The 125,909-nt window shown below is 45.5% G+C and overlaps 1 protein-coding gene across 4 annotated transcripts; it reads left to right on the plus strand.

The window, feature by feature from the left end:
* The first annotated feature begins 25,747 nt into the window (after positions 1 to 25,747).
* On the plus strand, positions 25,748 to 108,654 carry CAPN13 (calpain 13). 4 transcript variants are annotated; one of them, XM_045054725.1, is made up of 24 exons: positions 25,748 to 26,271; positions 42,497 to 42,540; positions 46,310 to 46,542; positions 55,966 to 56,044; positions 57,066 to 57,181; positions 62,542 to 62,678; positions 67,834 to 68,008; positions 68,946 to 69,020; positions 73,597 to 73,682; positions 77,332 to 77,406; positions 78,445 to 78,590; positions 80,204 to 80,346; positions 84,261 to 84,272; positions 86,442 to 86,641; positions 87,666 to 87,702; positions 88,061 to 88,117; positions 91,148 to 91,277; positions 91,390 to 91,448; positions 93,050 to 93,118; positions 94,973 to 95,048; positions 97,304 to 97,432; positions 98,445 to 98,500; positions 99,077 to 99,134; positions 106,928 to 108,654. In XM_045054725.1, exons 3-23 carry the CDS (start codon positions 46,345 to 46,347, stop codon positions 99,101 to 99,103), a joined length of 2,082 nt encoding a protein of 693 aa, XP_044910660.1. In that variant the 5' UTR covers positions 25,748 to 26,271; positions 42,497 to 42,540; positions 46,310 to 46,344; the 3' UTR covers positions 99,104 to 99,134; positions 106,928 to 108,654. The 4 variants fall into 4 exon arrangements, with proteins under 4 accessions (XP_044910660.1, XP_044910659.1, XP_044910657.1 ...); XM_045054724.1 differs by lacking the exon at positions 42,497 to 42,540 and having other exon boundaries at positions 25,749 to 26,271; XM_045054722.1 differs by lacking the exons at positions 25,748 to 26,271; positions 42,497 to 42,540 and adding an exon at positions 27,694 to 28,108.
* Positions 108,655 to 125,909: the final 17,255 nt, after the last annotated feature.

The following is a 125,909-nucleotide window of genomic DNA, read 5'->3' on the forward strand; positions in this document are numbered from 1 at the left end:
GAGTGACTTTCCTTGTCTGGGCTCCTAAAACATTTTCTCCAAAATGTCAGTTTAGCATTTACCTCTTGTACTATAATTATTTAAGTATGTGTCTCCTGTTTCACTAGACCTGAACTCTTAGCAGGAAGGGCAATGAGTCTCATTCATGGGCAGTTTCAAGCACCGAACTTCATACTGAATAAAGTACTCAATCAGAATAAATGTTTGAGCTGAAAGAAGGTGGACTGAGACTTTGCCTTTGGATGACATAAAGTCTCATTCCCAATTCGGACAGGAATCCTCCTCTGCAGAGTACCTCTTCGGACTGTCTCTCTTGTTCACCTACGATTCTCTTTCGCTGAAGCATCAAACCACAGTGTCAGAACTGGAAGGGGAAACTGAGGCCCCATCGTTGAAGTGACCTGTCCAAGGCCACACAGTAAGGGTAAGAGCCAAGGCCAGGACCAGATCTGCTTTCTTTCAAGCTAGTATCTTTCTTTGCATCACTTCCACTTTGCATCATTTCCAACCAGTTGCTTTCCTAATGGGGGACAAGGCAAAAATGTCAGGGAATGAGAGGAAATTCACAGGCCAAGTATAAGTAATGACATGAAGTATGTCTGTGTGTGTATGTAGTTTCTTGTCTCCTTTCTTTTTTATTTATTTTTTTAATGTGTATTATTTTTGAGAGACAGAGAGAGATAGCACATGAGTGGGTGAGGGGCGGTGAGATAGAGAGGGAGACACAGAACTTGAAGGAGGCTCCAGGCTCTGACCTCTCAGCACAGAGCCCAACACAGGGCTCAAACCCACAAACCGTGAGATCATGACCTGAGCCAAAGTCGAGCACTTAACTGACTAAGCCACCCAGGCACCCCATTTCTTGTCTACTTTCTAATCTACCCACAGCCCTCTGTGTATTTTCATTAGACTCCTAGAAGGGAGCAGAGAAGTCCCTGATTTTGACAGGAACCGTGACGAAAGAAGTCATCACTCCTGACCCTTCCCAAATCACTCACCTTCTAGAAGATGCCCAAAGCTCATTGGCTGAGACATGCTGCATCACATCAAGGTCAGAGGTGAGCCCTGGACAAGTAATCCAACAGCCTTGTCGCCAGGAACCTAGATCCTTATTCAGCATGGAAGATGATAAGCCTATGTCCAATCTCACTCCATCACCCTGGCAATCTCACTCCTTCACCCTGCTGTCACCCTGGTGGATAGCAAAATGGCAGCCTCTGACTTCTGTCCTGCTCTGGCCCCCTATGGCCCAGACAGAGAGCAAAGAATAGCTCAAAGGGGTGTCAAGTACCAGCATCCTCCAATATCAAATTAAAAAAAAAAAACCTACATTACCCTCAATAGACATGGTTTTATTGTAATTGCTTGGAATTTGAATAGCACGCCATAACCATCCCCATAAATTGGACTTCTTTAGATTTATTAAGCTATTTATTGAATGGTGGGTAATAAACACTCAGGATTAACAGCTCTGCAACTGCTCTGAGCCAGTTACATACAGAGTTGCTAAACTCCCATAAAATAATTATGAATCAGTTACCATGCTGACAAACCATAATTGTCAAAAGTTCAATGCAGACTCAGGGCCTTATTTAAAAGTTTGTTCTTGTTTGCAGCTTTGAATCTCATCTTCCGGTCTCCTGACATTCTCTTTCATTTCTCTTTCCCTACATTCTTCCTGTTCCCTCTGTCTTCTTCTCCTCTCCCACAGCCCTTCCTTTATTTCATTTGAATATATGAAGATAGTGTGGTTTCAAGGAAGGAGCAGAGATGTGGGGTCCGAGATATCTGAACTCAGGACAAGGGTCTGCCACCTGCTAGCTCTGGGACCCTGGGCAAGTCCCTTCTCTTGGCTCTATCTCTTTAGACGTAAATAGGGAGGCATAAGTAGAGCATCCAGGATATAGGTGGCTTTTTGTCTTCCTTCTCTTCTCTTTCTACTCCAGCTCGGTCCATGCCAGGCATGACTGCTATGCTGGCTCTCCCACAGTTCACTCCTCTCTCCCCCATGCCTCCTCCAACCTAACAGCTCAGCAGGACTGTCAGGACCTTCCACAGTTTGGCCCACTGCCTTCCAACTTGTTAACTTCATCACTTTAGTTGAGACCCTAGTATTACCTGGATTTTAATTCAAATCCTGTAAAAATAATTTTTTAAATTGTGGTAAAACATATATAACATAAAATATGCCATTTTAATCATTTTGTAAGTGTACAGTTCAGTGACATTAAGTACATTCACATGGTTGTGCAACTGCCAACACTATCCTTTCCAGAACTCTTCATCTTGCAAAACTGAAACTCTGTACCCATCAAACATTGATTGCTCCCTCCTCCCAGCCCCTGGTCACATCCATTCTACTTTCTGTCTCTATGAATTTGACTACTCCAAGTACCTCCTATCAGTAGAATCGTACGGTATCTGCCCTTTTGTGTCTGGCATATTTCACTTACCATAATGTCCTCAAGGCTTCTTCACATAACTGTGTGTCAGAATTCCCTTCCTTTGTAAGGATGAAGAGTATTTCATTGTATGTATATACCACATTTTTACTCATTCATGCATTGATAGACACTTGGGTTGCTTCCATTTGTTGACTATTGTGAATAAGGCTGCTATAAACATGGGTGTAGAAATACCTGTTTGAGTCCCTGCTTTTAATTCTTTTGGGAATAAACCCAGAATGGAATTACTGGATCATATGGATTATATTTAATTTTCTGAGAAACTGCCATACTGTTTTCCATAGTGGCCAAAAATATTTTCTAAAAATATCCTTTCATTAATTTTAAGGGTAATATACATATTTTGTGAACACTTTGGAAAGTACAGAAATGACTGTAGAAGAAAATAAAAGTTACCCATAATATCACTGGCCAGAGATAAGCAGTATTTACATTTTGAAATAATTCTGTCTAATCCTTGTTCTCTATAACTTTCCCCTTATGGGCTTAGCCTGATTTTATTTGTGTTTCTCAAACAGAATTATTTAGATAGTGCTATCTATGTGATTATGATTTTTTTCTTTTGCTTCACATTATACTGTGAGCATTTCCCCGTGTTGTTAAATGGTGTGTGTGTGTGTGTGTGTGTGTGTAAATGGCTATACGGTATTCCATTGTATAAATGTTCCATTATTTATAGAGCATAGCTAAATTAGATCAATAAAAGCATCTATTAAAATTATTCTTATATAAAATTTTTAGCTTTATTAAGTTATAATTGATATATAAGGTTGTGAAAGTTTAAGGTTTACAATGTTTTGATATGATACACTTATTTATTGTGAAACGATTACCACTAAAGTAGCATTAGTTAACACTTCCATCAACTCCCATAATTATAATTTCATTTTGTGGTGAGACTATTTAAGATCTTCTCTCTTAGCAACATTCAAGTGTATAATACAGTATTGTTAACTATGATCACCATTGTGTATATCAGATCCCCAAAACTTATTGGACTTCATAATTGACAGTTTGTTACTCTTTTTTTTTTTTAACAAGAAAATAGCATTTTATTGAAAAATACAGTGTATACTATAATCATGTGTTTATACTCAGGTCACTCATTTGGATGATATTAAAATTTTATGGTTGAGCTGTTCTCTGAAAGATCTGGTACCTTGAAAGCACTCATTTAGTCAAGGTTTTTCATACCCTGACATATTTTACATTCTTTTTGTCTTTTTTTTTTTTTAGTTTATTTTCTATTTTTTTAATTTACATCCAAATTAGTTACCATACAGTGGAACAAAGATTTCAGGAGTAGATTCCTTAAGGCCCCTTACCTATTTAGCCCATCCCCCCTCCCACAACCCCTTTTGTTGTCCATATTTATGAGTCTCTTCTGTTTTGTCCCCCTCCCTGTTTTTATATTATTTTTGTTTCCCTTCCCTTATGTTCATCTGTTTTGTGTCTTAAAGTCCTCATCTGAGTGAAGTCATATGATTTTTGTCTTTCTCTGACTGACTAATTTCACTTAGCATAATACCCTCCAGTTTCATCCACATAGTTGCAAATGGCAAGATTTCCTTCTTTTTGATTGCCGAGTAATACTCCATTGTATGTATGTATATATATATATATATATATATATATATATATATATATATATACCACATCTTCTTTATCCATTCATCCATCGATGGACATTTGGGCTCTTTCCATACTTTGGCTATTGTTGATAGTGCTGCTATAAAATGGGGGTGCATGTGTCCCTTCAAAACAGCACCCCTATATCCCATGGATAACTACCTAATAATGCAGTTGCTGGGTCATAGGGTAGTTCTATTTTTAGTTTTTTGAGGAACCTCCATACTGTTTTCCAGAGTGGCTGCACCAGTTTGCATTCCCACCAGCAGTACAAAAGAGATCCTCTTTCTCTGAATCCTCACCAACATCTCTTATTGCCTGAGTTGTTAATGTTAGCCATTCTGACAGGTGTAAGGTGGTATCTCATTGTGGTTTTGATTTGTATTTCCCTGATGATGAGTGATGGTGAGCATTTTTTCCTGTGTCGGTTGGCCAACTGGATGTCTTCCTTGGAGAAGTGTCTATTCATGTCTTTTGCCCATTTCTTCACTGGATTCTTTGTTTTTTGGGTGTTAAGTTTGATAAGTTCTTTATAAATTTTGGACACTAACCCTTTATCTGATATGTCATTTGCAAATATCTTCTCCCATTCTGTTGGTTGCCTTTTAGTTTTGCTGATTGTTTCCTTCACTGTGCAGAAGCTTTTTATTTTGATGAGGTCCCAGTAGTTCATTTTTGCTTTTGTGTCCCTTGCCTCCGGAGACGTGTTGAGTAAGAAGTTGCTGCAGCCAAGATCAAAGAGGTTTTTGCCTGCTTTCTCCTCAATGATTTGATGGCTTCCTGTCTTATTTTGAGGTCTTTCATCCATTTTGAGTTTATCTTTGTGTATGGTGTAAGAAAGTGGTCCAAGTTCATTGTTCTGTATGTCGCTGTCCAGTTTTCCCAGCACCACTTGCTGAAGAGACTGTCTTAATTCCATTGGATATTCTTTCCTGCTTTGTCAAAGATTAGTTGCCCTTACGTTTGTGGGTCCATTTCTGGGTTCTCTATTCTGTTCCATTGATCTGAGTGTCTGTTCTTGTGCCAGTACCATACTGTCTTCATGATTACAGCTTTGTAGTATAGCTTGAAGTCTGGGATTGTGATGCCTCCTGCTTTGGTTTTCTTTTTCAAGATTGCTTTGGCTATTCAGGGTCTCTTCTGGTTCCATACAAATTTTAGGATTGTTCTAGCTCTGTGAAGAATGCTGGTGTTGCTCTGATAGAGATTGCATTGAATATGTAGATTGCTTTAGGTAGTATTGGCATTTTAACAATATTTGTTCTTTGTAACCAGGAACATGGAATCCTTTTCCATTTTTTTGTGTCTTCTTCAATTTCTTTCATAAGCTTTCTATAGTTTTCAGTCTATAGATTTTTCCACCTCTTTGGTTAGATTTATTCCTAGATATTTTATGGTTTTTGGTGCAATTGTAAATGGGATCGATTCCTTGATTTTTCTTTCTGTCGCTTCATTGTTGGCGTATAGGAATGCAACTGATTTCTGTGCATTGATTTTATATCCAGCAACTTTGCTGAATTCATGAATCAATTCTAGCAGTTTTTTTGGTGGAATCTTTTGGGTTTTCCATATAGAGTATCATGTCATCTGTGAAGAGTGAAAGTTTGACCTCCTCCTGGCCGATTTGGATGCCTTTTATTTGTGTTGTCTGATTGCAGAGGCTAAGACTTCCAAAACTATGTTGAATAACAGTAGCGAGACTGGACATCCCAGTCTTGTTCCTGACCTTAGGGGGAAAGCTCTCAGTTTTTCCCCATCAAGGATGATATTAGCGTTGGGTCGTTCATATATGGCTTTTATGATCTCGAGGTATGCTCCTTCTATTCCTACTTTCTTGAGGGTTTTTATCAAGAAAAGATGCTGTATTTTGTCAAATGCTTTCTCTGCATCTATTGGGAGGATCATATAGTTCTTGTCCTTTCTTTTATTGATGTGATGAATCACATTAATTGTTTTGTGGATATTGAAGCAGCCCTGCATCTCAGGTATAAATCCTGCTTGGTTGTGGTGAATAATTTTTTTAATGTATTGTTGGATCCAGTTGGCTAATATCTTGTTGAGGGTTTTTGCATCCATGTTCATTAGGGAAATTGGTCTATAGTTCTTTTCAGTGGGGTCTTTGTCTGGTTTTGGAATCAAGGTAATGCTGGCTTCATAGAAAGAGTTTGGAAGTTTTCTTTCCATTTCTATTTTTTGGAACAGCTTCAAGAGAATAAGTGTTAACTCTTCCTTAAATGTTTGGTAGAATTCCCCTGGAAAGCCATCTGGCCCTGGACTCTTGTTTTTTGGCAAATTTTTGATTACTAATTCGATTTCCTTACTAGTTATGGGTCTGTTCAAATTTTCTATTTCTTCCTGTTTTAGTTTTGGTTGTGTATATGTTTCTAGGAATTTGTCCATTTCTTCCAGATTACCCATTTTATTGGCATAAAATTTCTCATAATAGTCTCTTATTATCATTTTTATTTCTGTTGTGTTGGTTGTGATCTCTCCTCTTTCATTCCTGATTTTATTTATTTGGGTACTTTCCTTTTTCTTTTTGATAAAACTGGCTAGTGGTTTATCAATTTTGTTAATTCTTTCAAAGAACCAGCTTCTGGTTTCATTGATCTGTTCTACTGTTTTTTTGTTATTGTTGTTTCGATAGCATTAATTTCTGCTCTAAGACAGTTTGTACTCTTTGACCAACATTTTCCCATTTCTTCCAGCCTCCAACCCTTGGGAACCACCATTATACTCTCTGTTTCTATGAGTTCAGCTTTTTTAGATTCCACATAGAAATGAATCCATATATTTGTCTTTCTTTGACTTATTTCATTTACTTCAATGGCCTCAAGTTCCATCCATTTTTGTCACAAATGGCAAGATTTCCTTCTTTCCCTTGATGTAATAATATTCCATTTTATATATATATATCACATCATCTTTATCCATTTATCCATTAATAAGAATTTGGGATGTTTCCATATCTTGGGTGTTGTGAATAATGCTACAATGAACACAGGAATGCAAATCACTCTTCAATATCCTGATTTCATTTCCTTTGGATCTATACCCAGAAGTGGGACCTCTGAATCTTAGGGTGGTCCTGTTTTTGATTTTTTGAGGAATCTCCACAGTTTTCCTTAGTGGATGAACTAATTTTCGTTCCCACCAATGGGGTACATTTTTCCACAACCTCACCAACACCTATCTCTTGTGTTTTTGATGATAGTCATTATAACAGGTATGAGAGGATATCTCATTGTGGTTTGAGTTTTCTTTCCCTGTTGATAGTGATGTTGAGCATCTTTTTATGTACCTGTTAGATGTCTTCTTTGAAAAAATGTCTATTCAGTTCTTCTGCCCCCTTTTAAATTGGATTGTTTTTTTTTCCTTTTTTTTGCTTTTGTGTTGTAGGAGTTCTTTATGTATTTTGGATTTTAACCCTTATCAGACATATGATTTGCAAATATTTTTTCCTGGTCAGTAGTATGCCTTTTTATTTCATTGCTTCTTTTGCTTCATAGAAGCTTTTAGTTTGATATAGTTCCATTTATTAATTTTTGCTTTTGTTCTCTGCAATTTTGGTGTCATAGTCACATCCAAAAAATCATTGCTAAGTTCATTGTCAAGGATCTTTCCCCCTATGTTTTCTGCTAGGAGTTTTTAGTATCAGGTCTCATGTTTAAGTCTTTAATTCCATTTCAAGTTAGTTTTCGTGAATGGTGTTACCAATTTCATTCTGCATGTAGTCATTCAATTCTCCTAATACCATTTATTAAAGAGACTAGCCTTTCCCCCATTAAACATTCTTGGCTCCCTTGTCAAATGTCAGTTAATGATATTTGCATGGGTTTATTTCTGGGCTCTGGGCTCTCTTGGTCAATGTGTCTAATTTTATAGCAGTATTGTACTGATTTGATTTCTATAGCTTTGTAGTATGGTTTGAAACCAGGAAGTGTGGTGTCTCCTGCTTTGTTATTCTTTCTTAGGATTTCTTTGGGTATTAGGTGTCTTTGTGGTGCCCTACAAATTTTAGGATTATTTTTTCTATTTGTATGGAAAATGCCACTGGAATTTTGGCAGGGATTGCATTGAATCTATAGCTTTGGATAGTATGAACAACTTTAACAATATTAACTCTTCCAAACCATAAATATAGGATATCTTTCCATTTATTTGTTTCTTCCTTAATTTCTTTCATCATTCTTAATAGTTTTCAGTACACATATCTCACCTGCATTTTGCACCTTATTGCATTTTGATGCTATTGTATGTGAATAACATTGGAGTTTTTTATTTATTTTGGGGGGCAATTTGTTGTTAGTGTATAAAAATTCAACTGATTTCTATATATTGATTTTGTGCCCTGTACCTTTACTAAATTAATTTATTCTAGCAGTTTTCAGGGGCAGTCTTTATGATTTTCTATTTAAGATCATATTATCTGTGAACAAAGATAATTTTATATCCTTTCTAATTGGATTTATTTTATTATATATATATATATATATATATATATATATATATATATATATTTTTTTTTTTTTTTGCCTGACTGCTTTGCCTAGGATTTTAGTGCTATTTTGAATAGGAATAGTGAGAATGGGCACCCTTGTCTTATTCCTGATCTTAGATGAAAAGCTTTCAACATTTCATCATAGAGTATGGTGTTAGCTGCAGGGTTATCATGTATAACCTTTATTGTTTTGAGATATGTTCCTTTTATACTCAATTTGTGGGGAGTTTTTAACATTAAAGAATGTAGTTGTCAAATGCTTTTTCTGCATCTATGGAGATTTCCATAAGATTTTTATCATTTATTCTATTAATGTGGTGTATCACATTTATTGATTTTATATATGTTGAACCATCCTTGTATCTCAGAGATAAATTCTACTTTATCATAATATCTGACCCTTTTAATGTGCTGTGGAATTCAGTTTGCTAATATTTTGTTGAGAATTGTTGCATTATATTCATCAGGGATATTTGTAGTGTTTGTTTGTTTGTATTTGTTTTTGTTTTTGTTGTTTTTGTAGTGTCCTTACCTGGCTTTGGTACCAGGGTAATGCTGGCCTTGTGAAATTAGTTTGAAGTATTTGTTCCCCTTCAATTTTTTTGAAGAATTAGAGGATTGGCATTAATTCTTCTTTAAATGTTTGGTAGAAATCACCAGTGAAATAATCTGGTCCTTGGCTTTTCTTTGTTGAGAAGTTTTTTATTACTGATTAGCTGTCCTTGACTATTATTGGTCTGTACAGATTTTCTATTTCTTCCTGATTCACTCTTGGTAGGTTGGATGCTTCTTGGAATGTATCAATTTCTTCTAGGTTATCCAATTTATGGGTGTATCGTTGCTCATAGTAATCTCTCATGATCCTTTGTATTTTTGTGTTGTCAGTTATAATGTCTCTTCTTTCATTTTTTATTTTATTTGAGCTTCTAAGAATGAATCCATTTCTTCTAGGTTATCCAATATATGGATATATAATTGTTCATATTAATCTCTTATGATCCTTTGGATTTTTTGTGGTATCAGTTACAATATCTGTTCTTTCATTTTTTTATTTTCTTTATTTGAGCCTTCTCTTTTATTCATAGTCTAGTTAAAGTTGGGTCAGTTTTGTTTATATTTAAAAAAAACAACTCTTGGTTTGGTTGATCTTTTCTATTTTTTTTCTGGCTCACTCTTTCTTTCTTTCTTTCTTTCTTTCTTTCTTTCTTTCTTTCTTTCTTTCTTTCTTTCTTTCCCACTCTGGTCTTTATGATTTTCTTCCTCCTGCTAACTTTGAGCTTAGTTTGTTCTTGTTATAGTTCTTTGAGGTGTAAAGTCAGGTTGTTTATTTTATGTTATATCATGTTGATGAATTGGCTCCTTTATCATTATAGAATGACTTTATCTCCTGTTACCATTTTCGGCTTAATGTCTATTTTGTCTGATAAAAGTATAGCTAGCTACCCTCACTCTTTTGATTTCCATTTGAATGGAATATCTCTTTCCATCCCCTCACTTTGAACCTATGTGTGTCCTTAAAGCTAAAGTGAATCTCTTGTAGCAGCATATAATTTGATCTTTTTGTTTTTTAATTTATTCAGCCTTTTCATTGGGTAATTTAATCCATTTACATTTAAAGTAATTATTGATTGGTCAGGATTTATTTTGCCATCTTATTAATTATTTTCTAGCTTTTTGTAGTTCTTTTGTTCTTTTCTTTCTCTCTTGCTGCCTTCCTTTATGAGTTGATTTTCCATAGTGTAATGCTTTGATTCTCTTCTCTTAACCTTTTGTGAATATTGTATGGGTTTTCTTTTCATAGTTACCATGAGGCTTGTATAAAATATCTTATAGGTACAGCAGTCTATTTTACACTGATAACAATGTGATAACAATCACATATAAAAACACTACATTTTTGGTGTCACAACTTATCTCTTTTTATGCTGTGTATCCACTAACAAATTATTATAGCTATAGATATTTTTTATTATGCTCATCCTTTAACTTTTATGCTACAGTTAAGTGATTGATACAGCACTGTATTATAGTATTAGGGTATTTTGAATTTGACCATTTACTTACCTTTATCAGTGTATTGTATATTTTCATAATTTTTCATGTTACTGATTAGTGTTCTTTCATTTCAGCTTGAAGAACTCCTTTCAGCATTTCTTATGGCAGATTTAGTGGTGATGAATGAAGTCCATCTTTTTTTTTTTTTTTTTTTTTTTTTTTTTGTCTTGGAAAGTCTTTACCTGTCCTTCATTTCTAAGGATAACTTTGATGGAATTTTTTGGTTGGCAGGATTTTTTCCTTCGGCACTTTGAATATATTATCCCACACTTTCCTACCCTGTATGGTTCCTACTGAGACATCCACTAATAACCCTATGGGGGTTACCTCGTAAGTTACAAGCTTTTTTATTTTTTTTCTCTTGCTGTTTTTAAGATTCTCTGCTTTTGATTTTTGACAGTTTTATTTTAGAGTGGCTTGGAGAGAATCCCTTTAATTTTATTTTGTTTGGTGACCTATGAGCTTTGTAAACTTGCATATCCAAGTCATGCCCCGGATTTGGGAAGTTCTCAGCCATAGTTTCTTTATTTTTTTTTTAATTTTTTTTTCAACGTTTATTTATTTTTGGGACAGAGAGAGACAGAGCATGAACGGGGGAGGGGCAGAGAGAGAGGGAAACACAGAATCGGAAACAGGCTCCAGGCTCCGAGCCATCAGCCCAGAGCCTGACGCGGGGCCGAACTCCCGGACTGCGAAATTGTGACCTGGCTGAAGTCGGACACTTAACTGACTGCGCCACCCAGGCACCCCGGCCATAGTTTCTTTAAATAAGCTTTCTGCCTCCTCTTCTCTCTCTTCTTTTTTTTGGAACTCCAATAATTTGCAAATTGGTTCATCTGAAGTTGTCCTACTGATCATGTAGGCTTACTTTACTCTTTTTCATTCTTTTTCCTTTGTCCCTCTTGGACTGGATAATTTCAAAGTTCTGTCTTCTATCTCACAGATTCCTTTTTATGCTTGACCCATTCTTCTGTTGGTGCTCTCTATTGCACTTTCACATCATTCATTGTATTCTTTAGCTCCAGAATTTCTGTTTGGTCCTCTTCTGTGATTTCTATCTCTTTGTTAACTTTTCATTCTCATTTGTTTATTGTTTCCCCAACATTATTGAATTGTCTTTCTATGTTTTCTTGTAGATCATTGAGTTTCCTTAAAATAGTTCTTTTGGATTATTTACCAGATAAATCACAGATCTCCATATCTTTGGGCTTGATTACTGGAATATTATTTTGATCCTTTGGTGGTATCATGTATCCTTGAGTTTTCGTGTTCCTTAAAATTTTGCATTGCTGCCTTCATATTTGAAGTAGACTTCATTTCCTCCAATCTTTACTAACAGCATTCTCCAGTGTGTGCAAACTCATTTGCTTTCTTTCTTTCTTTGCTTCTCCTTCCTTCCTTCCTTCCTTCCTTCCTTCCTTCCTTCCTTTTTTTCTCCAATAATGTCTCAGAGCTTCTACTCTGGAAACCTGGACTTCCACAAAGACTGTCTTGTCAGTGGGTGATTGTCTACAACAGTTTTCCAAATTTTCACGGATTTTCAGACTACAGCTAAGAGGGACTTGAGCCAATTCATGGGCCACTGCAGGTACCACAACCAGGACCAAGATCTGTATGCATATTACCTAGTGTACAGGTAGGCAAGGCTTCTTCCAATTTTCTTGGTGTATGGTACTGGATCCCATATCTTCTGCAAGGGCACCTTTGTCCCTGGATAGGTGCTGAATTATTTTTTTTGGCAGGGGGAACAAAAATGAGGGACATCTTATTCTACCATGATGCCTTATAACCCCTTTCAATTAGTGTTCTCCAAAACAAAGTTCTCTTTAGCAGACTCTCCATTTAAAGGATTATACACATATGGACTAACACAAACACCTGGAATCATCACAAAGAAGATAATCTAACAGTGAAAAAGAGATTGCCTGCATGTTAACCAGTGCTGTTTCTTACTATCTGCATATTTGTTTCCCAAGGACCCAACTAGCTTAAAAAAATACATTTTTAATGTTTATTTATTTTTGACAGAGAGAGAGAAAGACAGAGAGTGAGCAAGAGAAGAACAGAGAAAGAGGGAGACACAGAATCTGAGGCAGGCTCCAGGCTCTGAGCTATCAGCACAGAGCCTGATTCAGGGCTTGAACTCATGAACCTGAAATCATGACCTGAGCTGAAGTCAGTTGCTTAACCAACTGACCACCCAGGTGCCCCTAAATAATACATTTTTAAAATAAGTTGCAAAAATGGACCAGTGCACATTGGGAAATCTGCAAGTTTCCAACTTGTGCCCAAATTAAGTCTAGCAAAATCTTACCAAATCTTATTGAAAAAATAAAATGAGATAAAACCAAATACAATAAAATAAAAAATAAATGATTAAAAACTAAAAATCATAGTTTGTCTCAAAAAATTATGTAAGTAGATCACAGCTGAGTTATCATGCTTAGGTTCACTTCCTCACTCCTTTTGTTTTAACAGAAAAATCCTTGCTATGAAAACTTCTAGAAGCTTCATTCTCACATAAAATTCTGAAAACGAGAGAAATTCCTTTCATCCCACAGTCCACAGCCAATTTTATCCCAGTATCAACCAGGAAAAAGCATACCTTTAAATTACACAAATCCCTGAAGGGTCAAGATCAAACTGTTTGAAGCTCCTGCTGTGATCAATCTGGTTAATTGAGGTGGGATCTTTTACCTAAACGGTTAACCAGACTCAAAAACAAATACATATTTCCTGTTGACATAAGTATTTCTTAGAAATAAGATGCATCTGTTTTTATGATCTTCTTTGCATAGGAAGAATAGTTTTGTGAAGGATTTTCACTTTTGATAGTGAATTTCTTAAGAAAGGGCGTTTTCTTTCTTTATAATTCTTTGAATGGACTTGTAGCTTGGAAAATGAAACCCTGTTTTTATTAACTAGAGAAGAAGGAAGGGGAGGACAGGGTGGAGAAAGGAAGTTCCAGTTTACAGTATTTGATGACATATCGCAGAGGTAAAATGCCCCTAGAAGGGAAAGGTCGGCAGAGGTCATGAACTTCTGTGAGGTGAGAGGTGGAACAAGCTTCTGGATCTAGGAGTCCAGGGTTTCTTAGATCTATTTCCTTCAGATCTCTCTGTGGCACTTCAGGGACTTCACCTCTAGGGTGGGGTACAAGGAGTGAAACTTATTTGGAAGCCCAAACACATAAAAATAAATTCAACAATTCCATGAGAGCAGCTTGTGTGTGTGTGTGTGTGTGTGTGTGTGTGTGTGTGTATGTTAACATATACATGTCATAAAATTGACCACTCTGTGTACTCATACAAGTGAAACCATATGGTATTTGTTATTTCATGACTGGCTTATTTCATTTAGCATAAAGTCTAAAGGTTTATCTGTGTTGTAGCAAGTGTCAGAATTGTCTTTCTTTTTAAGACCAAATACTAAAAAAAAAAAAAAAACGAAATTCTCTGTTGAGCAATAGGCTTTTACAAAATTCAACATCTCTTCATGATAAACATTCTCAGAAAAAAGACTAAATACTATTATGTTGTGTATATGTACCACATTTTAAAAATCTAGGGGTGCCTGGGTGGCTCAGTCCGTTAAGCATCTGACTTCTGACTTCGGCTCAGGTCATGATCTAAGGGTTCGTGGGTTCGAGCCCTGTGACGGCCTCTGTGCTGACGACTCAGAGACTGGAGCCTGCCTCATATTCTGTGTCTCCCTCTCTCTCTGCCCCTCCCTTGCTTGCATGCTCTCGCTCTCTCTCACTCTCAAAAATAAACATTAAAATTAAAAAAATAAAATCCATTTATTCATCACTGGACATTTGGGTTACTTCCTTCTTTGGCTATTGTGAATAATGTTGCCGTGAACAAATATCTGTTTGTGTCCCTGGTTTCAATTCTTTTGGATATATACCCAGAAGCAGAATTCCTGGGTCATATGATAATTCTGTATCTAATTTTTTGAGCAGCTGCTTTCTTTAGTGTTTTCTGGACTGTTTTCTATAGTGGCCACACTATTTTATGTTCCCACCAGCAGTGTACAAGGCTTCTGTTTTTCCAAGTCCTTGTCAATATGTGGTATTTTCTTTTTTTTATGTATAATAGCTACTCGTGTGAGTATGAAGTGATATCTCATTGTGGTTTTGATTTGCATTTCCCTAATGACTAATAATGTTGATTATCTTTTCTTGTGCTTATTAGCCATTAATATATCATCTTTGGAGAAATATCTGTTCAAGTCTTTTGCTTACTTTTAAACAGAGCAACGCATTTTTTTTAAATTATTAATTTTTATTTATTTGGCCTTCCAATTAAAATTTGAAGAAACAGTTCCACTGATTTTTTTTTTAAGAAAAATTATATTCAGAATGACTAATCTATTCCATCTTCCCATTTCCAGGCCAGGGCTCTTCAGGTGGGTTCAGAGTTGTGCTTTGCCTTACACACAGAAGTGTGCCTTACACACTTCTATGAAGTCCATCTCTCCAAATAAAGGTCACATTCCGAGGTACTGGGGGATAGGATTCCAACATACCCTATTCCGGGTCAGATAATTCAACTCGCAACACATTCCAACAGTCTACCCTTGCAGAATGTTGGTCTTGATTCAGATAGGGGTCACTCCAGGTTCATTATTAACATCTCTGGGGCTCAACTTCTCCCCTGTAAAACAAAGGGGCAAGACAAGGTGATCTTAAGACTGTCTTCCAGCTCTAAAATCTCTCTTCCCCTTCATCAGCACCTACCCATTTGATGTCCATTCCCCACGTGCCTGGCTCTCTGCTAAGGATTCTCTCAATGGGTTAAATATTTGAAAAACACTTGAAACCAGTGAAAATATCTGTCCCCAAAGGTCCCAAGGCTCACAGTGTTGCCAGTTGAGCTGGGGAGACCCTGGGCCCTGAAGCCTCAACCCAGCCTGTCCCAAATGTGTCAGGCTCTTGGTCTCATTATGGGAAAGAATTAAAAAATAGACATAGCACAGCAGGTGAGAAATATAAGCAGGAAAGTTTATTAAAGCAGAAGTACACTCTTGAGATGTGAGAGTGGGAGAGAGAGAGAGAGAGAGCAAGAGCTTCATGCACTGGAGGGGTTCGAGTTCCTATCAGATTTCTCTACAAGTATTGTCAGTTGTTGGGGCACCTGGATGGCTCATCTGGTTAAGCCTCTGACTCTTGGTTTCAGTTCAGGTCATGATCTCACCATTTGTGAGTTCGAGCCCCACATTGGGTCTCCATACTGACAGTGTGGACCCTGCTTGGGATTCTCTCTTCCTCTCTCTCTCTGCCCCTCCCCTGCTCTCTCTCTCTGTCTCTCTAAAAAAAAAAAAAAAATACTGCCGGTTGTTAACAAGAGGATCAAATATTCATGACTTGGGGTGGGATGTCTTGGAAGTAGAGTTTCATGCTTTTTTTCCTTATTTGTTTAGGGGTTACCTACTACATCACCCACCATCTTGGACGTGTCTGGTTTGATCTGGCTTCTTGTGGTTTTGTTTTCGAGTACTTCCAGGACCGGCCTCTTCCTCGACAGCTGGCCCTGTCTTCCTCTTTGCTGGCCTCCAGGTATCCTGTTAGAACCTAACGAACTGCCTTCTCTAACACCAGGAACTGGACTATGTTTTGAGGACAGATGGGACTTACCAGGGCCCATCCAAGCCCTGTCCTCACTACCTTGGGACTCTGCATGCCCCTTAGTGCTACTTACAGCTTCCCATCTCCTCACACATCTGGTATACCAGGCTTCTTACCCTTCTGCCTCAGCCCTGGTACCTGACCAACAGTGGCCCTCCCTCTGTCTCTCTGGGAGACCTGTTCATGTAGAACAACAAATGTTGTCCTTGGTGACAAAATTATCCAGTGAGGGCCAGGAAACACACCCACACAGGCAGCCAGCAGCTGACAACAAGTCTCCCCCCAAACATGCAGCAGCCAAGCTCCCAAGTGCTTATTAGCACAAGTGTCTGCTTTGCTAATATCTCCTCACACAGACATTTTGAGCCCCGGGGAAGTGAGACAGACACCCAGGTTTGCACACCCCTCCTCCCACCCCACAGGCCCATCATCATCTGTGAGAGAGGCTGGTGGGAAACACTGGCATGTGCCTTTCCACTGGTGGGAGCACATTTTCCATTTTCTTTTTCCTTTTCTTTCTCCACCCCTGCTCCTCATGGAAAAAAATTAAACTATAGAAACATGTAAAGAAGGCATGAATATAATCAGCCACAGTCTTACCATGCAGAGGCAGTTATCGTGACACCTTGACATTTTTGCTTCCAGAATTTTCCTGAACCATTGTAAAACGTAGTGGAAATCATATTGAATATATTATTTTGAGTCTCATTTTTTTTTATAGTCTCACAGCCTTTTGCTAAGGTTGGTTATTAGTCAACTTCATAATGAATATCATTTAGGAGACTGGCAACCCCACTGATGAAGCAGAAATCCAATTTGAGTCAGTTCTTTGTCCTCACTGGTGGTTGTCTTTCACCTTGACTTTGAGATTTCTTCAGACCCAGGGGGGAGTCTTGTTTACTATTACAACACTCCACTCAGATTGCAAGCCCTCCTGCCAGGCCACCAATTAAAGACAAACTGGACAAGGCACTTGTTGGTACTCCAGTGAGAAGAGTGAGGATCTGAGAAGTGAGCAAGTCTGGGACCAAACATGGTGCAACTGTCTCCCCAGGGATAGCATCAGGGTTCTCTCAGCATCTCAGCTACCAAGACGCGCAGCATGAATTGGAGACAAGTCTTTTCCTAAGTGTCCTGTAGAGAGAGACAGCTCAGGTGGGCAAAACCCAGCTCACACAAACTCCACTGCCCCAGATACTGCACACCCACTGCATTTAATGCTCAGCAACTCTGCAAGGTACTTATGGATCAACCCCATTGCAAAGACAAATTAATGGAGGCCTAGAGATTTTAATGTCTTACCTAAAATAAGTAAGGGTCCATGCTGGGATTCTGATCCAAATCCAGAGATTTTTATATCACACTCAAGTGGCCTCTCAAGGCCACGGAGAAGCCTCTCTTCCTCAAGCAAAGTAGTAAGATGTTCATTTCTACTGAAAATTTCTCTCAAAAAATAAAGACCTTGACTATGGTTGGTACAGTGGGTGAAGTGGTATGACAGGTAGATCCTGGTTCGGGGCTGAGACATTCAGTCCCACATGTCACTCCCTTACCTGCTGCATGTTGACAGCTGGTGGCTCTCAGTCAAGTAGGGAGACTCCAGGTATTGCCCTGAATTGTCCTTGACTGAAGAGTCACCCATTCCAAGGTCACATTGCCTCCCCAAAGGCAGCCTACATCCAGTTACTGGTCCATATAGGGGATATAAAAGGCTTGCCTTCATGCTTCAAAGTGCAACAATTCTTTTTTTTTTCTTTTCAGATTTCTATTTAAATTCCAGTTAAGTAACATACAGTGCAATATCGGTTTCAGGAGTATAATTCAGTGATTCATCACTTACAACACCCAGAGCTCATAACAATAAATGCCCTCCTTAATACCCATCACCCATCTAGCCCATCTCCCCACCTCCCTCCATCAATCCTCAGTTTGTTCTGTCTTTAAGAGTTTCTTATTGTTGGTTTCCCTCTCCCCTCCATATGTTCATCTGTTTTGTTTCTTAATTCCACATATGAGTGAAATCATATGGTATTTGTCTTTCTCTGACTTGTTTCACTTAGTATGATACATTCTAGCTCCATCCACGTCGTGGCAAATGGCAAGATTTCATTATTTTTGGTGACTAATATTCGTGTGTGTGTGTGTGTGTGTGTGTGTGTGTGTGTGTGTGTATACCCCATATCTTCTTTATCCATTCATCAGTCAGTGGACATTTGGGCTCTTTCCATAATTTGGCTATTGTTGATAGTGCTGCTATAATCATCAGGGTTCATATATCCTTTCGAATCTGTATTTTTGTGTCCTTTGGGTAAATACCTAGTAATGCAATTGGTGGATCATGGGCAGTTCTTTTTTTTTTTTTTAATGTTCATTTATTTTAGAGAGAGGGCATGAGAGAGGTAGGGGCAGAGAGAGGGAGAGACAGAGAATTCCATGCAGGGCCCTCACAACCTATGAGAGCATGACCTGAGCCAAAATCAAGGGTCAGATGCTTAACTGACTGAGCCATCCAGGTGACCCTCTATTTTTTTTTAATGTTTATTTATTTTTTTGAGGGAGAGAGTAGGGCAGGGAGAGGGGAGAGGCAGAGAGAGGATCTAAAGAAGGCTCTGTGCTGACAGCAGAAAGCCCGATGCAGGGCTCAAACCCACAAACCTTGAGATCATGACCTGAGCAAAAGTCAGATGCTTAAACGACTGAGCCACCTAGGCGCATCAAAGATAGTTCTATTTTTCACTTTTTGAGGAACCTTCATCCTATTCTCCAGAGTGGCTGCATCAGTTTGCATTTCCACCCACAGTTCAAAAGGGTTCCCCTTTCTCCACATTCTTGCCAAAACCTGTTGTTCCTGTGTTGTTATTCTTAGCCATTCTGACCAGTGTGAGGTGTTATCTCATTGTGGTTTTGATTTCTATTTCCCTGGTGATGAGTGACGTTGAGCATCTTTTCATGTGTCTGTTAGCCATCTGGATGTCTTCTTTGGAAAAACGTCTATTCATGTAAAGTGGAATCCTTCTTAAGGTCCATCCAGAGTCTAGACCACCATGGGGTGTTCTGCGACCTTTGTTGCAACAACCTCTGCCCTTCTGCCCAGTGCCTCCCTCTTCCCAGTATTTCTTTCTTCATTGCCTCACAGGCACTGACCCCAATAGCATTCCCCAGTAAACCTTCTGCACATAAATCTCCTTCTCAGAGTCTGTTTCTCAGGGAACTTGCCTTAAGACCTGAGACCATTAATCATTTGCATGCTATGAATGAAGGAGATACAGAAATATACATTTTCCTTCCAGGACTCCTGAAGACTAGCATCCTCCCCTAGTACCACACTGAGAGAAGAAGGTCTTCTCTGCAGAGAGGCCTGGGGTTGGGGGGATAGAGCGCTCTGAGAAATAGCAGGCTGGATGGGGTGGCAGAGTTGGGGCCTTTCAGTAGTCAGAGGGGGTAGGTAGTTCATGCACTGAGCAATTGGAAATGCCCTTACCCGTGAGGGAGAAGGAGAGAAGGACCCAAGGAGCTAAGAGCAAGACTAAACCCATGGTTCTCAATCCAGGCTGCACTTTAGAATCATTCAAGGATCTTTTAAAATATATGACTGCCAGGAGCACCCTCACTCAACCCCAGGTGTCTGACTTGACTGATTTGGGGGAGAATAATTAAAAAAAAATCTTTGCAGGTGACACTAACACACAGTCAGGATTGAGAATCATTTGGCTAACAGCGGTGGGCAGGCAGGGCAGTCTAACAACTGCCCCTAAAATCTGCTCTACAAGTTTACTGTGACCAGAAGGCCCTGACTTACCACTGAAGATCCCTTCTAGGGCCCCTGGCGTGCTCACAGGAGGCAGCCCTACCTCCTGACCCTGTGAAGGCCCAATGACCCTCTGACAGCACTAGTGTCCTGGCAGGGTCCATGTGTGCATGTGAGGAGGGGGTGGCCTTTTCTAAGCAGTAGACCAGCGGCCACCAGGGTCACTACAGGGATTGATCCTCAACGCAGTCTCCTGGGATGCCGGTTAACCTGCGGATTCTTGGGCCCCACAGAAAACTCTACATTTTGTAACAACACCTTCCCCCAGTGAATCTTGTGTGTCTAAGTTTGAGAACCACCATTGAGAGCTCACTGCCCGAGAGAGCTTTCTCTCATGCATGAGTTCACTGGCGTGAAAATTTTGCCTCCTCTAAAGGAAAGGAACACTTTCCAGCACACACTAGAGTAGGAGTCAGTTCAGGGTCCCTGATGAGCAGATCAGCTTGCCAACAAGGATCCGAAGATGAGCAGGAGAATCCTCTTCAGCAGATTCTTTCTAGAATCTGCTAGAAACTTTTTTTCCTTTCATCAGCTACGGTAAACATCGCTTGTGAGTTGTCCCCAATATTCTTTTTTTTTTTTTTGCATTGTGCAGTTGAACTGACAGCTTTGCATAATAAAAGGTTAATATGATGAGCAAACAAGAAATGAATAAAGCTTGATTGTTCAGACTTAGAATTTGCAATGGAGCACTCTGTATTCATCTTTAGCTCAGCCCATTGTCCAACGATTGTCCTCTCGAGATACAAATATGGCTCTAGGATGGATAAAAATAGATATTAATAGGTTTGTAGGCAACCTCCCAGTAGCATCTTCTTATCAAGGAGGCACAACTATTTCTTTGACCTCCCTTGTTGGCTTTCTGTAATCATCACTGGCATATCTGAGCTTGGCTACAGTCTGATCTTTATGAAGCATCTCTGAATTCCTGGTACACAGTAACACTTGGCAGTTTTAACTTCCTCATTTCATTACCTTGTGATGGTGCCAGGATCCATATTAATGAAATTATTTTGATTATCTTTCATAGATAGTGTGTCAGTGGACAGTTAACAGCCCTGTAAAGGATCTCACGAGATTCCTCGGCTACTTCAGGCCCCAGGGTTTCCCCTTTCTTTCTTCTCTAAGGCTCCTGCCTATTTTCCTCTTTCCTTCTGGGGATTCATTTATCTGCCCTGTTACAGTATTTTTGTCACATTCAAGACTGGCTTAGATGGAGACAAGTCTCTTCAGGACATCCTCTTCTACTGGTACCCCCCAAATGACCTTAGACATCCTTTTCAATTAGTTTTCTTGTTATTATGTTGGAAGAAAGATGGAGAAGCCCAGAAATCCATAGGAGGAAGCTGCACTTGTTTAACCTGACTCTGCGGGATCATTTTCTTAGAGGGTCCCAAGGGTCTCTCCCATTGGGTGGGTCTGAGGTCCTCTTTTCAAGGCAACTGACTGAAAACTAAGTGGTCCCACTACAGCCCAATGTGAATTTGGTGATTCAGATCTGATGGATTCCTAGTCCCTGCAAGAACCTGCTTGTTGGTCCTTTATTCTGGGCACGCCCCCTGCTCCTCCCCAACATTTGCTCACCCCAGAGACTGGTCACCAACTTCCTTGGCAAGTGTGACATTTCCCCACCTGTGTACCAAATGCCCTTCCTCTGTCTTTAGGCCATTCTGCACTAACTTTGTGCACTTATTGTTTTACTTGTCCCGACTCCACCCCATTTTCTTCCCTTCAGGAGAAAGGATAGGTTTTCCACAAGGCCCCGGCTTAGCTAAAGAATGAAAGTAGGCAATACAACTTACTCCAACCCTCCCTAACCCACCCCCATGTGTTGGCTCACCTAAGCCTTCTTGCCTCAAATTCCTGAGAACTTGTTTACTGATAATGCAGTCAAAGAAGGAAGTAGCAAAGGCAGTCCTATCTCCCGTCTCCTCACCCATGTATAGTCCCAGAACAGTCCTGGTCTGTGCATCCTCCTCAAGCTGCAACGACAGTGCCCACCTTGGACTTTCACGGACCTGGGTGCTCACCAAAGGAGCTCACCCTGAGGGATGCTGGAACACTGAAGGAGGCATAGCAATCACCCAATAACCCTGCCCTGATGTGCACACACGTCTCCCAGAGTGTTGTCTTCCTGCTCCTTCAGCACAATGGGACCTGGGCCTCTCCAGGCCCTCTCCAGCACAGCCACCAGGGGCAGGGAAGGGGTTCATTTTTTTTCAGCGCACCCATTACTAAGGTTTCCACATCAGTAGCAGAGCTCATTTCTCCTTGGCCAAATGCTTCTGTCTTCCTCAATTCAGCAACATGTGGCAACACCAGAAACAAATGTGTCATGCCAGTCTCTGTTGGTTTCTCCAGGCAATACTTAACCATGTGTTGACTGACTTGTTATTGAAACAGAGCTTTAAGAAACAAGTGAAAATGAGTTCCTTTTCCCTCGCTGGTCTCTGGATGTTCCCTTTGTCAGCATCAGGCTGTCCTTTTCTGATCTGGGCTATCATCTGGTCCTTCCTCTACATGCCTCTGGTTTCCACCTGAGAAGTCCCCACTCTCTTCCAAACTAGCTCTCCTAAACTTCCACCAGCAGAGAACTATGTCTGCTTTTACTAAATCATGGCCCCCATTTAATGAACAGTTACTGTGTACCAGACTTAGCATGAAGCAATTTACCTGTCTTTGCTTTTTTCATCCTCAATGATGTCTGCTGAGTTAGATTCTATTATCTAGGCCATTTTGGAGTTGAGGAAGCAGGCTTAGAGTTAAGTGTCTTCTCTAAAATTCCACAATCAGTAAGTGGTAGGGCAAGGACACTGTGATTTGAAAACTTGTGGGCTTATAATGCTTCTCTTGAAGATAATGCTGGATTTTTCACCTATTTCTCTGAGCCTAAGAATATGACTGGGGCAGTTCATAATCCATCCAGAACACAGTCCGTTGCACAGCAAACTCAAGCTAGGTGAGCCTCCGGCCACTTCATACTTTTTGGCACTAACACACATCAACTCACTTTGTTGACTTGATTTTTTTCTACCCACAGAGGAATGTAAAGATAATGAAATCTGTCAGATGATCTTTTAACTATGTGGCAAACACTCTGAATACCTGTTTGGCTTGCCACAACAGTCCCCTGGCATATTTTTCAGGGGCATTTGATTTAATCCCCTAAATCAATGCTGTATTTGTTTTCTTATTAAAAAAAAAAACAACAGGATGGAACTTATCAAAATGAACAGGACTGCAGACAGTTTATCTTGGGGATATCCTGGAGGATTGTGATGGGTAAAGGTACAAAGGGGGCTCTGGGGTCCTGGTAATGCCCTTTCTCTTCACCTGGGTGCTAATAACATGGGTTTCATGTCATGAAACATTCATCAAGCTGTCCTCTGGGATTTGTACTCTCTCACCACTCTGATGCCTGCCTGGACCACCTCTACCACTCTCTTCTCTTGGTGGGGTCCTCTTCCATCTGTCCCTCCATAGGGGGCCTCCCGTGACTCCTCGATGGAGATGAGGTTTCCCTGCTTTAGGTTCTCGTAGATGTGCACACCCCCCTACCCCTCTGATCACAAGTAAAATCCTCCAATTCATTTTGTGGCTACTGGTTTCATGTGTGTCTCTCTCACTAGACTCTAAGCAGCCAGGGCTTGCCATGTGCACTGGGTTTGCTGCTGTGTCTCCTGGACCTTGCATGGTGCCTGGAATGATGGTGGGGAGGGAAGTAGCCAGAGACCTAGAATAGAGAGGTGGAGGGAAGAAAGAGAGAAGGGGAAGCAGAGCAGAGGAGGGAGCCAGGAAGAACCGTGTGTCCCAGGAGCTGGTATCTTGAGGTGTCTCTAGACATTGGCCAGAGGGAGCACTCCAAAGTGTCTACGTGAATGAATGAGGATTCTCCAGAGAAACAAGTCATTCCAAGGGAGACTAGACTCTCCATGGGCAAGACTAGTTCAAGGACTATGTAGCCTGGGTTCACAAAGCATGGAAGGAGACCCTGAGCCCAGTTTGTCTCAGATTTTCTCCTGGCTCAGAGGAGGATGCAAAAAAGAGCAATTTCTCTGCCAGTTCTGTAGGACACTGAGAGCTGGAGGTGTCAGCCGCAGGGGTGTGGGCAGCAGCCTCAGGGATGGCCAGGACACCATGACACTGGCAGAGGAAGAGTGGGTGACTACAGCCCTGGGCTGATGGCTGCATTTCTTACTTCCAGTGGGCACTGGAGGCATAGCTCCGGTGGCCCAGGCATGAGCAGCTACAGCAGGGTCTGTGCACTCGGCAGTGATGGTGGAGGCATGGTTGGGCCTTGTGACACAGTGACCATCTCACGTCCTGTAGGCCATCCTGACTCCGTGCAAGAGGAGCTAGGGCCTACTTGGGGACCAAAGAACTGCATCTCAGAGCTGATGCCAACTGCCTTTCGTGGGAAGGATTTGAGGGGCATGACACACTTCCTTCTGCCCTGGAGGAAGACCAGCTAGAAAATTATGAATCAGGGTCACCCAGTTTAAATCCCCTGGATTTCTCTGAAACACACAAATCCCCGAGGGTTGGCTTCTAAAGAGCACATGTGAATGAGGAGAGAGAACACCAAAGAGCCAACAAAGCCCCAAAAGAAAACGGTCCCTTGGATTTGATACAAGTGTTCTTTCCAGAGCCCCACTCGGCCGTTCTCACAGCACAACTATCACCCACAGGTCTTATCTCCTGGTACCGAGAACTCTCCTTTGGGAAACAGTTTCCCTTGTAACTCAATACTCCCAAAGAATGCCTCTGGGGCAACAGTGCCTGCTCTGAGGGGATGGGGGACAACTATTTGATGAAATGGGAGAAGGCGAAATCATCATCAGTAAGCAGGAAAACTCCCAGTTATTTTTCTTTAGGCTCTGTCTCAAGATATGCTTATGTGAGAAGGGCCTTCTAAAGCATTTTCACACCATATTTTTGGAAACTATGGCTTTCAAATGTTTTTGATTGCATACCCTATTAGTAAAATCATGTTGCTCACACACACACAGATTGAGGTCTATTTATTCATTAATTATATTCATAAAATAGTGTGTTTATCACAGACTGTATTTATAGTGAAAGTTCTAGCAGAGTGTGTTCCCTGGGGTTCAGGTGTCCCTGTAAATAAATATGAGGGAAGCTAAGCAAGGGTCATAACCCTCACTTCACAGATTAGTCAACCAAGCTTCAGAAGGGAAAGGACTTGCCCAAGTCAGATAGCTAAGAATTGTGGAGTTTCCAGTCACCGGAGGGACCCCTCCACATCTACCTGGCTACTTCCCAGGGGCCACGGACTCAGCCACACTTTCCAGTGCTCTAATCTTCCTTCCGGGTTCTAAATCCCTCTGTTGCCTGCCATGACAGTTTCGGGATGCATCCAGTCACATCGGTTCCTGGTGATTTCCACATTTTTTCTTGCTTTCCCTACTTTACCATTCTCACCTACAACACAGGGTGAGCTGGGCTCTTGGGGTTCTGGAGTCAGGAAGCACCTTGACCCTTTCTCCCCAATCCATTAAGCAGTGATGATGCAGAGACCTTGCCCACGCCCAAGCGTTATTGTGTGCTGAGACCTATCTGGGGAAAGAAGATGGTCTCGCCAACAGAAAGCCCAGGTGATGTGATTTACTCTGAGTGGGCCCTCTGGATGTACAACACCTGGCAACCGCACATCCTGTGTGAGAATGAGGCGCAAGGAGGGCTGCTTCCTGGAGCTTCTTAGCACTTCCTCTGTGCTTCAAGGGGGTTTTTGTAGAAACACCCATTTGATTCCCGTAGTGAAACAAGGAAACTGAAATATCTGAAAACAATGAGAGAAACACAATCCAGCAGCCAAGAAATTGTACCTTCAGCTGGGGGCTCCAGGAAGTGAGCCAGGATTGGGAGGAGACAGTCAGCTTGGGCCAAGAAGTGTCTGGAAGACTTTGCAGTTAAACTCACTGTCCTCCCTCCAGGAGGCCCTGAGGCTTGGTCCAGGAGACTTTGTTTAACTAAGGTGGGGCACTACCTGGTGAGCGCATATAAGGAAGAGCCTGAGGGAAGAACCCGGAACTCTGGGACTCTGCCACAGGGCTGACTCACCTGCCACCCTCCTCTGCCACTCTCCATCCCACAAAGCTGCTGCTACTGAGCCAGTCCTGACCTGGAATACTGCTGACATCAGATGCGCTCATCTAGGAAACAGGTAGGTAGGGTGTGATTGGTGACCTCCCGGGGCTTTGGACCAAGGTGGTGGTCCAAACCTGAGTGAGCATATGAATTTCCCCAGAGAGCGTCTTAATTTTCAGATGCTGAGCCTCCCACCAGAGCAAATGGTCCAAGGTTAAGCTTTAAGGAAAACTGGGGCAAGGGATGAGTTGACTCCCTAAGAGAAGATCATCTCAGCTTTGCATATTTCCTACAATGACAGGATCTTTGCTTTTGTGCACAAGGGCAACGTTGACATTAAGGGATACTCTGATGGGAGGAATCCCATCACCTTTTCCACCCATGTTCAACTTCTGACACATAGCACATGTTTAATATTTGCAGAAGGAAGGAATGGGGCCCAGACCTTGCCTTTTGTTTTCAAATGCTCTAGCTTAATAATTACAAGAACAAAGTTGAAAAATCTGGGTTAACCACAAGACTGATCACTTCAGAGATTCAGGTGGTTCCTTCTACCCCAACAGTTGCTTCACAGTCCCTGCCTGTGCCTCTGTGGCTGCTAAGGTTGGGTCATCTTTGAGATGTGATTCTCTTCTTAGGGAGACTGAGTTCTAGCTGTTATGCTTGAACCCAAGCTAACCAGAGTAAACGCAGACATTCTCCCTCTGGAGTTCTAGTTGGGTTATGACCTGCCAACTGCCCTGTTTGTCCTGGGAAAGAAACAGAACTTGGCTGACCCCCAGGTGGCATGATCTGGATAGTCATTGAGCACATTCTCTCGCATTGCCCCACCTGTATCCAGCTGGACCTAAACCATGTTTTTTTTTTTTTTTTTCCGTGACACCTGTGGGAGGACTGAATACTTAGCACATTGGGTGATGGGAACATAATCTACAAACATAATCTGTTTGTGTCTCTCTGATCCCTCCTTCCCAGGAGAGTCCTGATTCAGATTTGCATATAAAAGGCCTGACTGGGGACAAAACAGGGAAACTGGTTAAGCTGAGTAAGCCTGCACTTTCCAAACCCAGAGCCTGGTTGGAAGCACTGCTTGGGGCCCAGGCCACCCTGGGTTGAGTCTTGCTTCTGTCTTTATCCCCGAATTCTCAGGGGACTACTTCACTACCATGCACTGCTGTTTGCTTTGCAAGAACCGTTTGGAATAAAAAATTCTGTAATATCACGGGAGGCCACATCTGCTGGCCAGTCTGCAAAGCTAGTTCTCCCAATAAACAACCAGGAAAGCTTGGCCAAACCCTATTTCCTTATTTTAATAACTAAGATAGTTAACAAGGTGATCCCTAAGGGGCCTGGCAGGCCCTCCTGAACTGTGATGCTCCCCGCCGAAAGGCAGCTGAAGATCCTCTCCTCCTGCTCAGAGACCATCTATTTAGCTAATAAACAAATGCTGGTCTTTAAGAGCCGGTGGAGGGGTGAAGAAGTGAAGGCTGATCCCACTGCCTCCCCCCTGCTGGGTATGGCAGATGCAAAAAGTGTCTTGTCCCGAGGTAGTGACCCAAGATGGGCTCCCTCGGAGTCCCTGGACTCTGAAGTTAACATCCTCCCGCTGCCAAAACAGCCACAGGGGACCTTTACAACTGAGACTGGCCAGGACCTTTGGTTAATTTTATGCTGAAATGATGGTCCCTCAGGCAGTACTCCGCCTCTGATCACTGGCTGGATCAGCTCTGCTGTGCCCGCCTCCCATACCTGTAGATCAGGCCTGACCAGGACCTCACGCAGCTCAGAGACGGAGCCAGACTCCATCACGGCCCTTGGACCACAGCCCCTAGGGTTGTGTCTCCATCGGAAGTGACCACACATCTGCCTCTAGGAGATGCGGCCAGTGACCCACATCTGGATCAGTGCTGGAGGTAGGAGGGGTCCTAGGAATGTTTGCTCGGTTCTCCTCGCCAAACATCAAGTCTTGTCCCCAGTCCAGTCCTCACCCAGAAGTGACTGCCAGCCGGCTGAGCTATGTCATTATGCCCCATCGCCAAGATCCCCAGCCTCCTTTCAGGTACTAAAGTTGCCTGGGGGAGAAATTCAGAGGCATTCAGGGTGGGCTGGCTTCTAGGATGCTGGACTACCAGCCACAGCCCACCACTGCCCACTGAGGGTGCATTCCTTCAATTCCCAGCCTGTTCTGATCCAGCGCCCTGTCTCCCTCTGACACTGTCTGCAAACCCTCCTTTCTTCCTGTGACCATGTCACTTTCTCCAGATGAGCACAGGCCTCCCCATGACTCCCTTGGGGCCTTGTCTGTTCCGGCACGCGGCTGCCGGGCCTAGGCAGCGGGAGGGAGGCTGAGGCTTCCTGAGGCAGTATCTGCTACCCGCCCCCCCCCCCCCACCCTGCTCAGGCATCAACCGCCCAACCCAAGCTGTGGCTCTGCAGGCACAGTCCCTCTCCCACCTGCCTTTCCCCTCCCTTCAGGGCCTCAAAGGCCTGCCTCGACCCTCTGCTCCTCTTCCTCCTTGTCCCCCCTTCCTACCCCAGCCCCCCTCCAATGCTCTGGCCGCCTTCTTGCAATTTTTAAGGGCAGGGTGAGAAAGAATAAAGGAAGGTGTATGGGAACTCCCTGCCACCTGCTTTTCTCAGCTTCACTCACCTTTGCACACACATTTAGACACACGCAAGCTCTAAGTTCATTTTCTTTTGTGGTGCTCTTTGACATACTTATTCAGGAGCTCTTTTTGAAAAACTTTTTTTTAATGTTTATTTATTGAGAGAGAGAGAGAAAGAGAATCCCAAACAGGTACTGGGCTGTCAGTGCTGAGTCCCGCATTGGGCTCGATTTCACGAACAGTGAGATCATGACCTGAGCCAAAATCGGGTTGGGTGCTTAACGACTAAGCCACTCAGGTGCCCTTCAAAAGACTTTTCCTCTCCCACTGGTCCATGCCCTGTCCCCAACCCCACAAGTGTGACCCCATCCACCTGGGTGGAACCCTGGTTTCAGAAAAGTCTCAGAGCAAGCAGCTTGGGACACACCATTGTCATACGTCCTGGAGGTGATTGGAAAAGGGAGTCTCTCCCTTAGGGTGCTTGGCTGCTGGTGCTACTGACCCTATCTCCCCACCCCTGCCACCACCCCCCCCCCCACCACCACAGTGGGGAGCGGCCACTGGTGGAGCCAGCAGTAGGCTCCCAGTCCAGAGCTCTGGCCCATCGCTCCTGTGGCCTCCATGGGCCTGAGATGCCCAGGAATGCCAGACATGCACTGGGACACCTGAGGTCCAGCTGCTGGCATCCCTGTGTGGTGGCCAGAGGCAGTGCCCCGGAACTTGCTCTATGGGCCTGTTGTCGCAGGAGGGGACTTCAGAGCACTCCCTTGGGAGTCTCCATTACTGCACCTGTTTTATTTGCATCTGAGGGGGAAAAAACGGGCAGGATGCGTGGGCTCCATTTCAGTAACCCAGGATGCTGGGCTGGCGTGAGAAGGACTTTAAGTAGTAGGTTCTGTCCTTCCTTGCACTCCCCGTCTCCCTCAGGATCTCCACCCCCATCCACCTGCTGTCTCTGTCTTTCTGTATCCCTGCCCCCCTCTCTTCTCACTTTGTCTCCTTCCCATCCATTTCCTTCTCTTTGTCCTCCTCTGCTGCAAGATAGGCCAAGAGGAAATCATTTAAGAATACATTGATTATCTAAATGTAGAACCAATTTCCGAAGAAACTTAAAAAAAGAGAAAAGGCCCTAACCCCAGTGTGCGCAGTCCTTGGCACACCCTCTCTGGTTCACGCCTCTGGGAGGTAAGCCCTGTGGGGGCTGGGCTCCCTGGGTGGGGGGATGGGTCAGAAATAGCTCCTCATGGTTTCTGAGAGCCAGCAAGGAAACAGGGACTTCAGTCCTACAACCATCAGCACATGAATTCTGCCGGTAACTGTGGTCAGCTTGGAAGAGAAGCCTGAACATTAGATGAGAACACAGCAGGCTGATGCCTAGATTTCAGGCTTGTGAGATTCTGAGCACAGAACCCACGCACATTATTCCAGGCTTCTGAACCTACAGGATTGTGAGATAACAAATGCGTGTGATTTCAAACCACTGTGTTTGTAATCTGTTGAAGAATGAATTCAGATGCTTTAAAAAAAGGCGGGGGGGGGGGGGGGCGGGGGGGGGAGGGCCTGGGTGGCTCAGTCTGTTAAGCGGCCAACTTCGGCTCAGGTCACGATCTCACTGTCTGTGAGTTCCAGCCCCGTGTCGGGCTTTGTGCTGACAGCTCAGAGCCTGGAGCCTGTTTCAGATTCTGTGTCTCCCTCTCTCTGACCCTCCCCTGTTCATGCTCTGTCTCTCCCTGTCTCAAAAATAAATAAAACGTTAAAAAAAGAAAGAAGAAGAAATTGCACCTCTTAAAGACCCAGATTATAATTTGATACATGACAGTCCCCAGTGTCCTAACACCCCCTAATTTGCTTAAGAAGGAGCTGGAATTAGCTAAGTAGAAAGTATCTTCTCTTTATGGGTGGAAAAAAAAATCCACACCCAGAAATCCCAAGATCATACCAAATATGACATCGTGTTTCTGGGGCACATATAGAACCCAGAAGGAATGCTCTGCCTTGTCCTCAGAATATATGGCCAGTCTGCCAGGGAATTTTCTAGGCTTGTTTTGTGATTAAATGACACGTATCAGAGAACTTGGGGGATGGGAAGGAGTATCTTTTTATGCAAAGGCAAGTTTCTTTTTTTGTGTTCACACATGACAAACCCAATTTAACTGAAAGGGATAATATATTCAGTGGGTTCCGATTTCATTGTCTGCCCACCAATATCATTTAGGGAACCCACGTTTTCTGTTCCAGAAACACACAACATAACAGTTGAAAAGCACCTAAAAGGAAGTCCAGCCTTTTGAGTGTCCCAAAGGCAAGAGGAGGGGACAGCTTGCCCACGGCTCACAGCCTCAGCAGAGCGGCACAGACTCCCTTCTGCCTGGCCAGCAGTCGTTTTGTTACCCCACAGAAGCTCCTGGTGGGGGGGGGGGGGGGGGGGAGGGACCCAGCAGCTGAGGTCTCTGAGCCTGTGAGACCCTGGGTGTCAGAAGAGGCTGGGTCTACATGTTGAGGGCACCAGGGAGCAAAGAGGATGGGGCTACACCTCTATGGACCACAGAGCTGTTTTGGTGCTGTCTCTCTCCCCCTCTTCCTCGCCAGACTGCGCTCTCCTTGATGCTCTCAGCCCTGATGCTGAACCCAGAGTTCCTGGAAGGCAATGGAGAGTTCGAGCACTTTCTTCTCTGTTAACTGTTCCAGGTCTGGGAGCTTTCTAAATCTACAGCCATGCTAGAGCCTTCTTGCGTTTCTCTGGCTCCTGTGGCCCTTCGTGGGTAATGACCTCAGACCCTTCTCAGCCCTAATGAAACAGAAAAGATGCCCCTTGGTGGGGACAGTGACATACTCTGCTTTCGGGCCCGGTTGCCAGCCTTGAAGCTGGCAGCTGGATAGGAATCTCCTCCCAATGCGGGCCAAACTTCTCTTCCTCGGTCTTAAGCCTCAGTTTCTCCTGCATAGGGAGCCCACATAGTCTTCTTCTGAGGCCTGCCTTTCCAGGGGCCACACACCCCACTCCCAGCTTTCAGGCCACAAAGGCAAGGAAACTCAGATGATTCTGAAGTCAGGGAGTGACCCAGCAAAAGCACTGGTGTGGGTGTTAAGTATCTTTTTAAAACCTATAATTTATGTTCACTTTCACCTTCACACTACCTCCTACTAGGTCTCCCTGAGAAATAGTCCTGGGCCTTCCCTACTCCCAGCTGATTTGTATATGCACAAAATTTTCCTTTTCTCTCTACCCCTCCCCTCCCCCTCCTTCTCTTCCCCTCGGTTTCTCCCTGCCTCTTCTCTCCCTCTACTTCTCCCCCTTCTCTCTCCCCCTTCATCTGGCATAGTCTATCTACCTCTCCCTCCTTTCACCCTGCTCTCTCTCCAAAGCCCTGAAGTGTGCCTAGGTGTCATAGAGCTGAAAGTGGTTTGCATGGGGCTTTTTTCCGCCAGAGAGCAGTTAAGTGCCTTATTTTCTCCACTCCGGTGGCTAAATTATTCTCAATGTGTTAAACAGTGTAATTAAACACATACACACGCGAGTGCACAGGGCCCCTTCCCCCACCCTTCTTCTTGCTCCTTGTCAGCAGAGAGAGTGTCAGCCCCAGCCTTCAAGCTCTGTTAGTTTTAATTTGAGTTGTGGAATTAGTAATGGGTTTTGCTGGAACACTGTTGTGGGAAATAGATCGCTCCTCGTGCAGGGTTTGGGCACCATTTCAAACGAGTATTTGTTAAGGGGAAAACCATCCCTTGTCGTGTTCCGCTACATTACATCAGATTTATTTCCATTGTTCTGAAAAACACCAGCCAGGAGAGAGATGTGTGCATCACTCCCGGGCAGGGAACAATTGAACTCAGGGCTTCCCGTTTCTTAGCTGATTGAAAACAAAACGCACACAGAATCACCCAATCACCCTTTGTTGCTGGGACATGCTAAGCTCCTCCTGGAGGCAAGCCCTGCACCTGTCACTGTAAAGCCTGCAGAGCTGCTGGCGGAAAGTGACTGGATGATTTGGTGGCAAAACTTGGATGTTGAGGAAAAGCAGTTGAGAGAACCCCTGCAGGTCAAAGTTCTTGAAAGGATCTGTCCAATGCAAGGATTCTTCTGCACCACCACCACCACCACCACCCCCTCCCCCCGCACCCCCCCACTTTTAAGTTTTTCCGATTTCAGCTTGACTATCGCCACTGGAGAGCGCACATGGTCATCCATGCCATTAGCAGATCTTTTCTTCGTCACTGTTCACCAAGGCAGCCACTAGCAAGTGTAGATCTTTAAATTTAGATGTAAGTTAATTAAAATAAAATAAAATTTAAAATTCAGTTCCTTAGTTGCACTTGCTGTATTTCAAGTGCTCATTAGCCACATGTGCTAGGCTATTGGGCACCACTCTGGGGACCCAGAGAAAACTACTGTTGGGCGTCAGGAGGCAACTGGCTAATGCCTGGCCTGCCCATCGCCTGTTACAGGGCTCAGGTTCATGGATAGGGTAGTGGGCACCTGAGGAGATCCTGACAGCGTGATCATCAGAAGACCTACCACACAGTTCTTACTTCCCACACAGAGCCCTTAATAAGAATGATGGTATTTGGGGCATCTGGGTGGCTCAGTCAGTTTAGTGTCCAACTTCGGCTCAGGTCATGACCTTACGGCTTGTGAGTTTGAGCCCCACATTGGGCTCTGTGCTGACAGCTCAGAGCCTGCTTCAGATTCTGTGTCTTCCTCTCTTTCTGCCCCTCCCCTGCTCGCACTCTCTCTCTCTCTCAAAAATAAACATTAAAAAAAAATTTTTTTAAAGAATGTTGGTATTTAATGCCTACCTCATGCTCTGAGGCTGGTTTTATTACCACCACCTCCAGCCCATTTTATTTGTAAGTAAAGGAGGCTCAGATAGTAAGAACATTGATCAAGATCACTCAGTCACTAAGCGATATCTGAAGTCAAACTAAAGTTTCAAGTTGATCCCACATGCTCTTGACCACCATCTCATGGGTCTTTTTTTTTTTTTTTTAATTTTTAAAAGGTCAAGGCAAAACCCAGTTTTTCTGAATAGGAACATAACCCTGGTGAGGTCGAACAAACAGCAACAGGGAGCTTGATTTTTGTGGGACCAGGGGTGGCTGAATCTGTGCTCTGTCAGACCAGGATTATTCTGGAGGGCTGGGAACAGAACTTCTGGGCTGGGTCTGACAGTCCCTGTAAGTCCCTCGGTCTGTCTTTCTCCCAGTGAACACATCTAGATCTCCCACTTCCCAGGAAGTGATCTCTAGGTTCCTTGTGTGTTTAGGTGATGGCATTCTTGTGCCATTAGAAAAAAAATCCCTGTCTTTTCCAGGCAGGTATAACTGCACTGGGAAACCCTGCCTGCAAGCAAAGGGCTCTGTTCTGGCCAGGTGCCCTGTGCTAGCTACCCTAACACCCTGCTTTGGCTACCATTAAGGGTACACCATTGCTGTGCTGCTTGAAATGTAACCCCCACCCCCGGAACTGAACACAGTGGACTGGATGTCCACCACGGGTCAAGAGCAACTTTGTACAGGACCAGAAGCTCCCATGGTGTCTACAGCAGTGCCTTCCTGCTGTGGCAGCAGCTCAGGGTGGGCACGTCTTTCACCACATTGCCTTATTCACAATAGGAAGCCAAGTAAGCCGTACAAAATCTTTTCAAAATGAAACTGAGCCAAGGCAAATCCCACTCACTATTTACTTGCACAGTTAACTTTTAAATGAGAAGACAGATTTGCAGTTTCCCTGGGTAACTTCCATGTTCTCAGCTTGGAGGTCCTTTAGAATTTTAAATCTGCCATCTGCTTGGATAATTGTTCTTCCTTTATATCATTAAAATGATGGAAAAGTTGAAAAGTATCTTCATTTTCATGCCAACATCTTCATCCAGGATTAAGATACAAATGTTAAACAGGACAGGACAAGGGACAGAGTTCTGTGATTATCACAGTACAATGATTTTGAGATAATCCAGAATTATTCATCCATAATTTCTGGCTCAAATTGTGACTTCTGCATACTCTCCTGTGCTATACTACACTGTATTTCTGGACCGTACAATACTACAAGATACAACCAACCCAGTCTTACAGTCGAGTTTGTTTTTGCCACCTTATATAAATACAGGGAAGAAAGAGAAATTTTATCAAATACTTTTTAAAAAATCAAGGTGTGTTCTCTCTATATCTCAACTCACATGACCACACGTATGTGGCATTCTTCTGTTCCTCTAAAGAAGGAACTTTATTTTTGGAAGGGAAAAAAGAAAAAGAGGGAAAGTTATGTAATTGGTTTTGATAAGGTGATCTTTGCTTCTAGAAACCTAAGCATCATTTCCTAAGTAGTCAAAGTGTTTCTTTGCAAGTTCATTTCAGAATGTTGCTTTGAATATTGTATTTTTTAAACATATTATTATAAAATTATACAAAAAAATTTAGGGGCGCCTGGGTGGCTCAGTCGGCTGAGCATCCGACTTTAGCTCAGGTCGTGATCTCCCAGTTCGTGCGTTCGGGCCCCATTTCAGGCTCTGTGCTGACAGCTCAGAGCCTGGAGCCTGCTTCGTATTCTGTGTCTCCCTCTCTCTGCCTCTCCCTTGCTCGTGCTCTGTCTCTCTGTCTCTGTTTCTCTCTCAAGAATAAATAAAATATTAAAAAAATTTTTTTTTAATTTAAATCCATGCTTTAGGGGAATGAATGTGTTAATTGCAAATAAACTTCCTGTTTTATTTTTTTAACATTTATTATTGAGAGAGAAACAGTGTATGAGCATGGGAGGGGCAGAGAGAGGGGGAGACCCGGAGTATGAAGCAGGCTCCAGGCTCTGAGCTGTCAGCACAGAGCCCAACACAGGACTCTAATTCACAAACCCTGAGATCATGACCTGAACCGAAGTCAGTTGCTCAACCAACTGAGCCACCCAAGCACTCCTAAACTTCCTGTTTTAAAAGAGAGACTCTCTCCCAAAGTTTCTTATATTAAGTTCCCATAAGTATTAACATTTGGCTCAATTTATAAAAATTAAATTTCTAAGCAAATAGTCGTAACACATTTATATTTGTATAAAGTGAAGAGTATCTGTGTTCATCAAAAGACACAGTAAAGGAAGTAAAAAGATAAGCCACCAACTGGGAGAAGATATTTGCAACACATGTGACCAAGAAAAGATGACTATCCAAAGTAAATAAAGAATTCCTACAAATCACGAAGAAAAAGACAACGCAGTCGACAAATGGGCATAGGATATGAATATTCATTTCACATAAGAGGGAATGTGAATGAAGAATAAACATATTGAAAGATGCTCAGTCTCACCAGTAAGCAGGGAAACAGAAATTAAGACTGCAAGGAGTTGGCATTTTACTCCCATCAGATGGGTACAAATAAGACGTTTGCCAAAAACGAGTGCTAGTGAGGAGACAGTGATGGGAACTCTTTTACATTGCTGGTGAGATTATAAATTGGTACAACCTTGGAAAATAATGTGGTATATTCAGTGAGGTTGAATATATGCACAGACAAACCCATAAATTCCACTCAGTGGTCCTACCGTGTCACATACGAACCAATAGCGTGCGAACGTTTCTGTTGTTTGATCTCCCTACAGACACATAGGATGGTCAGCGTTTGAAATTTTAGCCTTTCTAATGAGTGTGTGGTGTCTATCTCGTTGTAGCAATAATTTGCATATCCTTGATGACTTAAGATGTAAAGCATTTTTTCATGTCGGTAATTGCCTATTTTTGTTTTTTGGGAAAATGTTTGATTTTTTACCATTTTTAAAGGGTTCTTTTCCTCTTACTGATTTAAAAGAGTTCTTTGTATATTCTGGGTTATAAGTCATTTGCCTGAAACGTATGTCACACATATTTTTTCTTAGCCTGTGGTTTGCATTTTTGTTTTCTTAATGGTGTCTTTCACGCTTTGGATAAAGTCTAACTGATGCATTTTTTTTTTCTTGTAAGGCTCATCTTTTCGTGGTCTGTCACTGACATATTTTCCAACCCTTAAGTTTGCAAACATTTTTCCTGTGTCTTCCTCTATGCAAGTATTCTGTTTTCTTCTAATTCAATTTGAAAAAAAATTTTTGTTTATTCATTTTGAGAGAGAGAGCATGAGCGTGCGTGCGCGTACACACACACACACACACACACACACACACACACACACACCCCTGGGGAGGGGCACAGAGAAGGAGACAGAATCCCAAGCAGGCTCCGCACCTGCAGAGCAGAGCCCAAGGCCCGGTTTGAAATCATGAATAGTGAGATCATGACCTGAGCAGAGATCAAGAGTCAAGCACTTAACTGACTGCGCCACCCAGGCACCCCAAAAGTGTTATAATTTTAAGTTTTATCTTTATGTTTGTGATTACTTTGATTCCCATATGGATATCCAATTGATCCAGCATCATTTTTTTTTAAAGGTGTTTCTATGTCCATTTAATCTTTGGAAACTTTGGAAAATTGGAAACTTTGTCAAAAAAATAATTGACGATTTATGTTGTGGTCTGTTTCTGGATTCTCCACTCTGCACCATTGGTCTATCTAATTGTCTATCTTTTTGCCAGCTGAAGGTGGGTTGGCTAACTTTTTAAAAAAAATATTTCTTTTAAAAAAAAGTCTTTGGTTATTCTAGGTCCTTTGAATCTAAGTGTAAATTTTAGAGTAAGCTTATCCATTTCTTTAATAAAAAACATTCTACAATTTCAGTTGGGATTGTATTGAATCTGTAGATACATTTGGAGAGAATTGCCATCTTGGCAATACTGAGGCTTCCAATTAATGAAGCTAATACATCTCCCCATTTATTTAGGTCTTCTTTAATTTTTCTCAGCAATGATTTATAGTTTTTGATGCAGACAGCTTGGATGTTTTTAGTTAGATATTTTTCCAAGTATTTTTAATAGAATGCTATTGTTTTCCTATTGCCTACTGCTAGAATATAATAACTAATTTTTTTATATTAACCTTGTATCTTGCTAAATTCAATCATTAATTCTGTTAGTTATTTTGTAGATTTCCTAGAATTTTCTACAATCAAAATATCAAATAAGGACCATTTTTCCTCCTGATTTTCTTTTTTTTTTTCTTTTTTTTCTTTTTTTTTTTTTTTTTGCCTTTTCTTAACGAGCTGGCTAGGACATCCAATACAGTGTTAAGTAAAAATGGTTATTATGAATGCTTAAAAAAAAAGTGGTGGCAGGGGCACCTGGGTGGCTCAGTTGGTTGGGCTTCTGGCTTTGGCTCAGGTCATGATCTCATGGTTAGGGGGTTTGAGCCTCGCTTCGGGATCTATGCTAGCAGCAAGGAGCCTGCTCAGGATTTTCTCTTTCTCTCCTTCTCTTTCTCGTTGCCCCTCCCCTGCTTGCACTTTCTCTCTCAAAATAAACAAACTTTAAAATTTTTAAAAGAAAGAAAGAAAAAATGTGACAATGGCATTCTTGCCTTAACTATGATCATAATTGGGAAAAATATTCTTCTGTCACTATGATTTTAGCTGTAGGTTTTTATAGATGCCCTTCATTAGTCTGAGAATGTTTTTACTTTTTCTAGGTAACTCTCCTTTGAGAGTTTTTATCATAAATATATGTTGAATTTTGTCAAATAATTTTAATTATTGGTTTTCTTTTTAGCTTTTTAATATGGTTAATTACAATGATTTTTTTTTTAGCATGAAACCAACCTTACATTCCTGAAATAAATCTCGCTCAGCCTTGATGTGCTATTCTTTCTCTTTTCTTTTTTACATTGTTGGATTTGATTTGATGAAATTTTGTGAAGGATCTTTGCCGTCTCTGCTCATGAGGGATAGTGATCCATACTTTTTTTGGGGGGTGTGGATTCTTTGGCGAGGCTTTGTTATTAGTCTCCTGTTGACCTGATAAAGTAAGTTCAGCAGTGTTTCCCGTCTCTAATTTCTGAAGAACTTTGTGCAAGATGGGTGCTATTTTGACCTGGAAAGTGTAAGAGAATTCACCAGTGAAACCATCTGGGTCTGGGAATTTCTCTGGGGGAAGCTTTTGTTAACAAATTCAATTTCTTGGTTAGATATAGGGTTATTCAAATTTTCTTTCTTCTTGGGTCAACTTTGATACTTGTAATTTTCAAGAAATTCATCCATTTCATGTCACAGCAAATTTTTTCACATTAGTTTCTTCGTAGTAGTGGCCTCTTATGAACTCTTTAATATTTATTGGATTTATGATAATAAACCCTTTATCAATGATGATATTGGTGACTTGTCTTCCCACTCTTTTGTCCTCAACTTGTTTGATTCTGGATTTATTTATTTTGTTGGTCTTCTCAAAGGAAAAGTTTCACTTTGCTAATTTTCTCTACTGTTTTTCTCTTTTATGAATTTGTGCTCTTGTCTGTACTATTTACTTCCTTCTACGTCTGTGGGTTTTCTTATTGCCATCATGATATCATCTTGGACTCATAAATTATTTAGAAGTGTGTTTAATTCCAGGTATTTGGGGGTTTCCTAACTATCTTATTGGTACTAACTTAAAATTTTAATTGTGCCATGGTTAGAGAATATTCTGTGTAATTCACTCCTTGGAAATACATGACTTTATGGCCCCGTGTATTTTCTGTTTTGGTGAATACATTTCATATATTTGAAAAGAATGTATACTCTGCATTTTTAGATGTAGTACAGTGTATGTGCCAATAAAATCAAAGCGATTAACAGTGTCATCCAGATCTTTTATGTTTTCACTGATTTTTAAAATTTTTGTTTAGTTGCCCTATTAGTTGCTAAACTATGAGTGCTAAATTCTACTATCATTGTAGAATTATTTATTTCTCACTTTAATTCTGTTAAGTTTTGGTTCATGTATTTTCTGGTTGTATTATTAGGTGCCTACACATTAATGATTTTATTTCTTCCTGATCAATTTTTGCCAATATTAAATGCCCCACTTCATCCCTGGCAATACTGTTTACTATGAAGTCTGTTTGGTAAATCTATTAATATGCACCTCAGCCTTCTTATGCTTACTGTTTTTATGGCATAATTCTTTTCATCCATTTACTGTCAAATTATCTGGTCTTTTTATTTAAAGTGTGTCTCACAGGCAGCATATAGCTGAGTTTTGCTTTTTTATCTCCTTTGTGAATCTCTGCCTTTTAACTAAAGTTAACATGTAATTATTGATATACTTGGATTTATGTCTATTTTTTGTATGTTTATCCACTATTCCCTCTTTATTGATTTTTTTTTGATTACTTGAATATGCATGTTTTAGTATCACATTTTATCTTATCTATTGTCTTTTGGGGGGGTGCTATATCTCTTTTTATTATTTTCTTAGTGGTTATATAGGGATTATAATACACTTACTCAATCTTCATGATTCTATTGCACCACTTCATGTAAAATAGAACACTTGCAGCCATGTGGCTAGCTTTACTTCCCTTCTACTGTTCCTTATGTTACAGTCATATGAATGATATCCAAATACTTTGAAGCATCTCCAGACAATGTTTTCATTTTTGCTTTAAACACATATATGTATTTTAAAGAATAAGAGGAAAAAAACAGTCTTGCATATTTACTCATATATTTACCATATGCCATTCTTGAAAATTCAGTTTTCCCTGTTACTATTGCCTATTAAATTGAAGAACTTCATTCATCATTCCTTCTGGAGCATTGTCTTTGGATGATTAATTCCCTTAGTTTTTGTTCATCTGAAATCTCTTTATTTCACTATGATTCCTGATATGTATTTTCATTGGACACAGAATTCTGTGCTAACATCTCTTTCTTTCAGCAACTTTAAAGTTATTCCACTGTTTTCCATCCTCCATGGCTTCTTGTGACAAATCTGGAGTCCTTTGCATCATTGTTCCCTTCAATTTCATGTGTCATTTTTCTCTAGCTCTTTCAAACATTTTTTATCTTTGGTTTCCAACAGCTTGATTATGATGTGTCTAGTCCTGGTTTTCTTGACTTTTCAAGCTTCTTGGATTCAAAAGTTTGTCTCCAAACTGGGGAAGAGTTTGACCATTTCTACAAAAAACTTTTTCTGCTCTACTATCTTGATTCTCTCCTCCCGGGCCTCCAATTACACATAAGTCACAGCTTTTGGTATTGTATCACATGTCCATCTGAGGCTCTGTTCTTATTCTTTTGTGTCCTATTATAATTTTCTGGAGAACATGGATTTAAAAAAGAAAGCAGGAATCAACCCAATTAAATTCAGACTATGCATCCAAGACAACCTTCTATGAGGTGCTAAGTGCTTAGAAAACTTTCTCAGCATCTTGTAGCTAATAAGGGGCAGAATGAGGACTTGAGCTGGAATCTTCTGAAGTCATTTAACTTTGGGGCTTCTTTCTTTTTTCTGAAGTCATTTAACTTTTTGCATCTTTCCTATGTATTAATAGGAATTTTCCAACAAAAGGACTTGCAGGGTGCCTGGTGGCTCAGTTGGTTAAGCATCCAACTTCGGTTTAGGTCATGATCTCACAGTTTGTGAGTTCAAGTCCTGCGTCGGGCTCTGTGCTGACAGCTCAAAGCCTGGAGCCTGCTTCGAATTCTGTGTCTCCCTCTCTCTCTGCCCCTCCCCCGCTTGTGCTTTGTCTCTCTCGGTCTCTCAAAAATGAATAAATGTAAAAACTTTTTTTTAAAAAGACTTGCTGGTTATGTATGTATAAAATCCTGAAGGCAAGCTTAAATAAGTGTTTTTGTCATTGTTTTTTATTGAACAGTTCTTTGAAGAAGCTTTTGTGAATCCCCATGAGGACTACTGGACTTGAAATATTTTCCAAACCATATGACCTCCGAATCTGTTCTCTGTGGAGGCTTCTGCTCCACCAAACACACTTAAAAACAGCTAATATGTGGCATTCATTCCACCAACACTTACAAGAATTTTATAGAATACCCACTATGTGCCAGACCTGGCACTAGGTGCTGGCAGACCAAAGATACTATCATCTAAGACATTTCTGCCATTCAGGAGCCCTTATTGTCTTTCCACAAAATTGAATAATGTTTATACACTCGGTGCTGTTGGGTCATTTTCACTTGTGTTTACCGACATCCTTCACCTCTTCTCTGATATGCCCCCTTTCCTCTTTGCTTGCACACTGCCTAAAGTGTGCTCCCAGGGGCAGAGAGTTGTTGGGACAGCCTGGGGTTAGTCACAGCTATGGACTGAATTGTGTTCCCCCAAATTCATATATTGAAGCCCTAACCCCCACTGTGACTATTTCTAGAGATAGAACCTTTAAGGAGATGATTAAGGTTAAGTGAAGTCATAAGCAGAAGGCCCTACTCCAATAGGACTGTGGCCTTATAAGACAAGAGGGAGAGCGCACACTCTCTGTCATGTGAGGACACATCAAAAAGGTGGTTGTCTATAAGGCAGAAAGAGAGTCCTCACCAGAACCTGACTGTGTTGGCATCGTGGTCTTAGACTTTCAGCCTCCACAATTGTGAGGAAGTAAATGTCTATTGCTTAAGCTCCCACTCTGCAGGATTTTGTTGCATGCTTGACAGACTAACACAGTCACCCAATTCAGCAGAAGACACAACAGGGACTGAGTGAAACTTACTTCATAGACACTGAGGGGAGCAGACCAGGTTTTATAGCCACCAACTGCATCTCTTGCCTGCTTCTCACTCTAGTTCTGAACTTAATCCATTAGTTCACAGTCTCTCTCATTAAGAAGCTTATATAAACTCTTTTTGCCATTTTTCCAGCTCCTGTGCCATTTTTCTTGCTAGACTCAAGAGATAAACCAGAGGTAAGACAAAGTTTTATCCTCACTAGCAGGTAGAACTTCTATCCCTCCCTCTCTCTTTTTTTTTTAATTAAGCCAGCTGAGTCTTCTGCCTTTATTTACCTTTCACAGTGAAGCAAGATGGAAAAATAAAAGAAATAAGCCAAAAAATTTCTCCCTAAAATGACAGGTAGGAGAGAGAGTTGGTTGGCTTTTTCTGCTGCACACAAAAGTGAAATGTCAAGTTCTGTAGACCCTTCCTGCTTGAGAAAATGAGAGCAGGCTCTTCCCTGGAAAAGCCATAAGCAACCCAGGGGGTAACACAGTGAACCTGATAGGTCTGAGGTCTGTGCACGGAGGAGGGAGCCTCTCTCTCCTGCCTGCCTGCTTTCTCTTTTTCCCATCAAAGTTCTCTTCTCTCCCAGAGCAGCGGACCACCTCCTCCACCAGCAGACAGCCAGGCCTGCCGCCTGTCCCCCAGAGTCTTTCTTTTCCTTCTTGGGCTCTCAGTGGGTGCAGAGAAGTAGCAAAGCTAAGCACTTGTGTGTGATGCCTCACCCCTACAAGCTCCTCTGAGATTAGATGTCATTAATAAGAGCAAGTTCTCATCTCTGAAGGTGTGGGGCTCGGCTCTCTGCACAGTACTTTCATAATCAAAATTATCATCATAATCATGCTAATAACCACTATTTATTGACCACTTTCTGTTTACCAGCCACAGTGCTAAGTACTTGACAAGCCCAGATTCATCTGAGTCTTAAAACAATTCTGTAACAGGCACATTATTGTCATCATTTCACAAATGAGGAAAGTGAGGCTTACACAGGGATCCCTAAAGTCAACCAGTCCACCATACAATAGTGAGCGGTGGGGGCCCTACAGATGGCCTGGGAATTGCTCCCTAAACATAAGGCCTTGGCAAGACTCTGATGGAGAGGTCAAGCCAAATTCTTCCAACTCACTTTTACATGCAATTAAAGGCTGTCCCATAATTGTGTTATTAAGAGCAACCATTTGGGTTTCCTAAACTAAAATCAGCTCAATACTGGAGTTTATCATACACTCTAATTGAATATTTTACTGAGAGGTATGTGGTTTGGCAATGGTGTCTTGGTTCCACTGTCACTGAGCATGTGCAGAACTGAAAGACCCATAATTTTCACAACTCTCCATTATCAGGTGTCATTGCCTTTGTCCTGAATTGGCAATCAATCTCTATTACTGTTTTCTTGTTCTTGAATGATACCTTACTGTTATTTCAGCTTTTTATATAATCTGTGTTGGCTCTCCTCTTAACCCTATAGTGAGTGGTGAGGTATATAGATGTATTTTCACCTGTTATTTTCCAAGAACTTGATTGGAGAAATGTATGTAACATATTGGGCTAAACCAAATAAAACATTTTTACCTTAAGTGAAACCATACGAAATGGACTATATTTAACAACTTTTTAAAAGTTTATTTATTTTGAGTGAAAGAGAGTATGTGTGCATTCATGAGAGCAGGGGGAGGGTCAGAGAGGGAGAGACAGAATCCCAAGCAAGCACCACACTGTCAGCACACAGCCCGATGTGGGGCTGGGGCTTGAATTCATGAACTCACAAACCTTGAGATCATGACCTGAGCTGAGATCAAGTGTTGGACACTTAACCGACTGAACCACCCAGGGCCCCTGAACAAATTTGACCTAAAAAAATGGAAGTTTCCTATTGTCCAACCTAATAGTTCAAATATAAATTATTTTTACCTCATTTGCTAGACATTTGTATGCATAATTCCCTCTGCATATGCATGTACAGTGACACGTTATAGATGATATTCTGCCTCTGAATTTGTATTATCTAAATAATTTACAACATATTATTATTATATGTTAACTATAAGAACATTGCTAAGTTATTTTGAGTTTGTGTGGGTTTTTTTTTTTTGTATGATCCAAGATCTTGAATGTAAGCTCATATTCTTCATGAATTGTTCATTTATTTCCCTCTTTAGTTCTTTATCATCACTTGATTCCTTTTCTGCTGTTAAGGAGGAATGAATAGGTCCATAGGTCTTGTGGTCTTGGGTCTTCCGTGTCCTGCTCCAAGAAGTTTGAAAAGCACTACATCAGTGGCTAAGGAGACTTTTCAAGTCCCATAGCCAGTAAGTGTGCATTCAGAATTCAGATGCAACTCAGCTTCCCTTACAGATGGAGGATGTGATACACATTTTGGTCATTGGCATCAGTCACACCCCTATGGCTTCCTGAGTAAGAAATGCTAGATTTCCTTGACATATCTTTAAGGAAATTGGGAGGTCAACATTTTTTGTGTGCCCTATGTATGCCAGCCACTCTGCTTGGTATGTTAGTTTGAACCTCATTTGATACCACAGCAAACCCTATGAGGTTGGTATCATTTATCTGTACAGATGGAGAAAGAGGTTTGCAGGCTTGAATACTAACTCCAAATTCTGGAACTGGTAGGTAGGTGATGAAAGCAGAAAGCAAACTTTAAAGCCCATTTGATTGTTCACCACTTTGCCTTTTCTTTTTCTCACTACACATCCCCTTCCCCTAACCCCGTATTTGATTCATCATGAAATCCTATTGGTTCTACCTATAGAATGACTCTGGGGTCTGTTTCTCCATCACTTTCACTACTAATGCTCTAACATCGTCCCTCCCATGAACACGTGCACAGCCTCCTAACCTCCTCCTTGCCACAGTCCTTATCCATCCCCTCCATGTGGCCTTTAACTCACTCCACAATCCTTTACACAGATCTGATTGTGACCTACCTACCTTTTCAGTGTCCCTGCAGTGCTTGCAGAGGGCATAAAACATGTCACAATCCAGCTTTCCAACCTACTTTCCTGGCCCTCTCTGCCAACATTCCCTATCCCCAGCTCCTACCCCCACTGACCCTTCCAGACTGGCCCACCCCTCCATTCTCTCTAACACCCATGACTTTTCCAATTCAACTCCTGGGCCTCTGTGCACTTGATACTCTAAATTATATAGATAATAACTTGTATATATATATATATATATATATATATATATATGTATGTATATATATGTGTGTGTATATATGTGTGTGTATATATACGTACATGTGTGTGTATGTGTGTGTGTGTGTATATATGTATATATATATATGTGTGTGTGTGTGTGTGTGTGTATATATATATATATATATATATATATATATATATATATATATAACCAGTTCTCCATCTGGCACATTCTGCTTCCTTCAAGGCCCTGCTCAAATGTCACTGTCTGTGGGAGAGTCATCCTAGACTTTTCCTGGGAGCTCATGGCCCCTCCTCTTTATATCCACAGGATTTTGTACACATTTTTAATTAGACACTTTCTGTTGAATGATAGCTAGCTGTTTAAATGTCTTATCTGTCTTTCCTACTTGATAATGAGCCCCTAAGGGATAAAGATCATGTCGTATTTATCTTTGGATTGCCAGCATGCAGAAAAGTGCCTGGCACCAGGTCAGCACTCAATAAATGTTCATTAATGTACAAACACCCCCCCATAGTCTCTCATGCACATAAGAGCATACTGAGTAGTTCTTCGGTAGAGCGGATTGAAAATTGGACTGGGAAGAGGATGCTTGGATTCTAGTCTGGGATCACCCACCAACTAGATGTGTCACTGGGGACAGAACATTTTGGGGTCTCAGTCCCCTCGCTTATAAAGTAGTGGGAGGACATCTGAGTGCCTTTCCAAGGCTTACATCTAGTGATGCAAAGGACTTGACAGCTTATTCCTAAAGATATCTCTCTTTCTTACCAGAAGGAAAAGGCCTTAGGCATCTTCTAAGGAGAGTCATGGCACACAACCAAGAGACTCTAGCCAAGACCCCTGTCATCAAATTCAAGGGCCAAGACTTCAACTTCTTGCGGGATCATTGCCTAAGCAGAGGTCTGCTGTTTGAGGATGAGACCTTCCCTGCAGAGACTTCCTCCATAGGTCTGCAGCTGCTCCAGGGAAAAAACCTCTCCAGACTGATGTGGAGACGGCCAAAGGTGAGTGAGCCCCCTAGAAACACACCCAGCTCCTGGGCCCTCTCAACTGCCTGTCATGGTACCTCCTACTGAAAGAAGGATGGGCACGTGACTTGGTTTTCAAGGGTGGCCCAAACCAAATAGGAAGGAGAATGAAATTTATCTGGTCCCTTAGCTATAGTGTTGTATCGTCAGTAGGATGGAAGGTCCCTGTACCAGCAACCAGGACCCTTGGGTTCTAACCCAGTTCTCACACTGAGCACATCACTAGATTGCATGCTTCAGTGTTCTCATCTGAGAAATGGGAAATCATGGGTATGAAGATTGTGGTAGTTGGTCTCTAGGGTCTCTTCCATCTCCACAATTGAGCCCATCTGTCAGTCTTCATCACTCTTTATTCTCTTCAGTTACCACTGTCTTTATTTTTTTCTTTTCCCTGTTAGAATTTAGTCAAAGGGAAGATATCATGTCAGTCACTGATAAAATAGGATGAATTTAAATAATTGCCTCACCCCTCTCATTTATATATGTATTGTCAGTCTTGTAAAGGCTTGATTATTTATAAAAGAATTTTAGACATCAAATTAGGAAGATCTTTCAGGGAAACATTCAAATCCCTATGCCAGTAGTTGGTCACTAACTCAACCTTGTGGCGAGATGAGCCCTGTTGGTTTTTCTAAACTATATTCGTTCCCAAGAAATATTTCTCAGCCCACTGACCATCCTCATAATCTCATTAGGGAAAAAGATCCAGGTAAGGACCACTCTAAGGATCCTGAGGCCAATCCTCCTGTTCTTGCTTCCAAAAGCAACCAGCAGAACCTAGAACAAGAGAAAATAAGATAAAGTCTAGCAAGCTAATGATTATGATATCAGCAAGTGTTGCCAAGCACTCATTAAGTGCCAAACACTCTCCTGAGTACTTTCAATAAAGCCAGTTTAGTCTATACAAAAAGGATATTTTCTGATAACATAAAATAAGACATTAAACTCTGGAGGTACCAACTCTTACTCTGATGTCAAGGGGGCAGATTTGTAGTTTTGGAGAGGGAAGTGTGAGCAGAGCGCAGGTGGGGCTCAGGATCAGATGGTGGTGCTTCAGGCTTCTAGGATCCATCTCACCAGCCAGAGGCAGTAAGTCCCCAGAAATTATCCTCTTCTGGCCTTCCCCTCCGAAGGGGAGCAGAACAGAGAACTCTATTTAAAGTTTGGAAGGGTTATATATTTTTTCCCCTTGTTATTTTTAGAAGCTGAGATTCTTTTAGAAATGTTCTTTTTTTTCTTTTTTACAAGGTGCTGAGCAATAGATACAAGACCATATTTATAGTGTTGGAGAATTTATAACATTTCTATTTAGGAAGGGTTCAGAGTTTCTTACTATCTGATTTCAGCAACATCTCAAATTTTAATCTTTTGGGGGCAAGGAGAAACTGAGGAAAACAGAAGTGAGATGACTTCCACAGAATCCTTCCAGGAACCTGAAATAGAGGAAGATACGTCCTACTCCCACTCTTCTCCTCAGCCAAAAGCTGAGACAAATGTCTTTGTGTCCCTCATCACAGTGTCCACATTTGTATAGTGTTTTCCTGAGTTTTCCATGTGTCCTGTTCTACTTTGTCTCCTGTGTTCTTTCCCAGTTGTATAGAGAAGAAAACAGATTCAGACAGGGGATGTGACTTGCACAAGGTGACAGTCCAGCCTCCATATGCTGCACTTTCCTTCACATGGGATTGTGTGCCCGACAGGACTCTGTTAGGATTTGAATGAACGAGTGAGTGAATGGATGAAAGAATGACTTTATCTACAGGCTGCTGACATGGGTTTCAAGCTCCATATGTGCAGCTGAGATTCCGTAGGTTGACTGGTTTAACAGGTAGAATGGTAGACAAGAAAGCCACTGAATTCACCCCTTCCACATGGTGACATCCTCAAGTGCCACAGCTTATAGTTGTGCCTGAGAAGAGCCTTGGACGAGGAGCCATGGCCAGTGTAGTTCAATCCTAGTTGGAATGGCCAACACTTACATAGTGCTGACCATATGGTGGGTCCAACTTTAGGTCCTTTGACTCATTGAATCCTCACAGTAATGTTATAAGGAGGTACTATTATTAACCCCACTTTACAGAGGAGAAATAGAAAGAGTTAAGTAACATGCCCAAAACGGTAGAGCTGGAATTTGAACCCTAGAGTCTATCTCCAAGACCTGTACTCCTATCACACTATATTGTCTCCATAAGGCCTCATTGTAAGCTCATGTTGTGTTCTGAGTTCCTATTTGCTACAAATAATATTTTGTGCACCAATAGACTCCTAGTTCATCTAGGTAACCAGGAATCAATCTCTGTGTTGTGTCCTGCTTTCCATTTTTTAGGAGAAAAAGAATGAGGTAAGAATGAAATGTTGTACCTGTATGTCACATGATTATTTTAAGGAATAAATGAAGACAATATTTAGAGTCTAGCACATTGCAAACACTTACTAAACACTAGCTATTGTTGCTATAATTAATTTTGGAGGGATGGCATAGGGTAGCAGCCTCAGGGGCTGTCCTTTTGGATCCATGGGTTTTCACAGTCCAGCCAGCATCAGCCCTCAGCTAATTTCAGCAAACACATTTAGAGAGAAATGTAGGTCAGATGAAACCATTTGAGGTCCTAGGGGGAGGCTGACAGGGAGTGTGGAGAGAATTTCTTCTCACGTTCTGCTGCCTGTCACCACTTTCAGAAGGTTGCCTCCCACTCTAGAGCTTGCCCAGTCACTGTCCAGAGGTATGGCTGGCACTCCTTAAATTAAGTTCACCTGTATAATGGCTGAGGTGGCACCAAGTCTCCTGAGGCCATCTCCATATTCAAGGCTTGGAAGGACAATGGCGAAGCTCCATATTCTAAGCAAGTGCTAAACCATCATGGATATTATTCTACCTTGAATACTCACCTGGGCTTGGTAGATTCACTAAGAGTGACTAAGAGTTGGCATACAACTAAACTCAGCTTTCTATGCCTGGCACAGAAAGGTTGTTTAATGTCCCATAATGTCTTCTCTCTCCCTCTCTCCCTCCCTCCTCCCCCTCTCTCCCCCTCCCCCATTCCTCTCTCTCATTCCCTCCTTCCTTCTAGCTCTCCCTCTAATAATCAACCTAATCCATTTTGCTGCTGGAACTTTGAAGTAGAAGCTCCTTCATATCTTGCTTCATTCAGTTTCTCTTTGTTTAAGAAATTTCCACCCCACCTCTCACATCCCCCCCACCACCCTAGTGGCAGTCAGTCAGGTTCTGCAACAGCCTGTGACCCTGCACTGACCAAATGGCACTGAGGAGACCCAACTCCTCATGAGCCTCTGCACTGCCTACAACCCCCACCCCATGTTAGCAAGAGACAATGCTGAGAATTAGACTTGTACTTGGTGTATCTATTTGATATTTCCTGAATGAAAGTTGGTGCTAGAGTGACTTCCTTTTAGAATTTTAATTCCATAAATAATGCTAAATCCCATTTATCAAGTATGTACATGCAATAAGTATGAATCTAAGCACTTTACATATGACATTTCATTTAATTACCATAATAGCCCTGTGAGTAGATCATATTATTATCTTTGTTCAGTAGATGAGCATTGTCCAGGAGAACTTTCCGTGATGATAGAAAGGTTCTTTTGGTACCGTTCAGTACAACAGCCATTAGTCATAAGTGGCTATTGGTACTTCCAATGTGGCCAATGCAACTGAGGGATCAAAGTTTTAATCTTATTTATTTATTTTTTTTAAGTTTTTGAAAGCTTATTTATTTATTTATTTATTTATTTTTAATTTTTTTTCAACGTTTATTTATTTTTGGGACAGAGAGAGAGCATGAACGGGGGAGGGGCAGAGAGAGAGGGAGACACAGAATCGGAAGCAGGCTCCAGGCTCTGAGCCATCAGCCCAGAGCCCGACGCGGGGCTCGAACTCACGGACCGCGAGATCGTGACCTGGCTGAAGTCGGACGCTTAACCGACTGCGCCACCCAGGCGCCCCGCTTATTTATTTATTTTGAGAGAGAGAGAGAAAGAGAGAGAGAGAGAGAGAGAGAGAGAGAGAGAGCACGCGCGCACCAGCAAGCAGGGGAAGGGAAGAGAGAGAGGGAGAGAGAGAATCCCAAGCAGGCTCCATGCTGTGAGCACAGAGCAAGACGCGGGGCTCAAACCCACGAACCACAAGATCATGACCCAAGCTGAAACCAAGAGTTGGACACTTAACCAACTGAGCCACTCAGGCACCCCTTAATCTCATTTAAGGTAGCCACATATGATTTGTGGCTACCATATTGGACAGCACAGAAATATAGATACAATTCTTCACAGCAGGGTCACCAATGTGTATCAGATTGAGAGATGGCAATTTCATCTTGGACCCCATACTTTGGGAGAATCATTTTGATTCTCAACTGAAGAATGGCTGTGGGCCTGAAACATGCTGTTTGATGGGTGCTCAGAGCTCAGAACCCAGCCCCGTTGTGGATCCTGGCCTGTGGCCATCCCAAAACGAAGTATCACCTACCCAGGTAACAACTTCAATCTTTTAAGTAGAGTGGAGTTTCTGAAAGGATTGTTCACTAGAAATGATTTACCTTAGGTCCCAAATGAGTTCTTCAGAAAAGGAAAGTGTTAACAAAGTAGACACAGGAGTGTAGGTTATGAAGGCAACAGGTAACAGAAGGTGACAAGGTAAACCTGCCAGCAAACAAATGCCATCGAGCCAAAGAACTTTGATGCCAATAAAACAAAGCTCTCTAGCAAAAATAGTAAAGGGAGTGACTCTGTCACCTGGCCCAGGCTGAACTCTGCCCACCCTCTGAATGATATATTTAGCCTGTGTCTGAATGCCAAGATGCTGACCCTGATGCTCCCTCATCTAACAGCAGCCTTCAAAATGATTGCAGGAATCACTCCAAAACATAGCAAGTGATGTTGCATTGGAAGACACCCCTCCCGAAGTGATTGCAGGAGAATGCCTGGTTTGGTACCACTTCACAGAGGGTATTTGTTAAGATTCCAGGGGTTCTTGCATTATATGTGCTTCTGGCATCCATAAGATAACATAGATTGTCCCAAAATTTGCCTCGAGAAAGGACTTCACAGTGCAGAAGTTGGGAAGATTACTTAGTATGACTATTGCTGATGGCTTCTGTATTAGGGTTCTCCAAAAAAACAGAAACAATAGGGTGTGTGTGTGTGTGTGTGTGTGTGTGTATCATATATCTATATATCCTATAGGATATTACCCATATCAATCAGGCAGAGAAAGAGCAAATTCTCCCTCTACCTTTTGTTTTATTCAGGTCCTCAGTGGATTGGATGGTGCTTATTTACACAGGGATCAGAAATCTGCTTTATTGAACTCAATTCAAATAAATGTTAATCTCATCTGGAAACACAGACATACTTAGAACTAATGTTTAGCTAAATATCTGGGGACCCCTTGACACAGTCAAGTCATAAAATTAACCATCACACCTTTCTTCTGTACAAATGATGTTTCAGACCCTCCAGAGGGCCCCTCTCGCAGAATCAGAGAACACCTACATCAAGAAGCCCCTATCTGCATGCGTGGTCTGGGGGCAGGGGAGAGATCTGAGCACCATGGAGCCACATTGCCTGGTTCACAGCCCTCTCCCTGCAGATCTGTAATCAAATTGCTCAGCTTCCCTGAACCTGCCCCCTTTCCCTGGCAGGGCTTCAGAATCTTCTGTGTTACTGTGTAAATGCTGAACACTACCTCCAGTTAACCTACTAAATCCAGGCTGTGAGAGGCAGCAGCCAGCAGCCTCCAGGGCAGCTAAGGTCTCAGGTGATTCTGAGTCATACTCAGGGTGGAGACTACTACTTGCCAGTCTTGTCACACTTCACTATCCTGGTGTGCCCATCCCACCTGGTGACGCCTGCGGACATTGCCATCTTCCCAGCCATCTTTTTTCTTTTTAAGTTTTAATTTAAATTCCAGTTAGTTGGCACAGCATAATATTAGCTTCAGGTGTACAATTTAGTGATTGAACACTTCCCTACAACACCCGGCGCTCATCACAAGTGCACGCCTTAATCCTCTGTTTCTTGGTTTGCCTCTCTTTTTTTCCCTATGATCATTTGTTTTGCTTTTTAAATTCCACATATGAGTGAAATCATATGGTATTTTCTTTCTCTGACTTATTTTGCTTAGCATAATACACTGTAGCTACATTGATGTCATTGCAAATGGCAAGGTTTCATTCTTTTTTATTGCCGAGTAATATTCCATTGTATGTGTGTATGTGTGTGTGTGTGTATCACATCTTCTTTATCCATTCATCTTTACCTATTCTGTCAGCAAATCAGCCCAGCAGGCTAAAATGCTTCTGGGTGTAATTTCCATCTCTTCCTACCTCTGCACTTTTTAGATCATTGAGCACCTCTCTAAAACCCAGGGTGGGGAAGGAATGGGAAGCTCAGAGGATAGGAGATATAGATGCTGGTCTTGTGCCCAACATTGATGAAGACAATTCCAGTGTTTGCCAGTAAACTTTATGTTGAATATTGATTTGCAATAATTGCCATTTAATTTTCATAGCATGAAAATAGTTTTCTGTTCCTAATTAACTACAATTTTTTAATTTTAATTTTTAACATTTTGGTAAATCAGAGAAAGTTGTGCATTTATTAAATGCCTGTGTGGCACTCATTAGAAGGATATAAATTGTTTTTCCTTTGGTGCATGTAAATGCTATTTTATATTATTATATATCCTGATACAAAATCAGCGTCCTTCATTTCTAGGGCAAACCCTGCTTGATTATAGTGGGTTAGTCTTAAAAATTTCTTGTTCATTCATTTGCCATGTGTTTTATTTTGGTATATTTCATAAGTGAAATCGGTCTATAATGTGTGTATGTTCTTGTGCTTTCACTGTCCCAGGCTATGCTGGCTTCTTAAAATAAATGGTGGCAGGATTTTTCTTCCTTCCCTTCCTTCCCTTTCTTTCTTTTCGCTGAAACTGTAAGTGATACAAGAATGGTCTATTCCCTGAAAGTGTGAGAGAACTCCACAGGAAATCCTGTGTACTTGAAAGCCTTCACAGAGCTGTCAGGGAGATATTCTTTGATCATTTGAAAATACTATTGCAAAGTTATCTTTTAAAGTTTACTGACTAACTTGAATCATTTTTGGCCATGCTAATTTTAGTCGGATAATCATCACTATTTTTAAATTGATTAGTATAGAATTTTACGTCATGTTTTTATATTGCTAAAATCTCATTTTTATTTCTAATTTTAGTTGGGTTTCCCTACCATATTTGTTAAAGGTTGGGTCTATGTAAACCTTCTTCCCCAAATGGAGCGAGTTACTTGCTTTATTGGTCTTGCTGTTTTTCTATTTTAGAATTCACTAATTGTCTTTTATCATTTTTTTCTGCCTCTATTTGAGGCTCTTTTTGTCTTTCTAACATCTATGAGTTGATTGTTTAATTCATGTTTTTTTTCTATCATGTTTAATAATGAATGCATTTGAGGCTCTGGGTTTGTCTGTGAGTATGGCCTTTTGAATTTTGCAAATATTACAGAAGGGAATCAATATTTATTGAACATGTACCTTGTCCAATGTCCCAAGGATCCACATCCTTCCTCATCTGTTAGGTGGAAAAACTCCTGCTTAGCAAGGCTAGTGGGAGACGATGGGTGAATAAAGCCGCTGGACCTCAGCAAGGTAGTCAGTGCCTCAATGGCTTTGCCACTGGAGTCTCCTTTTCACACATGAGGAAACTGAGGCTCAGATAAGTCAAGGAAGTGGTTCAAGGTCACCCAGGGAGAAGGCAGGGCAGGGTTTCACCCTGGGTCTGTCTCCATGACTCTCAGCACGCCCACCCCCCTTCTGCAGTCACACTGCAGGGAAAACCGGAGCAAACAGCAGAGGAGAGCTGGGGCTTCGGGCAGGTCAGGAAAGTTGAGCAAAGCTATCTTTGTTCCCCATCCAAGCCCACTGGCCTCCTGTCTCTTTAATTCCTGTGAGTGGAAGATCTTAAGCATCTGCTCAGTGACAGCAAATGCTAGTGAGATCTTTACCTCCTTTCCACAGTAGAAGGGCTGGGGACAGCTGGGTGAAGTGCCTGGAGTTGTCCTGGAACCAGGACACTCACTCTCTCCATGGCCCTGCAAAGAGTTCTGTGCTGCTGGCTTGTGTTGGGGGAGGTCCCTGCGTCCCCCCAGATACGGGTACTTAGCTGCCCAGCTTGAAGCCCAGATGTGGGGAAAGGGCAGGCCAGCTTGGTGCCTCTACCTGGGGAGGGTCTGAGCCTGAGTGCACCTCTCCTGGTGAATGTGAGACGGCCAGTTATTTGTAGAGAAGGTAGTGGGAACAGGTTTAGTGAGGCAATTACCCCTCCCACACAAGCCGGGCTGAGGTGTTTGCAGACCTGCACGCCTTTGTTTGCCTCTTGGCATCTCCACCAGGAAACTGGCAGTTTCTGAAGGGCCGACAGGTCTCTCAAAGCACAGGACTCTGTACATTCGTGGCTGTTGAGCAAATAAATCCACTTCCACTTTGCGGGCCTGTTCTCTGGGGGGACTTATTCGTCAATGTGAAAAGAAATGATACAGGAACAATGACCGAAGTATGCAAATGCAGTAGAAATCTGGGGACAGTTGCACAGAGAGGGTGCTGAGAGTAATCCTGCAGACTTCCAGTAGGGAAAACCTGGGGGCTCCCTGGGGCTCCTTGACCCATGGGAGCCCCTTCCGGAACTCTCACAATCCTTGTGTCTGCTGGGAGTTCCCCAAATTCTCCCTAGATATTGCAGCACTACAGAATCCTCTCGCAAACCCCTTTCTGTGGCTGCCATGCGCTCTGTGTGTTAGAGGTTGGGGCACGACTGGGCTCCAAGTAACAGTACCCAAGACAAGGGACCTGGAGTCTTCTAGAATCAGTTTGTGAGTTAGCCCGGGAGTGGACAAAGGTCGGAGTAACACATCTTGCATCCGGTAGAGCGCGTGGCTGGACTCGAACCTGGAGCCCAGAATGCCCTACTGCTGAGAGAGGACATGTCACAATGAATGCTTTATTATGTTTATAAAAGGGTCCTCTAACAAATGTATCTTTTTGTTTGTTTGTTTATAACCTGTTACTACAACACTGCTAGTTGGGACTAGGATGGCTGACTATTTGATGTAAGGATCCTGAGCCTTTATTTATGTTTATCTTTTCCTGCATTTTGCTTGTACATTTATTGCCTGTCTTGTCAGTTACATATATGCCCCTTTGACATCTGCCTTCCTGATAGCAATCAAACCTGAAGAATGAGGGGAACTTTTCTAACTCGGATTTTAAGCACCTGTTTAAGAATTAACCTCTACCCCTCAAAGACAAAGTGAGTGATGTCGTGGGTACCACTTGGGGACACAGAGGAATGAAAGATGCTCATGGCTTTTCTCCCTCTTGCTTAAGGATATATTAGAGGGTAAATCAGAACCTCACTTCATCCTGGAAGGTGCAAGCAGATTTGACATCCAACAAGGAGAGGCCGGTAAGGACTCAACGTCTTTCCTCCTGGCCCTGGATCAGGGCAGACAGCCTGAAGTCAGCCTCCAGGTAGGGAGGGACAGAAGGAGGTGCCCACCCAGACCCACAGTTTTCTACCCCAGCTTCTGAGGAGGCAAGGTCAGAACCCTTGGTGCTGTGTGGATGGACTGTTCACACTGGCAACAAGATTTCCTGTAACGTCATCTCTGGGCAGCTCTAGCAAGATGCAAATCAGAGGCAGGTTGTCCCAACAACCCTGCTAAGGCCTGGCTAGGGCTCACTTTTAGTTTTTTTTTTTAAGTTTATTTATTTATTTTGAGAGAGTGCACACGTAAGCAGGAGAGGGGCAGACAGCGGGAGACAGAGAATCCCAAGCAGGCTCCTGCACTGTCCATGCAGAGCTTGAGATGGGGCTCGAACCCATGAACCCTGAGATCATGACTTGAGCTGAAATCAAGAGTCAGTCACTTGGGGCGCCTGGGTGGCTCAGTCGGTTAAGCATCCAACTTCAGCTCAGGTCACGATCTCATGGTCCGTGAGTTCGAGCCCCGCGTCGGGCTCTGGGCTGATGGCTCAGAGCCTGGAGCCTGCTTCGGATTCTGTGTCTCCCTCTCTCTCTGCCCCTCCCCCGTTCATGCTCTGTCTCTCTCTGTCTCAAAAATAAATAAACGTTAAAAACAATTAAAAAAAAAAAGTCAGTCACTTAACCGAGTAAGCTACCCAGGCACTCCTGGATGGGGCTCTCTTGACTTCCCTCACCATCACCATCCCCCCCATCCCTTTTTACCTTCTCATAGCCACCCCAACTCCCACCACCCCTACCCCACATCATCACCAGCTCCTTCTCTGTCTTGCTTGGAACTGGCCCCAGTGAACCCTTCCCCAGTTCTCCTCTCTCAGGCAGAAAAGGAATGTATTATTCAGAAGAAGGTGTATGGATTCTGGTGACAAAGACCCACGAAATGTGTGGAGTGGGGCTTCCAGATGTGTTCAGTAGACCTCTCATGGCTTCCGTCACCTCACAGGAGATTGCTGGTTCCTGGCAGCACTGGGCTCCTTGACACAAAACCCACAGCACCTGCAGAAGATCCTGATGGACCAAAGCTTTTCATGCCACTACGCAGGGATCTTCCGTTTCCGGGTATGTGCACCATTGGGACACTTCTCACCTAGGTTCTCTGTGAGCACAGGCAGGCGAGTATCTTGAATATTCTCATGGTCTGCTAGCCTACAATGGAAGGCTCACCTGTGTGTTAGTTACTTTGCGTACCTCTAAGAAAGGATTTGAGCTCAAGGTCTGGCAGCACATGGGAGAGCTGGGAGTTAAAACATTTTCATGTAAGCAAATAAAAAGAAATAGCAGAACACTTAGCAAAAAAAAAAAAAAAGTCATTAATCAAGAACCCTGCACATCATAGAGCTTTTGTCTGTGTTGATTCCTGTGCTGTATCTTGCTATTTTGATTACAGTAGCTGTAGAGTAAGTTGCAATATCTGGCAGAGTAAGTTTTCCTTCCTTATTCGTTGTTCTTTCCTCAAAAATATCTTGGTAATTCCTGCGCTTTTATTCTTTGATGAGAATTTTAAAATCATTGTGTCTAATTAAAAAGAAAAGGCACTCTGTGATGCAGAGTGGAGTAGCATTAAATGTATGTATTTATTTGGAAACATTACACTTTTATTATTTTAATTATTCCTTTCCAGAAACATGGTATATCTTTCTATTCATTCAGAACTAGTTTTATGCCTTTCAATAAAATGTTATAGCTATGCTTCCACATTGGTGTCACACCCTTCTTGTTAAACGTATTCTCAAATATTTTACAATTTTGCAGCCAATGTGAATGAGATTTCCCCCTCATTTCATTTTTTTTAATGTTTATTCATTTTTGAGAGAGACAGAGACAGAGTGTGAACAGGGGAGGGACAGAGAGAGAGAGAGAGAGAGAGAGAGAGAGAGAGAGAGAGACAGAATCTGAAGCAGGCTCCAGGCTCTGAGCTGTCAGCACAGAGCCCAATGTGGGGCTTGAACTCCTGAACCGTGAGATCATGACCTAAGCCAGTCAGCCCACTCAATAGACTAAGCCACCCAGGCACCCCCCTCATTTCTATCTAGATGTTGCTGGTAAGAGGAAAGCCACTCCTTACTAAATACTAAGTTGTATCTAGCCACCTTACCAAATTCCTTAATTAGTTCCAATTTTTTTTTCTTTAGTAGAGTCTGGATTTTTTAGTTAATGAATATTCTCTGCAAATAAAGATAATTTTGTCACTACTTTTATTATTTATAGAACTTACTTTGCCCTTTGTCCTTGTCCCATTAGTTATAAGTTTGCAATTTTGAATAAGAGTGACAAGAATAAAGTCCTGCCTTTTCCTGGTTTTAGTGATGTTTTCTCCTGGTGTGCCATTGTTTTAATGCACTGTGGGATTCAATTTGCTAAAAATGTTATTAGAATTTTTGCATCTATATCACATGTAGAATCGGTTTTTAGTTGTTGTTTTTACCATGTTTGAGTTATGTTGGCTTTTTAAAATGAACCCACTGAGTTTTACATTATCTTGATCTGAAATAATTTGAACAATGGTTGTTAATCATGGATTATCTGATCTTTGAAAGTAAAATAGACAATAGTTAAAAGATCTGGAACCACTTCCTTTTTCAACATGATTTCTTTTACTCTTCCAATGTGTTCAACAGCTATTAAAATGCTTGTTTCTCTTATTTCTTCTGGGGTTAATCTTGAAATTTTTTTTGCCAGGAAAACCAACTATTACTTCTCTCAGACCAAATTTATTGCCCAAAATTTGCTTATGTGATTGTCTGAAAATTCACTTAATTTCTTCTAATCTATGGTTAAATCCACTTTATCAATCCCTGTGCTATGTTTTTGTTTTTCCTTTTCTTCATAATACAGGTTTTCTTAACCAAAGCAATCTGTTTATTGGTTTTTGAACAAATCAACCTTTGATTTTCATTATTCTGTTTTTCTTTTGGAGTTTTGTTTTCTATATAACTAATTTCAATTTATTTTTATTAAGTACTGTTTACTTTCTGTTAATTTTATTGTTTTTTGTTTTCTGAAACTGCACACTTTTCTGTCTTTTTTGTTTAATAATGAAAACTTTTAAAACCATAAATTTTTATATGAGATATTATCTATTTATAGGTTTTGATATAAAATGTCTTTTATTAATTTTAATGCAATGTACTTTTAGTTTTGATTAAGCTTTGGTTACAGTTTATATTCTATTTATTAAACTATGATCAGAGAATATTCATAAAATCTCTACATTTGGGGAAATTATTAAAATTTTATTCATGGCCAAATCTACAACAATTTTTGCAAATGCTTCATGGACATATGAGAAGAATATCCAGTGATCAGAGGTTTTACATATGGAGTCAAGATTTCTGATTTGCAGATTGTTGTGTCTGCAGTTAACTTTTTTTATCTTGACTTAACTTTTGTCTGCTTGATTTGTCAAATTCTAAAAGAGGTGAATTGAATTTCTTCCCCAAAGTTATACCTTGGAGTGTCCTTCTTATGTTTTCAGATGTTTTAGCTTTAGCCTTTTCCTGTTTTATTCTATGGTGCCCAAAGTTTTATGTTCTTGCTATCTGCTTGTTGGAATAAAGCTCACACAATATCACTCTTTATTGTGTTTAATGTGTTGAGCTTTGAATTCTTCTCTACCTGATGCTCATATTGCTAATTCAGCTTCCTGTTATTTACATTTTTCTGTTCTCTTTGTTCATCTGTTCCTTATCAATTTCACTTCCATATTTCTATAAATATACTTTTATAAAAGTATATTTTAAACTCCTTGCTCACCATTGTTTCTTTCACCCTTCATTTCCCCTTATCTTATTTCCCCTTGTTCTAATTTCATCCTCATTAGGTAGTAGTTCCTTGAATAATTTCCTCTGATCACATGAGTATTTTCACTTGCCCTTGCTTAAGAATGATATGTCAGTTGGGTTTGAGATTCTTGGATCACATTCCCTTTCCTCAAGAGTCTGTAAACATTATTTCTTTGTCTTACAGCTTCCAATGTTGCAGAAGAAAAATCCAGTGTCAATCTATGCTTTTGGCTTTGTATGCAATATGTTCTTTCAAGTTTATAAGAGGTACTTTCTCTCTCTCCTTGGTGTTCAGAAATTTCTCTGAAGTATGCCCAGATGTGTGCCTTTTTGAAACTAATCTTGGCTGGAATTCATTGAGCCCTTTCATTCTGAAGACTTTACTCCTTTTTCTGCTCAGCTAAATTTCCCTTCATTTTTTTCTGGGTGTCCTCCTTTACTTTGTATTCTCTTCCTAAAGTCCAACTAATTGCATACTAGGTCTTCTAACAAGTTCCCAGGTGATGCTCATCCTGGTGGTCCAAGGATCTGACTAAGGAGTGAGCTAGAAGATGCAAGGTTTACTGTCTGAGCTCACCTTAGACTGCCAGTGTTGGTAGTAACAGGTAGTTAGGAGAAACTGAGGCACAAGCAGGACACTCTTTGCCCTTCTGAATGGTGAGAAAGTTCCACAATTCTCCAGAAACAGCTAAGGTATTGACTTCTGTGCCTCTCTTCTTCTCACTCTGAGCTTGGCACTGCTTTCTGGAAAGAGCCCAGTGCCCAGGCAACATGGCTACTTTGCTCAAAATATTTCTGTCTTCCCTCTGAAACCTGGGTGTTGACAAAATGGCAACAGCATGCTTCTCGGAGGGTCCAGACACTATTCAGATGCCAGCCCTCCTCAAGTAGAGGTGAACCAGGAAATGCAGATTAGTGACCTCATTCTTGACCATTTGCATCCTTTCTGGGAACAATGATCTTATCTGGTGTTCCCTTTGTATAAGGAGAGCAAGTTTGGTCAGCATTACTCATGTGGGAATATTGGGGTGAAGGTGAATTCTAAGGGAGAACCAACCAGAGGAGCTCATTCAAGGCAGGACTCATTCCAGTCTACGCTGCACCAGGCACTATCCAAGGTGCTGAAAGAAGCTATTGAAAAATAGTTACTACTTTCAAAACTGATCTTACTTTCACAATATCATCAGATCCCAATCACAGCCCTATGAGGAAGTTCATACTTTACCACCACTTGACAGATAAGGAAACTGATACCCAGAGAATTCAGTGTCTTACCCAACATCTATTGCTCAGGTAACTAAAGGTAAAACCAGTATTCAAGCACAGTTCCACTAACTGGCCACTGTCTACTACATTTGCTATCCAGTTAAACCCCAAATCCACATCAGGCTCTTTTTCCAGTACCCCACTTCTAGCTTTCCTTGGTGTGACAAACATATTTCATGACCTTCCTCCTAGTAACACCCCTGTTGGCTTTTAACCTCACCTGTCTACACATTTTACTGCAGTAGGGACACAAATCCACAGCTGTGCCGGAACCAGCTTCAGTGCCCTGAGTTCACTAATGACCATGAAAACATCTTCTTTGCTTTGTCTCCACTGACATCTCTGTCTCAGTCTCCTCTACTGTGAAGTGCATCCTCAGCTGGATGAAACAGCCCAACATCTGGGACACCCAGATGTGGAAAAAGCGATGTGGATGGCTTCCCGTCACTGCCAAGCAGATGATAGATCACATCCACCCAGCTTTACTCTGAGCCCACCTGTCATAGGCTTGCCTTCATCAAGACTCAAGCCTGAAGCTGGAAGCCTTGCTGCTTATCCAGCACAGGGGAGACCAGCCAAGAAACTCCAAAAGGCTGGCTTTGTTATGAATTTTCCTCATTTGGTCATGTCCCCGGGTGAACCATTAAGAGTTGAACACTGAAGATTAAAGCAGTCTGTTTTGGAGAGAAACATCTGGTTCATTTGTGCTCTTAGCAGTAGCAGTGCTAGCCAGTTTGATTTCTGCTACTCTGATGGCAGGACATCCTCACATGAGCTGCGGAAGGCCAGAGCGAGGCTCTCACTGCTCAGTCCTCCAGAGCAATCTTCATCATTTGGCCTCTGGGCCTTTGCCCACACTGTCGTTGCCATCTGGGATGCCTTTCCTACCTCCTTGCCACCTGCTTAAATCCTGCCGCCTCCCTCAAGCCTTTAGCCCCTGGTAGGCTCTCCTGTCCCTCGTTACAATACTCTGTATCTACCATTCTCCTTGTTATTCAGCAAAGCAACTGTTCCCTGTGTTGCCCTTTTGTGCCCAAGATATACTTGGAGAGTCTCCTGTGTGTCTGAAGCTCATAAAGGACCCGCCAAAGTGAGGTCAGAGTTAGTAGCAAAGTCAAACAAAAACCCAAGTCTCTTTCCTCTCAGCATGTATTTTCTTTGACTCACTTGCCCTGTGACTCATCTGTCCAGTGAAGTCAACATGCCAGGCCCCTGTCCACTGACCTTGGCTGGGATTTTGTTCTGGATAGAGTTTGTTGTTATACTGGGGAGGTTATGTGGTGACAGTGGTTATTGTTTGGCATGGGTCAGGAGTCCTGGAGCTCCCTTCTGCCGCAGCTCTACTAAGGCATATATTCATCTCTCTTCTAGTTTTGGCAGTGTGGCCAGTGGGTTGAAGTGGTGGTTGATGATCGCCTGCCTATCCTCAACAGGGAATATCTCTTTGTGCATCCTCGCAACAACAACCAAGAGTTTTGGCCCTGCCTGCTGGAGAAAGCTTATGCCAAGTAAGGATGGCCCACCCCTCAGCACAGGGCCTCGATGCTGGCCTTACCTGCCCAGCTGCTTGTCCTGATGGATGCTCCACAGCAGCTGGCCCCAGGACTTTTAGCAGCTCTGCTGAATGCACATGATTCCCTGGGAGCATCAGAGCCTTTGCCACCTAGCTGGGCATCCTTCATAAACAATCACTGTACATAAGGCTCTGTTGGAGCCACGGGAGGAACCCAGAGGCACATAACAAGGAGTGGGCAGGGCAAGGCTGGACAGAGATATGTACTAACAAGACTATTATTTCAAGGGCTGGGATAAGAGCCCAAATAAAATATAATATCAGGTCAAAGTCTGATCAGAGGACAGAGAAAGAAAACAATCTTGACTTTCTGACTCATAGAGTGAGGCTTAGACTTTATAGAGGACATCGCATTGAGTGAGGCCTTGAAGGATGGGTAGAATTTCAGCAAGGATAAAGGGGATATGTTGGAAGTTATTCCCAACTATTGGAAGGATTTAAGCAAAGACCAAGGGGCAGGACAGTTTGAAATGAGGTGGGGCAGTTGGGGGCCTGGAATGGCCACTATGAGATTGTATCTGTGTAGGGGGACAGGGCAGGAATTGCTGTTTATTATATGGTCCAAGAACCATAATTCAAATACTACCTTCTGGTGTTAACAAGCTCAATGACTTATAAACACCCCAATTCATACATTTTATTTAGCCTCTTTGAGTTGCATCTATTCAGACAATGTTTATTAGGCATTTAACCATAGGCCAGGCACTGTGCTTGGAACTAGGATAAAGACTCTGAGGCTGGCTTCAATAGGTGTGAGCAAAACTGTATGTTGTGTGGAAGATGTCACTGTCATAGAGACCTACACAGGTGAGGGACACATCAGAGCTAGAAATCAATGCTAGGGGACAAAAGGACCATCACTTTCAGGAGCAAATGATTTACTGGAGTGTCATAGAATCAGGTTCCCCAAAGATCACCATGACCCACCGCGTTTTACAGATTGGGAAGCCAAAATTCCAAATAGTGATGTGATGGTAGTCACTAGATGGAATCTGCTGGGGTTTTCAGTTATTTGACCCAGGCACATCAGTTAGGAAGACTGAAGACCCTGCTGAGTTCAGTCCTATGCCATGAGGATGCCAACAACCCCACAGACCACCCCAGTCTCTACCCTTCTGGAGGTTACAATTTGAACAGCCATGCATCTCAAGAGGTTTTTTTTTTTTTTTTTTTGTCAAGCCTACTTGTGAAAAACTAAAGCTGTTGCTCATTTCCAGTGTCAAGAAGAGCTGTTCATTAGCATTTGAGAATGAATCCGAGATAACAGCCAAGGTTGTTGAACCAATCCATATGTTTGGGGAGGTTAATTTGCTTCTAAGTGACTTACGCAAACACTGCCATTTCTTTCCACTGTGGATTCAGCCCTCCCCACTTCAGGGCTTTGCTTTTCCCTTATGTGAAAAGGGGAGCATGCCAGTTCACTTGGAGAATTAGAAACCTTGTGGAATGAAATGATGACTTTGACCCCATTTTGTTAACAGTCAACCTAAAGCAATCATTCAGCTTGAAAAGAAAATGGGAAAGTGGACCCAGAATCCACATTCTACTGCCTAAAGAAATCTAGTGAGGATAAAATGTTTCAAACTAGTAAGCTGTTTAAAAGCTTTCCCCTCCAACCAAAGAAGGAAATCATAGAATGCAGGAGCGAGCACAATAGAATTTGAGCTATCCAAGCTGGAGGAGACCTCTGTCAGTCTCGAGCCCTACCTCCTTCTTTGAAAGATGAGGAAACTGAGGCTCAGAACACTGAAATGAGCAGCCCAAGGTCAAGTGTTCCCCTTGTTGTGTGCTTTTCCATCATCCCCTGAGGCTGTCAGTTCTATAGGAAAAAGATTTGTCTCTTTGCTTCTTTGGGACTCAGTGTCTGGCACACAATTACCACAGCACAAACATGGAGAACGCATTCGTCCAGATGGAGATGACCCTCCTTCCCTCCCCCGCCAAGAATGTAGGCCAGTGAACACATGCATTCTAAACTTTCAACTCTCCTTGCAACTGGGGAGTCTGGAAACGAATCGGTTGAGTCAGATCTATGTTGGCAAGGTTTTGTCCCCAGAAGTCATAAAATAGGAGATTGCGGGACAAGATCTGATAGGCTGCATATCATCCTGTATGGAATCTTGGCAATTAAGAGTCACAGCATCTCAGCATCCTTTCTGGTTCTGATTTAGATGTCTAAATTCATCCCTCTTTCCTAGCATTGTTGGGCAGATAGACATTTCCCCCAAATGAAGCTGAAGCACAGAGACGAGAACAAGACGCTCTCAGAATTCCTGGGCTCAGGTGACAAGGTGTAATGACAGGTGTGGTGAACACAGTTCTATCTTTCTTCCCTTTCTGTTTCCTGTCAGCAAAGGGGGCTAAGAATAGTTGCCATGTTTCTGAAGCATCAGCAGTCTTCGTGGTGAGCTCATGTTTGTGAAGCAGAGAGATAACTCCTTGTCAAAATACCCAGCTTCTGCTGAGACAGGCTTTGTGGACATCGTGGAGAGACAGTGAGAGAGGGGCAGCTGGCCTCCCCATGCATTGAGTATCTCTGTGGCAACTGTAGGTTGTTGTAAGCATAAGGTATCAGAGGAGGCCCATAGACACCAAAGCAGTGGGCCAATGTATCAGGACAGGGCCTGGGCTGCTTTTCTGGAATGGCTCTGATGCAGCCTGTTTAAAGCCAGAGAGGGCTCTTGAGGGCATCTAGATGGGGCTGTTGCAGTGTGGGAGGTCACACTGGTGGGTTCTAGAATGGGCGCCAGAACCCCAATCTTTGTGAACTTCCAGTACCTTCAGCAAAGCCCCTCCTAATCTAGGACCCAGAGCCAGAATACCTGTGGGGAATCAAGAGTCAGGCATTCAGCCCCAACTAGGCATGACCCTTTGATAATGGTCATTGAATTTGACTTTGAATTGAATAAGGTTATTGAATAAGACTTTGAATTTGACTAAGTAAATACCCCAGAGATAAGAGTCTAGGGAGATAGGAAGATAAGATTAAGAACCAGTTTTAACAAGTTGAGATCAATCTGTCACATGGCAGTTTCTGTAGAAGGGCCCTTCTGTGTATCCAGAGCTTTCTTTTATAAAAAGACTCTTTTAAGCCCTCCGTGGCATTTGTGCCTGGGACGTTGTCCTGCTTTGACTGGCTACTTGACATGTATTTGCTGAAGCGAACTTATGTGAATTCTGAGTGACGCCCAGTGGCAGAGGTGGAGATATAGTGAGATAAGAGGGTCTGGAGGACCCCACAAGCCTACCCAGTCAACCTTACTGTTTCCAAGTGAAGGATCAGGAAGGGAAGGCTGAAGGCCCCCTGGAGGGGCAGCAGGGAAGATCTCAGACCCAGACCCCCTCCCTGATTCACAGGACAAGAAAGAAAGCCATGGTCAGAAATTCCCCACATTGCCACCAGCTTGTGAGGGTCTTGGCCTTGGCTTATCCCTCCAGGGACAGAAGAGAAGGTCTCTGGTGAGAAGGCTGAGTGACAGGGGCAGTGGTGAGGAAGTCTTCCACTGGGCAGCTCTGAGACCAGAAGGCAGGGTCTTCTCCCCACTCCCTGCCTGGCCTCAGCTCCATGTCCTTTGTGGGTTTGCATTGCCTGTATTTTAGGGTTCCCTGGGAGCCTTTTCGGTTGACCCCATTGACAGGAACTTGAGTTCTCAAAACAATTCTGCCCTTGTCTGGCCTGCTTCAGTGGTCCATCTAGCCTCTCTTCCAGGAGCACCATCGCTGGCTCCCTTCCACCATGCTTTTTTGGCTCGGGGATTCTTCCTCCCTGGAATGCCCATCCCACTGTCCTTACCTGGATAAACTCAGAGGTGTGCTCCTCCCCGAGCTCTCCCTGGGCCCTCAGGCATTTCTTCTCTGTTCCAAGATGATCCACTCCCTCTCATAGCAAACAGAACCCCAAGGGCAGAAAGTAGACATTCTAAGGAAAATGTCCCCATGGCAGAGGGCTGTTGCAAAGAAGTAACAGTTGTGGAGGTAGAAGCAGAGTGAGGGTGGCCATGCTGAGCGAGGGTGGCCTTGCTGTGCCTGATAGTGATGTAACAAGCATGCACTCTGCAAGCCAGATACTTTCTGCATGTCATCCATGCAAGAACTGGCAGAAGGGGCACAGTAGCCCATCGAGGCAGGGACTGTTACATGCCCACTCCCCAACTGAGCAAGGGGAGCCTTAGAAAGTCTCAGCTTCATGCCCAGGATTGAGAGCTCATGAGAGGGGAAGCCAGGAGTTGAACCTGAGTGGTTTGGCTCTTGAATTTGGAATCTGTCGGCCTCTCTAGTGAGTGACTGGGGCTACTCAGGTTTGGGGGATAATGGGGAGGAAGTGAAATGAGGTGATAACCCTGGGCAGGGGCAGAAACCCCACACAAGAGTGGGAAGAAGTGCTTTACAGAACATGTACGAGGGTTCCAGGTGGCTAGCTTTGAAGTCATGTTGTGTAGGACTTGTCCTCGCCTGTGTTACCTTCAGTCAAGTTGACTAACATCCCTGATGATCCTGGGATGAGTGGGTTAGTCCTGAGAGTAGGAATTCTGGACCATGCTTCACACTACATGAGAACAGAGGCTGCATGTGGCCACAGCAGGCATCAGGGTCATTGGCTGAGCTCTTGGAGGGCAGGGACAGGGGGTTGCCCATCTTTGAACAGCCTGTGCCTAGCACAGTATCCCTCACATGAGTACTTACCACTATCATTAAACTGAACAGGAAACAGTGGACATTCATCACCAGAATATCCAGTGTTTATTGAGGGCTTGCCACATGCCAGGTTAAATAACTTGTCCAAGGTTAAGCGGTTAAATATAAGGAGAGGTTGGGATTCAGCCCCTGCCCTGTGGCTCCAGCACCTGCACTTCTGACCTCTGCACAATACTGCTGCTTGTGAGGCCGCCCAGCCACAGCTGAGCAGGGGAAGGACAGTGGCGCTTTGCTGGAAACGCCATCGTCGTGAATGGAAGGCAGGTGGCCCTAGTGCAGGTGCAGATCAGGCATTCCTTCTCTGGGCAATATGCAGATGTCAGGTGGGCAACCTCCCTGCCTGGCGCATCTCACCAAAGTCGCCACAGGGGCAGTTGTGACTTTCCCCCTCCCAGGTTTCATGGGTCCTATCTCAACCTGCACTACGGCTTCCTTCCTGATGCCCTGGTGGACCTCACAGGAGGCGTGGTCACCGGCATCGACCTGCACTCCTTTCCTTCTGACCTGGTGATGATACTGAAGACAGCAGCCAAGGCAGGCTCCCTGGTGACCTGCGGCACCCCGGCCTCGGTGAGTAGACTCCCAACACTGGGTGGAGCCCTTCCTCACCCAGGAATGTCCAGCCACAAACCCATTCAGGTAGTCAGGGGCATGGCCAAGCAGACGTCACAGAGCATGGAGACCATCCTTCACTGAGGCCACCTGATTGAATCCTCACAGCAGCCTTCCCTCTGGGAGAGGGGTTGCAGAATTCACTTACAGAAGAGGAAAATGGGCTCAGAGAAGCCAAGTAAAACACTCACCATCACACAGCCAGCAAGTGGCTGATCAGGGTTCAGATGCTGCTGCCTGACTCCAAAGCCTTTACCTAGTGCTTTCATGTGAGCAGTGGGGTCTGGAGTGACTGGGCCACTCTTTGATTCTCACCGGCTCCAAAGACAGCATCCCAAGGTCAGTGTGTCCCATTTTGAAAAGCTTGGATGATCCTCCAAATTATTTCGGAGTCTATTCTGAGACAGCCAGCCCCCTATCCGTGAGGATGTTTTCTTCACCCTGTAAACTCGTGAGCTTTGAGTCACACACCCCCAATCTGAAATGCCACCTGAAAACTAATATGCATTTTGCACCCCAGTTAGTTACTCATGGCACGGGGGTGGTGGGTATTCCCGACTCCCTCAGAATGCCCCACTGACGTGTTTTGTGCTGTGTGTCATTGGTGACCAGTGACTGGAGGAGCACACAGTCCAGGTCAGCCTCGGGACTCAGTGGGGTTCTGTCAGTAATGGGGCAGTCCGCTGAGGTACGAAATGCTTGGGGCCTCAACCACCCAGCAGCCTTCAAACTCTGCCTCTCTAGAAAAGAGTTCCAAGAACATATGCCGTTCCAGTGTGAGTCAGTGGGATGCTTTTCATCCCACCACAGCTTAGCTGCTGATTGAATTGTGCTTTTCTATTTTTCTGAAGAGCCTGTGAATGCTTAATGCTTGGTCTGCTTTCGTCCTTTAAAGCCAACAGGTGAGGCCAGGAGAATGGAAGACGGCCTGGTGAGTCAGCATGCCTACACAGTGACCGGAGCCGAGCGGGTAAGGCTTCCGGGGGTTGAGCCCTATTTTCTTGCTCCTCTAAGCAGGGGTCAGCATCACATGCCTTCAGCAAGCTCAATGTGGACGGCCTCGAATATTCCTTCTATTCATCCAGAAACTCTGGTGCCCGGCATCTTTATCCCCAGATGCCTGCTAGCGATCTTGCCATTCTTGACCTGATCTCAGGCAGGCTGAGTGTCTAGCTAGACTGGGATTAGCCCCAAAAGAAAACAGAATGAGCCACCCAATTGCCTGGGGCAAGTTTTGCTCTGAAAGGGTTTTATTTGTTATGTGTCGACTAAACTGCTACCACAAAGACACTCCAAAATACAGGGGCTCAAACAAGGTTCATTTCTCTCTGAGGTAAGCAGGCAAACCCAGAGCTGACAGGTGGCTCTGTCATCTGCAACATGGGGCCTCTACCCGTGAGCCCAGGGCAGCTGCTCCAAGTCCCTCCTCTCCCAGCCAGGGAAGAGACCAGGGGACAGTTATACATCCATAGAGAAGCACGCATCACAGAACACACACACACACACACACACACACACACACACACACACCATTTCCTCTCAGATCCCATTAGTCTGAAATCAACCAAGTGCCACACTGAGGCCCAAGGGAGTCTGGGAAACATACTCTCTAGCTAGGCCACCATATGCCCAGCTAGACTTTATTCCCATGGAAAAGGGGGAGGCAGAGGAGGAGGACAGTTCTTCCCATTGATGCAGAAACTGACTTTAGGTGGACGAAAGTATATGTGATTACTGTGTGCAGTATCATTTGGTCTGGAAAACATTGCTAAAGTCCAGCCTCCTCCATCCATAATTGAGAAGCTGAGGCCTGTGAGGGGAAGGTCAGGGTTAACACAGCTACTTGAAATGGCTGGGCCTAGACACCATGTCTCCTCAGTTCCTCTGTGCTTATCACACAGCTGTGTGGTTTCCCACACACAGTGATTTCCCACACACGTTCCCCAGTCCTCTCTATTTCCCACAACTCATGGGGTCTGATGATGTCCTCTGGGCCCTGAGAGACAGTGTTCCAAGCTCCAGGGTACATTTTTCACAGGTATTTATGAGCCATAAAACGTATGGTGTCAGGTTCTATTTCTGGCATGCTTTCTTACATTTGCCTTCCTTCTCCCTATATCCGTCCACCTCCTGTCCAGGGACCTAAGGTCAGTTGATTCATCGTTTTGTGTTTTGGCAAGTGTTCCACAAAACAAAGATAGTATCTTCTGCCTTACGCTCTTCTCCTTAAGGAGATCCATCACAAAATGCTTCTTCTGCACAGCACCTGGGAGACAGTAGGTACCTAATAAATGCTCATTGGATTAATGGATGAGTACACTTGCATGACTGAATGAATGCATCTGTCTTTGGCCTGTGAAGATGATGTCACTGAACCTCCGCCTCCATCATAGAATGTATACGAGGAGCTCAAAATACATTTCTTCCCACAAACAAAGAGGAGGTTGTCCTGATTAACCCTGGCCAGAAGAGATCCTAGACACAGCAGCCCCAGACTCTCCTCCCCTGAATTCTCTCAAGGCCGTCTCAGAATTCTCAGTGGGGACGGCCAGTACCATCATCACTCCAGGCCATACAGACACTCTGCTTCCCACGACTCCCTGTCCCAGGTGTGGAAAGTCTAGGCTACGGGTAGCAAATCGGTTTTCTTGTGTGCCAACCTGGATCCATTGGCAGTGCTGCTTGGATTATGTGTGAACAAGACTGTGGCACTGCTTCCAGATTTAGTGGAAAAGCTGTGATTGAAGAATGATATCGGTGCTGGGCATGGAATGAAGGAGCCATGGTACCTGCGTGCTGTCTCTGCCACTCCTGGAAAAGGCCATTTATACATGGAGACAGTCTTTGTTTCTCCTCTGAACACGGGGGAGAAGGGACTTGTGAATTAAGAGGTCCAGATGGCTGTGGAACGTGTGTCCCCGCAGAGCTGGGCATGGGATAAAAGTGACTGCCAGGTTATAGAGTGACCATGTGAACACCTAGGGCTAAGCCCATACAGGTGAATACGGGAATCAGGGTTTGGGCTCCTGATGGTTCTGTTCATAGCCTGAATGTTGGCTCTCCCACAGCACATACTAGGAGTTGTTCTTATAACACAGTGAGTGGTCTAAACAGGACACCTCCCCTTTAGTGTTGGCCATCAAACTGTTTGTCCTGGATGGTCCATCCCCCCTGCCCCTCCCACCCCTCCTGCTACTCAGGGTCTGCTAACACCTCCTAGCATGTGCTGTAAGGAGTCCAGCCTGGTGAGATCCTCTGTGAAAGCAGTTTTCCAAATACCCTTGGGAAATGCTGCTCACTATATCCCCTTCTTGGAGATTCCCAGTGGATATTAGCATGTTAAAGGCTCTAAGAAGGCCAGTACTGACAATACAGGGACAGCTTGGTCTTAATCTACCATTAATCATGAAACCACTTCTCAGAAGAATTATTAACAGCTTGCAGAACTAGCATTTAATAGAATACACATGAGGCAATATTATCCTACACTAGATAACGCGGGTCACCTCTCACCCAGGGATACCCTTTCTGAGGGAACTGACCAGGGCCAGGGGTATAGTGAGTAGCCAGGAGAGTGAAACAAGTGCTCATTCTCAGAGGTAGTCGTGATCTTGGCCTTGAGTGTGACTCCCGAGCCTCCCTGCCAAGGCCCAGGAACTTGACTTGGTTAAAGATTTCTCCTCCAGAAAGAGGAGGTGACAACTGACCACGAGTGCTAAGATTAAACCAGCCCATAAATGCAGTGTGTTTTTTAATCTGCTCATCCTCCTCCGGGCGGGACACAGGAAGATAAATGAGATTGGCATATTTTATTATGCACCTAGCTCTGCGCTGCCTCCCCTGGGCAAGGGGGTGAGTGTTTATCTGCATGCCTCATTTAGCCCTGCTTACGGCTCCTTCCACTCACTGGCCGTTCGTCTCCCCTGTGCCCAACTGAGCCCCGACTATGTTAGGCACTGAGGGTGGCTCATTAAGCTTTCTGGGCCACCGGGCAACCATTTTTCATGCCCTTGCTCCATCAGGCACTGCCAGTTAATAAATCGACTGTGTGTGCAAAGCCTGGAGTGCCTAGGGGTGGGACAGAGAGGGGTGGGAAACCCGAGCAGGTGCCAGGAGCCTCTCCTCTCCCATGTGGCATTAAAAGCCAAAGCACCTTCCCCTACGGCGCCAGCCAGATAGAAGTGGATGGAAAAGAACCTTCTCCAAGCCAAGTTCTTTGGCCCTTGTCTCACTGCGTTGCTCCTTCATGGCACTGCCCTGTTGGTGATGACATGGGCCATGGCCAGGTGACCCAGGGGTGAGATGAGAGGTCAGGGTTGTGGCCCCACCAGAGAGTGAGCTGGCCCTGGATTGCTGAAGCCGTTATCTGCTCCCATCTCCAAATCAGGAGCCTGGGCTTAGGAGACTGACAGTGGCTGGAGTGAGAATTCTTCTGCCACTTACTCTGTGGCCTGGGGAAAGTTGCTTAACCTCTCTGGTGTTCCGTTTCTTCCTGTGCAAGACGAGGGTTCCATAAACATCCACTGCGGGGGTGGGGGTGAGGGGTGAAGGATGTAATGCTCTCAGCCCGCACCTGGCTCCCAGCCCGGCTTCACACGCAGATTTCTTTTCCATATGGTGACCCTGCACTCTGGCTTTGTCCGCTGCCTCTGACCTGGAACCACTGAGCAAGTGAGGCCCTTCTCTCACCCCTGCAGGCCTTGGCCTCCACAGACGACCTTAGCACAGATCAGTGTCATGCCTACAACAGCACCATGCTTTAATTCCCCCCACCAGGCCAAAGGCTTCTGGATCTGGGAATGTAGGTTCAAAGGGTTGCGACTGTTCCGTTGTAACTTGTCAATGATCCTGCCCTCTGGCCTCCGTGGCCCGAAGAAGCACGTGTGCTGGCCTCCATATCTGGGAGCTGGTGACCATGAGGTGCCTGGGGAAGGAAGAGAAGTTCAGCCCATCGAGGTGCCGGCAGAGGCCGGGTGATGGGGGCCTGGGGCAGTGCCAGGGTGCAGGTTGAGAAGAGCTATGAGGGGCTCTCCTGCCCCCCAGGCCATCCCGCTCCTGCTCGGTCTGCCGCCTCCACATCGTCGCTCAGGACCACACCATGGAGACCCCGGCACAGCTGCCTGTGGGCCGCAGGCAGAGAAACAGCCCTGTCTGTCGAATGGAGAGACCGGTGGGGACGGGACTTGCAGGAGGCTGGGGACCCATCAGGTTGTCCCCTCTGTAGCACCACACGCTGTTGATCTGCTCTGACATCTCAGCCCACATTCCAGGAGGCACCGATACGGGATGATGAAGCTGTGCCCACCCTTTGAGGTGCTGAGCAGAGAGAGGGGCCGTTTCCTCCTCCCTCATTCCCACCTCACACAGGCAGCAGAGACACATTGATTTTTTTTTTTCCTTTCAATTTTTTTTTTTTTCTGGCTGCAGCCAAATGAGGTCAGAAGTTAAATTAGTCCTTGGAGGTAAAAAGCAGCTGCATTCATATCCCCTCTTTCTGCTGACTTTTGCTGGAGAGCCCTGAGAGTTTCTTTTTCTGTTCTTTGCAGATTCAGTACCGGGGGAGCTGGGAGGATCTTATCCGCCTGTGGAACCCCTGGGGCAACACGGAATGGAGAGGGCGCTGGGCAGACAGGTATGGCTTCTGAAACCCTGTCTCTACCCTTCCTGAAGACCTGGGATGCAGGGAACACCCCGCCCCCAGAGGGTGGCCTCTGTCTCCCCTGTTGTTGATCTCACTGCAGGACTGTCCGGTTCACACCGGTGTGTGGCTGTGGGCCCAACTCATATTCCCATGATGCCATTCACCAGGCATCTATTAGACACCGAGTGTGTGCTCTCTGCACGAAGTGCACTATGTACTGTGGGATATGTACAGACGACAAGACCCAGTATCTATCCCCCAGAAGGTTACAGTCCAGCGCCGTGAACCCACATACCCAGAATGAGGGTTTGTTTGTTTGTTTGTTTGTTTGTTTGTTTGTTTTTGAGGGTTGGGGAGGGAGTAGGAAAGAAGCCAAGTTCTATCGGCAGAGAGAGATGGAGAGGAGGAGCCTCATTCCATAAAGGGATCCCATGTGATTCTGATCCTGATGACACCGTGAGGAAAAGACTTCATTTTGGGGGGCAGTTGGGGAGCTGAGCCAAAGATCTGGCCACCTGGGTTGTCCATCCTCCCTACTGATCTGGACTCCCACTTGATGTGTGGACTCAATCTTGCTCATAAAAGTGAATGGAGGTAAGTGTCAGATGCCCGTTGGCCATGTTGCAGGCAGCTACTCTCTTGACCTGGCTGGCCAGTGGGGACCAGCTCTGTAGCCAGTGGTTCCCTGGAGCGAGGCTAGCATTTCTCAGCTGCCAAGAAGACTGATCCCTGGTCCCCACCCCCTTGCCGATTAAGAATGAGATGGCCAGTGATAGGTCACTCAGTGACAGGTTACCTGCTCCCCCGGCAGCCAGCAAGGGGCGAGGGGAGGGGAGGTGGTGGGAAAGAGAGGAAGACTTGAAAGGAAATGCAAAGCGTTCAAACAGGTGAACAGGACCCAACGAGCAGTAAAAACCAATACAGTGAGAAGTGCGTTCTGGAAGGCAAACACAGAGTTGGCCAGTGTCCCTGTCCTGCTTATTGGCTGCCCAGAACCTGGCATGACGCCACAGGCTGGTCTGTGGCAAGGGCCACTCTGATCCTCTTTGAGCCCCAACAGCTGGCGTGTGCCAGCTCACATGGGCACTTGGCAAACATAAGATCAATGTCCATTGGGGTGGGGGGGCAGGCGGAAGGGAGGGAATAAGCAACATGGATTCATAGAAGGAACCTGGTGGGTCTCAGATGCCCCCTGGAGAACGGGCTGCTGAATCCCCTCAGCAGAAGGGGGATGAACTTGCAACAGCAGGAACCACTGGAGAGCGTTGTGTTTTTATTTAACCCTCTGCTCCCCTTTCTCCTTTTATCTTGCCTTTATTCATTCCTCTTTCCCTGGGGTAGCCTCCCTCCTCCCCCAGGGTAAATCTTAACCTCTGGCCTTTGCCAGTTCTTCTCAGTCATTACCCCAAGTTGCCAATATGGCCCAGGGGTGTTGTGACTGGCAGAATCCCTGATTCCAGGTTGGCTGTTGGGGTTAGAGTGAAGGAAGGGCACACGTCAATGACACATGTGCCTTGCATAGGAGAAGAGGCAACAGATTTAACTGAGTTGATAATTTGCTCACATCCCCTATGCTAAATATCTCATGAGCAGTGTAGGCAGCAAGGGGCACCAGAGATTAGGGAAGAGAAGCTTCCCATGGGTTGGTATGTTCAGGGCAATCTTCACAGAGTCGAACTTGAACTCAAGCAGAAAAAAAAAAAAAGCATGACTCACCTGGGAAGAGGTCACCAGGAAGGTGGGGGGAAGTATAGACCTTGTGCTGAGCTGGGATCACTTACAGTGTGTTCTTTGGGGCGAGCAAACTGGCCTGCAGCAGCAGAACCTGGAAAAGAAATGCTGGGGGCTGGGGCCAGAGAGCCCAATGTCACCTCATAAATTTGGATTTACACCCTACAGGCATAGGATTTGTGAAGGCCCTTCGACAGGGGAGTCGTGTACAGAGCAGGGAACGGGAGCACACCTGGCCACACTAACTCTGAAGGATCACACACCGGCTGCGTTTAGGCTCACCATCTCCCACCAGAAACGGGGCCAAGTCTCCATGCAGGTGGTCGATTTCCCCCCTACTTTTTAAGGAGTGAAAATGGATAGAAGGAGCCGGATGGTCCAATCTCCGCCATAATTGAAATTTCAGACGCACACACTTAAAGGCAAACTTGCGTGAATCGATAGCATATTGATTTACACTACATTTATTTTTCCTTACACACTGCAGAAAATGAAATTATCACTTAATTATAAAATTGCCATTTTACAATAACACATCTGACTGGCTCGGCCTGAAAGCCCGAAGTCTGAGTGGTGGTCCCTGCCTTGCTTTTCCAGCACAGAGCTGACCCAGGCCCTCGGTACAAGCCACTCCTAGAGATAAATTCATTGCATGTTTGTGCCTCTGGGGCCTGTTGCTTATGCGCATGTCTCTGCCACTAGGAGGGGGCTGAGGGAGTGACAGCTGCTCCCTTCTGCCTGTGAGGGCCTCCTCCTTCACAGACCCCAGGACTAGCTTCTGGAAAACATGATCCCGATGAACTGGACAACTATATAAATTAAGCAAGCAGAGAACTGCTGCATGCCTGTTTGCCAAGGCCTGTGCCAGCCCCTGTGATCAGGTAATGGTGAGAGATGCTCATTGAGCTCCTGGAACTCGGAGTCTAGTGAGGGACAGCGAGAAATCCACAAGCACTAGAAGCATAGGGCACTAAGTCCTGAGACAGGAATGGTACAGGGTGCCGTGTGTGTCCCAAGGAGGGACACTGACTCTGGAGGTGAAGTGGGGACACCACAGGGAAACAGTCAAGGTTTCCCAGCAGAGATACCTTTTAGGAGGAAAGAGGAATAACATTGGGTTAAAGGACTGAAAGGAGGAAGAGTCTCCTGGGTAGAGGGAGCCTCATGGCAAAGGCCAGGGTGGGGGCAGGACAGGTATTACTAAGGAGATGAGGACAATTGTGATCTAAGGGTAGAATTCAAGTGTGGGGTGTGTGGGGAAGTAGGGAGCTGCTCAGGTAGGGCTGGAGAGGTAGGCAGAGGCCAAGGTTCTGATGTGGGAGCTTTAACTTCATCCCGAGAAGAAAAGGTATTTTAAGCAGGGAGATGGCAGAATCTGATTTCTCTTCTAGAAAGATTCTTTTTGATGGCAGAATGGAGAGGGAGGTGGGAAGTCCAAGAAGGAGATGAGGCTTCCTGAACTAGGAGGGCAGCAGGAAGGAGGGAAGTAAGTGGATAGTTTTGAGAGGGGTTTCAGAGGTAGAATCCTACATCATTGCTATCTAGTGATTGTTTGGATGTCAGGGGGCACGAGGGAGTGGCTTCTTGAGTTTTCACTTGAGCAATGGGAGGAGACAGAGGACTGGTGCGGTTTGGGGTAGGTTGATTTCCAGACCACTATGGGCTCTGGTGGAGATATGGCGTGGCCCCTAGCATGTATCCATCTAACGCTCAGGAAAGAGGATCATGCTGGGGACAATTTGGGAGCCACCAGCCTACAGAGAATGACCGAATCCTGTCACTAGGTAGAATGACCCCCTCCACCTGCACCCCCAGAAAGAATGAGGGACAGGACTTCTGCTGGGGCATGTTTTGCCGAGGTGAAATGCTTTGGGAGATCTCACCCTGTGGTCTGTCTCTGTGTGCCCAGGTCGCCAGAATGGCAGGAAACCCACCACCAATGGAGAAGACTGCTGTATGAGAATAAGGATGATGGCGAGTTTTGGTATTTTTTTTTAAAGTTACATTTTAAAACTTTAACTATTGCACACACCCTCAATCCCTCCCCCTTTCCCTACACTTTTGTGAGACTAGAGATTAGCTTTGTAGAGACCTCTATGTAGAAGGAGACTGTTTTTTCCACCAAGACATGAAAGCTTTGGATGGGAAATTATTTGTGTGCTTTCTCTTTGCATGAAAGGTATTTCAGTCTGAAATATCAGAACTTCCAGGAAATGTTAATGGCAAAAGGGAATACTGACACCAAACCTTTGAAATCAACAGTTTCCTGAAGACCAGGATGCCTGGTTATCATGCCTGTATCTTCTACGCCATCCCATTAGGACCTACAGTCTCACCCTGGGGTTCCAGAGTCTTCCAAAAGAGCAATTCAGTATTAATCTCCCAGCCCTGACTCTAGAGTTCTGAGTGAGACATCCGTATCCTCGCCCAGCAGCTATGCAGGACTAGATGTTTTTAAAAACCCATTCTCTGCCATGTGTTCACATCTTAAAGGATAATACGGACATTTCCTGAGAGGTTTGTGGTTTACTTAATAACACATTTAAATAAAATTTAGCATGTGTGAAGAGGAGACTGGGTCTAAGTTATTAAGAAGCAGAGAGACAAATGTCAATTAGAAAGGAAAAAATATTTCCAATATCTCCACTGCAATCACAGTACAAGATGGGGTTTTAGGTATTGAACCCATTTTATTCTGATTCAGCAATGAATTTGGCAAAGGAACCAAGGGAAAGGCGTTTCTTAACAGTGTATAGGACCCAGAGCAGAGAGAGACAAGAGCCATCCTTCTGGCCATGAGAGAGACATGTAGAACACAGAAATTTTATTCTGTCGTATTCTCTCAACCCCTGGAGGGAACAGAAATGTACTTGATAGTGAATGAGCCAGAATGAGGCCCTTGTCTTGGGGTAGGACACTGGTAAGTCCATGGAGACTAGAATTGACAAAGGTACAGTGGGGAGATGGGAACCCCCACCCTAGGGACAAAACCAGTGAAATGATGTGTATCTGTTTATAACAGGATGTCATGTCAAGATTTCCAAGACAACTTTTCCTGCCTATACATATGTAACCAATTTCCAGTCAGTCTAAACCATGGAAACATGCCTCCTGAAAGATGGTCCCAAATGATGTTTAAGAACCATGCAGCTCCAGGAAACACCACAGGTAGTGATGACATTGGTAATGATTCTGCCAGATGGAAGTTTCCAGCCCTAGCCCAGTCCTGGCTTCAAGTCTCAGTGGCTTTTGATTCTGGACCATCAGCCTGAACTTGAAAGGAGAGGAATCTGTCAGCCTAAAGGGACAGCTGTGTTTCTCCAAGGGAAACAGTTGCTGGGTGGGCTGGGTGGGAGAATCTCAAGTGTGCCTCCCCTGCCCTGTCACGCTCTCCCACTGTCCTGCTGACTTCCACCCACCTCCCAGAAAGACAGGCTGACCGCTCTTCAGTGGTGGGGAGCTGTGGAAACAACACTAGACAAAAGTCGGGGCCTGGGTTAAACCATCACTTTGCCCCATCCAGACATAAAGGAGAATATTCCTGTCCCATGCTGGTTGGTACATCCTGTAACAGCATACTGAGATCTCAGAGGTGGGCACCTCTGAACCTGTCTTTGGGCTCCCCTGAGGTAAATCTTAAGTGTGACCTTGGGAGGGTCACATATTCTCGCTGCACCTCCTGCTCCCCATTTGTGACACAGATGAGTGAAATAGCTCCCTATGAACGTGAACCTGAGCGTGCTTACACATCATCCATAGGAGAAGCTACACAAACAAGTTTGCATATGTGTGAGTGTGAGTGTGTGTGTGTGTTTGCACCTAGACATGAGCATTCCCTTTCCCCAGCACCTGCCTGTTGAGAATGGTTTGCTTGAATGACCCCAGGGTGCCCCTGTTTTCAACCTCAAGGATCTTCACACTTCTGGTGGTCATGGATGGACTCTAAGAAACTCCTGAGTCATACTTGGGTAGCAAATTTACTGATTCACCTTCCAGAGCCTCATCTGTCTGACTGTGGGGCCAAAGTCCCCTTCCCTGGATATAGTGCATATCAATGAACTAACCAAAATGGTACCTTGGGGCCATTTGCCCAAGGGATTCTTTGCAAGGGAAAGAGAGAAGGGAGCCAGTGCGTGAGCACCTGCCCTGCACTGCTAAGTACACTTGAATGCATTATGTAGTCTAGTCCTCACAGGAAGCCTCTGTGTCTCTGCATTCCCCTCTCAGAGCTTCCCAGTTGTGACCCGAACCTGCGGATGTGTATTGATTTCAGCTCTATCTTGACTTATCTTCATTCTTTCATGTATCTGAATCTAACAGTCCTCACCTTCCTTCTGTCTCCTGCCCTGGCTCCGAGGAGCATGCTTGGGTAGTGGAGTGCTATGAATTACCATCTCTCTGCCTGTTTTCCTCTGTCTCCCCTGGTGCTTGGGGATTGACATCATTTCCAGGCTCTGATGGTTATCGCCAGTGTGTAAGCTCATACATACCTGAGGATTCTGAAATTCCACTTATGATTAAAAATAGCCCTCAACTTTAAGAAACATTTTCACCCAGTGGGGAATGTTCTTCCCCTTCTTGTTTTTAAGAGGAAGAGACAGAGGCTCACAAAACAAAGAAGCTTGTGCTATAAGTAGTAGTCGTGGGGCCTGGGGCCTGCCCCTTGGTCTCCAAATCCAGAGTGTCCAATACAACCCACCAGAGCTTTCTGAACCAACATGGCCCCATCTGGGAGTCATAGGAGCTGAACTGAGCTCCAGTGACTGCTCTTTCTCATGCAGAAGAACTTCTGAGGGACACGCAGTTCATCTTCTCTGTGCCAGAGAGTATGGAAGACAACAATGTCGTCATGTCCTTCAACATCATGCCGCAAAATTTAAAGGCAAAAGATGAGAAATTTCCACTCACCTTCAAGGTATTCAAGGTAAGGCAGCCTGCTTCAGGGCTTGCCCTTTCGGACATTTGTGTATTCCTTGTGCAGAGAGAGAAGCTGACTAGGCTGGGAGATTTCACTGAACTACCTCAGACATAAAACCCAAAGGGCTATAGAGTTCACCTGGTTCAACTCTAAATTTACAGGAAAACCTGAGAGGAGATCAGGCTTGACCAAGTTCACAGAGGGACACACCTCCTAACCGTGTCACTTGTCAGCATTTCCTGGTATGCTGCAAGCCCAAATGTTTGTTATCCAAAAAGTAGTCTGGTCCAAGACCAGCTGTTTAACAATGCAGATTCCTGGGACCATCCAACACCTTCTGAATCTGAACTTCTATAGCTGGAGTCTGAACGTCTGCATTGTAACGAGCTCCCTGGGTGCTGCTTACGTGCATGAAAGTTTGAGAATCATTGGCTAAACTTTGGGAGGAGTTTAAAGGAAAAAATAAATCCTGGATGTAAAACCAGGAGGTATGTTTTTCTCTTGTATTTAGACCAAAATCCAGTCTTGGTGGTTGGCTTGCAAATATATGCTTGGCCACTCATCCAAAGCCAGGTTTTTCTCTCTGCCTGGCCTCCCCTCCTCACACCCATGGCCCTCCCAACCAGCTTTGCAGCTCCTGAGGGGTCATCCTCCCACCCACCAGCCTGCACCCATCCCACTGGGAGGAGCTAATTGGAGAATTCTTTTTTTTTTTTTTGAGACTACTTAAAAGTGTTACTAAAGAAAATCTGATACCTCTGCTCCCACCTCCTTTACCAAATAATTTTAATTTTTAATGTTTATTTATTTTTGAGAAGGAGAGCACAAGCAAGGGAGGGGCAGAGAGAGGGAGACACAGAATCCGAAGCAGATTCCAGGTTCTGAGTTGTCAGCGCACACCCTGAGGTAGGGCCCAAATGCACAAACTGTGAAATCATGACCTGAGCCGAAGTCGGTCGCTTAACGGACTGAACCACCCGGGTGCCCCACCAAATTAACGCATCCCAAAGATAAAGTGTATGGTTCTTAAATCATATGCTCCACACCCTCTATGGACTGACTTGGATAACTATGGTCCCACACCCATCAAATGCTAGGATCCCTTGTCCTTACAGTGGAGCTGAAGGAACTGAGGCCCAGCAAGGTGAAGTGATATGGTCAGAGTTAATGGCAGAGCTGGGGATTGGGCACCAGATGTCCTCCAATCCTCTGTGGCTGGGGCTCTGATTATAGCATCCCTAGGAATAATCTTCATTCCTGTTCACTGAGACTAAGGCAACAGTCAGAACCATGGGTCAACTCATGTATGACAGGCAGGGCTCCTGGGTACTCTGCTCATGCTGGAGCAGTCCTGAGTCCTGGCTGTAGTTCACTCCAATGAGAAGACTTCACGGTGGTAGTGTACTTCAGCATGTTCACACTTATCGCTTCAAACACTACTTCTATAGATATGAAAGCCAAAGCTGAGAGAGCAAGAGTGACCTTCCCAAGGTCCAGCTAGAAGGGAAGGTACTTGATACCAGAGCTCCTGGTCCCCGGTCTGGGTCTCTCAGCAAGGCGGAGGCACTTGCTTTCCTGGTGATGCTCCCAGCTCGAAGGAAAACAATGATTCTGGCTCTAGAAGGAGGAGAGCCCTTTGGGTTCTGTTCTGAGCCCATTTCTGCTTCCCAGTTGCATGAAATCAATGGAAAAGAAATTGTTGGGGTTTGGCACAGTACTTCTGAGGTTCCTGAAACCTGTTGAGGCTGGAAAAGAACATCTAAGGATGCAATCGTGGACAATTGTCATCTTTCTCACCACCAGACACCTGAACGCTCTCTTCCACTCGGTAGAAGGCAGGGCCTAATTCCCCACTGCGGCAACCAAAGAGACCAAATACTCTCTCTCCCCAGCCCCTGGCTGCAAATGGGGTAGGTGTGTGAGCCAGACTTGTTCAATTAGATGCTCCTCTCATGCCTGCCCACCCCCCGTTTTGGTCACTCTGGGTTTGGACTCTTGAGGAAGTCATTAAAAGTGGTAGAACCAGCTGAGGGATTATGTACAGCAAATCCTGGGGCCCGGCAGCAGCAGTGTAGGCAGATCCTGGGCTGGTGTCCAGCTGCATAGCCATCTCCCCTCCTTCCCACCCACTTTCTCAGCTGCATCCTCTAGACTTCCCATAAATGGCTTTCTGCTCACCCCACGCTGATTGGTATCTCTTGCTTCCAGCCAAGAATCCCAAATGATTCAGGTGCCTTCTGAGAGGATTCTCATCCTCAGAGTACCCCCAACTCTTATTTCTGGGAAGAACAAAGGAAAGGGGCTGGGAAGGAATGGAGGCATCTGGTCTACTCAGCCAGGATTTAATAGTTTAATAGTTCAGGGCACCAAACAGGACTGCACCCCTCTTCTGATAAGAGACAGGAGCCCACAGAGGGAAAGAGGGCTACCCCAGTGCACAACTGGGGATGCTGTTCACATTGCCACCTGTGAGTCTGGTGCCCCAGAGCTGGACATCATAGCAGCCTTGTGTTAACCAGTTTGCCCAAAGTCTTTACTCAGGAGCCCTGAAAAGATCATAATCCTATCTGTTTTTAAACACTGCTGAGCCCATTTATCTACTGAGATAAATATCTACTGAGATTAAATACAGAGATGCATTTCTCAGCTGTACACTTTGCTAAAAAGGAACTCAAACCTGAGGTCTCTTCAGGCTCCCAGGAGGTCCCAATGGATCTTGGAGGATCCTGATTGAGCTGAACACCAGAGAACCATCTAGTCTTTGGCAGCTCAAGAGACACTTGGGTTCCTTTCACAGTTTGGCTGAGAAACAGGCTGTGTGCATGCCAGCAAGTAGACCTCCAGAAGTCTGCAGGGCTCTGGTGGTGTTTGCGGGCAGTGCTGCTTGCACGACTAATGTATACGGCCCTCCCACCCTGGCATGGTCCCATGACTCCCAACTCCTACGGAAGCACTGCTCTGCCTTGCATCAGAACAAACATGGGTGGTATGCAAACAGAAGACAGGACAGAGAAAAAGGGCAAGGGTGGACAAGTCATTTCATCTTCACCCCAAAGCTGCTCTCCCAGGCTGGGAGCTTCCAGCTCATTCTTGGGCTCCAGAAAAGTCTGCCTAGGAAAATCAGGTGGTCTGTACACATGGTTGTGTGTGTTGGGGTGGGTGGTGTTAGGCAGGATCAGCAGAGGAAAAGAACTGAAACCCACACCAACTGCAGAAGACACTGCTGGGTGGTGGGTCTTAATCACCAAGGAAGCAAAGCAGCTTGCTTTATTCCCTTCTCTGCCACTTAGACTGCTGGAACTATTTCCACATCCATAAAACAGGGTCTCAGTATCTGCTTTCAGGGTCACCGTGACAATCCAACACATTACACGGAAGCATCTTGCAGATGGCAGAGTGGCTTAAAAATAGGGCTGTGTCCTCAGTGCAATATTAAGTTCAAGATTAAAACTAGGTATTTCCCAATTCAGATGCACACAGACATTCCTTACGAACACCGGGGGCCTAGAACAAATTCCCACCATATCTTTCAGTGGTATGATGAAATAAAAGAAGTTTCTTCACGTTGGAACTCCTGATGTTGAGAAACTGACATCTGATCTAGGTTCTGTCTTACCTCCAACCCTGTTAACATCTCTCTCTTCCCTTCTCTTTTATCATCATTGTTGTGAAGAGTAACCACACCTGGCTGAGCTGAGTTTCCTTCCCCCTCGACCCCCCTACAACCTACAGTGGGTCAGGTTTTCTTTCACATCTCTGCACAGGGGAGGAGTAATGGTCCCGTCCCCTGGGGGGTGCAGGGAACAGGCTGGCTGCCCAGGAAGAAGGAATGCAGGGTCCGGAGCTGGGCTGTTAGGATCTGCTTGCCCCTGAGTTTTGGTTTAGGTCCCTGAACCTGCCTTTCTTTCTCTTCCCCACAGGTCGACCCTCAGGTACGGTTCAGCCCCTTCTCCTGCCTCTGTTGCTGTGCATCGGTAAAGCATTATGCCTCTTCCAACACCATAACTTTGGCACATCTCTTGCTGTTTCGTGGCTGCAAATTTATTCTTGTTATGTCCTGTGACGGATGCAAGCTTAGAATCTCTGAACAGGTCAACAGTGCAGGACGTGTGTTTGCTGTCCTGTTCTGGGGGTTGGAGCCCTTGAGTTGCTCTCTGGTTTGACATCTAAGAGGGTCTGGAACCACAAAACTATCCTCAAACATTTGGCCTCCAATAGATAACACTGATGGGGCCCTTTCTTTCCCACTTAAGAAAAGAAGCAGAGCTAGTGGCATCTTAGAGGGACTTTAGCCTCATGTTCTTCATCACCCCTAGATCCACCACAAACAGGATACACACTCTGCAAATGCATCTTCAGGGCATATCTAGCTTATCTTACAGCGAAATTTGCTCCCTCTCCTAAGCAGGCCCCGCATTGGTGCAGGATGAGTGAAGAGTAAGGATGGAGAAGGACAGATGGAGTTACAGGCACTCAGACTCCTTAAATGGATGTGGGGTCTGTGGGGCTGTTGCTGCCAGGGCATGTGTGGGACCAAGGATGGCAGGGAGGGAGCAAGATGAAGTCACAGCCAACAGGTAGTCCCCGTAGCATGCTAGTGGGTCCAGGGAAGCTCCTCCGGGCCTTCCAGGGGTGCCCCAATAGGTAGAGAGAGGTCAGGACAGGGCATCTTCAAGCAGGGGATACTCAGAAGCCCAGGCAGAAAGCAGGCAGCAAGGAGGCCCCTGATACCAGTGGCCTAGCCACAGAGTTGAATTTAGGATGTGATTTTGGTTTGGGGCACCCTGGTCATGGAAGCGGAGTTTCTTGAAGGGTTTCAAAGGGAGGCACTCGGGTACAAGGAACAGATCAGTGGAGAAAGGAGTGGGGACTCAGCCCAGAAAAAGGTACAAGACCCATCCCTGGAACTACAGGGTCAGGTCTTTGTGCAACTAGGCCTGTGTTAATTCGATGCTGGTTCTCTGAGCACTAGACCACCATGCCATCTACTCATGCTTCTTGCTGCCACTGAGCGAGTCTGCTCTGAAAGATAGGGAGCCTGGAAAAGGCTGCAAGAGTCCAGTGGAGGGAGGCGAGCAGGGAAGCAGGGAAATTCTGGACTGCAAGAGGTACACACACTTCTGTGCACACTCATGGATGTGCGCGCACACACACATACGCACACACACACCCAGAGCCACAGGGCAGTGCTGACTTTTTGGAGTAGAATGGTTCTCATCATTGCTTTTGCCACAAGGGCTCAAGCAAATGAGGTTCCAAACCTACTGGGATCACTGTTAGTATCAGCAAAGTCACTGTGGAGGTTCCACCCAGCCCTTTCTGCTCACCTGGGACAGTGACCTATCTCCTGTCTCATCTCCTAGCTCAGCCCTGTCTCCACCCCCTGACAAGAAACTCTCCCTTTCTCCCTGTTTTTCCTCAAGGCAGAGCTCACAAATAATCATTTCACGCTGCATAACCATTTTAGATGGAACCCCCATGCTCGACTGTATTGGGGAAAATTTATTTAGTAAGGGGTTTTTATTATGTAATATGTATGTGACATCTGGTAATGGGAACTGCATTATATTTATTGTCTTATCTCTAAGAAAATATTGAAATAAAAGGAAAATGATCAGGACCTATTATTCTCCAATGAGAAGAAATTCCAGGGCTCTGCTGGGAAGATGAAATGGAGGGAATAAAGGAGTCCAACTCTGCTGTGCTATATACAGTCCAAAGCATCCTGGGGAAGGTTCAGGAGGGAAGGGGCTTCTGGGGCTCCAAAAGTCATTCAGTGTTGGAACAACTTCACTAGTTTCCATGAAAGTCTTTATACATGAGCAGAGACATAAACCCCCAAACCCAGGCTGCTGTGGGATTTAATGAGGTGAAACCATGTGCCGTACTTTTTTTTTTACACTCGTTGTGGTGTCAGTGTTTCTATTAAATGACGGTCTGAACTCTGTGGCATTTTGAAAGTCCAGGTAAGCACTGTCACCCTTTTCGGGGCCTGTAATGCTGTTTTGGTGAATGATGTGGGGTCTGGAAGGTAGTGGGCTCTCCTGGAGGCTGGCGCATGCACACAAGGGGCTTTCTGACCATCTTCATGTTTTCTCCAGTTCCAGCCCTTCTGGAAGAGGTTGCCACCCACCTTCTTTTCTCAATTCAGAAATGCTGTCAAGGGCATAGTTTCTAAAACCAAGTGCAACCTCACAAAGTACTTCAGTCTGAGCCCTGGGACCTACGTGGTGGTCATCGCCACGTACAGAGAAGTTGAGTTTTTGCTCCGGATCTTCCTGAAAATGCCAGATGGTGACAGGTACAGAAACTCTGGGTTTCAAACTGTTTTATTTCACTTAAATTTATAAGAACACATTGTGTCATCCTGTGCAGCATGTACTGCATCAGGGGACATGGGGGGCTCATTTGCAAGAAGCCCACCACAAAGGGTGGCAAGAGAATCTCTACCAATAAGTAGACTATTGAGCAGGATGTGGCCATTGCTCAGTGGGAGTGCAGAGTCACATGGGAAGACAGAGTAAGGGGACCCACATCTGGCAAGAGGGATTGAGGAAGGCTTCTTAGAGAAAATGGCATCTGAGCTATCCCTTGATGGAAAACATAATCTAATGTTTAAAGGAAAAGGTAGTGCAGGTTGAAGAAAACAGCATGACCAGAATCAGGGAAGTGGGTGAGCATAGAGCCTATTGAAATAGAAGTGATGTCAGCCATATGCACAGGAAGGTGGTACATGGCATGGCTGGCAGTTGTCTGAAATGTGACCAGAAGGTGGGGTACATCAGGGAGACAGTGAAATATGGGCCTGAAAGACAGAGCCCAATCATGGAGAGTCTTCATTGCTAAGTCAGTGGTCAAGACTGGGATCAGCAAATACATATCCCTGCTGGGCATCTTACCCCCTGTTGGACCTGAGGCAGACATTACTCTCATCATGGCCATCTTTACAATTGAGCTTGGATGAGGCCTCGGTCCAGTATGCCAGATAGTCACTGTGCCACCAGAGTTGGAACATAAGACAAAGCTTATCTGCCATCTTGGCAATGGGGGTCACTGTGCATGTGTACTTGGTTGTGAAAAGGAACCATTTGCTAAATAATTTGAAGACCAGACGATGTCCAATCAAAAGACTAGATACGTGGTTATGATGTTTATCTGTCTGCTGACTGTCATGGCTGCCCACTTCACGACCTGCTGTGCTGAAGTCTCTCCACTCAGATCCTTGGTATAAATGTCCAGTGCCACCTAAGGTGTCCTCCATATTCAAGCCTCCTTTAAATCGTGAGTTTTTCATCCTTTGTCACACTGTTTCCCTGGTTTTCTAGGAACCCAAGCAGCAATTTCAGCCTTACAACACTAAAGGTAGGTATGTGGAAAGTTTTGATTGGCAAGCTTCCTTGACCACATCCCATGCCCAAGAACTTCTGTCTCCTTTCTTACCTTAAAGCACTGACCAGTGAGAAGAGACACCATCATCATGGACCAATGATGGCTCAAAGGGGCAGAGCAGAGGGGAAAGACCAAGCCTCCAGTGTCAGGCTGGAACCAATCCTCTTCCACAAACTCCAGTGTTCCATTCCCCTACAAATTTTATTCGATTGCTAGATGAAGCCTCTGTCTCAGATCCAGGTGTGGGGAGTGGTTCTTGTGCCTTCACTGTCCAAGACAGGTAGTCTCCTTCCACAGAAATTTGATGTTGACTATTTTCCCTTTGATCCAGGCAAGTCTTCTGGAAAATGGCTCCCAAGGAAGCATCTTCCACAAATACGCTCACCAGGTACAATCCTTAGCATGGGATGAGTGATGGTGGGACTAGAGGAAAGGAAACTTATCCCAGGCCCTTATCAGGATACAGAGAAGAAAAGTGATGTAGTTGGTCATTTTATCAGTCTCTCTCCCTGGATATCTCCAGAACTAATAGGGCTACCAAACCAGAACTAGGAGACATCTGGGAGGGGTTTACAGCTTGGTAAGGATGGGACTAATTATGGGGTGAGGTTAAATCTTTAAACAAGTAATTGGCAATACCCCCTGAAATCTTTCCTTCTCCTGATCTTCACCCCCTCCAGCTTGACATTATTCCTCACAGGGGCTAGCCAGCTTCATTGAAGGCACCAATGATATTTTTCCTGCCAAGCCACCTAGGTGCACAGAGGTTTTTCTTAATGGTTTAATAAACCGTTATAAAGAACTCCTTGACTTGCCAGGATAAAAACATCTGCCAAGGGCTCTGCACAATGGGCCTTTTGCCATTAATAGTCATGTTGGTTTGGGAAGTGCAAAGTGATGGATAGATATGATCATGTGTCCCATGTCGGCCTTGGGCCAGGCAGAGGCCAAGGACAGGAAGGATGCCAGGCATTCAGAAGGCTAATGGGGTAACTAGGAGGCTGCTGAGAGGGAAATTATTCAGGCAGCCTGGGCCCAGAGGGAAAAACAAGGAGAAATGAAGAATGTGGCTGTCATGAGGGGAAAGTGTTACGAGGAGCCGCTCAATATGGAACTCCTTAAAATCAATATGGGCCCAGGATTCAGGTCCACATCTGGCTGATTTAGAAGGCACTTCACTTGATGCAAGACAAAGTCTTCCCAGATGATAATCCCCAGTCTGTGAGCTCCCAGAGGAAGGGATGGCACCATATGCATTCTTTGTCCCCAATACCTATCACTGTCCCTGGCACAGAGAAGGTGCTCTGTCAATCTACATTGAATTAAGACAGATTAGCTTCTCCAGAGCAGATGTCCAAACTAAGGTTATTGCCCCAAGGCAACAAACAGGACCTAATTAGGAGACCTGAGACCAAGCTTCTTTCAGGGGCAGATGGCAAAATCCTCAACATGGTTCATGCACCTGCACATCTGAAATAAAAAATATAATTTGTCATATGACAAATGGTACAGGTTCCCTAATCAGGGTTTTTCCAAATAACAACCAAATGTCTCCGCATAGAGGATAACTGGTAGCCCATATGGGGCCTTTGTAGGAATTAAAGTAAAAGACACACACAGCTTTGTGCCAAGGCGTATAACTCAGAAGTGAAACAGACTGGACTGCAGCCCCTTTTTATCTCTTGGCTGGGCACCCTTGAACAGGGCCAGCCTGGCATCATTCTGCACAGCCTGTAAGCAATCCTCAGAGGCTGTAGCCTCAAATGAAAGTTGAAAGCAAAATATTTGTCCATGCACTCCCCGAGTCCTCTCTCCTGATCTCTTTCTGTTTAGTTTCAAGTGAACACAGTGACTTCCTACCACTGCTACCACTACCATGATCTACCTTCATCAACCATGATAGTGGTGATGGTACTGTAACCCAAGTCTGCCTGCCAGAAAGTAAGGACCTCTCAGCCTCTGAGTTAGGTCATGTCCATCTATCCACCATTTATTCAATTGGCAAACATATACAAAATACCTAGGACATTCTAAGCACCACACAAAGTTTTGGCATCAGCTCCTCAGGAATCCTACATCGAAGTGGTGGAGGAAAATGTGCAATTGTTTTGAAATTTGCTTAAGGCAGCCTTCATCTCTATTCCTCATCTCCTCAAACATTTTGATGGTTCTTGGGTGCAGGGTCCAAATCACAAGCTGTCCTAGGATAGAGGGATGTGCAGTAGGAAGGAGACATCATCCATGTCCCAAAGCTACTTACATTCTAGTTGGTAACTTACATTCCATATAATGGTAAGTGTTCCTTACCAACTGGTCTACAAGTTGCATGCCATGATTCTTTTGAGGAAAGAACTCTGTTGCTAGTGGGCACACAATGCTGACTTTGCTGACATAACCCAGTCAATGAGATGTTGGAGGGATGACTGAGAGCCAGTTTCAAACACTGTTAGGGTGTTTTTCTTGGGGGCATTATGAGGGATTCTCCCATGAGGACAGGCCGTGGGACTGCTTTTGCTTTCAGTTGAGTGGTGAGGCCATCTCTGGGGACAGCATGCCTGTCATCTACAGGGTGCTGGTTCTCAGAAGAACCCAATGAGACACTTTCCTCCACCTGACCCAGTACCACTCTGCAAAGCCACCAGCTGAGGGACCTCACTCCGGCTCCCTCCCCCATGTAAAGCTTTCCCAGGGTGCTGATGTGATGTGACATCACCCCCTCAGCTTTTACTAGCCTACGTGTAAGAAATGGCCATGCACAGCACGGCTCTGCTTCTCTATAGAATCATCATGGAAGACACCTCCCATAAAGCTGCTCAATGTCCCTAGGAGAAAATTGAATGCAGTTAACAACTTCAGAAGTTCCGGCTGGGAAAAGTTTCTCTCCCCTCAGCCTCCACTGCTTCCCATTTTTAATCCAAGGAAAACCATGTCTTCCTTTTTGCTTCAGTAGCTAGGAAAACTAATGCTAAGTAATGTGCTCAAGTAGAGCGGCTGGTCTTAGCCTAGATTTCTGGCACTTTCATCTCTTCTTACCCCCCCCCCCCCACACACACACTCACATTCACACTTATGCTCACACACTCGGTAGTCATATTTTCTCTCTATCCCTTCCTGGAGGCAGATGGGGAAACACACCTTCAGGGCTGAGTTGATTCATTCAACAATACTCCTCCTGAGGGGCTCCTAAGTGCCAGGTAAGGCAGAAAGGAAGCAACCACTGCTGTCCGGCCCCATAATAAATGAAGAGATAAATGCAAGGTGACCCACACATGGTACCCAACATTAGGAGTGATGAGCACTACAGATGTTCAGGGGAGGGGTATCATCATGACCTGGAGCGATCGAGAAAGGCTTCATGGCAGAGGTAGGTGGGCACTGGGTGGGAAGCAAGGGCTTAGAAATCTGAGTGCTTTTCCAGAATAAGGCAGGTAATGCCCCTCATCTCCTGAGCATGGATGGGACTCCTGTATTCCTCTCTTGTTTGGATCAGGGGCTGGACATTGATGCAACCCAGCTTCAGAGCCTTCTCAACCAAGAGCTCCTGAGAGGTAAGGTCAGACCCACAGGATTGCTGGCCCCAACCTCATGCCCACTGCTGAGCCAGTCTGGTGTCACTCCCCACCCCCGACGTTTCCATCCTTCCTGTTCTCTGCCCCCCAGGAACTCCAGGGGACACCTTCTCTTTGGATGAGTGCCGGAGCATCGTGGCCCTGATGGATGTATCCTTTGCAGCCCCCCACACCCCGGTTCCTCTTGCAACTTTCAGAGCCCATCTGCTCTGCGGGCTTCCCCAGGGGTCTAATTCAGATGTTAGGAACCTTTTTACTTTCAGTGTTTTCTCTTCTTTGGTTCTAAGGACTCACCAGAGAGTCTGGGTTTCTGTGGATTCTATACCAATGCACTGACTCTCCAGAACAAGCATAGCAACCATGACAGTAGTTACCATCTATCAAGTGTCTATGGCACACCAAGAACAGTACTGGTATATGGACTTTTCCTTGTGGTTCTTGCAAAAAGCCCCCATGATATAAGAAGTAAAGAGAAGGAATTCAAAGAGGTTAAGTAATTTGTTAAGTAATCACACAGCCAGTCAGAATTTGTGCCTGTGTTTGAAGAGTTTTCAGCCTCTGGAATCCGTGTCCTAACATCATTCTACACTGCCTCCCTGTAACACCAAGGGGGCTATTTTCCTTCTGCCCTTCCCCTTGCCACTGGTCAAGTCTTCATTAAGTTCCTTATTCACCAAGTCCCCATTAAGTGAAGATAGCAACTCCTGAAACTTGGAGAAAATGCCTTGATCTACACAGCAGCCATACCCCTTGATTGCTACCAGACTGCAGCTGAAGCTGTGGAAGCTGGGGCTAGAGCACTCCAGAGACGTGCCCGGGTTCCAGGGACACCAGTGGCCAGACTGGGAATTAAACCCAGGTCTCCTGACTGCTGTCCTGACTTCTCCCTCCGATGAGCTATTTCTCCCCTGCTGCCCCATCCAGGCAGGAGAGACTAGCCCCCCCCATGGGCATGCCTCCCAGCTGCTGCTCTGAGGCTCATCCCTCTGTGTACACGGCCTCCCCGGAGTGAGGCCGACCCCCACTTCTTCACTGTTAACAAGGCCTGATTGGGAATGGGAGGCCGGCCATTGTCGAACAAGAGGGCCTCTTGATGAAGTCATAAATCAGGCCCTGTCTCTGCTGGCTGTGGTTTGGAATCTCTGGGAGACACTGCCCAAACCCTCACTGATTAATGAAAGTGGCCCACGGCACCCCACAGCCTGGGGCCAGTGGCCCTGGGGGAGGTTGGGTCTGCCAAACCCCTGCAAAACAGACAGGTCTGTTCTGCCCTTCCTCCCACCACCCCCCGCCCCCCTGCAGCAACTCAGAGTCGGATTCTTTTCCTCGCATTAGCTCTCATTAAACCCATCTTACGGGGTGACCGGGCCTGGCTCTAATGCCATTTGTGTCTATGCGCACTTGCCTTTCGTGCTGCTGCAGGCGTTGCAATGACCCCTCATGCTCCTTCCCACTCCCCCCTGCCAGGGGCCCCACCCCTCCCGGTACAGGCTGTGTTCAGGGCTTTCTCTTCCCCTGGATGCAAGTGATATTGACCTCCTTTCCTCAGGGCTTCTTTCTCCCTCTGATTGTCCATTTTCCTTTGTAAATTAAAGCTAAGCCAGGTCCCTTTCAGACACAGTGGGAGCCGGCTGCTGTGGGGCCATGTCCAGGTGACACTGGACTGGTTGATGGATAGAACGGCTCCCGGCTCTGTCGGCAGGGCCTCTGCTCCCTGCATGCTGCATGGTTAACTCTTAACTCCCCACCAGCTCAAAGCGAATGGGAAGCTTGAGCAAGAGGAGTTTTCAAGGCTGTGGAGCCGTCTCGTCCAGTGCCAGGTACCGGCAGTGTTCTCTTTTTGTCCAGTTTAACAAATATCTGCTGGGCGCCTGACCCCCACAGGGTTGAGGAGCATGAAAGAGGAGGAACTCACCAGGCCTGCCCTCAAGAAGGGTCACATTTCAGGGAGACATACACGCACTACTAGAAGGCAATGCTCGAGCAAGTGGCAGGGTGAGGAATGTTCTAGGAGGTTGGAGAAGAGAAGGCTCACCGTGGACTATAGTAAAGCCACCAGCCCACTTTGCCCTCCTCAGTCCTCCCCGGGCCCCCGAGACACTCCCCCGGTGCATTAGTTCATCTCATTCCTCTCCCATCCACGTGCCAGATATGACAACATCACAGATGTGGCCTGTGGCCTCACCGTTGTTCTCAGGATGAGGTCTGAACTCATCAGAGCTGTATGCAAGCCCCTTTAGCTGAGACCCTACTTTGGGGTCCAGGAGAAGCCCTTGTACTCATCCCACTCACTCTTTTCAGACCCCAGGTGTGTGACGTAGAGCCTGGCTGGTATCTACCACACTGATTGTCCAGTCGCAAGAGTCGCTTCCCCTGAGGCCTTGCCTGCCTCCTCCAGGCCCGGGTGCTTCCCCCTCAGCTCCTAACACCCGAATCTACAATAATACGATGAAGCATTCTCATGTGGCTATACCAGGATGTGTCGCCTAATCCCTGGCTTGGAGTCATTTGGCTTTTCTGAGGACACTGGAATGGCTGATGTGTCCCCCCATTAGATCATAGGGCAGGGGCCCCTTCATAGTCATCGGCTTCCTCCAATGCCTTTCTTAGTGTCTAGTACACAGCAGGCGCTCAGAACTGCTGAACCAGTGACTGAACTCATGACCAAATGAGCAAGCAAATCCCATTTGAGAGTTGCTCTATACTCACCAAAAGTCAAAGAAGGCCTGAAAATGTTCTCAGGCTGCTATTTCACAGCGATTGTTGCCCCAGTCGGCCTCGGTCACTCGCACATGGGCTGGGGGTATTTTGTCTCAGAACAGCTCCTGTGGGCAGCTGAGCACAGGCCCCAGACCAGGAGCCCAAGTTCAGTCGCGTGGCGCTTGCGTGTTTACTCCCTGGAAGTCACCTGCCCAGGTGCCTGTTTCCTCACCTGGGAAGTGCGATGCTGATCGGGGCTCCGGGGAGAGTTAGGGAGAGGCAGCAAAGTCCCGGGTGCATGGAGAGCTGCCCTGCACAGAGATGAAGGCTTAGAGTCACTACCTCCTGCAGCTGCGCTAGGACCCAAGTTACAGTCCTCGCCTGCCCGCCACACAGCGCTCACTACTGTGCAAGGCGCTCTCCTAAGTGCTCCGTACAGATTTGTTCACTGACCCTGAGCTACAGTCCCCATGAGGCAGGTGATGTAATTCGCACGGTGCTGCAGGGGGCGAAAACTGAGGCCTGGAAAGATTAACTTGCCCAAGGTTACACAGCTGGTAAATAGTCAAGCCAGGATTTAAACCCAGTGGTTCAGTTGCCAAATCTTCACCACCACCCTATGCAAAATCTTTAGCGAACTCTGTGCCTCCAGAGTGGAGCAAGCTGCCATGTGTCAGGAGCCCAGTCTAGGAGGTGAGGAAGGAAAGACAGGAGGTCGGAAGAGAGGAAGGCGCAGGCCTGGGAGAGGAACCCATGGCCCTGCAGCTGGCGGCCAGTGTGATTGGCTTCACCGGGTGGAGCCCATTCTTGCCTCTCCCCCATCCTCGGCTGAGCTGCCTCTGAGCTGGATCCACTCAAGGTTTATGCCTCCAGGGATGCAAAAGGGATTTCTGAGAACTCTCTCTGCCCAGGACATCCTCTTTAAGGTGGGCAAGGGCACTGACATGGACTTCTTGCTTCTTTTCCCAAATCAGAGTGTTTTCCAGAACATCCAGAAACGTTCCGGAGTTTTCCTGAGTGTGGATTTGTGGAAGGCTATAAAGGATGCAGGTAAAGCAGGGGCCCCTTGGGGGTGTCATGATTGGGGTAGCAGTGATGGTGGGGTGTGTGTGCATGTGTGTGTGGGTGGAGGGAAGGAGAGAGAGAGAGAGAGAGGGAGAGAGAGAGAGAGAGAGAGAGAGAGAGAGAGAGACATACACACTATTAGCCTGCTTGTAGGCAAGACCAGTGCCGACAGTCAGGAGAAAACAGAGCAGCAGGTTCTCTGTCCTGGTTTACACCGGCATCTGTGGGCCTCCAGGCTCAGGACTCAGTCTCCATCCTCCCCAAATTGAGTTCCCATGTGCCAGTCAACTTTCCCAACTGCCTTGTATCCCAGAACAACTCTTACGGTAGGGAAATAACCCCGCGTGATTGATACCCTACCAGAACTCAAGGTTGCCTTAGAGACACTTCCATGTCAACATTTGGCTGTCAGGGTTAAACACCCATGAGCAGGTGGATGTACTGTCCTCACAGAAGGTTTGGAGCAAAATGAAATCAAACAACACCTGTCTGCTTCAAGAGTGCAAGCACTTTGAGCCCTTGGATGATGATAAGCATACCGTAGGTGCCTAAGAGCTTCAGAGTTCAGGGAGAACCTGCACTCACGTCATCACATTTGATTGTCCCAACTACTTTGTGATCAGGAGTCATTATCTGCCTTGTACCGGTGGAGGAAATGGATTACAAAATGGTTAAGTCCAGAAACTTCCACCTTCCTTGGGAAAACGTAAGATCAGATTCCCCCAGGTAAATGCCAGGGAAAGAGGGACTCTGTGGTTCTTCCTCCGGTGACTCCCAGCCTGGAGAGCAGGAAGAAGCATCTTTATGCCTTAGCATCTGTCCTTCTCTTAATTCTTCATAGTAGACAGCAGCGGTTCTCAAACCTGGAACTCTTTGGAAGCTTGTTAAAGCATAGATTGATGAGCCTTATCCCTCACCCAAAATTTCTGATTCAGGAGAGCTTGGGTGGGGCTGAAGAATTTGTCTTTCTGGAAGGTTCCTAGGTGAGGCTGATGCTCTTGATCTGGGGGTTACGCTTTGAGAACCCTCGAATAGCTACAGAAAAATGAAATCCCATAGGAGACCACACTAATGACTCCAGAATAATAAAGGGGAGGAAGATAGAGAATAGTTGGAATCCAATTAAAAAGTCTTCAAGGACCAAGCAGATAACTGAAAAGGGCACTGGAGCTAACCATAACAAAAGAGGGTGATTTTGAATGTGGCAAGTTGGAGAGTACATATCCTATCTAAAGGCATTCAAATTCACATTTTATTAATTCTGCTAGAGAAACCAAATGTCTCTGGTGCATGGGACCCACAGGCCACCAGGCTCATCCCCTTGATGGATGGTTTGGCTTGCGAGGTTCTGCCGGCCCACCAAAGCCTGCAGGCGTGGCCATTTGCTAGTCTGCTCTTGGTTGGGGCAAGAGGTGGTTGGTGCCTCCTGGAGCTCATAACCAGACATGCAGGACAGCAAGGCACCTCTACCTTGCCTGCTCATGGCCACCTTCTGACTGTGGTCTCCGCTCTGAGGACCAGCCTCTTTCCTGGTCATCCAACTTAGGACTGAACCTCTCACTTCCAGGAACCACATTTGCTCACACTAGCAGCACCCACCTGTAAGACCCACACACAGTCATGGGGTTGGGGAACAAGGTTGTTTTATAAAGTCACCAACAGAGAGAGGCCTGACAGAGGCAGGGCTGGGAGCAAACTCTGGGTGTCCTGGAAGCTCCCATTTCACATGGGAATTAGCAGATGATTGTCCCCAGCACAGTCAGTGTCTTGAGTATCTTGAGTTGGTAACTGGCCAAACTCCAGAACAATATCATTGGGGCCCGGCAACCAACAAGAAGGAAGCAACCATAGAACCATAAAAATACAAAGTGGAATGGGACCCCTGGGTGGCTCAGTTGGTTGAGTGTCTGACTTTGGCTCAGGTCATGATCTCATGGTTCATGAGTTCAAGTCCAACGTTGGGCTCTGTGCTGACAACTCAGAGCCTAGAACCTGCTTCAAATACTGTGTCTCCCTCTCTCTCTCTGCTTCTCCCCACTCATGCTTTGTCGCTCACTCTCAAAAATAAACATTTTTTAAAAAAAAAAGTACAAAGTGGAGTGAACTGACCCCTGAGCCAGGCTGAGTAGGAAACAGTGGTAGAAGGCCACCATTCTGAGCAGGTTTTTCAGACTTTACACATCAGAAGACCAGACCTGCTCCAGCCTCCTCCCGCTCACTAGCCCCACCCCATGGCCCAGACTTCCTTGCAGGGACCTCCGTCAGCAACGAGCTTCTGGATCTCATGACCCTCCGGTACAGTGATCACAGTGGCAGGGTCAGCTTCCCCAGCCTGGTCTGCTTCCTGTTGCGACTTGAAGCCATGGCAAGTAAGTGTCACCTGGGGGACATCTGGAGACCTTCACAATGACCAAAAAAACACAGGAGAGGACCAGGAATGCCCTCCTGCTCCAGGCCCAGGAAAGGCCTCCGTAGTGGGGTGGTTGGCATCTTGCCCGAGGAGCCCTTGCTCCCAGAGGCAGAAACAACATTAGCCTGTGGAACGGTGTAATCAGCTTGGGTGCCCTGCATCCTTACCCGTTCTGTCCAGTACATTCCTCTGTCTTAGGTCTCTCATTTCTTCATCACCCTATTTAGTGCCTCTTTCGGGAAGTTCATTTAATCACTGTGTCTCTTCTCTGTGGTGTTTACAGTTTAAACCTACTCTGTAGTCTTGTGATGAATGACTGGGGTCTCTGCTGAAGGAATTCACACACAAGTGGATAAGTGGGGGCAGGAAGGCATTCCCAAGGCTCTAGAAATTCGACTATGTGGGTCAAACATTTGGACACTTTAGCAACATACTCCTTTTTTATAATGAAATCCTATGTGAAATCCCAAGCCATACTATAGCTTGAGACTTGTGGTTGGGGTAGAAATGGGGTCTGGCCTCATCCTAATCCTCACCATCCCTGGCATGAGCACCTCTAAACCCCCCATCTCTGAGCTGGGTGGTTAATAAAGACTGAGGGAACAGAGCTCTGGGAGTACAGAAGAGAAGGCTGAGGCATAAGCCTCCAGAGAATTCTCAGTTGGACAAGGGAGATTCCCCAAACTTTGCATGTGGAGTACTTTATAAGACGGGCCCACACATCCCCTTGGCCGTGTGTAGAAGAGTGCAAAGTGCAAGGGCACTAGAAGAGGGAGAGGTGCACGTGGGCCAAAGCAGTGACAGAGAGCTTTTCTGAAGAGATGAGCCCTGGGCTGTCCCACAGAGTGAGGTTTGCTGGGAAGAGACCAGGAGGGAGGCCAGGCATACTGTGGAGAGTGAAAGAGTATGCGGAATCACCATATTTGCTTTTCTCTCCCTTGGCCTGTCTTGATTCCTCTCCTCCTCTTTAGAGACTTTCCAGAACCTCTCCAATGATGGAAAAGGACTCTACCTGACAAAAATGGAGGTGAGGTACATTCCCCTTCCAGACACAGGGCACAGCCCCAGGCCACGCCCCCCCCCTTTCCTGATTCCAGGGGGCATTTTTCTCCCTGCGGATATTGGATAGTCTGTCCAAGGCCAGCCAAGCTGCCACCCCACCCACCCCCCACCTCCAATTACTGCCTTTATATATTACTGGCTGCCAAGGCTGCTTTAGGATCTTGGCAGACAGATTTTATTTTTTTCCCAATAGCTTAATAAAGCAGAGGATTATGTGGGAGTCATAAATCCAAGAGGGAACTTAAGAACACCTGCTGAGCTCACTGTACATTAAACTCACTCCCATTGAGCTTTAGAAAGAGCCTCCTGGCCCAGCCAGCTGGCCAACCTCCGCTATCCCTCTCACTGCTTAGCTACTCAGAGAATAGCAAAATATATGCTGTTATGGGCAGGTTGAGGTCTCTTAAGGGGTTCAAATTAGCTGGAAAAGTTTGATGAGACTAGACTGAAATCTTTCAAGAGGGAAGGGTACCATTTGCCCTGCTCTGTATTAAGCTGACAAATGTAAAGGTATGTCATAACAATGATGCTTATTTCTCAGTGGATGAACCTGGTCATGTACAATTGAAGCAAGGAGTAAAGCAGACCCCAGAGTCCAGGTAAGACGTGGCAGCTTTAGAATCATTTCCTTCTAGGAGCACAGTTCCTCTTTTCCTGCAGGAACTGTACCCAAGACTCTCTTCCTGGGAACAACCTCCCCAGAGATTACAGAGCCCTTATTTGTGTGGGTCAGGGCTCAACTGCACAGCACCCCTGAATTTCAAGGCTAATGCTGCAGGTTTCACTCAAGTCATGCATGGAACGAGCAGTGGACATTCATGAAAGCATGTGGCCTGAAAGTCATGAGTGAGGGATTTAGAATTCTTATTTGTTAATTTATTTTTTATTGAGATATAATTGACATTTAACAATGTGTTAGTTTCAGGTGTGCAATATGATGATTTCATATATGTATATATTATGAAGTGATTACCACAATAGGTTTAATTAACATCCATCGCTACACATAGTTACAACTCTTTTTCCTTGTGAGGAAAACTTTTACAATTTACGCTGTTAGCAACTTTCAAATACACATGCAATACAGTGTTGTTAACTGTAGTCACATGCTGTATATTACATCCCCAGGACTTCTTTGTCTTATAACTGGAACTTTGTACCTTTGGATCACCTTCATCCATTTTGCCCCCCACCCTCACTTCTGGCAACCATCAATCTCTGTACCCATGATTTTTGTTTCTAGATTCCACATATAAGTAAGATCATACAGTATTTGTCTTTCTCTGACTTATTTCACTTAGCATAATGCCCTCAAGGTCCATCCATGTTGTCACAGATGGCAGGATTTCCTTCTTTTCCATGACGAATATTCCTTTGTATATAAAACACCTTTTCTTTATCCATCCATCTATTGTTGGGACACTTAGGTTGTTTCCATGTCTTGGCTGTTACAAATAATGCCGTAGTGAACATGGGGTGCAAATATCTTTTTGAGTTAGTGTTTTTGTTTCCTTCAGATAAATACCCCAAAGCAGTTGCTGGATGATATGATAGTTCTGTTGTAAATTTTGGGGGGAAAACTCCATACTGTTTTCCACAGTGGCTGCACCAATTTACATTCCCACCAACAGTGCACAAGGGTTTCATTTTCTCCACATCCTCACAAACACATGTTAGCTCTTGTCTTTTCTGTAATAGCCATTCTAACAGGTGTGAGGTGATCTCTCATTGTGGTTTGGATTTGCACTTCCCTGATGACTAATGATGTTCCACACCTGTTCAAGTACCTGTTAGCCATTTTTATGCCTTCTTTGGAATAATGTCTATTCAGATCCTCTCTGCTCACTTTTAATTGGATTATTGTTTTTTTGTCTGTTGGGTTGTATGAGTTTTTTGTATATTTTGGATATTAACCCCTTATTGGATATATGATTTGCAAATATTGTCTCCCATTTGGCAGGTTGCCTTTTCATTTTGTGGATGGTTTTCTTTGCCTGTGCAGAAGCTTTCTGGTATACTGTAGTGCTACCTGATTATTTTTGCTTTTGTTTATTTTGCTTTTGGTGTCAAATCCAAAAAGCCATTGCCAAGATTCATGTCAAGGAGTTCACCCCTGATGTTTTCTTCCAGGAGTTTTGTGGTTTTGGGTCTTATATTCAAGTCTTTAATCCATTTTTAGTTGACTTTTGTATGTGGTGTATAATAGTGGTCCAGTTTCATTCTGGAATTCGTTGTTTGAAATTCCAAAGAGAAATGGCAATCACTCATCACAGGAAAGGCTAATGTGTGAAGCAATAGAAATGATCAGACTTGGGGAGTCGAGAGTTGGGTTCAGCCTGCGATCTACCACTGCCTCGCTATGCAGCTATTCAGATATCTGTAGGCATCAGCATCTATATTTCTAGCATGAGTGTGCTAAAAAGTTAATGCCCATGTCACCTTTCTTCTGCATGTTTATTTTCAAGGAACAGGCCCTAGAGTCACATAGTCCACACTCCACCCTACTGTAGCCCCAACAGTCTGCTAGAATCTTCCAGGACTGGGGTGCTCAACATTTTGTGCTCCCCATCGTTGGACAGCTCCAGGTTTTAGGTATTCTTTATTGAGGGGCAACAGTCTACTTCTCTGGAACTTTCCACCCATGCTTCAAGTTCTATTCTGGACCACCATAGAAAAAAGACTGAACACGCAAGAATTTCTTATACTTGAAGATAGCTCTGCTGCCTCACTGAGGTCTCTCCTTACTCATCCCTGTTGATTCTTATCTGATACCTATTGGTGACCATTTTCTAAATGCCAGTGTCCCTTTGAAATACACAATTCTGCTATAGAGGTCTTGTGATCAGCACCTTTGGGGTCCCTATTATTTTTGTAAACAGCTTTTGTTTAATCTCCCAATTGTGCACCTTAAAGTCAAGAGGCAGATCCTGTCTCCATAAAAAAATAATATTTAATATTTTAGCATAAATATTTCCTGATGAACTCTTGGTGCTGCTTAATGAGTACAAGTTAACAAACATTGCAGAGATCAAAGTTAATTAGATTCACCTGCATTTTCTTGACTTCCCCTTTCATTCCTTTTTAAAAATAGGACATTTGAATATTTCCCATTTCCAATCTGCCTGATTCCTATTCCAATCTGCATGATTTCTAACGTCAGGAATGATTCTTCAATTGTCTTTAAGCTAATTCAGCATGCAGGACCTAACGCTTGAACTTTTGAAATAACTGGACAGTTCTCATTATCCTTTCTCCTGTACAGGATCCCAATTCCCTCTTAACTTTTTTCTACACTTCCTGTTCTGAACATTATGTAAGAAGGAAGTATAAGATACATGGTTATGTGTGTTTCAGTATCTTTCATTAACACTTATCATCATCCCTGAGAGTGTTCCCATTTTCCTCATTAATCACTGCCCTCTGATGTCATATTCTTAAAGTATATCTACTCACTCTTGGCTCCTGGGTTGCTGTGCAGGATTGGAGGTAGGAGGATGAAGAAGTTCTGCCTCCAAATCCACAAACTCACTTTCATCTGTCACCATCTCCCACTTTCCTCCTGTTATGCTAGAGGGCATATGCCTCTGAGGATGTTCTGGATCTCATTAACTTCCCCCTTCACAAGGGCCTGATTGAATGAATTCTCTCCTCCATATTCTGAATACTAACTCTTCTGGAGTCTTCCAATTCCCACTGAAACATGCTTATCTTTTAAACTCTCCATCTCATATTCCCTTCCAGCTACAACTCCATTTCTCTCCTCCCTTTACAACCAAACTTCATACAAGATGTCTCCACATCCTCACCTCCCACTTTCCCCTCAAACTATTCCATTTGGATTTTTCAGACATCATCTCTCGCCCTGACTTTTGCCTCGGCTCCCTCTGATTTTCCTATACCCACCTACTCCCCTCAAGTCAATTTCCTGCAGTCTAGGCCCACTTTTTAAAATGCACATCCATGGGCATTTGGGTGGCTCAGTCAGTTAAGTCTGACTCTTGATTTTGGCTCAGGTCATGATCCCAGGGTTGTGGGATTGAGTCCCACACTGGGCTTCATGCTGCACATGGACCCTGCTTAGGGTTTTCTCTCTCTCTCTCTGGTTCTCCTGCTGGTTCTCCTTCTCTCTTTAAAACTAAGAATATAATAATACTAAATAAAAATAAAACGTGCATCCGATCATTGCACTCTCCAGGTTGAAACACTTCAATGTCTTCTGATTGCTATTGCTATTTAGGAAAAGTCTACAGTCATGAACATGGCCTGCATCATCTGACCCCTGCCCACCTATCTAACCATACCTTTTGTCGCTCCTCCTTCCTTCATTCTCCTCCCATCAGACCAGCATTACCTTTGTCTCCTCTGATATTTCATTTTTTTTTTGTCAACCTCACACCCTTTGCCCCTACTGTCTACTCGGCCCTGGGGTTACATAACTCCTGATCCTTTTGTGTCTTAACCCCATTGGATTCTCATATTACTCACTATCACACTTCCTTAATCATAACAAACCCTTTATTGTTGTTGTTGCCCACTCCTTACTTTTTTTAGGGCCTTACTGAAATATAACTTACATACCATATAGTTTATCTATTTAAGATACAGAGTCCAGTGATTTTCAGTATAGTCACAGAGCCATGCAACCATCGCCACAATATAATTTTAGAACATATTTTTGTCACCCCAAAAGGAAACCTCATGCCATTAGCAGTCACTTGCTATTTTTGCCCCACTCCTCCAGTCCTGGGAAACCACTAATCTGCTTTCTGAATCTATAGGTTTGCCTATTCTGGACAGTTCACATAATTGGAGTCATGCAACCGTGGTCATGTAATGATTTCTTTCATTCATGTGACAGTATGTATCAAGCCTTCATTCCTTTTTGGTGCCAAATAAGATTTCATTTTGTAAATACACCATATTTTATTCATCTATTCATTCGTTGATGGACATTTAGGTTGTTTCTACTTCCTGGCTGTTGTGGATAATTCTGCCACGAATGTTTGTATGCAGGTCTTTGCACGGATGTATGTTTTCTTTTCATTTGTGTGCGTACCTAGGAGTGGAATTGCTGGGTCACATGGTCACTCTATATGTTGCATTTTCAGGGACTGTTTTCCAAAGCCACTGCACCATTTACATTCCCACCAGCAGGGAATGAGAGATCCGACTTCTCCACCTCCTTGTCAACACTGTTACTATTGTCTGTGATATTTATTAGAGCCATCCTATAGAGTGTGAAGTTATAACCTCATTGTGGTTTTGGTTTGCAGTTCCTTGACTGCTCGTGATGAGAATCTTTTCAGTGCTCACTGTCCATTTGTATACCCTCTTTGGAGAAATGTCTGTTTAGATCCTTTGTTCGTTTTTAAATTGGTTTATTTAACTTTTTGTTGCCCCCTTGTAAGAATTCATAATCTTAGCTACAAGTGCCTTATCACATATGTGATTTGCAAACATTTATTTCCATTCTACAGGTTGTCTATTAAGTTTCTTGGCTATATCATTTATAGAACACAAGTTTTTAATTTCAGTGAAGCCCAGCTTACCTACCTTTTGTGTGTGTCACTTAAACTTTTGGTGTTGTATACAAGAAATCATTGCCTCATCTAAGATCATGAATATTTACTCCTATATTTTTCTCCTACAAGTTGTATAGTTTAGCTTTTACATTTAGGTCTTCGATCCATTCTGAGATAATTTTGGTGATGTAGGAGTCCAAGCTCATTCTTTTGCAAGTGTATATCCAATTGCTCCAGGACCACTTGTTGAAGAGACTATTCTTTGCCCCATTTTATTATCTTGGCACTCTTTTCAAAAGTCAATTTATCATAATGTAAGGATCTATTTCTGAACTTTCAATTCTGTCCCAGTGATCTATATATCCTTATGCCAGTTCCACACTGTGTTGATTACTATAGTTTTATAGTAACTTTTGAAATCAGAAAGCTTACATCTTCTAACTTTGTTTTCTTTTTCAACATCGTTTCAGTAATTCTGGGGTCCTTGTGTTTACATATGAATTGTAGCATCAGCCTGACAAATTCGTCAGAAAAAATAAAGGCAGCTGGGATTTTGATAGCAATTGAATAAATCTGTAGATCAGTTTGGGGAGTATTGCCAACTTCACAATATAAAGCTTTTTGATCCATGAACAGGAACATGATCTATGAACATTTTTTAAGATCTTTAATTTCTTTCAGCAATGTTTTATTGTTTTCACTGTAAAAGTCCTGTACTTCTTTTGTTAAATTTATTCCTAAGTATTGTATTTTTTTTATGTTTATTCATTTTTGAGAGAGAGACAGAGTGCAAGTGGAGGAGGGGCAGAGAGAGAGAGGGAGACACAGAATCCAAAGCGGGCTCCAGGTTCTGAGCTGTCAGCACAGAGCCTGATGTAGGGCTCGAGCTCATGAATGGCAAGGTCATGACCTGAGCTGACATTGGACACTTAACTGACTGAGCCACCCAGGTGCCCCCTAAGTATTGTATTTTTTTTAACATTTATTTATTTTTGAGACAGAGAGAGACAGAGCATGAACAGGGGAGGGTCAGAGAGAGAGGGAGACACAGAATCCGAAACAGGCTCCAGGCTCTGAGCAGTCAGCACAGAGCCCGATGCGGGGCTTGAACTCACGAACTGCGAGATCATGACCTGAGCCGAAGTCAGATGCTTAACCGACTGAGCCACCCAGGTGCCCCTAAGTATTGTATTTTTGATGCTATTACAAATTATTTCATTTTCAGATTTTTCATTGCTAGTGTATAGAAATAAAATTGATTTTTGTATATTGATCTTATATTCTGCCACCATGCTTAACTCATTTATTCTAATTGCTTTTAAGGGATTCCTTAGGATTTTATATATACAAAATCATGTCATCTGCAATCCTGCAAGTTGTTTTATTTCTTCCATCCCAATCTGGATGCCATTTTTATTTTTCTTATCTAATTGTCTTGGCTAGAATTTCTAGTACAACCCTGACTAAAGATGGAGAAAGCAGACACTCTTGTCTGCTTGGTGTTCCTGATTTTGTGATAAAATACCTAGTCTTTTGTTGATAAGAATAATGTTAAATATTTGTCAAGCTGAGGAAGTTCCCCTCTATTTGTAGTTTGCTTATTCGACACACTTTTAAGTATCTGCTTGATATCTGTATTCCCTGCTGGACTATCAGCTTAGATATGTCTTTTTTCTGCTATCTCCTTAGCACATAGCAAAAGTCTGGCACACAGAAACTACTCAATAACAACTTCCCAAATGACTGAAAGAAATGCCCTTTCAGGTTCATGTCTTCCTTTATTTGTTCTTGTCCCAACTTTTGTAAATGTTGTCTTCAACCCAGTTCTTCCTACTCCCAGCTATCTGTCTAGTTTCTTGCTCATCAGGACTACCAGAAAGTAGATAATTAACATTATCTTGTTATAATCTCCAGTACATCATGACCTATATATATATATTTTTATAAAAGGCTATTGTCTGACCTGTTGAGCCTCTCACCCATTTGAAATATGCTTTCCTGAGTCCAGGGCACACTTCGACTCTGCCCAACATTCCCTTCATTTGTTACCATGAGGTCAAAGTTACTTTCCTCCAGGATTTCCATCACTCCCAGGTTAGCAAAGAGACTCTAACTGTTGGCCAACATCCAACACAAGGAAAATTCCCTCTCCTTGTTCATTTGGCCCTCTGGGCAATGAAGCTATCACTGGAACAAGTGAAGGCCTTGTCAGAGGAGCTAAGTGAGCTTCTCCCCAGGGATAAGGGTTACTAAAGCCCCCTCATCAGTCTCTTTGGACCCACCAGGCAAGCTGGCATGTACTCTCATTGGGACATTTCTGTTAACCTCCCCCTCTCTCTCTCTCTCTCATCTTCAACCCATCTGCTGTGCTCTGACTTAGTAAATTAGGATATAGAAATGTGCAATCAGACAACTCCTCTTCCTCCCCTCACGTCATATCTATTTCTTTTTCTTTTGAACAAAGCATGTACCCCCATTATCATCTTGCAGACAATGTTTGTGTTAACATTGTTTTAAAATATCAAATTCATACTTAAAAAAATACGAAAACTCAATGCATTGGTATATGGTGCTTGGAGAATTAAGGCTACATTGATAGTAATTGATTTCAAGTCTAGAGTTTTAATGTAGTCACACTCTGCTGACAGTTTGTCTAGCTAATGTCATCCACATTCATGTTTATTTACCCTCAATATGGTAGCAAAGTGCTTTAATCTAAGGAGATTATTATTTGTAACAATTTACCACTACATGGAAGTAAACTGTCCTGTGCAAGGGGCCAGTTTCTCTCACTCTGCATGAAAGTGAAATGTGAGTGGCAATGGCTCCGATCCTGCTGATTTACCAATAACATTTTTCTCCTATTCTAGTAAATCCATCTCCTGTATCCTGCAGACCAAAGACATTCTTTCTGAGATGTGGAAGTCTGGATTTGCCTGTAGCAAGGTGAAACTCCTTACCTGCTTTGGCCAACATACACCTGGAGATGACTATAGAACCTGGGGTATCCAGCCTTCCAGATCTGGCCTTTTTTTAAGTTTGTTTATTTATTTTGAAAGAGAGACCATGAGTGGGCAGAGAGAGAGAGAGAATCCCAAGCAGGCTCTACGCTGTCAGCACAAAGCCCAATGTAGGGCTTGAGCTCACGAACTGTGAGATCATGATCTGAGTCAAAATCAAGAATTGGATGCTTAACCAACCAAGCCACCCAGATGCCTCCACACCTGGCTCTTAAAGAGAACTGTATCCAGCTGGAAAAAATGACTTGGGTACTCCAATGACATAAGGCAAGAAGGAGGAAGAGTTGGCATCCAGGAAACAGATGAATCAGAACACGACCCTTCACTGACTGGGGAAGTCCCACAGAGAGGGAGAGGGAGAGGGAGTGACTAGCAAGGAGCCAAAAGAGTGGCCTTTGGGAAATATGGAATCAGCAGTTTATCTGATTACTTAGTCATGGGTAAAATTGTGCTCAGAAGGATTTTTAAATTTTGCTGGAAAGTTTTGGAAGAATTGTTAGGATAATGACATAGATTAAGCAAATTTTTTTAATGAGGTAATTATTAACTCCTGGAAGAACAAAGAATTATAGGAAAAAAATGGAAAAGTGATTCTAGAGTTTTTTTCAGTCAGCAGTGAACAGTACATCCATAATTAAAATAAAACTTGAATATTGATTTAACAAAAAGTGACATAAATATATTGGGAATCAAATAGAGAAAAGCAGGTATGGAATAGGTTAGAAGCATGCCAGCCCAATCTTCCAGCGTAAGCAGTCAGTGGCATTTAACATTGACAATTCCAGGGATAACTGTGCAGGCATGTCACTTAGAAATATGGAGGTAGGCATCAGAAGAAAGAGTCTGCAGAGAGGAATTTAGGACACAAATGGGACAGGGGACTGCTGTTTTTCCTTCACGCCTTGTTATACTATTTGGATTTTTAAACTGTACATTAGGCTAGACTTGTATGAAAAAATAAATAAGCAACCTAGTAACTAGACTGAGAGACAAGAATTTAAGACTCAAGAGAAAAGGAAGGAGATAGAAAAGAAGAATCAAGGCTTCTTCTTTACCACATGGCCGGGAAAGTTAGATGATTATAGCTGTAGGAAAAAAAAAAAATGTCCACGCAAGAACTCTTTCATCCAAGAGATGGACACTTGAGAAAAGTCACTTTTGTACCAGAATCCACAGCCATCAGACCAGCATCCTGCTGGAACAGAGGACAGAGCTGTTTTTATTCTAGCTGCTTCTGGTCTCAGCCCTTCCAACCCGTCCAGGGAGTCAGAAGAGTATCTCCCCACCTTTCCCTCCACTCTGCCACAGGCACTCAGGTGCCCAGTGGGCTGCAGTTTGGACTAAGGGCAGAGTAAGTGGGTAGGGGGCCTCCGAGGAATTTCGGAGAATGAGGTGGAGACATTCCCATCCACTGGGGAGCCATGGGTGTAATGGAACTGGTCCAGCCTCACCAGCAGGTGGTACAGGTTCTCTGCTGTTGTCGGGTGGTCCCAAACAGTATCTGTGGGAACAGGCCCAGGCATCTGTGGTCACTGAAAGGAAGATAAAGCTTCTTTACTCTCCCCTAGCCTTCTGCATTTGAGCGTCCGTGTCTTTCTCTAGGACAAGCTCCCATTAGTCACTCAAGAACCTGGCTCTCATTGGAAGAGGTGGCGCTGCCTCTATGGTGGTGACACATTGAAACCTGCCCTTCCCTGAAACATAGTCAAAGCTGCCTCTGAGGAGCCTGGGCCAGGGCCTCGGCTGGGTCAGGTTCTAGTAAGCCCAAGGTCACAGAGCAGGTCCTCTGGATACTTCGGGACTCCAGCCTGGGACGCTCTGGAAGATGAAGCAGGAGACATTCCACTGTGGGAAAGAAGGGAGGAAGAGGCATCTCAGCCCCCTCCCTCCAGTCCAATACATTTCCAGGAAAAGCCAGAGTGAGCCAGTCTGCCCACCCATGGGTCCAGAGGGTGATAAGGGAGAAGTCTGCTGGATGTCGCAGAATGACCATACTTCCACTGTCTGAATCCCGATTGTTTCACAGCCAAATGGCAAAACAAAACAGTTTCTACAAAGGTCTTGGACTCTGTGAGAAGTAGAATCATAACTATGGATTTAAAAAAAATGGGGAAAGAGAAATCCAGCCACCAAGGCAGGTACCTACCTCCCTTTTCATCCATGAAGGTGTCTCCCAAACATCATGGCCCATTACAACATAGAAGAGTTTCCAGAGAGTGACAAGGCCATACCCCACTCAGGAGAATTTGTAGTTTGAGAAAGCACTCCTGGAAGCATGCCCCAGTGGGAGAGTCCTTACAAATAGAACTCAAGAGGACAGGAGGGTGGAGATCTTCCTGAGTTGTAACCTTTCTGAACAGACACCATCCAAGGCAGATGAAACGAGGCAGGGATACGCCATTGCAAACGCCCATGTTCAGGAACAAAGTCAGCATTTGGAAGTGGATGCATCCTGGAATGAGGAACAAGCACAGCCACCTAAGCTGTACCCTACAGGGGCTGTTGCAAAGTGCTCATGATCATGTCAGTAGTACAGCAGAGACAGCCATACAGCTAACCTCAGACCAGGTCATTTCGCCTCCAGGCCCTATGCTTAGTCAGGATAGTTGGCCACAGTTATCAGCATGGACTTAGGAGGTAGACAGAGCTAATGCCTAAAGACTCAGACTGCTGGGCTGTCAGACTGCTCTCTTACATAAGATTTTCTGCATGTGAAACACTGGTACCAACAGATCAACACAGACTTTGATTTAAAAAAGGGGGGGAGGATGGGGAGCTGGAGACCAGAAGAATGAATGAGCCCACCTCCTTCAGGACTTCACCTGAACGTCCAGGTGGAAAACCAACACACCTGCACACTTTGCTGCCCCAACTACATGTCGCTCCAGACTTCTTCTGGGTTTTCTGAGGCCCTGGGAGACAAGAAGGAAGGAATTTTGCAGACCTAGGGTTGCGGTGAGCAGCCCAGCATGGCCATGCTGCCTCTGCCCCACTGGATGGGTGTCCACAAAATAGTAGTTTTCTCCCTCACAGGGCTTTGCTCAAGAACCAGTCTCATTTTCTCTTTAAACTAACAAGATATACGGCAGAGTTTACTCAGCTGATTAGTTGAAAAGCTGACTCTCACAGCCACACAGGCGCTGGAGGCCGAGGGCCTAGGGCGGCTCTGCATGGGCCTTGTGGGCGCGCCTGGCTTCTCTGCTTGGAAGGTGGGGGTGGGGGGAGACTTTGTCCTCATGTCCCCATAGGAGGGAAGGGCCTTGATCCTTAGCCCTGGCACAGGACAGACTAGGCATCTTAATCCCAGGCTGTACCTTCCCAGGGTTCCCCTCACCCTTCAGCCAAGGTCAAGAAAATCCCCCAAAGCAGGACTGGAGACACTCTGGCTCTGCCAGCCTTCACCTGTGGTTCCTGGAACAGGCTATGTTGTCCCTGGGAGTGAGGCAGAGGGCAAGGAACACAGCCGGTGCCAGGCAGAGGGTGGGGAGGGGTGAGGGACCTCAAGGAACAAATGACGAGGCCTCACCTGCCCCCTGACCCCCAGACTCTCAGAAGCTCTACAGCGGCAGCCACTCCATGAGGGAAGCAGGGAGGCCAGGCTCTCCTTGCTATTTTATAGATGAGATCCTTGAGGCCCAGGGAAGAAGTTGCCCCCCCATTACAATTGGCGGGAACTCTCCTGGCAAGGCTGTTCTCAGGCTTCCAGTCCCTTCCAGACAGGAGAGGATATAGAAGGGGATGTAAGGAGTGTCAGGTGCCAGCAGAAAAGAGAGAAACATGGCGAGAGAAGGAAAGACAAGCAGATGATATGGAGAGCCAGGAGAAGAGGGAAGATTCCAGTGGGGCAGACAAACGAGGCCTGGGAAGGGAACAAGAGAGACAGACGAGTAAGATGGGAGGGGCAGAGGACAAGACAGATCAGAAGATCACGGAAAGAAGAAGACGGACCATGGGTGTGGGTGATGGCTCCCTGTCATCGGAGACCCACTACCAGCAAAAATGTTGACTTGCCCGACACCGATATTGGGCCTATAACTCTCAAACGTCATTGCTCATCAAAATCACTGGGGATAACATTACAAAAAGCTTCCAAGATTCTGATCCAGAAAGTCTAGGGCTAGGCCTGGGAATCCGCTTTTATTTAAAGCTCCCCCAGTGATGCCTGTAGTCCTTGGGTGACATTTCAGATGTCACTGCTTTTGTGACTCCACTGAGTGATGCAGCCGGGGTGGCCCTGAGATGCCCCATGAATCCCAGCTTAATGCCTCCCACCTACACTGCCCCAGCCACACTCCGCTGCTGTGGGGTGGAGCTCCAGGAATCCTTCCTCCCCGCTCCCAGCTGCCTTCTCCCCCTTCTCCCAGCTCCCCAGACGACTGATGTCCTGCTTTATTTTTCCCTTCAAACAAGCTAATTAAGCAATAATCCTAGAAGAATCCATCACTCTGACAAGGTTGTTGATTAACCATCCCCCAAGCCAAGCCAAAAGTGCTTAATATCCCCACGGAATGGTCAATGGCGAGTACAGCAGCCCTGGGCTGCCGCAAAGCAGGTGATGGCTGTGTCTGAGAAGGCAGATGCAGAACGGGTGATTGGGCCTGACTTTGCAGCCTGGCGGAGGACAGAGGAGAGGCAGGGGGACTGGCTTGAGGCCCCACAGGCTGGGGCATCTCTAACAAGATTCTAGACCATTCTTTCTGAGACCGCCTAAAGCCCCCAGAGAGTTCCTAGGGTTATGAACAACTCTGGACCACGGGAGAAGAGCTGAAGGAAAGGGGGTTGGACCCAAGGACATAATTCTCCAGCTTTACAGCTATGCCAATTATATAGCTGCTGGAGTGAGAGCAGAGACAGGCAGAACGATGAAATCACTGACTTTGAGAGATCATTTCAAGTCCAGACGATATATCTTTCTCTTTTCCACGCTTAGACTCTTATTGTAAACACCCCCCTATTCCCCTAAAAGATTTACTTTCTTCAGCCCTGGGAAAAATAACACTCGGCGACCACGCAGGATGTGATAAAACACTGCCCCCTGGCGGCCACAGTTGTTGCAGCTTCGAAGCATCCACCTTCCAAAGGCCCCTTCCCTCTCAAGGAGCACCTCCAGCCCACCCACCCGGAGCATGCACCATCTGAGCTGCGACATCCGTGGAACTGTCCCATCACCTGTCTGCCTCCGACTCTGGTCCCCTTTCTGCCGTGTTTTGCATAAAGAGTCGATGATGTTGGCAAATACTCTGGACCAAGGGAAAAGAAACTGATCCCCATCTGGGCCATCCTGCTTTGGTCACTGATATCTTACATCTTTAAGAGTATCCAATTTGGTTCTGCCACAAGAAAAAGAAAACAGCATATAGTAGGTGCTCATTGCATGCTAACGAGAACAAACGAGTGAAAATATGCAAAGAAAGGGAGAACGGTGGAGCAGACAGAGCACTGGACAAGGACTCTGGAGTGTAAGGCTCAAGTCCCGGTTCTGCCTCCAGCCATCTGTATGTGTTTCAGGCCTTCTCTCTCTGGGCCTCCTTCTCTAAAACGAAGAGGCTGAAGTTGGAGTTCTCTAAGGTCCCTTCCACATCACAAACTCAAAGGAGCCGGGTCCTAATGATTCTAATCCATAATCATCATTAAGGGGCAGCTATTAGCCAGGAAAAAGGAGGCTGTGGCAGCGACAGCTCTTACTGGGACCCACTCTCTGGAGAAACAAATTGAACAGTGCTCTCTTCCCTCGGCCTGGGAGTCACTGCTCCTCAACAATGTTTGTGACCAAATTCAAAAGCCCCTTTACTCCATGGTTGGCCATTAGCATTGGTATTCCCCTGGGAGGTGGAATCGGGCCACAGTGGGGCCGCTGATGCTGGTGGGACAGTGACACCTAGTGGCCATCCCCACTAGTCACAGCCCAGGTCTGCCACTCAGCGCTTGCCAAACACCCTACTCCCCACCGCTAAATAGTAACCCCCGGCGTGAGTAAAGGGCCCTGGGTTATAGTCTCAGTCTTGCAACTATCTCTCCATCTGCCCTTAGTTTCTTCCAACAAGGAGTTTGGCCTTTATGTCTTTCTTCCAGCTGCCTTGTCCCCTGAGACTCTGAGACCCCGTGACTTATGGCTTATAGCCAAGGATCTTAGGCCCACACAATGGGCAGGATGTCCCTACTGGAAAGGCACAGCCCAGACAGATTTCTCCACTGGAGCCCTGGGGTTCCACCCACATGATCATGCCCAGTCCTGCCGCACACCCACCTCCACACGGCCACGAGACAGGACCACACGGCCGGTCCATTGACCGCAGATGTTTCAGACCTAGGACGTCTCCATCCTGACTGCCAGCCACTGGGGTGGGGGAAAGTAACAGAACCAGCCAGAAAGAAGCCTTGTTGAGCTTTCTTTTGGGGTCAGGGCAGTTCACCTGGTTTTGTCCATTTGGGGTGCCAGAATCTTGCCCCATTGGTGGGGTCCATAGGATTCATATATCCCTAAAGAACAATGCAGATGGGTTCTTTTTAACACACTTTCTTCCATATACTGACTCCACAAACCACAAAGAGTAAGAAACGGATTTGGTGCAGAGGCTTCAGGACACCCCCACCGGGCCCAGGTGTTCACGCTACTTTGGCACAGCTGAGGACAAAGAGGTTGAGCTTGGTTGGGTCTTTCCTGAGTCCCACCTTATTTCTGAGACCGGAAGAGCTGGCATCTCTGCCTCTTGAACCATGTCCCTTATCACCAATTTTTGGTCTTTGGCTTATTAATCTTTCCCAAAGTAGAGTCGTTGAGTGGTGTATGATTTCCACAAGAGACCTTGGGTTTTTCCAATATGCAAATTGCAAAAGTGCTAGACATCGCTGAGTCTGTTTCCCTTTACTCCTCAAGGTTCCCCCTGCACCGTCCCCGGGAGGTATACCGAGGTGGCACTCTGGAATCCCTTGGAAAAGGAAGTCACCGGTTCAGGTTGGGGATGTGGTGAGTGATAATCTTCCCTGGTCGTTAAATAGTACAGGTGGAAACACATTTTTGGAGATGGAGAGCAGGTGAATAGTCGTACAACACCTACTATCTATGAGTCAGGGTCTAGTCGGGAGACAAAAATCACACCTGCTGTTTGAATAGGGAAAATTTAATACAGAGAACTATTAGCTAGTGAAAGGTAGTTAACTACGAAAAGGGGTAATAGAGGACTCTAAGGAAGACAGGTGTAGAAGATGCAGGAAGCAGCTGCCACCTCTAGGGCTGAGGGAGGTTACCCAAAGAAGGAACGAAGAAATTGGATGAGATTCAGACCATGCTGGACAGAGTGTGGCTACAGCCCATTGGGTGGTGGGGAAGTTCACTGGAGCACCAGCAGGCTGGAGTGGAGTGCAGGAGGCCCCCTTCTGGGTGCCAGCAAAACTCCTTGGAGAGAGCACCCTGGGGGAGGGGATCCAGATGCCACCAGCAGTCAGTCACTTTGGAGGAAGAAAAAGGCCCCCTGGAGCCAGGAGGGGGAGTTCTTGTTCCGTATGCCTTGCGGTGTCCCTCTCGCACCCTCTGCTGTCCAGGGCTGGCATTGCACCAGCTGAGACACCTTTACCGGGTCCAGTGTTACAAAGTAGGGCAAAGAAGCTGGGTTTGGAGTTAAGCACCTACTCTGTGCCAGGCCCTGTGTTGTGCATGTCCCTCATGGATTTCATAAGAGCTCACGTACAATTCTTTGAAATAGATTTTAGCATTCCCATTTTGAGAAGGCACTGAAAAGCTAGGAGTAAGCTGACAAGGATAAGCAGCTAGTATACGGGATAGAAATGGTGTTCAAACTGATGTGTGTGTGACTCCAGAGTCTGTGTTTCTCCACCACGCTAACAGTGCCTCCTTCTGTAAAGGATAAAGGACAGTAAGATCCTGTTCTCCTCTCCGTGAACTCACATAAACTTCCGGCATTGCTTCTTGCACTCTCTCCCTAGGGAGGCAGGTGCCCAGTGGATGCTCTGAGGGAGAGATCCCCAAACCAGAGACATGGGGAGACCTGGTAAGAATGGAGGCTCCCGGGCTTACCTCTGCGCTTTCCAATTCAGTAGCCTGGGGGGAGGAGGCTGGACCCTACATCCTACAAATTCTCCAAGGCCTGGTGCACTCCAAGAGAGGAGCATCACCTCCGCTGGACCAGAGGTAGAAAGTGAGGAGCCACCTGGCCTTTGATGGGGGAGGGGGCCTTCAGGCTCACAAGCTCCTTGCAGCCCCAGCACCCCGTGGAGAGGTCACTACTGATAGCTGGTTTCTGAAATGAAAATCAAATAGGGCTCGTGGATCTGCTTCATGGGTGATGAAGTTGTAATGACTGTAACAGAGGTAGAATTGATTCCTATTTGTCAGCTGGATAATTGGAGGCTGGGCTCCGGGACTCCTTGGCCCTTTTGTCTTGCAGCCTCTTTAGGCATCTTTTCTAGATGGGAGGCATTTCCGAGCTACAGCTTGCCAGAGGTAATCCCATCTGGCTCAGGAATAAGGTCCCCCCTTTTGGAGAAAATTCCGTGTGCCAGAAGCTCTGTGCCCTCATCGCCAATCCTTAAACCTTCTCGTGAGACTATTACCACCACTATCCAATGAGGAAGCTGAGGGTCTTGCCCAAGGCCACACAGATATAAGAGGCAGAGCTGAAATTCAGAAGCCCGGGGTGTCACTCCAAAGCCAAAGTAGGGCAAAGAAGCTGGGGTTTGGGGTTCAATACCTCTCCCATGTCCCTTCTGGGAGCCCACGTAGCCTTGTGAGAGGAAGCAGCTCCAGGCTTGGGGTCCTGCCAGGGCAGAGTCAGGCTGGTCCTGAGAGGGGCCAAATGTTTGCTGCCCTGGGAGGGGTGGTTCAGCCCAGCCCAGGAGGCCCCAGAAGCGCCCCAGTGGGGAGGGCGCCAACGTTACAATAGCTGATCAATCCTTCTGAGAAATGGCCACCTCTGAAATCACATCCAGGAAGGGGGAAAATTCAGACATGTCTCTAGTGGCAGCTTGTTTAATCCCACAAAAGGGTGAGAACAACTGAACCCCGCCCCCCCATGCCACACTGCCCAACCAGCGCAAGAAGCAAGGCATCTCCCTATCGGCTGATGTGGGCGTCTGTGGCCCCGCCAGCTCCACACGCTCAGGCTTGTCTGCAGCGGCCACCTCTGCCACACAGGGCGCTTTCTGCAGGAAGCCGTGTGGCCCCGTGTGGAGTGGGACAGACCAGGCCCAGATCCTGCCACCTCTCGGCTGGGTGGCACAATCCTCACCCTCCGGGCCCAGCTGCCTTCCTCTGGAAACAGGCACTTAAAAGTACCACCTCTGGTCCAAACTCGGGGAACGTACGGCATCCAAATGGAGCCTTCGGGTGAACTGTGGACTCGGGGAGACGATGATACGTCAGTGTAGGCTGGCGACCTAACAAGGGTCCCGCTCTGGTGGGAGATGTTCACGGTGGGAGGATGTGCACGTGTGAGACAGGGTATCCGGGAACTCTCTCAACTTCCCCTTTTTCTCTGAACCTAAAACTGCTCAAAACACCAATGTCTATTTAAAAGGGAAAAAGTACTGTCTCTTAAGGCTGAGGGAGAATTAAGTAGGATAGTGACATCGAAGGCCCCGACCCCGTGGGGCCCGCAGTGAGGCCCGTGGTAACTGAGTGAGGGGTTCATCTGAAGCCCCCTGCAGACCCCGGAGGGCCCCGATGGTGGGAGCAGCCTGATGATCACCTCTGTCACTGCCTCGGCTGCCAGGGGAGCCCTCTGGAGGGTGGGGACGGGTGTACTGAGTGAATTGAGAACTGGGCCAAGTAACCTCGTTAACGTCATGAGACAGGCAACAAATGCAGCCCAGGGTTGGGCATAATAACAGGCCCAGGACTAGGATTTGTGAGATCCGTTTGTCCCTCCCTCTCCAGAAAAAAGTGTTCAGAGCCGAATGAAAGAACAGGGAAGGACTTGGCTATCTGGCAAAAAGCACAGTTCTGGCTGGCAACTCCCCTGCTCTAAAATCCTCACTTGCTCCTCAGTGCCTTCGCCTGGGACAGACACCTTCCCTCCAGCTGCTGGATCCAGTAGCCGCTCCGAGTGCCATTCAGGGGGTGGAAAGAGAGCAGAGGGGTACCAGGAGACCCAAGTCTTTTTAAAAAATGTTTTTAATGTTTATTTTTGAGAGAGACAGCACGTGAGTAGGGGAGGGGCAGAGAGAGAGGGAGACACAGAATCCGAAGCAGGTTCCAGGCTCTGAGCCGTCAGCACAGAGCCTGACGTGGGGCTCGAACCCACAAACCGCGAGACCATGACCTGAGCCAAAGTTGGATGCTTTAACCGACTGAGCCACCCAGGAGCCCCAGGAGCCTCAAGTCTTAAACCCAACTCTGGGGTAGCTCTGTGACCTTGGGAACATATCTCTCCCTCTCTGTGCCTCAGTTTCCCCATCTGGAATTCCTTCCTTCCTTCTTTCACTGAATTCACTACCGAGTGCCAACTATGAGCCAGACAATTTGTAAAGTCTTTCCTTGTGACAGTATTTTCTGTACAGTACAGTTCAAATGCTCTGGGAGAAATACCGCGCACACACGGACCCAAAGCATCAACATGAAAATTTTGTTTTGCTAAGGTTCCCAGAGACATACATTTCCTCCCGGGCTGTGCCATAGAATCCACATTTCTGAGCCCACCTTTTGTAAATGGGATGCTTGTTTGGAAAATGGCTGGATAACGTCGAAGATTGCAGGGCTATGACCTTGTGCCCCTATCTGTCTAGGGCGGATGGAGGACAAAAGCAGATGCTTCCTGGCTGCAGCTCTTGATTCCCCTTGAGTCTCTCTCATGGTCGGACCTGTCCTCCCTGCCAGGTGGCCTCCCCCGGCCCAGAGCCCATCAGAGGATTGGGAGGTTCTCTGGGAAGAGCATGTAGAGCCCAAAGAAGCATGAGCTTGGCTCCAAACAGATCATGGTGCCAATCCTAGCTCTGCCATGTCCTGGCTGTGTGACCTTGGGAAGTCACTCAACATCTCTGAACCTTGCTGTCCTCTGTTAGGTGGAAAGACTAAAATCTTTACCTGACAGGGTTGTGGTAAGGATTAAGTAAAAGAACACAAGTGATGTTTCCGGCCACACAAATGGCAATAGCACCTGAGTCGATATGCGATGTTCAGTATCCTGTCCTCAGACGAGATGCTCAGTGGACAGCATGAGGACAGGTGCAGGGGAGAGCTCCACGTCCAATCCCCAGCATCAGCCTTATCCGTTCATCCCCTCTTCGTCTTTGTCATTTCCTTCCCTGGGACAGCCAGGTGGCAGCATGGGGCCGTGGAACGGGAGCCTTCTCTGGCTGTCCCCTCACAGAGTGCGCTCCCAGAGATCCTTGAGAGCTGTCTATTGAGCTCTTACCATGCTGGGTGCAGGGGAGCAATATGGATGTGTGGAGGGCACAGTTGTCTGCCGTGGGCACCAATGGGAGCGTCTGCAGTGGGGCCGAGCCAGGAGCAAACCCAGTTCCCCCCACAGCTGTCGGCAAGTGCCCTCCACACTCGGGGCCCGCTGGGGTTCAGGAGTCGCACCTGCACCTGAGGCTCAAGGAGGGAAGCGAGTAGGAGCCAGGGCCCCGAGTCCCCGAGGGTGCCCTTGCCCACTGAGCCCAGGCTCCCGTTGGTCAAGGCCCCCGCTGCCCCGAGGCCCAGCCTAGGCCCTCCGAGAGGTGCCAAGGACCCCAGGAAAGCAGTGTCCTTTTGTCTCTGCTTCCTCCAACAGGACCTCTTTGGATCCCAGAGGGATCTTTGCCACTGGCAGCCGCAGTGGTTTGTGGGAAAGTTCCTCCAAATCCCCAGCTAATCCTCCTTTGCCTGAACTCCTTTAGCAATTGCATTTGCGCTCCGTGGCCTCTAATCCCTTCATCCCCAGATGTCCCCGGGGAAGGCACATGTGCACATGTGTGTCCTGCTGGGCATGGTGGCCAGTGGGTCTGTGCCAAACCGCGCCTTGGGACCACCAGCCTGTCCCACTCAGAGTGTGCCTTCTGTCCTCCCTCCTGTGGGTCTCATTTGACAGCCTGCGCCTGGTGGTGTGGGGACAGGGCAGCTGACCAGTGGGGCCCCACCCTCCACCCTGAGAGACTGTCCGGGAGATGCTCTTGTTTGAAGTTGGAGCCTCGGGCTCCGCCTCTCTTACTTGGGGCTGAAGATCCTCGAGCTGCCTCGTAGGGATACTTGTGAGCACTTACTAAGGTCTTTTGTTTAATGGGCTTAAGGCAGAGCCTGCGGCTTCACAGGCAGTCAGAACTAGTTAGCTCAGGTTAACCTGGAGTGTCTACCTGCCCACCCCCACCCCCCAATGGCTACCTCTGGAGGCAGGGACCCCTGAGGGACAGCAGCTCATGACAGTGAGAAAACCCTTTGTGTTGGTCGGAAACCGTCTCCAAATCACAGGTTGCCCAGGGAAAACACAGAGGCAGTGTGCAGTGTGCGATCACTTGTGTCGCAGTAAGTGAAAGAATAGCCGTCTGCTCTGGTCATCTCGTAAAATATTCCCGAAACGGTAAGAAAGGGGCTGTGACGCTGGCTTCCTGGAGAGAGTGGGGGGGGGGGTGGATTGATAGGGAAGGGAGGGAGACTTTTTATTGTATGTTACTGAACAGAGACCCATGTGGTTGTATAGCTTATTCAGAACTTCAATTTAAAACTATATACAAGAATGGGGTGCCCGGGTGGCTCAGTCGGTTGAGACGAACCATGAGATCATGACTTGAACCAAAGTCAGATGCTTAACTGACTGAGCCACCCAGGTGCCCCGTAAATTCCATTTTTAAAGATCGCCTAACCCCGCTCAATAAATTAAGCTTCTAGACTTTTAGTCTCAAAAGGCTTCAGGATTGCTGCAAAGAGCATCACTCTTACCCTTATCAAAAATAAAAGCCAAATAATCTACCAAATGACCCCTTTCCTTAAAATGACCCCTTCTTCCCTTCAAGAAGTGAGGTAGAGGGCATACACATCGCTGAAGTCTTAGGGAAAACAAGCACCTCCAAGGAGAGACAAGACCCAGGTGCTCGCTTACCTGTTCCAAATGTTGGACACCATACAAGCTGGAAAGAAGAAGTCAACCAAACTTCTGAACATTGCTAAAGGCCAAGTGTGGGGCCTGCGTGAAGGCACAGGTCCCTCGGGAGGTGCAGGCAGGAAGCAGAGACCCAGCCACCTGTACTCCCTTCACCATGGACCACACCAGGCGCTCACAAGAAGGACAGTGGGCAGGGAGGAGTGGGGAGGCCTGAACAAACGTCTTGGATCCGGTCTGGGGCAAACAGTGCTTCAGGAAAAAGACGAAGCCTGCACAGATCCTACTCCCTGTAGCCCTTAGAAAAAAGAATTAAGGCCACTGGGAAAAGGGCAGCAAATGCTGTCACTCTTAGGGCACAGGTGAGGACCCGATGTGTCCAGGAAAAGGGAGACTAAACCCTGTACCCCTCACAGAGGGGTGGAAACACAGACCAGGAATCTAGGGAGGGGGAGGGACAGGGTGACAGAAGTAGCCTCCGACAAAGACACGGGGACACCGCACCTGCCTAACACTGACACTGAGCTCAGCAGAGAGTGTCCCACCCCCACCTCCACCCCCAGGGTGAGGAGTGCTAACAACCAACAGCAACGTATAACAAAGGGGGATCAAGGGCAGGAAGAGAATATTTCTCTGAGAAACAGGCACGAAGGGAATCCCTAAAGTGGGGGCTTGTGAGGAAGTCAGCTCACCCCTAGTCGATCTGTAGATTTAGTGCAAGGTCAAAAAGACCCCACAGCAAAATGTCGAAAAGAAATCGACAAGCGGATGCTAATTTTCCATGAAAAGGGGAAGGAACGTGAATGGCCACACCCACTCTGAAAAAAGAAAAGCCAAGTTGGAGAACACACATTATCCGGTTTCAAGACTTACTAAACTTACTGTAAAGCTACATACTGGGAAGAGGCGTAAATGTAAAACCGAAAATCATAAACCTTCTAGGAGGAACTTCTAAGAAAACCTTGTGACTTCGCTATCCGGAGACAACCTGTCCATGATGTAGCTACAGACACCCGGAGCCCCCGGTTCCAGTCTCCCACCTCCCTGATTGACTTCCCAGTTGTTATTTTAATTTAAATGCAGAACTGAAGGAGTCATCCTTGCAGGAGGTCACCGCGGTGTCTCTCAAACTTGCCTGGCCATCCGGGATCTTCCTGCAGATTCCTCACCCCGGTGCTCGTGCTCGGCTTGGGGTGGGCCGCAAGCAGGGTACGTCTGCCCAGCAGCCTTCACTGGAGCCAGAGAACAAATTGCTCATCACAACCTGAGGCCTCCCGCCTGCCCCCAGCCTGGTGGGGTGGGGGTGTGGGGGGGGGGCTCTAGAGTCCTTCTCTCCCTCCCGCCCTCACCTCATTCTCTCAGGCGCAGTGAGTGTGCAGTGAAATTCAAAGAAAACAAATGCTCAAAGCCACAATTTCTTCAGTGATTTTTCTATTCCCTCCAGCCTTTCTGTCTGTCTATCACACGAGGTAGTCATGAGTCAACCACAGAGAGTCTCGGAATAGTAATTGTGGAACCGAGAATCTGCATTTCTGCCGCATGTGTGTACGTGTGTGGGTCTGCATGTGTGTGTGTCTGTGTGTGCATGTATGTGTTTGTACAGAAGAAGGGTGTGAGCAGCGGAGGCAGAGGCAGGGAGAGACGAATAGGAATGAGAAGTTTCTTTTCTAGGGAAAGAGCCAGAAATTACATCCGTTCAAAAATACCCTGCCTCTCTCACAGATAAATATAGCCACATGAGTAGATGTGTCCCCAAACGAAACTTTCCCAACAAATCCGGAAAGAGTCACTTGAAGAGACTGCTGGTGCTGGCTCTCCCCTCTTGCTCTCCTGTCCCCCGCGTCCCCATGCTCCCAGGGCACAGTCAGGAAGACGAGCGCAGAGGGACGTCTGTACCCGGCCTCCCCCAGGATTCTGGCCAAGGGGAGAAGCAGGAGGGGTGTGCTCCTTTGTTAAAGGGCTGCTGGCCAGAGGGGCAGGGTTGCCAGAAGTCTCCCCCATGGAAAAGAACTCGAGAGGCTACTTCTCTCTATTATGGGGAAATGGAAGCTCAGAACAGGAAAGAAGCCCCACAGAGGCGAATTTACCAGATGTTGTGGCCAGACCCAAGGTGCCATCAAAATCACTTGGCCACCGGTATAGCAGAAGCACCTGCCAGCCAGACGGAGGGGAGACTCGGGGCCCAAGAACTACATGCCAGGTGAGACTCGGCTCCCCTGCGACCCACACACAACAGACACATCCAGCAGCCCGATGAGGTAGCTATAGCCGCCCCCATCTTTCCGTTGGGGAAACTGAGGACAGGAGCCACTGGGTGATTTCTCCCAGGCCCCGTGGTTGGTCATGCAGAGCTGGGCTCTGCTCCTCTTCGAGCCCAAGGAAAGGCCACCCTGCCCGCTCAGCCAGCTGAGCTCACAGTGGGGCACCGCTGTGTCCAGATCCCTGTGGGAACACAGAGCTGCAAGTCCTCTGGGAGGAGGCTCCTGGGGCCGTTGCACGGTTGTGGACATCACTGGTCTAGCACCTTCTCAGCTCCTGACTCCTCCTGGAGCCCCCTCCAAGGGACTCTGCACCTGTGCCTCCACCTCTGCTGCGGGCCTGACCGCCTCCCTTACCTGGCCAAGCCAGAGCTCCTCCTGGGCTCCAAGCCCTGGTGAAAAGTGTCTCAGCATCTTCCGAACCCTTGGAGACAGGCAGACCCGGGTTCAAACGCCACCTCTGCCACTCCCAGCTCTGTGGCCGTGGGGAGAGCAATGCCTCATGCATCAGTTTTTTGGGGCTACTGAAACAAATACCACACACTTGGTGCCTTAAACAACATGAGTTCTAGCCTCTCACAGTTCTAGAGGAAAGGCGTCAAAGTCCATCTCACTGGGTTAAAATCAAGGTGACTGCAGGGCGGCGCTCCTTCGGGCTGTAGGGGACAATCCCTTTCGGTGTCTTCTCCAGCGTCTCGAGGCGCCTGTGTTCCTCATCTGGTGGCCCAGCATCACTTGGACCTCTGCATTCATCACTGAGCCTCTTCCTCTGACTCTGGCCCTACTGCTGCCCTCTTCTAAGGATGCTTGTGATTCCACGGGTCCGTCTGTATAATCCAGGATAATCTCCCATCCTGAAATCCCCAATCACATATGCAAAGCTCCTTTTCCTAAGTATGGGAAACTATTCACAGGTTTGTGGATTCGGACATGGACATCTTTTCAGGGAGGGAATATTATTCAGCCTTCCACACCTCAGTTTCCTCATGTGTAAAATGGGGTGATAATCTGTACGTCGCAAGTCTGCTGGAGGACGAATCATGTTGTGAAGTGACAGCTGTGTCCCTGGTACAAAGTTGAAAATGAGGTCACGAAAGGGTGGCCTCTGCCCTCCTCCCTGTCTGTGTTGGCTTTCTGTCCCCAGGCCTGTCCCCAGGCCTGGCTCTCAGCGGGGACTTAAAGTATTTCGGTTGAAATAAACTCCTGGTAGTGATGGATGGCTCTGACCTCCCGAGTGCTGGGCAGGGCTGTTTGCAAATGGAAAGGCTTCTGGGCAGCAGTGGGAGGAATTTGGGCAGAAACGTGGAACGGTGTGTTCGCGGACATAAACTCCAAGTGGTTTTTGTTGGGAAAGCTGAACTGCAAACTTCCATCTGCTTCCATGTCAACTGCTATCCCCGGTGGGCTCAGCTGAGACCCATCCCGGCCACGGAGCATCTCTCCCTGGGGGCAGCGTGAGGCTCTCCTCGCAGCCGGAAGTCCGAATGCTGTGTCCCCTCCCTGCTCACTGCCCAGGCCTGGGAGGGTGACAGATCTGGCTGCCAGGGGCTGGAGCATGTGGCCAGTCGAGGAGCACAGATTCTGGAAGTCCCCATCTCCTGGGAAGGAAGTCAGAGACTGGGGGAAGGGGCAAGGTAGGGGGAAGGGCTGTGTCCTTCATTGCAGGGGTGAGGCGGGGGAGGGGCCAGATTCCCAGGACCCCTCCTAGCGTTCCCTCTGGCAGAAGGCTACCACTCAGAACAGTTTAAACCCATTTTAATCCAATACTCTTTACCAGCAAAACATCCTTCAGGGGCGCCTGAGGGGCTCAGTCAAACATCTGAGTCTTGATTTCAGCTCAGGACATGACCTCACGGTTCGTGAGTTTGAGCCCCGCGTCAGGCTCTGTGTGGACTGCACAGGGCCTGCTTGGGATTCTCTCCCCCTCTCTCTCTGCGCCTCCCCTACTCATGCTCTCTCTCTCTCTCAAAAATAAATAAACACTTTTAAAAAAGTCAAAACAGGGGCGCCTGGGTGGCGCAGTCGGTTAAGCGTCCGACTTCAGCCAGGTCACGATCTCGCGCTCCGTGAGTTCGAGCCCCGCGTCGGGCTCTGGGCTGATGGCTCAGAGCCTGGAGCCTGTTTCCCATTCTGTGTCTCCCTCTCTCTCTGCCCCTCCCCCATTCATGCTCTGTCTCTCTCTGTCCCAAAAATAAACGTTGAAAAAAAAATTAAAAAAAAAAAAAGTCAAAACATCTCTCCGCATGCCCTCCAACAAATCCATATTTATTTCTAAATGTATGGTGCACATTACTGTACCAATGTATTATGCACATCAAAACTTTCAGAAATGTAAATAGAGTAAAGTAAAAGGCTATAAATACACACAAATAGGAAATCTACATTTTGATCCTGCGATTGTAGAACAAGTGAATGGGGGACACACACACACACTGCCCCCGGAGGCCACCAGCAGCAGAAACTACACTTGGCATTGGTTGTTCTTTTTCCTTGAATCTTGGTTATTCGTACGTCTGATTCAGCGAGCACATGTCCTGCCAGGCAGGGCTGGTCTCTTGTTTTTCTCCACCTGGCTTCTAGAGTTGCCAAAAGACAGGACAGTTATGCTTTAGACAGTGCAAAGTGCAGAGTCCACAGCTGGTGCATAATAAAGTCATTCAATAAATAGTTTCTGAACACCTACTTTGAGTCCAGCTTTGAGGCAGGCCCAGGGGGTTCAATGTTTATTTATTTTTGACAGAGAGAGACAGGCAGAGCATGAGTCGGGGACGGGGGGGGGGGGGGGGGGGGGCAGAGAGAGAGAGGGAGACACAGAATCTGAAACAGGCTCCAGGCTCTGAGGTGTCAGCACAGAGCCCGACGCGGGGCTCAAACTCACGGACTGCGAGATCACGACCTGAGCCGAAGTCAGACACTCAACTGACTGAGCCACCCAGGCGCCCCCAGGCCCAGGGGGTTCAAAGCACCGGACTTGGTCCCGCCTTCATGGAGGGAGCCCAACAGAGCAGCTGGGGTTTGAACCAGGCTTGAGATGGCTCGGGCATTTGAGGCAGATGAGCAAAGGGAGAGCATCGAGCAGAGGAGGCGTGTGTGAGAAGTGTGAGCCCCCCTGACGTATCTGGGAAGCTGTCACTGGGCAATTATGACTGGAACTCACAAGGTAACAGAAGGGCATGGTGAGAGAGAAGACCAGGAGTTGTTATGCCCAGAATTCGTGATCCCCAAAGTCCACTAGGGAGCCAAGTCCGATGTAAAAGCAAGAGCCTTTATTCGAGCTAGCTCGAGCTCAGTCCCCTACCTGCACTGACGCAGCGGTGAGATACTGGGGAGAGAGAGCGGAGTTTCAAAAGGACAAAGGTTTTATTGGGGCCTCGGGGCAGTTGGTGAGGTAATGGCTATGGCTTCAGCCGATTGGCTGTGGAAGGGTCCGAGTCCTGTTAGGCAGGTGAGCGGAGGTTACTCAAGGGGAGGAGGCGTGGTCAAGGTGAAGGACACAGAACAAGATGGAGTTGGCCGGCATAGGCCTGCCCTTTCAGAGTGGCA

Source organism: Felis catus, chromosome A3 (assembly GCF_018350175.1).
Source record: "Felis catus isolate Fca126 chromosome A3, F.catus_Fca126_mat1.0, whole genome shotgun sequence".
Taxonomy (NCBI): Eukaryota; Metazoa; Chordata; class Mammalia; order Carnivora; family Felidae; genus Felis; species Felis catus.

Bases quoted from the DNA above. Each gene is read 5' to 3' on its own strand.
- CAPN13 (XM_045054722.1), top strand. From the start codon at position 28,072: ATGCGGCCAGTGACCCACATCTGGATCAGTGCTGGAG. The intron at 56,045-57,065 runs GTAAGGACTCAA...GTCACCTCACAG, and splicing joins CATCCAACAAGGAGAGGCCG to GAGATTGCTGGTTCCTGGCA. The intron at 97,433-98,444 runs GTAAGTGTCACC...CCTCCTCTTTAG, and splicing joins GCGACTTGAAGCCATGGCAA to AGACTTTCCAGAACCTCTCC.